At 42.9% G+C, this 108,586-nt stretch overlaps 2 protein-coding genes across 7 annotated transcripts; both read left to right on the forward strand.

Moving 5' to 3' along the window:
• Nucleotides 1-509: 509 nt before the first annotated feature.
• Nucleotides 510-35,399, forward strand: LOC144336456 (uncharacterized). The gene is made up of 8 exons (XM_077975096.1): nt 510-580; nt 3,748-3,877; nt 6,775-6,828; nt 9,329-9,504; nt 17,191-17,255; nt 18,495-19,158; nt 20,345-20,468; nt 35,128-35,399. The coding sequence occupies exons 1-7, from the start codon at nt 510-512 to the stop codon at nt 20,457-20,459; spliced, it is 1,275 nt and encodes a 424-aa protein (XP_077831222.1). The 3' UTR covers nt 20,460-20,468; nt 35,128-35,399.
• RNF152 (ring finger protein 152) lies at nt 18,846-105,147 on the forward strand. Of its 6 annotated transcripts, none has more exons than XM_077974582.1 (4): nt 38,279-41,694; nt 44,877-45,073; nt 61,674-61,775; nt 96,571-105,147. In XM_077974582.1, exon 4 carries the CDS (start codon nt 96,706-96,708, stop codon nt 97,315-97,317), a length of 612 nt encoding a protein of 203 aa, XP_077830708.1. In that variant the 5' UTR covers nt 38,279-41,694; nt 44,877-45,073; nt 61,674-61,775; nt 96,571-96,705; the 3' UTR covers nt 97,318-105,147.
• The last annotated feature ends 3,439 nt before the right edge of the window (nt 105,148-108,586 follow it).

The raw sequence follows: 108,586 nt of genomic DNA on the forward strand, positions 1-108,586 counted from the left end.
AATTCTTCTCTCAATGCTGGTACTTCTTTGAGGAAGTGCTGCCTCTCCCCTTACATGCACTGTATTTAGAAGTGTTGGCCACACTTTCACATACCAGGACTTCATTACTTGCTCCCCTGAAGCAAAAGGTTTGCATCCTTAAATTTCAAACCTTTTAGCATTCATTGAGAATCTACTCAAGGTAGGCAGTAAAGGTGTGATGAGATCTGTGATCTGAAAGAGCTTGCACTGGGTTTGAATTCCAAGGCTCACATCAAGGTCCTCTGACTTTGCTTGGTAGGAGACAGACTTATTCCGAAGCTAGTTAGGAAGAATGGAGAACAAAGGCAGAACAGTGGCTTCTCTGAGCAGTGGCTTCATTATGCTTTCCTCTTCTTACCCTTTTCTAGCCCAGAGAGGTTAAGAGTGGCGAGAGGAAAGGGCAGGCTGACAGGTTTGAGCAACTCTGGCTTTGAGGTCACAAGCATGGACAGCAGGACCAGTCTCCATGAATCTGGAAGGTGAATGCCATGACCAAGCTGCCAAGAACTTTTGTCTCTTTAGCAAGGGGTCAGTGGGACCCAGAGGAGGATATCCAGAGGTTTGGCTGATAATTTGTAGCTGTCAGGTCTTCCACTCAGAGTGGGGGCCCTATTTCCTCTCCTTCTACTTATAGGAATGCGATACCCTTTTTAATGTACTCTGGGACCCCCACCTTAACAGATGATTCTTATCTAATGTTACAGATCATGTTTTTCTGGGCACCGTCTCATCCCTTGTGTGACCCCCAAATTTTTAAGCCACTGCACTACTCTGCTATATATAACCCAAAGTGCCTTCTAATTTAAAATCAGCAAACACAATTTATATATACAATATTTATTTATCTTGCCCTCCTGAAGCAGAGATTGATTATTATAGAATATTGTGGCTAGAAAAAGTGGCATCCCCTATCGGGGAAAACCCCACCTCCAATATTCAACATGGGTTCTTTACTATTTCCCTAAGCATCAGCTGGTCTGAGAAATAAAGGGAAAGAGTACAAAAGAGAGAAATTTTAAAGCTGGGTGTCCGGGGGAGACATCACAGGTCAGCAAGTTTCTGATGCTCCTTGAGCCGTAAAACCAGCAAGTTTTTATTAGCAATTTTCAAAAGGGGAGGGAGCGTACGAATAGGGTATGGGTCACAGAGATCACATACTTCACAAGGTAATAAAATATCACAAAGCAAATAGAGGCAGGGTGAGATCACAGGACCACAGGACGGGGCAAAATTAAAATTGCTAATGAAGTTTCAGGCACGCATTGTCATTGATAACGTCTTATCAGGAGACAGGGTTTGAGAGCAGACAACTGGTCTGACCAAAATTTATTAGGTGGGAATTTCCTCGTCCTAATAAGCCTGGTAGCGCTACAGGAGACTGGGGCTTATTTCATCCCTTTGTCTTCAACTGTAAAAGAGAGCCACCCCTAAAGCGGCCATTTTAGAGGCCTCCCCTCAGGGATGTATTCTCTTTCCCAGGGATGTTCCTTGCTGAGAAAAAGAATTCAGCGATATTTCTCCTATTTGCTTTTGAAAGAAGAGAAATATGGCTCTGTTCTGCCCAGCTCATGGGTAGTCGGGGTTTAAGGTTATCTCCCTTGTTCCCTGAACATTGCTGTTATCCTGTTCTTTTTTCAAGTTGCCCAGATATCATATTGTTCAAGCACACGTGCTCTACAAACAATTTGTGCAGTTAACGCAATCATCACAGGGTCCTGAGGCGACATATATCCTCCTCAGCTTACGAAGATGATGGGATTAAGAGATTAAAGTAAAGACAGGCATAGGAAATCACAAGGGTATTGACTGGGGAAGTGATAAGTGTCCATGAAATCTTCACAATTTATGTTCAGAGATTGCAGTAAAGGAAGGCATACGAAATTATAAACATATTAATTTGGGGAACTAATAAACGTCCATGAAATCTTCACAATTGATGTTCTTCTGCCATGGCTTCAGCCAGTCCTTCTGTTCAGGGTCCCTGACTTCCCGCAACAACTCCCTCTGACCCCGACTCAGACACCCGACCTTTTCAGTGTTTGGGGTTCAAGGCTCCTTTGCCATTCAGGTTCCTCTGCTCTTCCCTCTCACTGTCCAGCCAGGCAGCCCTGTAGGAGCCATGCAGGACTTCTCGTGGGCTCTAGATCACATGACTTTATGTATTTGCATCTTCTTTTCTTTCTGACATGCCTTTGAAGCCTGTTTTTACCTATATCTGACAAACTTCTGCATGGTCTGCAAGACCCAGTTCCCTACAACCTCTAGGAGTCAAGCCTCTGTTGAATAACACTGACAGTCATTGATCTCAAAGTAGCTTTTAGCAAATAAAAATAACTAAATGCAGAGGTGCTGTGACTTCAGAGAATCCCAGAGTTGGTGAGGTCATCAGGACAGGCTTCTTCTCCATCTCAACTTCCCTCCATGTGGATGTCAGTCTCTCCAGGTCACGGTAAGGATGCTTGCTGGCAGCTCCACCAGACTTGCATGTCCCTATCTCAGAAGAAGAGAGTTCCAGCAGAAGTCTCTGAGGAATGGTTTGCATTGGCCTAGCTTGTGCCATGTACCCATCCTTGAACCAGTGTCTATGGCAGAGAGACACTGTGTCCAGGGTGTAATTGGAAGGGCTCCTTCAAATGATATAAAAAGAGGCACTGGATTACCAGAAGACAGGGGAAAGGGTGCTGAGTATGCAGAAACAACAAAGGTGAAACATTCTACACAAAACCTTTCCTGTCTCTCTTATATTTAGCTACTTCTATCTCTGTTCTCCCATTGTACTTTCTTATTTCCCTCTTAGAGCACTTACTGCATTGTACAGCAATACCTACTTACTTGTTTCACTTTGCTATTTGTAGAATTAAGTGAAGGTTCTCTCTGTTATTTTTATCTATCACAATGCAATGCACATGACAGGTGCTCCATAAAGGCTTACCAAATAAGCCTTGTTTTGAATTAAAAGACAAGAGTTTGAATGTGGGGAAGATTATGGCAAGTGAATGTGGTGGCTTTAAATACAGATGCTCCGGCCGGGCGCGGTGGCTCAAGCCTGTAATCCCAGCACTTTGGGAGGCCGAGACGGGCGGATCACGAGGTCAGGAGATCGAGACCATCCTGGCTAACACGGTGAAACCCCGTCTCTACTAAAAAAAATACAAAAAACTAGCCGGGCGAGGTGGCGGGCGCCTGTAGTCCCAGCTACTCGGGAGGCTGAGGCAGGAGAATGGCATGAACCCAGGAGGCGGAGATTGCAGTGAGCTGAGATCCGGCCACTGCACTCCAGCCTGGGCGACAGAGCGAGACTCCATCTCAAAAAAAAAAAAAATAAAAATAAATAAATAAATAAATAAATAAATAAATAAATAAATACAGATGCTCCTCAACTTAAAGGGGGTTATGCCCCAATAAATCAACTTTAAGTCAAAAATATCGTAAGTCAAAAATGCATTTAATACCCCATAAATTCATTGTGGGGTCAAAAAAATCATAAATGGAACAATAATAAATTGGAGATCATTTATATGTCCACAAATTCTTTAACACCCTTCCCTTCCAAAGCTGGAGTCAATTCCCTTTTTCTTGAATGTCGGCTGCACTTAGTGACACACTTATAACAAATAGAATAAAGAGGAAATATTGATGTGCAACTTTGGCAACTTTGGAGACTGTAAAAGACAAATGGCCTCCTGCTCTCTCTCTCTCTCTCTCTCTCTCTCTCTCTCATATCAGATGCTCAGGGGAAAGCCAGCTGCCATGCTGTGAGGATACTCAGGCAACCCTGTGGAGGGGCTCATATGGTAAAGAGCTGAAACCTTCTGCTCAGGCCAGTGAGAAGCAGTGGCATCCCGTCAGCAGCCATGTGAGTGAACCATCTTGAGAGCAGGTCACCCAGTCTCAGTCAAGACTTCAGAAGAGGGTGGCCTCAACTGACACCTAAGCAACCTCATGAAAGACCCTGAGCCAGAACCACCTAGCTAAGCCACTCCGTGCTTCCTAGCCCCCAGGAACTGTGAGAGATGATAAATGTTTGACTCTTTTAAGTTGGTAAATTTGGGGTTAATTTGTTATGCAGCAATAGACAACTGTTACAGTGCATAAGAGCTTCACAGAGAAGTGCAATGAGGGTTAAAGAAGGGAGAGGTGATATCCACACATGAGGATAGACAGCAGAAAACTCTCCAAAGGAGAGGGGGGGCGTTGGAGATGGGTCTCTCAGAGGACTGACCCCACTTGTGCATATGGAGAAGAGAAGTAACATTTCAGGAAAAAGAACAAGGAGATGGAAAAGTGAAGATCATGCTCAGGGCCTAGGGACAGTCTCAGTGATTTACCTCAATGGTGCAAGTAAGAAACCAGTGGGAGATGATCAGGAAAGGTGGTGGTACTCAAAAGTAAAGCACCCTATGTGCATCCTCTTTCTCACTCAAACCCCTAAGGACGACCGTCTCTACTGTTTGGTCCTTGAACCTCTTCTCTTTCATTACTGAGTTGCTTGTTGATCTCCCCCACATCTGAGATGTTAATCAATTTCTACTGAATTGTTTAAGATGCAACCCAGTGATTCAGTCTCACACCGCCAACGGTTTGCTTGTCTTCTGCACCTGCATATGCTACCAGCAACTCAAATACTTTGTCTCTTAAATCCATCTTTCCTTCCAGCCATCCTGCCTTCAATCTCAAGAATGGCCCTGCTGTGGTTGACATCTCCCAGGTCGTTACCCCACGGGTTATGAATCTGGGTATAGATGTGGAAATCCAAGAGGCAAACAATCTCATGGAATGTTTCCAAGGACAGAATTTAGCACCACTGGATAGAAGTCTGTGGGACATTTCAGGGGAAGCATTGTCCATATCACTACCTTTAGAGTTTGCCACCTCCAGCCCCAACTGAAGAACACACATTTGTCGTCCACATACCTACGCTGTTTACCAACTGTGGGATGGATGCCTGTTTTTGATCACATTGAAAGCAGCAACTTTCCTTTTATTCTAATCCCGAATGCAGCTGCTCTCAGGCATATGCGTATCCATCCTGGTCTGGTTAAAGATGAGGTTAAAGAGGTAGTTAGTCCCTGAGGCTAAAAACCTCATTGCCTTGGCATCTCTCTGCAGTTCAATGTCAAGTCTCATCAATTCTGCCTTCCCATGGTCTCTGGCTTTCAGGCCCTGCCTTACAGCCAGGCTGTGCCACAACCCACAGGTTCTCCACCTGGCTGCAGTTGAGAGTCCCGGAATGTTTTGAAAAACTCCCTTGCCTGGATTTCACCCAAGACCAATTAAATCAGAATATCTGGGGGTGGCGTCTAGACATCTCATTGTTTGAAAGTTCATCCAGCAACTGGAATGTGCGGTCAGGGTGGAGGAGAAAAAGACTTGCCCATGCAGACCTGACCTGGCTGCGCTCGTTAATTACTCCCACCTGGGAAATCATTCGCACTTTCCGAGAATCAATTTGCAATTCTATAAAATGCAATAATACTTTCCAAGCAGGATTACCGAAGGAGCAAATGAAACAGTGGTATGAAAAGATGTGAAAATGTAAAGAAGTAGGTATTACTATTGTGATGATCACACTGTTACTGCTACTCGGTCTAATTCTAGTCTAATCACCTCCATGGGAACTGGGGAAATGGCTTTCTAGTCGCATGCTTTTCCTCCGGTAGCTGCTCTCCGACTCACCCTTTATACCAGGGCCAGGTCAGCTTCTCTAAATCATCCTTTTGCCCAAAAACAATCCTGCTTTTTCATTTCTACCAAACTAAGTCCACCACTCTACACCTACTTAAGTTGAAACCCAAAGAATTTTTCTAACCTTATTTTCTATTTCCTAAATATGGCCCATGTATGTCCAACCGTCACCACCCAGCTAGCCAGTCAGCCAACCAGGGTTTCAGTTTCTATCATATGACAGCACTGTGCTAGAACTGTGGGAAAATGCGAAGATGAAGCAGAGGCACATGAACCAAGAAGCTGACCATCAGAAGCTCATAGAAATGATCAATTTTAGATCAATACAATCCCTGAAGCCATCTTTAATCTTCCCATCTCTCTGCCTCTGTATTCTCTAACACAAAGGTGTGCCCAATGCTCACTGGCTCTTGAATAATTCTTGAAAAAGCTTTGAAAGATGAATAGATACAATGTTCAATTACCAAATGGAAAAATAACTTGTGTCTGTTCCCCAGATCACAACAGTTGGTAGACCTGGCTTCATGGGCATGTGACCTGTACAATCACACAAGGTCCCACACTCAGAAGGGTTCAACATGTGGTTTAATGCTCTGCTGTCATCATCTTGAAATTCTTAATAACTTTTGGGCAGGCACCTTACATTTCCATTTTGCATTGGGGCCTACACAATGATAGTGAGTGATAATGTTTGATTATTCATCGATTTTCTTTTTTATTGTTTTAAAAAGGATTTAAGACAGTATTAAAAATGGCTAAAATGAAGGAAGATAAAATTTAAAAGCAGTTCTTTAATGAGGCAAAGGAAAAACAAGATTAGGAAGTTAAGATGGAGTGGGGACTGAGTTCACTCCCTTGGAAAGCATGTCAGGATGGCCAATTCACCTGCTGGAAATTGCCCATGGCAATCCCAGCAGCCATGCTGAGAAGGAAGGAATGACCAGTTATAAGATGTGCCTTAAACATGATCAGTGGCTAACGAAGAAGCACAAATATCCTTGACAGGAGACCAGTGGGAAATTTCTCTCATTGGTCTTCATAATTGGGATACGCTAAAATACTCTTTAGGGACAACGTGACTGGCAACTTCCAAACCGTGAACCCAGCAACAAGTGGCACCAGGTCAGTTCTTTTGATGTTCCTCACACTGGAGGCAACACATAATTTGGTACAATTGCTTAGCATAGCTTTGCCCATGGCAGGGGCTCAGCCCATATGTGCCCACTGAGTGAATGAATGAATAAATACGATGGGGTACACGAAGCAAAGTAGATGTCTGTCTCTGGTGGTCTGACTTAATTCTGGGATAGATTTTAGAGTATTTGAAGAATGGATGGGGTCCATATTCTTTAGAGAATCCTCCAAAGAGAAATTCTGCTTCTCTTTTGTGTTTCAAAGGATACTATGCACCCTGCAGAATGGGAGAAATGTTTGCAAATCACATATCTGATAAGGAATAGTAATCCAGAATGTATAAAGAATGTCTAAAACGCAACATCGACAAAAACAAACAATTCAAAAATGGGCAAAGGACTTGAGTAGGCGTTTCTCCAAAAAAGATACGAATGGCCAGTCAACACATGAAAAAATGCTCAACATCACGAATCATTAGAGAAATGCAAATCCAAACCACTGTGAGACACCATCCATTAGGATGGCCATTATTTAAAAAATGAAATGAACAAGTATTGTCAGGGTTGAGGAGAAATTAGGACCCTTGTGCACTGTTGGTGGGAATGTAAAATGGCATTTCTGCCATGGAAAACAATAGGAAGTTTGCTCATAAATTTCAAAGTAAAACTACCGTATGATCTGGTAATTCCACGTATGGGTATACTTGGAAGAATTGAAAGCAGGGACTCAACCAGGTATTTGTACACCGATGTTCATAGCAGCATTATGCGCAGTAGCTGAAAGGTGGAAACAAGCCAGATGTCCGTTGACAGATGAATGAATAAACAAAATGCGATATACACATACCATGGACTATAAGCCTTAAAAAGAAGGGAATTCTGATATGTGCTATGGCATGAATGAATCTTGAAAGCATTAGAGGAAAAAAATGAACCACATATAAAAGAAAAATATTGCTATGAGTCCACTTCTATGAGGCACCTAGAGAAGTCAAATTTATAGAGACAGAAGGGGAAATGGTGGTTGCCAGGGGTTGGAGGAGGCAAATAGGGAGTTACTGTTTAATGAATACAGAGTTTCAGTTTGGGATGATGAAAAAGTTCTGGAGGCTGGGTATGGTGGCTCACGCCTGTAATCCCAGTACTTTGGGAGGCCGAGGCAGGTGAATAACCTGAGGCCAGGAGTTCGGGATCAGCCTGGCCAACATGGCAAAACCCTGTCTCTACTAAAAATACAAAAATTAGCCAGGCATGGTGGTCCACGCCTGTAACCCCAGCTACTCAGGAGAATGAGACAGGGAAAATTGCTTGAACCCCGGAGGTGGAGGTTGCAGTGAGCCAAGATCGCACCATTGCACTCCAGCCTGGGCAACAAGAGTGAAACTCCGTCTCAAAAAGAAAAAGGAAAAAAAAAAAAAGTTCTGGAAACGAATAGTGGGGATGGATGCACGACAATGTAGATATACTTAATGCCACTGAACTGACACTTAAAGATGGTTAAAATGGCAAATTGTATATATTTTTTGACTAGCTTTAAAAAACACACAAAGTGTTGTTTCTCTCTGTTGGACCTTTGAAATTCTGTATAGCAGTGAATCTGAGGTTATTTATTTCGAATACTATGATACCTAAAAACTGCTCTTACTGTGGAAAATCAAAGCATATTGGTAGAAAAATCATATTGAGATGATTTCAGCAGCAAATAGCAGAAGGCAACACAAAATGGCTTGAATAATAAGGAATTTATTATCTCACAAAATGAAAAATGGCGCGGGGGTGGGGGGGAGCACCTGTAAGGTTGGTGAACTCAGGCAGAGTGGTATCATTCCGGTATCTATACAGGAAGAGGCTGTTCCCTCTTCTCCCTGTATAATGTTCTTCGAGGAAACTCCGCTCTCTGCTACGAGGTGGTTGCCGACATCCTACCATCATATGCGGATTCGGTAACATCCAGCAGCAGACGATAAGCTGCCGCTTTGCGCATCTCTTTTCGATAGTGAGGAATGCTTTCTCTAGAAGCCTTCTAGTCGACTTCCTCTCATTTTTCATTGTCCAATACTGGTCACATCCCACCCTTAAACCAATCATAGCACAGGAAATGGTACCACCAGAGGTTACTGCATAACTAGTCAGGATAGTCTGAGGCACTCGGGTTGGGGAGGACACTGGAACAGAAAAAGGAATATGCCACATGGGGGAAGGGCAAAATAGACAACCAACAGGACACAGCCAAGCCTTGAAGTTCACTGGAAGTATAATCCTGGGTGACTTGCATTAATACCTCTGAGCCTCAATTTCCACAACCGTGAACTGAGGCTAACAATACTCCCTGCCCCCAATTAGGTGGCTGGGAGGATTGAGAGAATGTTTGCAAAGCACCTAATATAGTGATTTCTACACATTACTGTACTGAATATCATCTCATTGCGGACATACACAATAATGCTTCATAATAACAGCTATCATTATGATTTTTCTTCTCCCAAAAGGGAGAACACACGATTTCTTGGTTATCTTCTTCGGTTACCCATGGAGGTAAACACTCAGAAAATAAATGGCATCTAGAGAAAGAACGGCTGCAGGTTGTGGAATCCAATTCTGTGTCAACCAGAGTCCTAGGACATATTCGCTTGCAGGGCTACCATGATAAAATGCCACAGACTGGGTAGTTTAAACAGCAGAAACTTATTGTCTCACAGTTCTGGAGGCCAGAAGCTTGGAATCAAGGTATCAAAAGGATTGGTTTCTTCTGAGGGCTGTGAGGGAAGGATCTGTTCCAGGCCTGTCTCCTTGGCTTACAGACTGCTGCCTGCTCTGTCTTCACATTGTCTCCCCTCTGTATTTGTCTATGCCCATAATTTCCTCTATTTATTTATTTACTTAGAGAGAGAGTCTCACTCTGTCACCCAGGCTGGAGTGCAGTGGCACGACCTCGGCTCACTGCAACCTCTGCCTCCCAGGTTCAAGTGAATCTCCTGCCTCAGCCTCCCAAGTAGCTGGGATTACAGGCACCTGCCACCACGCCCAGCCAATTTCCTCTACTTATATGAACATCAGTCCTACAGGATTAGAGCCCATCCTACTGACCTGATCTTAATTTGATGATCTCTGTAAAGACTCTAATCTCCAAACATGGTCACATTCTGAGGTACCGGTGGTTAGAACTTCAACATTTGAATTTTGGGGGACATAATTCAACCTGTCACATAAGGTGAAGACTGGCATTGGGAAGTCCATATTCCTTAAAACCAAGAGTGAGAACTCTCATGTCATGTCGTAACACTTTACCCTACCGACACCCATCCCCTTCTCTAATTTCTGTTTTAAATGAATTTGGAAAATAATCCTAAGTCTCACACTGACAGAGCTGGATCAACTGGGTTGTGATAGATTTGTGAAGAGATAATTTAGGGATAATTTCCCTAGAGGGGCTATAGGAAACATGACTCTGAAAGAGAGAATAGAAAGTCCCAACTGGTCATTTTAAATAATTTTTTTCTTTTCTTTTTTCTTTTTTTTTAGACAAAGTCTCACTCTGTCGCCCAGCCTAGGCTAGAGTGCCATGGGTCACTGCAACCTCCACCTCCCAGGCTCAAGTGATTCTCCCACCTTAGGTTCCCAAGTAGCTGGGATTACATGGAGCCTGGAGGAACTGAGTTGTAACAGATTTGTGAAGAGACAATTTAGGGATAATTCCCCTAGAGGGGCATAGGAAACATGACTCTGGAAGAGAACATAGGAAGTCCTGATTGGTAATTTTTAATGAACTTCTTTTTTTTTTTTGAGATGGAGTCTCACTCTGTTCCCTAGGCTAGAGTGTAATGACATGATCTCGGCTCACTGCAACCTCTACCTCCTGGGCTCAAGTGCTCTTCCACCTCAACCTCCCAAGTAGCTGGGATTACAGGTGCTCATCGCCACACCCAGCTAATTTGCATATTTTAATATGTTGGCCAGGCTGATCTTGAACTCCTGACCTTAAGTGATCCACCTACCTCTGCCTCCTAAAATGCTGGGATTACAGGCATGAGCCACTGTGCCCGGCCCATTTTAAATGAACATTTATTAAACACTGAATGCGTGCAGGGCATGAACACTTTATTCTGCATGATGCTGTGGGGCGTGGGTGTGCATGGGTGGATGAGATGGGTAAATAACAGCTTAGGATTTACTGACCATTACAAATGTGTGAACAGCTAACTATGATATAAGGCAGAATGCAAGTGCAAAATAAAGCAGCAAACAATGTGTTATAAGAGTGCAAAGAAGGTAAAAATGAATGTGGTTGGGGAAATTTGAGTGAGCCTTGAAGGGGAGAAGGTCAAGGTGAGAGGCAGAGATGTAAATGCCCTCAGAAACTTTGAAATTACCATATCTTTTGGGATTAACAAGTACAAATGTGGGTTGCACTGCTGCATAAGGAAAGGTACAGAGGAGCTGTGAGAATGAGGATAAGGAGGAGCAGATCCACTTGAAATCATGGGGGAGATATGGGGTCCTAAAGTACTGTGAGCTGCAGTGTCAGGCACCCTGACCTAAAATAGGAATGGCTTGGAAGAGACTGAGATGCATTTTAAGGCAAATCAAGTGCAATTGCCTGGATTCTTTGGTCCATGGGAGGAATCAGTGCAGCAACTAGGGGAAAGTGCTTTGGGTTCAGCAGGCCTGAGTCAAGTCCATGTTCACCATTTACTGGTTACATCATATTGGGAAAGATGCTTAAATTCTCTAGGCATTTGTTTTCTCATCTGTAAAGTGAGGATAATCAAATTACTTCTAGTGATCTTGCAAGGACATGTATGGAAATACACAATCTGGTACATAGACTTAATAAATGTTTGCCAATAAAAAAGAAGTTATAGTCATCTATTAATTTTGGACATGGTTGATATGCTGAAGTTCCCTTGTCCTGTAGCAGAATAATTTGTGTCCTTTAAAACCATCAAATCTGCTGTGAACATTTAAGGAGCTGTGAAGCGATAGAAGGAAAAGGTTTGAGAAATAAACAGGGGGTCTTTACTCCATGCCCTCTCCCAGCACACTTCACCCACTGGCAAGGCAGGGAAGGAACAGCAGAGGAGAAACACTGAAGTCAGAGTTAGAGGAGGTGGGTTTGTGTAGACGTCTTACGTGGCATTTCCCTGTGCTGACCTCCTCAAGGTCTGACCTGGGTGATGTGCAGAGGCTGCCACTTCTCCTCTTGACCACTAGAGGGTGAACTGCCTTGATCCCCTAGATACAGGTGCAATGTAAACAGATGCTTGGATTCCTTGAGTTTGAATGATGACGGCAGGCAGTGGCTGAAAGCAGAGGCAGTGGGGAGGAAGAACTGCCTGAAGCTAGGTCTGGGCTTGGGGCAGGTACAGGGGTGACAGGTCCACTTGGATGAGGTGCAGGTGGATTACAGAAGAATAGATCCTGGAGAAACTGGAGCCAAATTCTGTGGACCACCAGAGGGCAAGACATTGGATTCAGACTTGGGGGTCTCAAAAAACAGTGGTGGGACCTCCTGGTTCCTTTGTTCCTTTTCTCCTTTCTCAAAGTGGCACCATTCCATGATCTGGCAGCTGGAGCAGCAGGTTTAGTTTCCAAATGAGGGGAGGGGCCAAGTGGATGCCAGGAATCTGACAGCCAATGGAAAGGAAAGGAGGACAGTTGGAACCACATGGGTGACAGAAGGTCAGCTGGAGGGAAGGTGAATAGGACAGATGGCGGAGGTGGCAGACAGTGGGGTGAGAGGGGAGCTCCACATTCCAACCCTTCCCTGGCTGATCACATGTGGTCACTCCAATCCATTAGGGAGGGTGAACACTGTCTTGTGTTGATTGTACAAGGAATGGAGCTCAGTGTATGATGATTCTCCTCTATCGTACTTATAGCAAAAATAGCAGCAATTTGCTAGTGGATGTGAGGATCTTACTCAACCCCGAATTGCACAAACATGATAAGAACACAGCAGATACCTGCTGTTTAGGAGGGTGTCCAGAGGACTTTGTCATCATAGTCTGAGCTGATATTTAGCCAGGACACACACCATAAAGGCCATACTGATTTTGTATGGCCATTGCCCAAAATGATAGATGGAGGCCTATGCCTGCAGATTGTTAACATGTTGCATGGTGACTGAACATCACTCTTGGCAATGGTCACATCATTCTAGCCAACTGTTTTGGAATGTGTGTTGTGCATATCAAAGATGAGGTTACAAAAAAATACAGAGGCGTGGTGGGGGGACTCATGCCTGTAATCCTAGCACTTTGGGAGGCCAAGGTGGTTGGATTACTTGAGGTCAGGAGTTCGAGACCAGCCTGGTCAACTGGTGAAACCACGTCTCTGTTAAAAATACAAAAATTAGCTGGGCATCGTGGCACATGCCTGTAATCCCAGCTACTTGGGAAACTGAGGCAGGAGAATTGCTTGAACCCAGAAGGCCAAGATTGCACCACTGCACTCCAGCCTGGATGACAGAGGAGACTCTATCTCAAAAACCAAAACAAACAAACAAAAAAAAAAAAAAAAAAAAAAGAGATGGCTTTGTTTAATCCACCACTACTTTTAGAAAAGCAATCTGGGTTATTTCCTAGATTGAGGTTTTAAATCTTTTGAGGTTTCCAAAATACTTCAGTATTTTGTTCTAGATGAAGTTTCATTGTCCTAAGTAGCACTGGGTTCTAAATAGGAAAAAGATTAGATAATATGTCAAATTAATACCTTTTGCATTCAGAACACCTTACCAGAATAAGAAGTCTGTGGGATTCGTTTATATAGGGCCCCAAAATAAAAACAGTTTTGAAATGTGCACTATATTGAGCAATCATTACTAGTAAACTTTCTGAGGCTAAATAAACTTTAAGATTTGTTTTGTTTTGTTTTTTTTTTTTTTTTGAGATGGAGTCTCGCTCTGTTGCCCAGGCTGGAGTGCAGTGGTGTGATCTCGGCTCACTGCAGCCTCAGCCTCCAGGGTTCCAGCCGTTTTCCTGCCTCAGCCTCCCTGGCAGCTGGGATTACAGGCTCATGCCACCATGACTGGCTAATTTTTGTATTTTTAGTAGAGATGGGGTTTTACCATGTGGGCCAGGCTGGTCTCGAACTCCTGGCCTTAGGTGATCCACCTGCCTCAGCCTCCCAATGTGATAGAATTACAGGTGTGAGGACCATGCCCGGACTAACTTTAAGACTTCTTAGACATTTTAAGACTTCTTAGACTTTTTAAGACTATATATACTTTAAGGTGGCTAATATCACATAAGGGAAAAGTAAATTTGCAGATCAATTTGGTTTAAACATCTATTAGGAAGGATGATAATGTGTTCGGTTAAAGACGACTCTGGCTTATCACTGACACCTTGTGAAAGTTGTCTAAACATGGGATCCCACTTCAATGCTTTTAAACAATTTTTTGAGGTATAATTTACACACCATAAAATCCACTCGTGTTAAGTGTAGAATTCAATGATTTTTAGTAGATTTACTGGGTTGTGCAACTACCACCCTAATTCAGTTTCAAGGTGCAATTTTAACATGTAAAATTCAAACATGTTGAGTAGAAAAGTCACTCTCAATATTGGGCTGGATTAGGATCTGCAGGGATATCAACCACTGAACAGGGTTTGCTTGTTTCCTCATCCCAGTTCCTCTCTCTCTCTGCCTTCTTGCCCCACTGTCTGCCTTCTTCTTAGTGTGTTAGGTGCTGAGGATCCAAGTTGAAAGATGATCTCTGCCCTCCCAGATCAGGAAGACGGTAATGAAAAGTGACTGAAGAGATCATCACATTCTTTTGTGAAAGTGTCATCCCCGACAGAAGGGCTGCCCTGGGTATTATGGGATCACATTAATCTCAGCTCCATGCCAGGTTCTCAGAGATTTAAGGGCTCAGCTCAATAAACATTTATTGGGCACCTGTGCTCCATGCTGCTGGTACAAAGATGAAGAGCTCATCCCTGCCCCAATGTAAGCAACTCTCATACAACCTCAGGTGACTCAGCATCAATCAGTGTTATAGATCTGACTGACCCTGTAACCCAGTTCCAGCATCTCGACCTTTGCCCGTGGGGAAGTGCAGGCACTCCCCACTTGTTCCCTCTGATGATGGGAACAGGCTTTCCCTATTTACTGGCATGACACTTTCCTTTTCTTCCTGCAGTTCTTAGCTCAGAAAACTCCTCTTCAGAAAGGCCCTCCCTGGCCACCGATCTAAAATTTCCCCCAACACACAGACTTCATAATGCCCCACCCCTGCTTTGTTTTCTCCCTTACCTTTTTCACTCTCCAGCCTACAAATTATTTATTTATTATGGGACTAAATTCCAACTTTTTTTTTTTTTTTATCTTGCCCAAATTCCTATCTAAGGGGTCTGGGGGAGTCATGCCCTACAAATCATAAATTCTCATCAGATAGGTTTTATTTAACTCTATATATCATGATTTACTTTCCACCCTGACTCTGGCATAATATTATAAGGCAAAGAAGAAAATCAAAATATTTTACCCCAAAACACGTTTCTTTGCCATATTTTGAAATGGCCCTGCAAAGCTGTTCTTTGTGGAGGAAAATTTGCATCTGTAAAGAATCCCTGTTAACATAGTGAGGTACTTTTCTTCCAGACCCTCTCAATCCTAAAGAGATTAACTAAGATCTGAATGGGAAACATTTGTCACTTACTGTCTCTATGGGCAGCTACTATAAGACTTCAAAAGAACTGTGGTCTCCACAATCTTGATCTTAACCTGAACATTCCCTTTCTATCTATCTCAGGTCTTTAGACAAACTCAGCCAATTGTCAACCAGAAAATGTTTAAATTCACCTATAGCCTGGAAGCCCCTGCTTTGAGTTGTTCCTCCTTTCTGGACCAATATTTCTTAAATGTATTTGATTGATGTCTCACGCCTCCCTAAATGTATAAAACCAAGCTGCACCCCAACCACCTTGGACACATGTTCTCAGGACCTCCTGAGGGCTGTGTCATGGGCTATAGTCACTCATATCTGGCTCAGAATAAATCCCTTCAAATATTTTACAGAGTTCGACTCTTTTCGTCCACAGTTGTATTGTCTGATTCCTCCATTAGAATATAAGTTCTGTTAGGGCAGGAATTTGGGGGTGTTTTCTCTGTCCTAACCCTAGGACTAGGTTCCCAGTACATAGTCCATACTCAGTGAATATTTGTTGTATGAATTCACGAATATTTGGATCTTTATCTCGGTACCCAGTGCTGGGGTCCCATCTTGATGGCCCATCCTTCAAGACCTGGGATGCAGCCTTGATTCCCTCTCCCTCTCCCACACATGGGCAGTGCCCAGTCTGCAGGCCGATGCCAGATTCTCCGACCATGCTGCCTGCTTGCTCACAGCTCTAAACACTGCCTGGTCCTAATGGCCTTGATCCTGGAATTTCTCACTGAAGACTCTGCTTGGACATGTTGTTGCCTGTTCCTCCTCTGACTCAAACTGTTCTTGCCCGCCCCAGTGTTGGCCTACAACCAGCCTTAAGAACTGGCCTATCCCAGTCTGCCCCAGTTAATTAACCTTCTCTGTGTGACAGCTTTACAAGACTGGACAGAAGGCAGAACACCCATGATGCTCTGTGAATTAAAATCCCAGCCAGTGGCAGCGAAAGACTAAGGATGGGGGTAGTTTTTCCACATCATGGTGAATGCTTGACTCCCCCAAATAATTGTTTCAAAAGCAGCTGAATAAAAGAGCTGAAAAATTTTGGAACAATTACTGATCCCTGAAATTAGCTTCTGAAGAGTAGTCTTTAAAGTCACTCTTGTATAATCATAACATTTCTAGGCTGAACTTTCCTAGTAAAATCTTGGGATGTTATAACTTACCTTCCTCATTCCAACTCCTTGCCAACGTCAGAGTTTTCAAGACCCTCCTTAACTTCTCCTTAAAGTGAATTTCTGGAGCTGGGCATGGTGGCTCATGCCTGCAATTCCAGCACTTTGGGAGGATGAGGCAGGAAGATAGCTTGAGGCCAGGATCAAGACCAAACCAGAGCAACAAAGAGAGACCCCTATCTCTACAAAAATAAAAAAATACAAAAATTAGCTGGGCGTGGTGGTACTCCTGTAGTCTCCCAGTTACTTGGGAGGCTGAGGCAGGAGGAAGCTTAAGCCTAGGAGATCGAGGTTGTGGTGAACCAGGATTTTGGTCACCACACTCCAGCCTGGGCAACACAGTGAGACCCTGTCTCAAAAAAAAAAAAAAAAAAAAAAAAAAAAAAAAAAAAAAAAGAATTCTCCTTCCTGCCCTGAAGTTGAGGCTTAAAATAAAGACTCTCGAAGTCTTCTACTTCAAGATTACCTTAGGCTTCTAAAACGTGGATACAGCTTTCACTCTTTTCAGGTGTACGATAGAGGTTTTAGCTTGGTCAAACAAAGGGATAAGGATCAGTCAGAAGACCATAGAAGGCAACGTTTTAATTGGGATTCCAGGGACAACTGATACCCATGCAGCTTTATCTGTTTCTAGATGACCAGTTTTATGTATGTGCTTAAGGACAGCACTTTTGGAAACCCCATCAACAGATCGTAATTGTGGGACATGACAAGGGTGCTTTGAGTACATTGAGAGTTTTATGGTAGGTTACCTAGATTCTCCATTGGTTTATAGGGCTTCCTCTGAAAAAACAAAAAGCAAGCAAACAAAAAATCCCGGGCGCGGTGGCTCATCCCTGTAATCCCAGCACTTTGGGAGGCCGAGGCGGGCAGATCACCTGAGGTCAGGAGTTCCAGACCAGCCTGGCCAACATGGCGAAACTCCATCTCTACCAAAAATACAAAAATTAGCCGGGCGAGGTGGTGCGGGCCTGTAATCCCAGCTACTCGGGAAGCTGAAGCAGGAGAATCGCTTGAACCTGGGAGTCGGAGGTTTCAGTGAACTGAGATCCTGCCTCTGCACTCCAGCCTGAGTGACAGAACGAGAGAACGTCTCAAAAAAATAAAAATAAAAATAAAAATAAGAAAAAAAAAAAAAGAAATCTTGGCAGAAGCTTTTCAGTAAGCTACTTGGGGGAGTGAAACTGGGAGCTCTTTCCTTGCGGATACTACCGTAAGACAAAGATGGCTCCACTCCAGCAGTGGGGAAAGGCGGTAAGTACCGCCGGAATCCGTGGGGATCACACACAGCTGAGCCCTGCTTCTGGGGACCGGGAACGTCCGCAGGCTGAACTTCATCTGAGCTCTAGAAGCGAGTTTTAGGTTTTCATTCTGCAGGGAAATCCTTTAAAAAGGCACCAAAGGGCACGGAACCATCTTCTACCAAGGACCTTTCTCCTCCATTCTCCTACTTCGCAGTTAACTCAAGAGGCGGGAGATTTTCTCCGGGGAACAAGACATTCTAAGCACCTTCCTAGGTCGAAGTTAGGTTTTAAGGTGTGGAATAGGGTGGGCCCCGAGGTTCCGTGGGGTTCGCGCTTCCATATAACCCCTAGGACTTGCATCTCCTTACTCCCCTGCTTCTTGTCCCCCATTTGAGGGATTCAAATAGTGGGGTGTCCGTTCGGGCCTCTTTGGAAAGCGGGGCCCCACCCTGGCTGGACTACGTGAACTTTTAGGGGCAACCAAAAAGTATCTTCGGTGACGAGGATGCAGGGCAGCTTCTGGAAACCTGATGATCTCAGCTCCTCCCTCTCGCTGTTCGGGTCCTAGGCACAGGCTGGGCACCCCCCAACCCGCCCACCGCGGCCCTGGGCCCCCACCCCGACCCCGCCCCTCCTCCCAGCCGCCCCGGCCTGCTTTCACACCTGCCGCCAGCTCGGGTCCCGCTTTTGCACCGTAGAGAGACGGCGTCGAGATCCCGGCCTAGGGTGGGCACCAGGTGCAAAGCCGAGGGAGCGCGCAAGAGAGGGCCGGCAGCCCCTCACCCCGGGGGAGGTGGGCGATTCGGGACTGAAGGACAGACGTCCCTGGCCCGCCGGGCTGGGGGCGGGGAGGAGGGGGTGGAGCCACCGGGGAGGGCGGTGCCGCGGGGAGCGGAGCCCAGCCTCTCCCCCCACCCGCTTTGGTGCCGGAGTCTCAGTGACAAAAAGCTCCCGCTCGGTGCCCAGCGCCTGGCGGCGGTGTCCGACCGCGAACGCAGAGGGCGGCCACGCAGGTGGGGGTGTAGCCCGAAGGGCCGGGCCAGGAGCTGGGGCTGCAGGCTCCGCCGCTGCGCTGTCAGCGCCTGCCCCGTGGCTCTCGGCTGGAGGAGCGGCGGCCGCCTGCCCGGGGCGCGCGTCTGGCTGAGCGGGGCTGGCGCGTCGGGACCACCTGCCGATGCTGTCGCCGCCGCCGCCGCCTCTGTAGCGAGCGCCCAAGCCCGCCGCGGAGAAAGGTCGGTGAGTTTCGGTTTGTTTCTTTGCCCGCTCCGGGTCGGGGGCGGACAGAGGGGCGCGCGGGGATGTCTGCGCCCCTACGGCGGCCGCGCCGGAGCCGGGAAAGCGGGAAAGGGCAGCTGCCGCCTGCTGTAACTGGGGGGATCTTCTGGACGGCGGATGGGGTGGCGGGGCCGCAGGGGTCCCGGGGAGAGGAGCGCGGGGTCTGGCGGGGCGCGCGGGAGGTGGTCCCGGGAGTTGCGTGTCTCCCGAGCGCTGGCGGAGTTGAGCGGGCGGCCGCGGCGGAGAGCGGCGCTGTCGGCGGCTCGGCCGAGTCCTCGGATGCCCCCTGGAGCTCCGGTCCGAGGGAGCTCGCCTCGTGCCCGCGCCGCGCGCGCCCCTGGGTGTGCACGTGCGCGCGCGCTTGTCCCAGCTTCGCCCCCGGCCCGCACACACCCCGGCTCGTCGCCTCTCGGTCCCCTTGTCTCGCGCCTTCTCCACCCCTAGAAGTTGCCCCGGGGCCCCTCCCGGAAGGAGAAGACGCTGTGACGGGCAGATGTTGGGGGTCTTTTGTGCAGACACATTCGCCGGGGGCGCTTGCTCCTGGAAGGACAGCGGCAGGACAAAGCCAGCTGGACTCGTGGGGCGCTGCTCGGAAGCGGCGGTCTCCAATCCCGCCTGGGGTGGGGGCATGGCTTGGGGAGCGCTGCGCGGGTCTGGAGAGAGTAGAGAAATCGCCAAAACAGAGTGACGGTGACTTGATGAGGTAGCGGACAGGGGCAAACGAAAGAAAGATGCTCCGGATTGCCGCGCTGTGTGTCTGTCTGCGCGGATAACTAGGCGCCCCGCATTCCCACATGACCGGGTTACCTAGTAGATTTTGCTAGTGTGTATTTGCCCCAAGATGTTATTCTCCACCCGCTCCGATTTCTTTTTCCTAGGGCTTACTGTTGCTAGTAGACGCTCTGCCACCAGAGGGGAACTCGTGGGCGGGGGAGACTGCGGAGGAGAAGGGAGGTGGTTATTTATCCTATAGAGACAATTAGGAGCCGTGACGCCCCCTTCTCGGCCGCCAGCCCTCCACACCTCAACCGCCTTGCTCCACCTCCCCAGTGTACCCGCTCCAGCCCCGCCGGCCCGGGAGGGCGCTTGGATTTCCTTCTCTGAGGCGCGTATCTAACCCTTCCTGCATGTATTTCACTGCAGGCTGAAGAAAGCTCAGTCTCAATTGTGTTTCCTGCCTGTCAGCCTCTTGCCTCCTAAACGCGTACCATTTCCACTTGATGTCATCATGCAGAAGGGGGTGAAAGCGACTCGGTGACAGATTCAGGTAACCCCCCACGATCTGGGTAGCCGCCTGGGTGTCTCTGGGTCATTTGGGCCGACAGTGCTGGCACAGGGCTGTTTGGGTGGTTTCTGCATCAGCATCGTTCCTATCTGTGAGAAGGTGTGGGGGCTGCTAAAACTCCAGGTTCAGAGAAAGAAATTGCAAATGACTTTATACCTTCCCTTTGAAGAAGCCATTGGAGGGAGGTGCAGGGTGAATTTGAGATTGTAGAAATCCCACCTGGTTTCCTTTGATGGGAATTTTGATATAATTAATACACAGGCGGTTGTATCTGAATGTGAGGTTTCCATAGATGCCTGCTTTCTTATCTGTAGTAATATATTTAGGCTTCAGTCTAGAGGTGGGGTATCCTTTGTTGAAAAGGTGTCATTGGAAGGCTGATTGTACTTTTGCCCAGTGCTCTAATTGAGCACTGGTCAAATGAGGTGACCTTCTTATGAAATACTTTCTCCTGTTCCTTCATTGTAATAGTGTTTGTAATATTAAGAGAGACACCCTAGCAGTGAGTACTGGGAGGTGGAAGGAAGGGCCGTTGGGGGCAGCAGAAAGAGAACAGAGAAAACAGCTTGAGTGAAGTTTCCATTTAGATAGCCATGAACCTCTCATCTGTATTTTATCTTTAGGTTATTGGGGCTTTTCCAAAAACTCTGGCCTGTTCTTTTCTTTCCAAGGATAGTTCTGTTTTGATGTCAGCCTAACCGGATCTGGGGTTATCTTGGTAAGAGTGCAATGAAAAAACATAACCTTCAGACTTAGCAGGATACTCCGGCATTAGCATTTTCTCCTAGAGGGCAGAGTCCTGCGCATCCTACACTAGTAGCAGGGAATAAGGATGGTTATGGAAATGGGCTTTCGATTTTTCTTGTAGGAAGACAGATTGCTGAGGGCCAAAGGCTCCCGCTATACTCTCTTTTACACTGCAGTAGCACCTTGGTATCTGTGACAGATTCTCTCTTCACCATTTTCCTCCAGATCCCTTGAAAAATGAAGTTAAAAACTTGAAAGATTTATTATTCACCTCTAATGTAGTTTTGTTTTGGAAGGTGACTTTAAAACCATAGGTGACACTAGCATTTATCCTTCTACTACAAGCATTCAGGAGTCACTAGTAAAAGTAGTTGGGTTATCTAGTCCCAGGTGAAACAAAGGCCAGTGCTTTGCAAAGATCAGATGAGTAATATGGTGCTAAGCTAGAGGTATTTTTGACAAGTAATTTTTATGTCAGCAATAGTACAGGGTGTGTACTGTGTTGCTGCAAGAAGAAAACACATGTGATGGCATAATAAGGAATGTAATAATGCAATAGAAACAAGGGTGTGGCTTTCTTTTTTAATAGAATAGACACTTCACACACAAAATTCCATATGGCAAAACAGTAGCCTGCGCATGTAAATGCACGTCCAAGAACAAAGATAGCCACAGTGCAGTGTTAGGTTTCATTGTGGTTTTAAATTGTGTACAGTGATAAATCATAATAAAGTGTCCATTGATGCTTATTATTATTTTTTTTTATAAGAAGGAGGCTCCCCACCCTCAGATGTGTTTAGCTTTAGGCTGGAGGATCCCTAGACACTATTAGACTGATCTTTGCCTCCAATGCCTGCTTCCTTTCTACAATGCTCATTTATTCATTTAGCAGATGTTTATTGGCACCTGATAGATAATGGACTCTGTGATAGGTAATGGACTCAAGGGGTTGGGATTGGGTGTAGGGGGAGACACAAAATTCAACTCCCTATAGGAAGACCTGATTCTAATTAACTTCGATGGAACCTCAAGAATGGTAGGATTGGACTTCTGGGGAGATAAAATATGGTCATCCACCCTTGACTTTAATGCCTTTTTCACTGAGGAGCTCACTGCTTCATAAATGGCTGTTCCTGTTGTCAGAAGGTGGCCTTTTCATTGTAGTCTTTTTAGCTGAATTCCATACAGTTCAATCCTTACATTGTTGAGGGTCATTCTGGTTTCATTTCTGATTTCCTTAGAGTTGTTTGAACCCACGTATACTGTCAGCAACCTCTGCTTTTCAAGATAGTGTTCCGTTCCTGATGAAGCTGAATTTTGAAACAAATGCTGTTTTTCCGTATTATCTGATTTAGAAAACAGATTGATGGGATGCTTTTGCAGATTTTTCTCTTTTTTAAACAGTGACGTACCAGCAAGATAGGTGAGGTTATGCTGCAGTAACAAATACCTCCAAGTCTCCATGGTTAAATAGTTTCTTTCCTTCCCGTGCTGCATCCAGTGTGGTTGGCAGGTGGACCCTGCTCATCGTAGTCACTCAAGGAGTCAAACTGATGGAGTCTTGGTCTTGATGTGAGCTTGCAAGATCATTGCAGCATTGGGAAGAAAATGCTGCAGGGTCTTGCTCTAGCAATTATGTGATCTCACCCAGAGGTGAGTTCCATCACTTTGGCCAGAACTCGGCATATGACCCTATTTAATCCCAATTCAATATTTCTTGTGCTGAAAAAGGGAGAAGTGGATATGGGTGAGTAGCACTAGTGACTTCCACAGTAATCTGGTCTAGGTGAGGTTAGAAAGTGTGTCCTACGGGACCTAGCTCAGTGCTTGGTAGGTATTGGATGTCACAAGAGTATTGACTGAATCAACAACCTGTAATTTACAACCTGTATATTTACTATTCCAACCTGTAATTTACTAATATATGGTCCGACCCCAACCTGTAATGTACTACTAATATGTTGATATATTATTTACTAACATGGTTGTATACCGGTCATCAAATAAAATAATTATAATCCTCTCTTTGCCTATTTCAAGTGCATGTTTACTCTGAAGTGAAAGGCCATTAGGTATTTTCAAGGCTGATTCACAAGGAGGTTGTGAGCTTAGCATTATGTAATAGAGAGGCGTTACTTACACACTTTCTCTGCCTCACCATCTGCCTCTTGTTTAAGGCTTCCTGAGTTTGTTTGGAACAGCCCAGGGTAGAAAGAGAGTGGCAATGGGCCTAGGACCACCCAGGAGGTAGCCTCCTGCAGCAGAGACCACAGGGCAACAGATAAGATCTAAAGGGGGCAGGAATGTGTTTAGGGTAAGCTTGGGTCACCCTTTTGTTACTTTGATGTTTACAAAAAGAAATTTGGACAAGAGGCTTTTTCTGGTTACAGGACTAGCAGAACACCCAGAGAGTTAGGGGACATTTGTGCTTCCATCAGCAACTGTATTGACTAGGAGGGTGGTGAGTTTTAAAGCCTTCCTTACCTCACTCTCCCTAAAAAGAGTTGGATGCTATGGAATAGGCATTGCAAGGTGCTCTGGATTCAGCAGTTGGTGGCTTGCAGAGATTTTGCTTGGGGAAGAGCTTTTCACTTATACATCTTTGTTCACATTGTGATAACTGCATGCACAGATGAGCATTTTTAAGATTTGATAAATACCTTAAGCATAAGCATAGAATTTAACAAAATGATATTGCTTTTGGTTCAGTACTCACCTTGGCAAAGTCATTTTTATAAAGATAGCTCTCCAAATAAGGAAGTGGTATGGTAAACTATGTTAGTCTCCAAGTCACAGTGACTGAGGGACTGAGGGGATATCAGTATCAACCTAGGGAGGTTGAGACCACCCGGCTTCATTCAAGTGATAAGATGTAGCACCCAGAGGGTTTCTGAATTGGGAGATGAGCAGCTGGGAGACCAGCAGGAAAAACCAGATATAGACCATCCAAAAACCCATTCAGGGTGCCTGGGGTTGGGCTGAGGGCCAGGCACAGACTGAGGGAGAAGGAAAATGAAGCCCTGAGGGATAGTCTTGAACTATATTTGGGAAGCCCCAAAAGGCATTTCTATATTTTCTCTGGCCTCTGCATCCCTACCACTTTAATTTCATACCCAAGTCAGCTGGTCAGGTAGAGGACACTTGTGGCGTGAAAGTGGTTTCTGGCACTGCCGATTGTGACGTCATGGAAACCGGAAAGGAAGAAGGCGTTGGTTTTCCTGCTCCTTTCCCCATGGCTTCGAGAGTTACACTGTGTGATCCTGCAGTCTGACTCCATGATTGAAATCACAACTGGGATAAAGTTGGTAGAGATGCTTCTTAATTTACAGTGGGGCTACATCCTCATAAGTTAAAATAAGTTAAAAATATTGTAAATGGAAAATGCATTTAATACACCTAACCTACTGACATCACAGCTCAGCCTAGCCTACCTTAACTGTGCCCAGAACATGCACATTAGCCTACAATGGGGGCAAAATCATGTAACAAAAAGCCTATTTTGTGTTAAAGCATCAAATATCTCATGTAGTTTATTGAAAGTGAAAAACAGATTGGTTGTATAGGCACTCAAAGTATGGTTTCTACTGAAAGTGTATTGTTTTCACACCATTGTAAAGTCAAAAAATCAAAAGTCATAGGTGAAACAGTTGTAAGTAGAGAACCATCTGTGTTTGTTAAATGCTTAAGGATTTTCTATTTCTAATTGACTCACTGTCATTGTAGGATTTAAAGAGGGAGGCCTCAAATAGTGTATCTGTGACCTGCATCTCCTTTGGGTGGTTCTTGACATCCATGATTTCTTGGCCTAGATCATGTTTGGCTGCTGAGGCCTGGACTATGTTCTTCGTGGAGTTGTGAGGGGGCTGCTTGTGATCTCCTGGGAGTGGAGAGGATGCCTTACTTACCCCTTGATGTATTAATGCCTGCATAAATAAAACTCGTTGCAAACATCCTGCATGATGAAACTTACTCAAACATCACATAGACTTCCTGGGTACCTGCCTTCCATGCAAAGGAGGGGTTGAGCAGATGAAGATGTGCTGCTGGTGGGAGCAAAGTTATGAGGAAGTAGAATCTCCAAATGCTGTGTTCTGTGCTTGCATTTTCTCTTTCTACAACCTCCTCTCTCCTGCCACTGTCGCATTCCCACCTACCAAGGAAGTGTAACCTTCCCGGCTCAGTTCTGATGTAGACATCCAGATAATCACACTTAGTGCACTCCTCACTGAGGTTTGACAAGAATTGATGAGATTTTGGTGAAAACTTTGACAGGTACTATGGAAATAGGGAATACTCTTCTTCTTCTTCTTTTTTTTTTTTTTTTTTTGAGATGGAGTTTTGCTCTGTCACCCAGGCTAGAGTGCAGTGGGGCATGATCTCAGTTCACTGTAACCTCTGCCTCTGGGTTCAAACAGTTCTCCTGCCTCAGCCTCCCAAGTAGCTGGGATTACTGGGATAATTGGTTTCTATCTTTAGTAGAGACAGGGTTTCACCATGTTGGCCAGGCTGGTCTTGAACTCCTGACCTTGTGATCCACCTGCCTTGGCCTCCCAAAATGTTGGGATTACAGGCGTGAGACACTGCGCCTAGCCAGGAGCATTCTTCTTAATATTGCTGTTCTGCTCCTCAGCAGATTTACTGTTCCCCCTTAGTGACAGTTCCCACTGCCGCATCTTAGTCAAGAACCTTGTTTCTCTCTGGGCTATAACAGTGGTCTTGCTCACTTTCTGACTTTCCCACCCTCACTCCAGTTTGGAAAATGCTGCCACTCTTAGACCACTAGGCCATTAATCCTTCATCCCCTCACTTAATAACTTTTCGTTGCTCTTGTGGGAGGAAGCTCATACTGTTCAGTCTTGCTTTTCAAGTTTCCGCAGGTTGACCCCAAACTTCCTTTCCAACCTTGACTTTTGCTCTGCCTGACTTTAAAACTGATCATTAGCTGGGATGGTTAATCCACTGTTGCCCAAAATGTTTTTCATCGCCTCTTTCTTCTTCTAGCACATTCTGTGGCCTAAAATGTCCTCTTCCTTCCTCTGCCTCTATCCTATCGTTAAGGCCTCAGTTCAGCTCTGAACTCTTCTGAAAAATTTAACTTGATCACATTAGCCTTTAGTAATTCTTTATAATCCAAAGTTCCCTGGCAAAATTGCCTCCATGTCTCATTTCATTCAACATTCATTCATTCATTTTACAAAGGGCACTTGTCATAGATTGTCTTCTATTATCACCTAAGATTGAAGTGTCTTTTTCTTTCTGTTTAATTGCAAAGAATAGAAATTCACTCAAGCTAGTTTGCATAAAGGGAGGTAAATTGAAAAGATGTCCCCGGATGTCTTGTCATCAAGCCACATTTCCTAAGAGTTCCGGTGAATGGGACCCTTCCAGTTATCGCTCACCCTGGACCTGCTTAGCTGCAGGAGAGGGTTGGGGCACAGTTCCTTCCAAGAAGACCTGTGGCTGGCTGATGTAGCAATTGTGACCTGCAATTAGCCTACAATGGGGGCAAAATCATGTAACAAAAAGCCTATTTTGTATTAAAGCATCAAATATCTTTTGTAGTTTATTAACACTGTATTGAAGGTGAAAAACAGATTGGTGGTATAGGCACTCAAGGAGATCTCAGTTCTCTTGCAAGCTCCTTAAAGATGACTGGATGAGGCGTTACACTATTGTGTATCTAACAATGTTTGTACACAGGAAGGGCTCAATAAACAAATCATTGGTGACTCTTTGACAACACAGAAAATGATTTTGACTTACAGTGATTTAAAGGAATTTTAGACCCTTTAGCTTGAAGTCTCAAAGGAAGTTAAGAGAGAAACTTATTTTTAAGAGCTTCCCCTACTTACATTCATAATGATTAAATGTTGAATCAAATTAGAATGACCAGGCTGCAGTGAGTATACCAATGTTTGGGAGGTGAATGAGGGTCATCATTCTAACAAAATTAGTTGTTATTCCAAGTCTGTTTTTCAACTTCCATTTGCCTCCTACTTTGCCCACACACACACACACAAAAAACACCTCTCATTGGTGACATATAACAGCAGCTTCAGGACTTTACAGCCCACCAGGCCACCCCACAATCTAAAAGGGCAGGCATTGATGTCTGGATTTGCAATGACTGGGTGTAATTGCCCACGGCTGATCACCCCATCTCCCTTTATAATTAAGGCTTCAATGCCTTTGTGATATACATCTGTTTTTCCTCTCTTCTTTTGATTGTGGAATACTCATTGACATGATAGAAACTCTTCTTTGATACTCGAAATGCTTGATCATTATGAGAGTGTTATTATGAAAGAGGGAAATAAGTTCAGCTGCTTGAAGAAAATGACCAAAAATACATTAATATTAAAAATAATACTCTCAGCTGGGCGTGGTGGCTCATGCCTATAATCCCAGCACTTTGGGAGGCCGAGGCAGGTGGATCACTTGAGGTCAGGAGTTTGAGACCAGCCTGGCCAACATGGTGAAACCCCATCTCTACTAAAAATACAAAAATTATCCAGGCATGGTGGTGTGCACCTGTAATCCCAGCTACTTGGGAGGCTGAGCCAGGAGAATTGCTTAAACCTGGGAGGCAGAAGTTGCAGTGAGTTGAGATCATGCCACTGCACTCCAGCGTGGGGGACAGAGCGAGACTTCATCTCCAAAAAACAAAACAAAACAAAACGAACAAACAAACAAAAAACACTCTCAGTTTGAAGGGTAGTGAATGGGGTTGAGATAAATGTCTCAGGAACCAAGTATTTGTTGTGATATTCTTTTGTACTTGTGTTGCTCTGGGGTAGGTTTGCAAATTGCTTCCTCAAAGATTAATAATATGAGATTAGAAGTGGTTGGTGAGCACGTGGACAAATTTGTGTACTTTGGAGAATTTACTGCTTTGTTGCATGAGACATAGGATTACTGCTGTTTTAAGTGAGTAATAGTTAATTCAGCCATGCAGTTAAAGAGGCGTCCTTAACTGGGATAAATACTTCTCCATCCGCTCCCACTCCTTCGCACTGGTACTTCAGAAACTGAAGGTACAGATCCATCTATTCACCTGTGGTGGTGTGTAAAGTGTCATTTGAAACCCCGAGCATCAGGGATTTAAACCACTTATTGGGCAAACAATTGCATTCATTAAATGTATTTGAATGGCTGGGCGTGGTGGCTCACACCTGTAATCTCCACACTTTGGGAGGCCAAGGCGGGCGGATCACCTGAAGTCAGGAGTTCAAGACTAACCTGGCCAATATGGTGAAAACCTGTCTCTATTAAAAAATACAAATTAGCCAGGCATGGTGGCGGGCACCTGTAATCCTAACTACTCTGGAGGCTGAGGCAGGGAGAATTGCTTGAACCTGGGAGGTGGAGGTTGCAGTGAGCTGAGATCGTACCAATGCACTCTAGCCGAGGCGACAGAATGAGACTCTGTCTCAAAAAAAAGAAAAAAAAATAATGTTGAATGCCTATGTTTTTCCATGCATAATTCTAACAAAAATCCCTGCCTTCTAGCGTCCTGTATGTATTTAACTCATAATTAAGTTGGTTTTTCTGTTGTTTTTTTTTTTGTAATGGCAAAGCTAAAAGGGTAGAGAATAAAAGAAATGTATCTGATATTCTCTCAATTCTTGATACCTTAGCATATGTGCCTGCCTTACATGGCTCTAATTCAGGTAAGTAATTATGAACTGGAATTTTAAAAAGTAAGATGGGTTTGGGTTTAAATTTCACGTCTGCCGTGTGACTTGAGTGCACAAGGTCTGACTGAGCTTTGTTCTTCAGCTGCAAAATGGGGGAGAAGCAACCTCATTAAGTTCGTGTGAGAAAAGGAGAGACTTACATATAAATGCTTAATGTGTTGTCCTCCACAACGTAAGACTAAATAAATGGCAGCTGTTGCTAACGTCATTACACCCAGCATCTACCATCCACCAATCATTGGGCTCCGTTCTGGCAATATCGGGATGAATAGGCATGGTCTCACCTGAAGAAGCTCTTAAGCTAGCCAAGGAGGTAAGGACATCCAAATAACTACAGCCTCCAGCGTTTACATGGGAGTTTCTTTTGCATGTCATTATTATCAGAGTCTTTCGGTTGGAAAGTCTTTCTAAAGCTTTAAGTGGGTCTGAGTTTAAAATGATAGGCCTTCTCAGGAGGAAGCGGGAAAAAGCTGGAAGCAACTGGAGGAGAGGAGTCTGAGAAGGGGTTCTGAGCTAGCCCATAGGCAACCTGGGCCTTCCTTAAGGGAGACGAGTCGCCTTTCTCCTGTGGCTTCACTCTTCCCAAGTGAAATGAAGGACATCTTCTTTCCCAGGGTCTGCTTTCTTGGAAACAGAGTGACTCCCAGATTTGCCCATGACTAAGAGCATACCTGGGTCATGGAACTTTCCATTTTAAAACAGTCCCAGAAAAATTGGGATGAGCTGGTCACCCTCCAGTCTTGTTCTGTGATTGTCGTTTGGCATCCTGAAGCAGGCTTTGTAGAGATCTAACATGGTTAGTAGAGATACAGCCATCCTACAAGAGAGGAGCAAATGGGGCAGAAAAAGATGGGAAAAAAACATCGTGGCTTTGGCAACCCCTTTATTAGGAATCTGCTTTTTGGAATGGGATATTTATTATGATTATTAAAAAGAAGAGAACTGTTTAATAAAGGCAAGGAAACTAGGCTATACAATATAAAGTGAATGAGACCTTTTAGAAATTCCTCTTAAAAAGGGGTAGCTGCTTGGGGCCCGGTACACACTAGACACTCAGTAAAGACTTATTGAAATGGTGGCATCAATTTTTTCTTCAGAAATATTTTTGAAAGCTGCATAGAGAAGTGCAAGGGGCCTCTGAGACCTGCATTCCAGGACAGGTTGAGTGGCTGAACGCTGTGGGCTTTGAACCACTCTGTGCCTCACTCTTCTGGGCCCTTCCATCACTCATTTGAAAATGCATGCGTCTAGATATGCTCTGGGCTTCCTGTGCTGATATCTGAGTGTGTTCATGTATGAGCTGATGCTCTTCATGACTGTATTTTTTTCTTTCTGGTGGAACCGCATGATGCTAGCAGACGAGTTGCTTTGTCTTTTGTTTGAAGCTAGGGTGCCTCTGGAACGTTCCTGTGTTGTAAACATGATGGCAGTGTGGTCTGGGTGGAGTGGGGCATTGTGTACTCAGCACCCTGTGTTTTCTTTCCAACGATTCCAGAGGGTTTTTGTGATGAGTCTGTAATACTAAGTGGTGGTTGGGAAGGGAACCAGGCCTGGTTCCACCCTATGGCAGAGATCTTAGAGATCTCAGGAGCTGGACTCCAATTTGCCAGCATTTCCTCTCTCTCTCTCTCTCTGAGTCTCCATTACTAACATGTGGGATTGATGGAGACTGTTAAGGCCCTTAGCCAAGCCACCGATTCTTCTAGTATTTCGCTGATACCGCAGATGATAACCCTTTGTGCTCTCTTTCTCCTTGGAACCTTAGCAAATTGCCAGCAACAGTGATTAGTTTGTTGGTTGCCAGTTCTGTAAACCTCATGCACAGAGCACCTGAAGGCAATTGCCAGACACTTGCGTGTCTCTTTCCCATGTAATCATGATGCACACCAAGATACTGTATTCACTGTGTTCCTGGCACGCCAGATTTCTTCATAGTCTGTTACTTCACCGAATAAAAAGGCAAATGACTTGTTTTTGGAAGGGGAATCTTATAGGCAAACAGAATGCATTTAATAAATTGCCTTTATTTTTGCACACAGAGTGCTAAATATTAGTACAAAGAGTTCATTTCTCTGCAGATTAAGTACAGGCTAATCTATGTTTTGGATTTTGGATTTTTTTTGATTTTGTAATATTTGCATTACACTTAACATTCAAACATTATATTTACTGGTTGAGCATTCCATGTCTGAAAATCCAAAATCCAAAGTGCTCCAATGAGAATTTCCTTTGAATGTCATGTTTGCACTCAAAAATTTCTGATTTGGGAACATTTCGGATTTCGGATATATGAATTTGAATGCCCAACTGTAGTTTACTTTTCTTTTTTCCAACAGGGACGTCAGATCTATCAAAAATTAATTGTTCATACACCCTATGTCTTATAACAAAATAATAAATTATTTAAGAATTGCATCTCAAGGCAGTCCACACTGCCCTATAAGAAGTCTGTTAATTAACAAGGAAAATGTCTTCACCGGGAAGGAAATAAGAATATGTCAGATTTCACCCCAAATTTATTTCATCTTATTTGTAGAACTTGTGCGTGGAGATGCTAAACCCTCTCTTTGTGCTCCTTAAAATAACATTCTCTTGGGGTCAAATCTAGTTTGCAATGAAGATTGAAAAATGGATGCCATCTAGACAATTTAGAATTCCTCATAAATTAGGAGGACAGTGACAATCAATTTTGGATTCTCAACCTGATTCAGCCTTCTTATAGTTGCCTCGGCATTCATTTGATTTCATGTCTTTGACTGTTGCAAAGGACAACAGTATTAGCTTCTGTTACCGCTTTTAGGAAAGGTGAATGTGATTTTACTGAGACAAAAACCCTAGAAATAGGTTGTTTGCCTGCAATCTGCAATTCTCCTCTCCCCATCAGGGGAAGCAGTTCTGAACAGGCTCTTTGTCCTCTGGGTTCTGGAGTCTGTTTCCCTCATTTTTATTTCTCCCTCGAGATTCTGACTTGTAAAGAAACAAATTTCTTCCTTTTATGAGGCTTTATAGTACCAGGTGACTGGTGTCGTTCGATATAATCTGTAGTACTTAATAGCTAAGTACACTTTGTTTTCCCCAAGCTGATTACAGTGAAAATAAAATGAGAGGGAGAAGGCTGGGCGTGGTGGATCACGCCTAATCTCAGCACTTTGGGAGGCCGAGGTGTGTGGATCACCTGAGGTCAGATGTTTGAGACCAGCCTGACCAATCTGATGAAACCCCATCTCTACGAAAAATACAAAAATTAGTTGGGCATGGTGGCGTGTACCTGTTGTAATCCCAGCTACTTGGGAGGCTGAGACAGGAGAACCGCTTGATGCACTCCAGCCTGGGCAACGAGAGCAAAACTGTCTCAAAAAAAAGAAAAGAAAAAAGAAAACTAGAGAGAGAAAGACAACAGTTTGAGGGAGGAGGAGCGAGTAAAGAGAAGAATAAGGGTAAAGAACTGTGTAGGTGTACAGTATTTTTAAAATTCAGTTTTAGTCAAAATGAAGAACAACTGTTGTTTACATAATGGTGTTGGCTTCATAATTAAAAACATTTTTCCCGATGTTTTACAAAATGACATGGAAATTTATCAGATACTTTTCCTTCCCTAACTATTTTGGATTCCACAATGTATTTCATGACAACCAAAAGACAATTTGGGAGAGTGGGGGAGATAACTGTAGTACAAATATAGCAGTAGATAGTGTTTATTAGACGCTTGCCTGCTTTCAGTTTAAAGTGCTTTAATCACATTACCTGGGAGGCAGTGGAACCTGGAAAAGTCAGGTGACTTGTCCAAGGTTACGTGGTGAGTTTGTACTGGAGCTGGAACTGGGATGTGTGACCTTGGGCAGTCTGGCTTGAGTCCTTCCTCTTCACTGCCTGTGAGCCACACTCACAACTGGGATTAGGGTTCGAAAGCATTTTGAAAACTGGTTCAGTGTAACGTAATTTAGGAAGAGATCCGACTTCTTCGCCGATCTGTCTTTGGGAACAAAGATGGACAATTTTGGCCACCCATCTGTTGAATGTGTTTGATGTTAACTTAGAGAACGGGTTGTTTGAAAACATGGATGTCAAGTTTTGTAGGGAAATTTGCAGCGAGATTTCTGACTATTACCTGAGCTTTGTCCTGTGCTAATTCAGGTTTCTGTGAAGTCAGGTGGTGTGAATTGTTTCTAGAAGGGCCACTTAACTGAACACCAGTGTATATAGTTATGTGAGAGATTCTGTCAGATGCTAGGAGCTTAGGACTTTTGGGAATACACTACTAAAAAGTGTGAACAACAATTTTTTTTTTTTTCCTGAGACAGAGTTTCACTCTTGTTGCCCAGGCTGGAGTGCAATGGCATGATCTCGGCTTACTGCAACCTCTGCCTCCTGGGTTCAAGCGATTCTCCAGCCTCAGCCTCCTGTAGCTGAGATTACAGGCGTGAGCCACCACACCTGGCTAATTTTGTGTTTTTTTAGTAGAGACGGGTTTCTCCGTGTTGGTCAGGCTGGTCTCGAACTCCTGACCTCAGGTGATTCTCCCGCTTCAGCCTCCTAAAGTGCTGGGATTACAGGCGTGAGCTACCGTGCCTGGCCTCAAAAAACTGTTTTTACAATCCTCCCTCCCTGGTTACTGTTTCCCCCTGACCCCATACCAGAAAGTGGAATAAATCATACCCTTTTTTATTCCCATTCCTTTGTGTAGTTCCCTTTCCCTGGAACACCCTTTCTCCCTATCTTCCTCTCTGCCCTCCTGCAAAACACAGCATAGTGATGGAAAGCTGTAAGTACCACATATACAGTTGTCCCTCGATATCTATGGGGCACTGAATCCAGGAACCCCCTTACAAACCAAGATTCATGCATGCTCAAGTACCTGATATAAAATGTCATAGTTTTTGCATATAACCTATGCACTTCCTCCTGTACACTTTAAATCATCACTAGATTTCCTCTAAAGCCTAATACAATGTAAATGCTATGCAAATATAATGTAAACATGATGTAAATATAAATGTAAGTTGTTTTACCATATTGTTGAGCAAGTAATGACAAAATGAAGAAGTCTGTGCACATTCAGTACGGAGGTAACCATTTGGTATTATTTTTCCTGAATATTTTTGATCCATGGTTGGTTGAATCCACAGATGTGCGAACCAGATATGGAGGGCAGACTGTACTTTCTTCGATACTTCATTCCCATTTCACTTGTCCTATTGATCCTCCTCCAGCTCCCTCAGGCGGACTTACTTTTCTTTCCATTTGTTCTTTCTAATCCCACTTACCCTGTGCGTGATAATTCTGCATATGGTTGCCTCTGCAGCTCTATTGTAAGTTCTTTAGCTGTAGGAACTGCTATCATTTGAATGTACGTGTCCCTCCAAAATTCATGTTGGAACTTAAACCCCAAGATGATGGTATTAAGAGCTGGGCCTTTAGGAGTTGATTAGGCCATGAAGGCTCTGCCCTTTTGAATGGGATTAATGCCCAAAGAGGCTTCAGAGAATGCCATGCCCTTCCATTTCTTCTGCCACATGAGGACACAACAATAAAGTGTCGTCTTAGAAACAGAGGCCTCTCACTAGACGCTGAATCCACGGGTGCCATGATCTTGGATTTCTCAGCTTCCAGAACTGTGAGAAATAAATAATTATTATTTACAAATCATCCAATCACAAGTATTTTGTTGTAGCAGCACAAACAGACTAAGACAGAAATCTTGTCTTGTTCAGGAGTTTGGATGAATGAATGGAGGCTCGAACAAGCAAAGGAACAGACAGATGATTTACACGTGAGTTTGTTGGGATTGCTTAGGGTGTGTGTTAGTGGACGATGATGTTAGACCTGAGGATGGACCTGTGACTGTGGCAGAGGCTGGCTAGATGCTCACCAGAATCTCAGCATTTTGACCTCTGGGGCTGGATAATTCTTTATTGTGGGAAGACCGTCCTGTGCAGTGTGGGATGTTGAGTAGCATCCCTGGATTCTACTCACTAGGTGTCAGTTGTCCCAGTTCAATCAAAGATGTCTCCAGACATTGCCAGATGTCCCCTAGGGGGCAAAATTGCCCCTAGTTGACAATCACTGTACTATACCACTTTCTATACCTAGGTGGGGCCATGTGACTGGTTCTCACCAATGGGATGTGTATGGAAATGAGAGACAGTTCAGAGTGGGATACCTTTTCTACCCTCATTTCTTTCTAATCTGCTGGTCAGTTTCCAGGGTCCAGGGGAGAAGTCTGAAGTCCTAGGATATGACAGAAGGAACCTGGGTTCCTAAGAGACCTTGTGGAGCAGATCCTCCGTTGCCAAGTGTCATTGGAATACACAGTGAAGAAGAGACTAAACCATTACTGCATTTGGCCTCTCAGATTTGGGGGTGTTCATTTCGGCAGTCTACTGTCTGACCTTCCCTGACATTTGGGATGAAGGGACCTTGCTAAAGCAGCCATGCCAGTGAATAAAAATAAAGATTCCAAACTAAAAAATGGGACAGATTTTGTTTTTTTCTTGTGCAGCATCAGCCTTATTGCTATAATGATTATAATTTCTATATTTTATCAGAAAATGAGATGATGATAAAATTTGTTATTCCTACCACTCTAATAATGTTGACGTGTGATTAACAAGCAGCTTTGAGCTGTAAATACTTTTAGTAGAAAGTAATAAAACCTCAAGTGTACTGGCAGTTTTCATTTCACTGTGTATGTATATGTATCTGCAACACAAGTTCAAGTTGAGATATTTGCGGCAATTTATGTATAATGCATTTTAACATTTTTTTTGGAAACAGTGACAGATGTGGTTACCCTGCAGTCACAGCTGTTTCCCACACCATTAATAAATACATCACTGTATGATATGACAGTCTTTGGAATGGACTCTTATATGCTTAGTCCAGCTGAATGCCATGGATTAGTGTCCTGTAAAATGCTGAACCCGAGAACTTGCTCATCAGACTAAATTCAGTGCACCATTCTAAATTTATTCTGCCGCAATCAATTGTATTTGTCATTGTGTCTACGCAGAACCCCTGACCAAAATACGTAAGTCAAATGGTTTCATTTGGTGCCCATCTGGATGACAACAGCCGAGTTGTTTGTGGGAGACAATGGCTATTTGTGGATGAGTCTTTTGGTGGCTGGAAGCTCTGTGTTTGGTTCAGTGGTCTGTGTGCCTGCTCTATTTGCACAGGATTCAATCCTTTGTACAAAGAGCAGCCCCAACTGAGTTTCACCCTACCTGTCAGTCAAAATCCCTGTCTCCAGGAAATATAGCAGATCTGGCTTGAGGATACAATGGTCAAGTCCCTTTTTCTAGTAAATATCCTGCTAGGCATCTTAACTTCCAAATATCTGAGTCTAGTGTTTTGTTCCGCCATATAAAGCATTTGCACAATAATTAGCATAAGACTGACACTTATGCCATGAGTCATGTGCCAGGCTCTAAGGGGTTTGCTATAGTACGTGCATACTCCTCACAGCAATCCTAAGGGGGAGAGTAGACAGTACTATTAATATCTCTATTATATGGGTGAGGAAATTGAAGCACAGAGAGCTTAAATGACTTGCCTGAGGTCACAAAGCCAGTAAAAGCCAGAGCTGGGATTAGAACCCATGCAGGATGTCTCCAGCATTGATGCTGTAAGCCACTGCAGTGTGCTGCCTCAGCCTTGTCTTTTCTGTTAAGGAGATGTGCTTTCTCTGAGATCTCTTGAATTTGCATGACTTCAGCTAACATCTGTATATGATGCTTACAAAGAGTTGTTCATATTATTGCTTAATTTTTGTGTGGGCTGAGTGTACTTTCTCAACTTCATTGTCAGCTGATGCTCTTGTATCTTTCCTAACTCTTGGCATAATGCTTCCATGTCAGAAAGTAGTTCATTAGCATGTTGATTTGGTTATTTTTATACCAAGATGCTCCTTTAGGAGGTTACCCTGCAGGAGTAAGAACATGTGTACAAAGGTATGCAAATGTCAGGTGGTATGGGAATGAAACGGTAGTGGAATTCGGAGGATTCAGAATGCCTTCACAAAAGATGTAGTATTTGACAATGCCCGTGAAGGGTAGATAGTAATTGTCTGGACACATGGCAGTGAGGAATGGCATTGGTGACAGCATGGGGATAGGTGACTCCTGTCTTCCAGACAGTGAGTAATGCTTTATGACTGGGACTGGTAGTATGGGAGTATGAGAGTAGGAATAGTATGAAAAAGGATTGGAAAGGTTGGTGGGAGGGGGACTTAGGGATTTATTTGCCAGGAAGCCATTGATGGTTTGGGGACTGGAGGAGGATGTGGTCATAAAGCTGTGTTTTTAGAAGCTTAATCAGGCAGTCATCAATATGGATTGGAGCAGGAAGGGACAAAGGTGGGGAGACCATGGAGGTGGGTGGGGGAGGTCCAGAGATGTAGTGAAGACCTGAACCCCTGGAGAGGGTGGCAAGAATGGGAGTGTGAGTGAATGCAAGAGACGTTTCAGAGACAGAACTAATAGTTGTTTGGAGATTAACTGAATGAGTGGTGAGACATACACAGGTTTTCAAATCTGAGGTATTGGGTGAATAATGGTAACAAATATAAAATTGCAGGGAAAAAAACAGATTTGGGAAAAATTAAGAGTTTGCTTTAGAAACAGCATTGAGTGGACAGGTCAGAGCTGTACCTTTGTGGGTAATCCATGCCCAAATGGTCATTATGAATGTGAGGCTTAAACACCTTGCCATCAGGGAGAGAAGCCCTCTAAACAGCTGACCATGTAAAGGCATAGGTCTGAAGGATTGAAGGAACGAAGAAAAAAAATGTGTTTTCTGGAAGAGAGGACACTTGCATGCACTGACAATTAAATTATATGTCTTATTTAAAGTTAAGATGTAGCTTAACTTATGTTTATTATTCCCAAATTGGTTATGATTTCAACTGGATTTAAAATACTGAAAATATTTTACAGACTGTGCTTAAGGACTGTTCCATATAGGACCCTGTCTGGAATATTGGGAATCTGGTTGGCAGATCTCTTCTCATACAAATTGGTTAACTCATTAGCCTCCAGTTGTTCCCCAAGTTGTTGCCTCATTTAGAATGCCTGCCTTGCCTTTCTTCCTCTATCCTTCTATTCAAACCCTAACTCTTCCTTCAATACCCTGTTCAGATCCCATCTCTGAATCCCTGATTCCGACTGGAAATGGCCTTTGCTGCCTCCAACATCTTGCAGACCATGGCATATCACTGGGGATGGCCAGGTGCTGGCCGGTGATGCAGGTGGGTCTTTGAGGGCTGGACTTATCTTATTCATCTTTGCATCTCAAGAATCTTACTTATTTTTTTCACCAGGTCAGCATAAAGAGTGTTTAAGGTCTGTACCCAATAAAGCTAAACTTCATCTAAGTTGTAAAAAAGCCCAGCTGAAATAAAAGACACTGTGGAAGTGACTTTAATATCCTGAAAACACAAGAGCTAAGAACCAGACTGGGATTAGATACCCCACTATGCTTAGCCCTAAACCCAAGTAGTTAAATTAACAAAACTATTCACCAGAGAACTACAAGCAACAGCTTACACCTACTTGGCGGTGCTTTATATCCTTGTAGAAGAGCCTGTTCTATAATCGATAAACCCCGATATACCTCACCATCTCTTGCCACTCAGCCTATATACCACCAGCTTCAGCAAACCCTAAAAAGGCCTTGAAGTAACCATAAGAACTGTTGTGTCTCTCACTAGTTCTGTCTTCTTAGGGATTGTGGTGATCTAATGCTTTTTAAAATAGTCCCACGCTTTTTTGAATATGATTTCTTGGGTGGTCCTGGTTGGTTGGTTGAGGGCTCTTTCATCAAGAAATGTTCTTTCCACTCTGTGCACGCTAACTACACTTTGGTAGCTGAATCCTGTGTCTGTAATCAGAAATACAGTATGTTGGCTATCACCAATGTCTAGGTTTATATTTGTCTGCTCTTCGAAAGACACTGACTACCTTGATGGATTCTTCTCTTTGGTCTGTTCATGCGCTGTTAAACTGTGGCAGCGAGGAAGTAATATTAGGGGAAATTATTGTGTCATTTTGCCTTTGGTTTTACCTAAGATTCCTTTTCAGAAACTGAAGTATACTCAAGCCCAAACAAGTAAAACAGTAGTAAAGTATAAACTTAGTTTTTATATTTCTAAAATTAAATTAATTAGACAAAGTACACTTATTATGGTATGAAGAATGATCATGAATAAGCAGAATGAAACTATGCTTATTAAGATAGATTAGGAAAATACTTTAGAGGATGCAAGGGGTTTACTGTTCCTTTTATGAGATTTGTTTACTAATAAAATTTCATCTCCATTAGCCTCAACAAACTCCCAGTAATTAGTACCGATTAGCTAAGATCTGTTACCCTGGGCTTGGACCGTTCCATTTTCTGGGAAAACAAGTCCACTTTCCTTGGGTTGTGGGGAAGGAAGTTTTATTTCCTCAGAAAATATGTCAGGTAAACTGATGTTCATAACGGACTTTTCAATAATTTGAGTTTACTGTGTCAGCAGAAGAAGAAACAAATGGTGGTGGTAACCCCACTGCTGTAAGATGTGAGGCCTGCCCATGTTTAAGAATGGAGACTGAGGCTGGGCGTGGTGGCTCACACCTGTAATCCCAGCACTTTGGGCGGCCGAGTGGGTGGATCACCTGAGGTCAGAAGTTCAAGACCAGCCTGACCAATGTGGTGAAACGCTGTCTCTACTAGAAATACAAAAATTAGCCAGGCGTGGTGACATGCCTGTAATCCCAGCTACTTGGGAGGCTGAGGCAGGAGAATCGCTTGAACCCAGGAGGCGGAGGTTGCGGTGAGTCGAGACGCCATTGCACCCCAGCCTGGGCAACAAGAGCGAAACTCCATCTCAAAAAACAAGCAAGAAAAAGAAAGGAGACTGCAAAATTTTAAGTACAATTTTAAATATTAAATATTTCTGATATTTGTACTTGTGTAAGTTAAAAAATTACTAATATACTTGGCAATAACTAACTTTTAAGCATTTTGTGAAACTCTGCAGAAGTTACCCAATTTCATTCTCATAATAATTTAGGAGTAGGTTCTGTCTTTGCCCTGTATTTTTTGATGGGCAGACAGAAAGCACAGTGAACTTTAGTAGCTTGCTCAAGATTGTGTTAGCAAGTGGCAGAACCAGAACAGAACCCCAAATCTGGTAAGTAGAAGCATTGATATGTTGTAGTCCATTAAAATACGTTAATCTTTCAAAACTTTGCTGTAAGTTATTGAAAAGTACCAACAAAAGGAAGCTATTATCAGAAACAAAATAAACTAATAATAAACATCTTTAGAGTAATTATTTGCTCACTACAAAAATGAGCATGGTATTAAAAATGAAATATTACAAATTTTAAGAGTTTTAATTTCAGTCATGGTGTGCTATAGTAATAATAGAGTTGTGATATCTTATTGTGGCTATTTTGTTTCTATACCAGAAATTCATCAGGAAATTATAGCACAACAAATAGCTGTGAAAATCATGATAGTAGTAATTATATCAATGACATAGTTGTGGAAGAAGAGAATAATGAGGTTATTTTGAGGGAAGTCCACTACAGTAGAATAGCAAATGCTTTTCAAATGTAGGGCAAGCCAGAAGGGAAAGAGACCTAACTTTGGGTTTATAATGTATCATGAAAATGGGGGATTGGGAGCAGGGGGTAGTTTCAGGAATACTTTGGCGATTAAAAATTGGACTTCGAGGAATTAATTTGGAATTTTTAACCAGACATTTTCAAGGTTGTTAGTAATAGTTTTGGCTCTGATAGTAAGATTTTTAAACAAGCATTGTTAGTCTCTAGCTTGTTGCTCTATGAAGTTTGTTAGTCTCTAGCTTGTTGCTCTATGAAGTGTTGGAGATGGGGCCTGGTGAAAGGTGATTGGATCATGGGGGTGGAACCTTCATGATGGTTTAGCATTATCCTTTTGGTGCTGTTCTCCTGATAGAGTTCTCACAAGACCTGGTTGTTTAAAAGTTATAGCACCTCCCCCGTCCTTGGTCCTGCCATGTAAGATGCCTATTCCCACTTTGCCTTCCACCGTGTTTGTAAGTTTCCTGAGGCCTACCCAGAGCCGAGCAGATGCCAGCATCATGCTTCCTGGACAGCCTGCGGAACCGTGAGCCAATTAAGCCTCTTTTCTTTATAAATTACCCAGTCTGAAGTATTTCTTTATAGCAATGTGAGAACTGACCCATATGCTGCCTTTAATATAGGATCCTTTCTTGGAGGCTCCCTCACAAGAGGTTTTAGTTGTTGCCATGAAGATATGTAGCTGTCAGAGGCTTACTACCTCCCAAGTAAATTGCTCTTATTTTATACTTGGAAAACCTGAGACTAAAAGAGGTAATTCGATAGACCAAGGGCTCTGCAGCTCCGAGGTGGACCATGAATTGTCCCCGCCAGAACAAGCCAGGCTGTTCATGCTCCGAAGCCCAGTCTTACCTTCTGAAGGTTTGGCATCGGGATACCATGAACCCCTGCCATAGAATCCCACAACCTGCAGAGTAGCCTGGTTTTACCATTAGAGATTCATTTCTCAATGATGTGGTGAAAACAGCATGAATTTTGTTCATTTGGTCAGCTGAGGGCAATAACCCTTCTGTTTATTTTCAGCCCTGTGATCCTAAGTAAATTACTCAGCCTTGCTGAGCCTCTGTGTTCTGGTTTAAGGTGAGACCAGCAGTACCTATCTCAAGAGGTCATGGAGATGATGAATCCTGGTTATTGATGTGGTGGAGCACTTGCAAGGTATCTGGTGCTGTTTTCAGTATTGTATATGTGTTACCTAATTCTCAGAACAGTAGTCTAAGGTGGGAATCCAGAGGCAGGCCCAGAGGAATGAAATGATGTATCTGAGTCCAGAAGCTGATAGGTGGACAATTCAGTGTGAATCAATTCCCTTCTGTTTTTTTTTTTTTTTTTTTTTTGGATGGTGGGATGGGGGGCGGTTCACTGTCTGTGAGTCCTATCCTAAACTGACAGTGTCCTTGTGGAGGTAACACGCACACACTTCCGAGAGGTTGTAGTAGCCAATGATTTCAATCGAAGCCTAAGGTAATAGCCTCTAACAGAAAATACAAATGCTTCTAGTAAATTCTAATGGCCTCTCTGGGAAGCAGGTGCAGGGCCTTGGGATGCCATTATCAGGATGGGGTTGGGGATGTCTGATGGAGGGAATGTGGAAAAGACTAAGGTGGCCCATTATCTAGACAGCTGGGCTGAACTGATTTGGGGCTGGAATCATGGGTGTGATGTGTGCGATGGGTTAGGAGTCAGGTGGGCGTCGGAGGTCGAGAAGGAGTTAGGGGGACAGAGAGAAACAGGGATGCTCAGTTTCCCCTGGACTCTTTTGCCTGAACTGGACCTGGCTCCTTGTGTGGGTTTAGCTTCCTTTCTTGTTGGGCCCAAAGAAGGGAGGTCCATAAACCATAGTAGGAAAATAGGACCTTGATCGTTTTTCTTTCTTGGTTAACCTTGAAAGAACTCCCCTTCTCCCTGCATCCTAAAAAAGGAGAGTAAGAATGCCCTGATGGAAAACCTACAGGGGGTAGCTTTCAGAGTTCATGCTTGGCCAAGAGGCAAACGGCATAGCAGGCTTTGGAACCACAGAGTCGGCAGGGATTTGAAGTCTTCTCTCGAGGGACAGCAAGCCAGTGGGTAATGTGACAGGCGTGGTCTCCCCTTTCTTCCTGGGGTGGAAGAAAACCAGAGCAGGGGAGAGCCCAGAAGTAAGAAAATACCATGTGGGAGATGAGGACAGGAAATGCATCAGACATGAAGATTTCCAAGCCTGTGCGTATTTACAGTAATCAATCCCACCCTCATAGGCTGGGATCAGGAGAGCCTGTTTCTCTTTGGAGTGCGGAGGCCACGTCACAGCTGCAATGGGATTTGACCACCAAAAGCTCCCTGCTGTGTTTTCCACACCCCCACCCCAACACAGCTTCTTTGTAATCCTAAAAGCAGGGTATTCGTGATACCTGATGTGGGTGCAGGAACGTAATATTTCCAAGTTTTCAAATTATTTCTTTCCAAGAGAGTGTGAGGTGTAGAAGAAATGGAAATACTTTTTCATGGTATAACAAGTTATATGGTGACTTGTCTGTCTTTTTCTTCGTGGATAGAAATCAGAGTCAACAAGCCCAAGGTAAAAGCCTCTGTCAAGAAATACAAATGCTTCTAGCAAATCCTAGTGACACTGTTTCTCTCATGGTTTCCTGTTCAAGGTCCATTTGCTTCTAAACTTTCTGATTTTCCTTTACATCATTGTTATGCCAAGTTCATGGATGCATGAAAGCTGAGGAAGTTGGTGGGTAAGTGGCTTGTCTGAGTTTATGAAGATGATAAGCTTCCAGGTGTGTGGATATGTGTGCGTGTGTGTGTGTGAATGTGTGTGTGTCCACTCAATTATATGAGTTTTCCTTTTCATTCATTTACTGGACATTCATTTATTTTGAAGTTCCTTCTAAAACCTGTACTTATTCTAATGATCTTTGGTGTCTTCCCGGCACCCTGCAGGATCAGCTAAGTTCTTGATGCCAAACTTTGCTGCATCCTTTATTGAAGGTGTGAGTGTAAAGTAAACCCAAACAAATGGAAATAACACAAAAGTTTGTGTTCCTTTGTCAAGTGGGTCTCTGGGTGTTCGCCTTTAGTGCCGTCTGTGGTGAGGTGACAGGGCATTCCACATTTAGTTCTTTTTCAGTAACAGAATCTCTTTTCAGGTGCAGGAGACAATACCTCCAGGGCCCACATTTATTTGGAAGTAGGGGTGGTTTTTATGTATCCTAAAAGATGAATCTTGGAGACCAGTTTTTTTGAACACTTGAGTTGCTTGGAAATATGACTGGAAGAAGGTCTCTGACAACTTTTGACCCCACCGGTGATTTTGTGGAGTTAGCAGTTGAAATTTGAGGATAGACATTCCCTATTTCTTTGGATTTTACTAATTAGGGTTTTGTGGTCAGTGAAATGATTAAGACTGGGCTTTCCTTTAGCTCATCCTACTTAAAGAGACATGGTGAACTTAGGAAATTTTATATAACAAATGAGATTACCTCTGAGATGTTAGAATGTTCTCAGAATCTTTTCTGATAACCTCAAATGCTTATGAAAAGTGTGTGTTCTTACAAATGGTGAATGCTTTTTAGTTACTCTAACCGTGAAACTGGGAACCCTAAGCACCTCAAGTATGGGCAATTTATTGTCCATTCGATTTTAAGTCATCTATGAAGATGTGTGGATGCCGCTGGTCTTTTCGCACTGTTGCTTTGTAATGCCTGCTGCTGACTTGACTACACGCTCCACTGCTCTGTCTTTCCGCCACGTAACTACAAGGCACACTACTGATTTATGCTTTTCATTCATTTCCTGGACATTCATTTACTTTGAAGTTCCTTCTAAAACCTGTACTTTTTTTTTTTTGAGACGGAGTCTTGCTTTTGTTGCCCAGGCTGAAGTGCAATGACGCGATCTCGACTCACTGCAACCTCCGCCTCCCGGGTTCATGCGATTCTCCTGCCTCAGCCTCCTGAGTAGCTGGGATTACAGGCGCCCGCCACAATGCCCGGCTAATTTTTTTATTTTTAGTAGAGATGGGGTTTCACCACGTTGGCCAGGCTGGTCTCGAACTTTTGGGTAATCTACCCACCTCGGCCTCCCAAAGTGCTGGGATTAGGGGCATGAGCCACTGCACCCGGCCTAAAGCCTGTACTTATTCTAATGACCTCAGTGGCTTCCCAGTGCCCTGCAGGATCAGCTGAGGGGTGGCTGGGCTGGGTTTACCTCTGTCCTGTGGTCTCTGAATTGATACTGTGCAGTGTAGCAGCTCTTGAGACATGGAATAAGCTGGGAGGAAAAGAGAAATATTGGGACAAGTTTTTAACATGCTTTTAAACATCCCTGAAACATAACACAGATATATGCTGTAGGTTTACAGCAACCCCTGAAGGCCAACCTCTACAGTGGGCAGCATGTTCTGAATGCCTGTGCTGGCTGCGAGGAAAATGGGGAGAGGAGCCAGGAAAAGCGCAACTGCCCACATTACTGTGAATCTCCTCGGACAGCTTTGTAAGTGAGGAGCTGGGGTATCTGAATTGCCCCAGGAGGCTCGTTAAGTTCTAAGAAGGTGAGCAAAATTGATTTAATGTATTATTTGTGTTAGCTAGCATATTCATTTAAGGTTAAATTTACATAATAGTAAAGTTGTATTTTTATGTGTGTTTTGTGTATTTTTATACTACAGTGGGGGTTCCTTATAGAATTAGTGTGCTCTGGACGTTCGTGGCCATTTTATAGGATTTAGGAGCAGTATTTTACATTTTAAATGATTACTGTGAATCCAGTTGTTATTTTTATTTTTCCTGCTGCATTGCTGGTAATATCTAGGTTTATCTGATGCTGAGTTTATAGTCAGAAATGTATCCCAGGATGGTGAGGCCAGCGATGTGGAGAGTTCAGCCTGGTTTACATATGGTTCACCCTGGGTTGGGGGTTGCCATACAGTTTCATCAATAGTGGGTGCTCTCCCTCCTTAAAATTAAAAAAATAAAAAGCAGAACAACCAAACTCCTTTCAAATATCTCTTTAACCCTGCTCCCCCTCCTCCCAGGAAACAGCTATAAAAACCAGACCGAGCTAACAATTCAGTTTGTCATCTTTTTTTTTTTTTTTTTTTTTGAGAGGGCGTCTCGCTCTGTCGCCCAGGCTGGAGTGCAATGGCGCAATCTCCGCTCACTGCAACCTCTGCCTCCCGGGTTCAAGTGATTCTCCTGCCTCAGCCTCCTGAGTAGCTGGGACTGCAGGAGGATGCCACCATACCAACTACTTTTTTGTATTTTTAGTAGAGATTGGGTCTCGCCATGTTGGCCAGGTTGGTCTTGAACTCCTGATCTCAAGTAATCCACCCACCTCCCAAAGTGTTGGGATTACAGGTGTGAGTCACCACGCCCAGTCCCCAATCTCTTTACATTTGTCATGCATGGGTAACTCTTGAGTTCCCACCTCTTGCTCTGCCACAGGCTTTCTTCCTACTTCAGCTGGTGAGATTCTAGGTGTTCTCCCCTCTGTTGATTGCAATGTTTGACGTTTGGTGAGAAAAAATATTTCTGATGTGCAGTGTTAATAAGGCCACATAAGCCCCTTCCCATCCCTCCACCCCTGCTTATAAGGGATCTGACAGTCATTTTGGGACAAGCCCCTAAGTCTGTTTTTTTGTGTTGTTTTGCTTTTTAAAGTTTCACTGATGATTTGCCTTAATGCGTTCCTTGGTGCCAAAGGTATGGGCCGTCTTGTCACATGCTGCTCAGTGGTGGGGACAGCGGGCAACTAGGGGAAAGCCAGAGCCGCTGCTTTGAGGTCATACCCCCAGTGTCACCGCCAATGTTGGGAGGAAGTAGTGAACAGTTGATGAAGGGATGAACGTGGCACTGTAGGAGCACACAGCAGGGAGAGGAGACACGGAGAAGCACAGGGAACACCATGTGCAAGTAACTGATGGAGATAGAGGGCAGATGGAGGGCAGGGTTCAGATGAGGCTGGTAACATAGCCAAGTCACCAAAGGACGCGGAGACCCTGCTGGGGTGTGTGGCCTCCCTCTTGGTACTAAGGAGCCATGGGATGGCACGATCAGGTGGCTCAAAGCACAGAAATGCAGGCCGAGAATGTGGGTGTGAATCTTGGCCTCACAGATCCTCACTCTATAGCTTGGGGGACTGTTTGAACATCTTTGCTGCCAGCTCCTGGTCTGTAATAAGAAGACAATGAAGGTGACTTCCTCAAGTTGTCCTGAGGATAAAGGAATCCCCATGTATAAGGCACCTGGTGGAGAGTAGCCGTCCATGGGGCTGCCTGGGCCCAACTTGCTGTCTAGAAGCAGTAGGTTGGATGGTTGGCACTGGGGAGAGATGGGAGGCAGGGAGAACCTAGTTTGCAGGGCTTTGTGATGATCTGGGCAGTGGTTACCAGAGGGGGTGGGGCCCTGTGCCACTCAGCCCTCCAAATTCCCTTGGAGGTGGGAGTATGTGGCCAGGAATATTCCTGCCTGTTCCTCCACTCAGCCATAAGAGTGAACCCAGGCAGTGCGAGGAACAGACCTGAGAGAAATTTTAGGAGGCAGAATAACCAGGGCTTGGTAACATTTAGGAAGCCTTATATCATCTGTTGGACAACAGGGTAACTCTAGTGCCTGATTGTTCTAACAGGGAGATATGTAATCGACACTCAGCTGACTAGCCTTCCTTGCAGACTAAAAGAAAATAGGCATTTTAAAAAATGGTTTTAAGCAGATTTTTTTTGTAGGTTTCTTTGGGGATTGGGACAGCTTTCATGGGAATATTTGCCTTCAACTTAAAGTGAGTTTCCTTGGAAGTCCATTAGGCTCCGTGTCTAAACTCTAATGTTCAGAAAATTCTTTTCTGAGGTACAAAGTATTAGTCTATTGTGAAACTCTTTGTGGCAACAGAGACTCTAAGAACTAAATTCCATAACGGAATGGAAGCTGCTAGCAGGGGATTATCTAGTACTCCGGTTTAGGCAATTTGCAAAAACAATTCAGCAAAGTCTATAAAGGCAATGGGGGACAAATAGTATTGCTTTTTTTTTTGTGCTGCCAACCAGATTTGTCACGTGGATTAGTAATTTAGATAGGAACAGCCATGAATCACTGCTTAGAGTTTTGCATTTAATTTTATCCTGGAAGCAATTTCCTCTCAAATTCTTGAGCTGTAGTTATTAATGAATTAAACATTATGAAACCCAGAGAACTATTAATTCATTTCGAAATAAGTAGACATTTAAATCTGAAGAAGAAACCTTACATTTTTTCAGTAGTGTTTAATATTTTCAAGCTGACAAAATGTGGCATGGCATTTTGTAGATGTGGTTTCCCCAGAATGATTATTGGTAGGTATCAGAGTATATGTGCCAGACAATTTGGCTGCAGGTTCTACGGGTGTGATATTGTGATATAATAAGAAACATATATATTTGGTTTTCATCCTCCATTTCCTGGTACTGAGCTCCTAAAACCCTTGTAATTTCCTGCGTGATAGAGGTTATGGGAATATCTTTTGTTTTTCATCATAAACTCCTTTTTTTTTTTTTTAAGATGGAGTTTTGCTCTTGTTGCCCAAGCTGGAGTGCAGTGGTGCGAGCTTGGCTCACTGCAACCTCCGCCTCCTGGGTTCAAGTGATTCTCCTGTCTCAGCCTCCTGAGTAGCTGGGATTACAGGCACGCACCACCACGCTCGGCTACTTTTTTTGTATTTTTAGTAGAAACAGGGTTTCACCACATTAGCCGGGCTGGTCTCAGACCTCAGGTGATCCACTCACTTTGGCAAGCATGAGCCACCGTGCCCAACCATAAACTCCTTTCATCCGTACCTTAGCTTATGCTAATATGGTGACTCTTGGTGGGCTCTTAGCTGGCCTCAGAATGCCAGCTGGTTGCCAGAGGAACCAACCCTGTGATTAGAGGGTTGTGACTTTCAGCCTCATCCCAGACCTCCTGGTAGGGAAGAAGGGCTGAAGATGGAGTTAATCCAGAGCGGCCAATAATTTAATCGACCATGTCTACACGATGGAGCCTCCATCAAACCCCTAAGTGATAGGGTTCTGGTAGGTGAACACTTGGAGGAGCTGGGGGAGGGTGACGCCTTCTACAAGGTCATGGAAACTCTGTGCACCCAACCTGGCCCTGTGTATTTCTTCCATTTGGCTGATCTGAGTTGTATCCATTGTCATAAACTGTTCCTGAGTTCTGCCAGCCATTCTCACAGAGTTCTGCTAGCCATTCTCACAAGTTATTAAACCGGAGAGGGGGTAGTGAGAAACCCCACTGATAGCCAGTCAGTCAGAAGCACAGGAGGCCTGGGACTTATGCTTGGTGTCTGAAATGGCGGCAGACTTGTGGGGCTGAGCCCCTGACCTGTGGGGTCTGTGCTGACTCCGGGTAGTTAGGGTCACAATGGAATTGAATTACGGGACACCCGATTGGTGTTGGAGAGTTGGAGACTTGGTTGTTGAGGTGGAAGACACCCATGTGTTTGATGTCAGAAATGTTCTATGGGTAGAAACAGATTGTGGCTGTAAGGGGCAGGAAAGATGAAGTCAGGTTCTCTTGATAACCAATGACAGGGTGTTTTTCAGAAAGAGAAAGATTAAAATATATGGAAAAGGCAGCTGATTAGAGTGGGAGCTCCCCACCCAAGTTCCTTATCAGCAGTGCTGCTCAGCTCAACCCTTTCAGTCCTGTTCTTACCTTGGACACCTGCCACTCCGCCCTGGCTCTGCCTTCCTTACTCTTGTCAGGTGTTGCTTTGGGGAAAAGATTTGTCCAGTCATCAGATGTCCTTGGACATCAGTGTGTAATGCACCCACCACTCAAGCACTCTTCGAAGCCCAGCATCAGGAAAACATTCTTTGTACAGCATGCTAGTTGTGGACAGGCCATACAGTTAGACAGGATTGCTTGAAGATTTGGAAGCACAAAATGAGACAGGATGCAAAAGCTGAAGACTTGGCTTTTTCAGCCTGGAAAATGTGCTTAGTTTTTTCCCCCAAAGATATTAAATACTTCATGTAAAAAGTCAGTAGGAGAATCTACAGATTGTGTCTGCAGTGATGTTACCTGAACAACTGAAAAAAGTCAGGGGACTACTTTTTTTTTTTTTTTTTTTGAGACAGAGTTTCACTCTGTTGCTAGGCTGGAGTGCGGTGGCACCATCTCTGCTCACTGCAACCTCCGCCTCCCAGGTTCAAGTGATTCTCCTGAGTCAGCCTCCTGAGTAGCTGGGACTACAGGTGCCCACCACCACACCAGGCTAATTTTTTGTATTTTTAGTAGCGACGGGATTTCACTGTGTTAGCCAGGATGGTCTTGATCTCCTGACTTACTGATCTGCCGGCCTTGGCCTCCCAAATGCTGAGATTACAGGTGTGAGCCACCGCACCTCGCCAAGGGACTACTTTTCAAGAGCAGAAGTTTTACGGGCAACACATTTGGTTTGTTTTGGACATGGATGGCTTCCAGAACCTTTGGTTAACCTGTCTTCAAAATTTTTTAAAGATAGTATTTTGGGCTGTGTGTAGGGAAAACTCTCTGTGTTTTTTTCTTTGTTCTCACACGACAACAATCATCAGCACATGACTAGAGACACCAGCTGAGTATCCTCTAATTCAGTTCCAACACTGTCTACCCAGAGATAGTGTCAGATCCCACTGGTTAAGGGCTCAGTCCCCAAGACCGCCCCTACCCGCACACCAGTGATAAGTCTGGGCCTCTCTGGAACTTCTGGCCCACGAGCTTCAAGTTGGGGTCCCCAGAATCCCCGCTTTGGCTTTGATGAATTTGCTGGAGCAGCTCACAGAACTTGGTGAAACCCTTACTTATGTTTACTGGTTTATTGTAAAAGATATTGCAAAGGATACCAATGAAGAGAACGTGGGATGAGGGATACGGGGCAGGGTGTGGAGCTTCTATGCCCTCCCTGGGTGCCACCCCCCAGGAACCTCAGCATGTTCAGCTGTTTGGAGACTCCTTGAACCCTGTCCACTGGGTTTTAAGGAAGTTTCATGATGTCAGCATTCCTTCCCCCAGGGCACAGGGTGGGACCCCTCATTGGAGGGTCTTAAGACCCTCCATCAGAAAGACAGTAGTGTTCTGCCCTGGGACAGGTGAAAGGGAGGCAGAAGAAGGTCAGAGGCCCGCCCCGAGACCCAACATACCCAGCATTATAACAAAAGACCGTAACAAGGGCTATGGAAGTCATGAGCTGGGAACCACAGAGGAAAGCCAGTACATATCATAACACCACAGACGGTTTCTTACCCTTCCTTGCCACCTTTTGAAAAGCCTCTTGCTCTTACTTCACCTCTTGCTCTTGCTTTGTCAGCTAAAGTTCTTCTCAGGACCATCATCTCCTCTCTGGGCAGTTGCTGATCCCATCGGAGCCTTAGTTTCCTCATGTGTGAAATGGGAATGAGAATTTTTGCCTCCTTCTCTGCCACGCACATTGTCGTGAAGATTAAATGAGATGATAGACATGAAAGTACTGTGTCTAGTGCTTTTCTGGAAGCATATGAAGCAGAGAGGAAATGGGGGTCAGGATGGAGGAGGCAGGGCTTTGTATTAACATGTAAATAGGGAAAAAGAAGCCTCAACTCCTACCTTTTCCCACTCATGGTCCTTCCCCAACTTAGGACCTGAATTAGATAGAAGGTCCAGCTTCTTCTGGGAAGGAAGGTTCTTCTGAGGGCCTCAGGGAGTCGTCTTCGTTTTTCCAATTTAACCAAGCCACTGCTGTGAAAGGTGTTCCTTAGTGGTGTAGTTTGGATGTCTGACCCCTCCAAATCTCATGTTGAAAATTAATGCCCAGTGTTAGAGGTGGGGGCCTAACAGGAGGTGTTTAGGTCACAGGAGCAGATCCCTCGTGAATAGATGAATGCTCTGTGGGTTGGGGAGTGGGTTCTCACTCTGTTAGTTTCCATGAGGGCTGGTTGTTACAAAGAGCCTGCCTCCTCACCCTTGCTTCCTCTCCGGCCATACGATCTCTGCACATGCCAGCTTCCCTTCGCCCACTGCTGTAAGTGGAAGCAGCCTGAGGCCCTCTTGAACCTTCTGGCCAATGGAACTGTGAGCTACATAAACCTGTTTTCTTTATAAATTACCCAGCCTCATGTATTCCTATCTAGCAACACTAAAAGGACTAAGACACTGAGCGTAACATGTACAGTCATGCCTCACTTGATGACAGGGATATATTTTCAGAAATGCGTCTTTGGGTGATTTTGTTGTGTGAACATTATGGAGTGAGTACACTTACACAAGCCTAGGTGGTGTAGCCTAGTACACCTGTAGGCTATACAGTACAGCCATTGCTCCAAGACCGCAAACCTGTGCGGCATATTATTATACCGAATACTGCAAGCAGTTGTAACACACACAGTATTTGTTTATGCAAGCATGGAAGAGATACAATAAAAATATGGTATAAAAGATAAAAAAGGTACATCTGTGTAGGACACTTAGCATGAATGGAGCTTGCAGGACTGGAAGTTGCTCTGAGTGAGTCAGGATGTGAGTGGATGTGAAGGCCTAGGACATTACTGTGCACTCCTGTAGACTTTACAAACAGTACACTTAGACTACACTCAATTTATAAAAAATAGTTTTCTTCCATAATAATCTTAGCTTACTGTAACTTTGTAACTTTGTAAACATCTAAATTTTGTTTAGCTTTTTGACTCTTTGATCATAACACTTAGTTTAAATCACAAATATTATACAACTGTACCAAAATGTTTTTCTTTATATCCTTCTTCTATAAGCTTTTTTATTTGTAAGATTAATTTTTTTCTTTTACTTTTTAAACATTTTTTGTTAAAAACTAAAATACAAATGCACACATTAGCCTAGGGTTACACAGGGTCAGGATTGTCAATATTACTGCCTTCCACCTCCGTATCTTGTCCCACTGGAAGGTCTTCAGGGCAATACCATACATGGAGCTGTTATTTCCTAAGACAGCAGTGCCTTCTTCTGGATACCTTCTGAACCACTTGCCTGGGGCATTTTACAGTTAACTTAAAAAAAAATAGGAGTACATTCTAAAATAATGATAAAAGTATAGTACAATAAATGCAGAAACCAGTAGCATAGTTGTTAATTATCATTATCAAGTATTATGTACTGTACATGATTGTGTGTGTTAGACTTTTATGCAACCGGCAGCATGGTAAGTTTCTTTACACCAGCCTCACCCTCAACATGTGAGTAATGCATTGCAATGCAACGATGCTCTGATGGCTGTATCACCAGGCAACAGAAAATTTCCAGCTCCATTATAATCTTATGGGACCAGCATCTTCGATGTGGTCTGTTATTGACCAAAACGTTATGTGGTACATGACTGCACTTTCTTTTTGCTATTTGGTGCTGCTTCTAAATTGGGAAGGTTTTATGATTCCTCAGTTGCTTGCTTCCCCCTTATATGAGTTTTCTAGGGCTGCCTTAACAAAGTAGGTGGCTTCAAATAACAGAAACTCTGTCACAGTTTTGGAGGCTGGAAGTCCATAGGCATGGTGTCGGCAGGCCCATGTACTTCTGAGACCCATGGGGAGAACCCTTCCTCCCTTCCCCAGCTTCTCATGCTATTGGAAGTCCTTGGCATTCCTGGCTTTCGGCTCCTGTCATCACATGGCTGTCTCTCCTTGTGAGTCTTTTCTGTATTGAAGGACACTAGTCATGTTGGATTAAGGGCTAACCCTACTCCAGTTTGACCTCATCTTAACTAATGACATCTGCAGTGACCCAATTTCCAAATAAGACTACATTCTGAGATATTGGGGGTCAGGATTTCTTTTTTTTCTCTTTGAGACAGAGTCTCTGTTGTTTAGGCTGGAGTGCAGTAGTGTAATCTTGGCTCACTGCAACCTCCACCTCCTAGATTCACGCCATTCTTTTGCCTCAGCCTCCTGAGTAGCTGGGATTACAGGCGCCTGCCACCACACCTGGCTAATTTTTATATTTTTCGTAGAGATGGGATTTCACCATGTTGGCCAGTCTGGTGCTGAATTCCTGACCTCAAGTGATCTGCCCGCCTCGGCCTCCCAAACTGCTAGGATTGCAGGCATGAGACACCGTGCCCGGCTTAGGTGTCAGGATTTCAACATCTCTTTTTGGGAGACACAACTCAGCCCATTCCCCTGCCCCACACAGGTGGGCGATGCTCCTTTGCTCCGAAGCCTCCAGGCCCTTCTTTGAAGGCAGCATCTCCTGCTCTGCATGGGAATGAAGCTCCCCGACTCTCCAGAACCCTTAGCCTTGCAATTATGTCTCTGACGCATGTGTTGGGAGCCCCGGGAACACTGTGTGAAAGAGACGTGACGTTTCTGAAGCATGTCAGGTTTGAATTTGCACCGCAACAGAGCATGCCCTCTCATGCTCTGTTGCCTATTTCACTGCAGTCAACTAAGCCTGAAACTGAGGGCCTTTGATGGTACCGGTGGGAGGACAAAAGTCCTTCCAGTTTTATTTGAAACAATTGGTTTGGTTGGAAGTACCGAGGTGGGAATTTGAGCAAGTGCATACTCGTCCCAGTCTGTGGGGTGGAACAAGTGCACAGTGGCATCTGAATGGTGGTGATGACTTGTAGGCAGCCACCAGCCCTCATCTATAATAGGGGGTCATGGCTGAGGGACATCAGACGGGCCCATGTGGGTTAGAAAGGGCTTCCTTCACCCTCCTGTAATTAGATATTGACATCACCCAGTGCATGAGAAACATGGAGTTTCCCCAAATATGATTTATACAATAAGAACAAAGCCAGGGGACCCCAAATTTAGTTTTTGTTTTGTCGCAGGCTTGCTGACCGAACTTAAGCACATTTCCTATTAAAACGGGATCTCCATTTTTGTGAAAATAGTGAAATTTGCTGCATCATGATGTCTGCAAGGCAATTAATAGGTTGCTGAATGCAAACTTCTGGCAGACCTCAAGTAAACAGCCAGGGGTGATGATGAGGATGGCCGCTCTCCAGCTTCGTCTCCACGGAATACAGAAGTTTTAGGCTGGGACACAGGATTTCAGTAAGAACAAGGCCAGACTTAGGAATGGGTACTGCGGACTGGCTTGGTGGGAGCCCTGAGTGGAAGTTGAAAACTGGGGGAAGTGGAGGGGCTGCAGTAGAGTTGGGGGCCCGGGGCATTCCTCAGGCAGGGTGATGGGTTGGGATGTGAATTCTAGGGAGAAGGTATTGGGGAAATATTTCTAGAGGTGGCTGGATCTCAGGGGCAGATTCCTCATCTAGGGTTTACGGTTGCAGGGGAGATAGGTCCAGAGAGCTTGGGGGAGGGAAGGGCTGAGAGGAATCTAACAAGTGGCTGGATCTCAGGGCAGATTCCTTATCCTAGGGTATACAGTTGCAGGGGAGATAGGTCCAGAGGGCTTGGGGGAGGGAGGGGCTGGCAGGAATCTAACAAGTGTCAGGTTCAAAGAGCTAAGGAATCAAGAAAGCACTCAATGTCACAGAGCTCTGGGCAGGAGGTCACAGCCAAGCCCACAGTCAGCGGGACCTGGGTGGAGTCCCAGAGAGTTATACCAAACTACCTAAATGTCTTTACTAAGTTTAGGGCTGGTCCTGGAAATTGGGGTAGAGGGTTTGCGTGTGACTGCAGAGGAAGATTTCAGAAAGACAGACAATTGTCTTTTTCAGCCTCTGCTGGGGTGGCTCTGCTTCATTTATTTAGTAGATTATAGCAGAGGAGACCCAAACATAAAGCTAAACCCATCCCCACTACCTCAGATTGACTAGAGTTGTTTTTTGCTCCTGCTGTTATTGTTTTAGTTGTCTAATTATTTATATAATCACAAGGAAAATGTGTTAATTTGGAAAATGCTCTTGAATGTAGATGTTTATACACTTCCATGACGAATTTACTTTAAATGACTATTGATGAACAGGACTGAGGCTGAAAGGTGTTTTGTGATAGGCTATTATCTGAAACTAGAATGAACAAGCCCGTAGGTTTTTTTTTTAATTATTATTTATTTATTTTTATTTATTACTGGCGAGTCCCCAGAGGATATGGAACTTGTGGGGTCATTTGCTACTTTTGTGCCCCTGTATTGTCAGAACACGGCCATGAGATGGAAGCTGTGGTCATTTAAAGGAAGTAACGGTAGGTTTGAAGAAAAATTATAGCAATAACGACAGACTGTGGGGGAACATTCTCTTGCCTATTGCTGTTTGAAGAGAAAAAGCCATTTTTATGGCTTTTGAAAATTTGCTTCATTCTGCCAGGATTCAAACTAGACTATTCTGAGGCCCTAAAGGTTCTAAGCAATTCCCAGGCAAAATAGTTGGCAGCTTTTAGTATAAAAATTATTTCAGTTTCACCATGAAAATAAAATCATGTGGACACAGTGTGTGGTTCCCGGAGCAGGCATTGAAGATCTAGGCTTTTGACATGAATTGCCTTTGGACAAATCATTTAATCGCCTTAAGTCTCAGTTTTCTCATCTGTAAGATAGAAAAGTGTCTGCACTTTCTCCCTGTTACAGTGTTGAGGGTAATGGAGACAGAGCTTGAACCCTGACGTGTAATGCAAGTCAGGGTAGGAATTATCAGCACAAAGTAAAAAGTGAGATTCCTCTCTTTTATGCCTGTCCCCCTGCCTGTATTTTAATTATATTCACTCTAGAGTTTTGATTGAATAATGCTGGTTTCTCCTTGTTTTACTACTTAATTAATTTCAAATGTTGCCCTGGGTAATAGCTCTGTATCTAAATGAGGGCTGTTAGAAGAGGAGGGATTGTGTGTACAGATGCTTGTAAATAATGCTTAGGTGACACTATTGTGATAATTATAGCTTTTTGAAGATGAGCTTTATAGCTAGTCCTCAATTTTCCCGTCGCTTCTTTCCTGGGCTCTTACACTTCAGGGAGCACATTTGTTACGTGGAGCTAGCTGTTCGGGGAACTGAATCCCCAGAGACGTCAGCAGCTCTGTGAATCCACTTTTCATTTTCCGTGCCTAACTTTGCAAATCCTCAGAAGTACAGAAGATTGCTCAACCACCCCTCCCCAAACTCCTCACCGCTAGTAAGGATGTGGAATGAGTACGTACAGCAGAAAGAAAGGGTATCACATCTCCTAACCACTCCAGTTTTCAACCCCCAGGAATAGCCATCCCTGGATCCAAGAGACCCGGAAGTGATGCTGGGTCCTTGGTGGCTAGAAGGGTCCTAGCGATGACCCTTTATGTGGGATTTGCATCTCACAACTGTCTTCCCACCCCTTTCTGTGCCTGTGCTCAGGGGGCGCTGAGTGCTAGAGCTGGCATGAAAGAAATAGGTGCTGTGGCAGATGAGTCCCCAACAGGCATCTTCGAAATTAACTCTTGGGACCCCCAGCCTTGTAGTGTTCCCAGGGGAGGAACCCATTGTGTATTTCCTGGTGTCGTTTTCCAGCTTACATGTGTTCTCCAGCATTTAGTTTTCAAGAGTCTTCGACATTGGCTTCATTGTCATTGCATTACTCACCAACTCAATTAGAATCTCATTTCAGATAGAAATCAGCCAGTGAATTTTGTTAATGGATCTTTTGGAAGCTTTTAGAGTCAGAACTGGAAAAGACCTTGGAAGGTCATCACATCCAGCCCTCTCCCCTTGCAGATGAGAACCTTGACACCCAAAGAAATCATGTGACTAGGCTAGTGAGTTAGTGTCAGAGTGGGGACTAGAACCCAGGGTACTTTAAGTACCTCGTTGTAGGGCAACATGGCGTGGTCATATTAAAGTATGTGGAGTAGTGAATACTTAGCAGGTGTACTCTCTTTCAGTTTACTTAGTTTATTTTTGATGCTATTGTCACGGGATCCTTGGGGAGTCACTTCGCCAGCCGGAAACCTCTGTGGCCAATGGCACCTTCTGCCTAAGTATTGCTCGTGCCTGCTGGGCTCGTTCTGCCCACTTGGCCTGGCGAGCTGCGCTCAGTTCATGCTACTGGCCCAGATCCCACACCTGCCAAGGATGAGCCAGGCATGGAGTGATGAGACTGTATGGTGAGCGAGTGTGGGGTCCAGCCACTGTGCGCAGCCAGGCACACCCGGGGCTGTGGTGGGGCAGGCAGCTCCAGGCGCTGGCACAGGTGCTGGCTCCATGCGAGGCTGCAGCTGCATCATATGTACTGCACGTGGCTTCCACTGCAGGCACCCACATCTGGACGAGAACGCAGTGGCACCCAGAAGGTTGGAGATGCCAGGAACCGCAAAGCCCCAAAGAGGGTGTCACAGCCCTGGCTCGGGGAGCCCCTAAGTCTGGGCTATGAAGTACACAGTCCTGGCCGCGCCTCCCTCACTACAGCTGGCATCCCTGCAGTGGCTGCTCCAGACAGGCCACTTCTCCCATCACTATGATATCATTATAATAATGAATTACATGAACCAGAACTTCCTAATTTTATTCAACTTTTAAGGTTGACTCCTGGTAAACCAGAATTCTCTTACAATGACATCCTTATTGAAAGGCTTTATAAAATGCATTGTTTTAGTTTTCTGAATTAGTGACCACAGTTGACTCTTTCCTAGATATTGGGGAATCTTGCTGTCCTTCAAATCATTCCTCCCACTGGTTATAATTGTGTAAGATGATAGCTTCAGAACATGGCTTTGGCGTGAACACAAGCCAGCAGCTCCCTCTCCCCACCACCATTAGCTTATTTAAAATACAATATTTAGGTTGTTTGAATTCTTCCACATGACCTTTAAAAGCCCTATTGCTGGTATTTTATAGTATTTGAGACAGTCTATGAGTTATCTGTAGTTCAGGAAAGTCATGTAACTTGCTGCTATTATACCAGTTGCATTTTGATGTGACATTGATTTTTTTCCACCCGCTATTTTCACATCAGGTTGAACACAGACATAGGCGAAATATAAGCCTGGCAGCGAGCTTTGCTTGGCTTGTTTACTTCTCTCGTTGGTAAAGTGGCCATGATTCAGCACTGGGTTCTTTTCTCCCTGATGTGCTAGTGGAAGGAGAGAGAGAGGAAATTCCAGGTTACCAATAGCAGTATGACCATTATAGTAGAAAACTGCAAATTGTAGTCACTACCTTCTGATTACCCCAGCTAAAATAATACCTCATTCAAAAAACGACTAAATGAGGCTCCAGATACCACCTTCCAGCCCTCTTTAATTCCCTCAGTTGAGAAAGAAGAAGAGGGGAAGAAACTATGGAAAATCATTGAGAGGATGGTTTCCTGTGTAATTTTGAATAGACTGTGTTGAACATGGAAAACACTGGTGTTACCTATTGTGCATTTCCTTCAAGGCTGTTGCTGTGTGTATGTCTTAGCAAGTTCAGATTATTTTGCACTCTCAAAACTGAAAGTTTGCTTTTTACCCCCATATACTTTCTTGCATGACCAGTCTCTTAGATTATTGTGACATTGTAGTCTGTATAATGAATTCCTGCCTTGGTGGGCTTTCTGGTTCCTTTGAACCTTAGGGAAAGGCTTGGTTAGTTTTCATTTGGTATGCATTGGCTGAGAAGCAGAGATAACTGAGGGAAAGTAAAAACACTTCTTGTTAACTGTATAGTGGAAGCTTGGAAAAGAAAAAAATATTGCAAACATCACCTTATCACGGGGAGTCAATAAGCAGTGGCAGAAAGAAAGTGGGGCTCGGAGTTGTAAGATTAGGTATCAGCTTGGACCATTTCCCTGTGTGGACCTGGGCAAGTCATGCAACCCTCAGCCTGAGTTTTCTCAGTTGAAAAATGGGCAGGTGCGCAGGGAGGATGGGCACAATGGGGGTGGCGATATTTGCCTTACTCTGTGGTGAATAACGGACCCCAGAGAAGTCCTTGTCCTCATCCTTGGAACCTCATCCTTGGAACTTGTGAATATGTTACCCTACGTGGCAAAAGGGACTTCAAGGAAGTGATTAGGTTAAGGATCTTGAAATGGTGAGTTTATCTTGAAATATCTGGTTGAGCCCAATCTAATCACAGGGATTTTTATGAAAAAGAGGTAGAAGAGTCAGAGTTAGTAGTAGGAGATACAGCGACAGAACAAGAGTAATGCAGGGAAAGGGCTTGTGAGCTGGGGAATGCAGGCAGCCACTGGCAGCTAAAAAAGGCAAGGAACTGGCTGGGTGCGGTGGCTCAGCTTGTAATCCCAGCACTTTAGGAGGCTAAGGCGAGTGGATCTTCTGAGGTCAGGAGTTCAAGACCAGCCTGGCCAACATAGTGAAACCCTGTCTCTACTAAAAATGTAAAATATTAGCTGAGTGTGGTGGCACGTGCCTGTAGTCCCAGCTACTCGGGAGGCTGAGGAAGGAGAATTGCTTGACCCTGGGAGGCAGAGGTTGTGATGAGCTGTGATTGTGCCATTACACTCCAGCCTGGGCAACAAGAGCAAAACTCTGTCTCCAAAAAAAAAAAAAAAAAAAAAAGACAAGGAACCAGATTCTTCCTTTAGAGCCCCCCAGAAAGAACCAGCTCTGCCAACACCTTCGCTTTAGCAAGGAGACCAATTCAGACATCTGGGCTCCAGACCTGTAAGATAATCAATTCATGTTGCTTTAAGCTGCTAAGTTTGTGGTAATTTGTTACAGTGGCAATAGGAAACTAATAAACTAGCCTATGCCAGTTCTTGTAGTGGTCATATGTGACATTGTATCTTATATATTTATACATTTCAAAGTGCTACATAGATGTTACCCTTTTTAAATGGATCTTTTTACATTCATCTAGATTTCCAGGTTGTGATTAGAATGAGTCAGGAAGACCAGGAGAACAATAAAAAGGGCTTCTTAATTAGGCAGTGAACAGATTGTCTCTGAAAATGTTAAACCCATGTTATTGAATGCTTCTTCACTGTGAAATTATTCATGGCCATTAGTACCTGTGAGGCACTTTTTAGGGGAGCAGGCAGGTGTGTGCCTCACTTTATGTAGCTGTGGGTCTCAACCTTGTAAGCTCAGTGGAGTCATCGGGAGAGCTTTTAAAAGTCCTGATGTCCAGGCAGCACCCCCAAGACAATTGAATCAGAACCTCAGGAAGTCAAACCACAACAATGGAATTTTTTAAATCTCTCTAGGTGATGGAAGTGTGCAGCTAAGTTTGAGACTCACTGCAGAGGTATTGTGTTTGCTGAATAAGATTATAAATCAGTTTCTCTTTGAAGACTGACAATCTAGATGTTCTTTTGAGTTTTGGGGGAAGTGGGTGGTCTGTTGAGGACTCTGTCTTGTATGTTTCAATGATATATACAGTGAGCGATGATGTAATTGTGGCAGGAAATACAAAAGTATTTGTTACCTAACACTCTTGAGTATGTTCAGCACACAGGTTGGTATGTCCTGGTGGCAAACACATTTTCAATCAGCCAACATTTTTCTCCTCTTGTTGCCCAGAGGTTTTTTAAAAAGCAGTAGTGAGGGGAAAAAAAGGAAGATGTCTAGGCCTTTTCCTCAAATGGGTGAGTCCCTTTAGACTTGAGGAATATTGTTTTTACTTCTGTCTTATGTCCTTATGTTTCCAGTCTGGAGGAGAAATAATCATATTGGAATGTTTTCCTTTGGAACCACTGTTTCTAGAAGCCACGGTTTTTGAAAATTACCATTGCTGCTGGCCTTGTCATATTCCTGGGTGTTTTGAGAGCAGATGTGCCCCCTGGCTGGCTCTGGGCTGCCTGTCACTGAGAGCGCCCTGGCCTTTGACAGTAGGTGATGTCATTTGCCTTATATATGTCACAGGGAGGATATTATAGATAAAATTGTTTTAATAAGCCACAAGGTGCTCTGCAGATGTCGTTGTTGTATTTTCAATGAGACTTCTAGGTTGAGGTTGGAAAGATGATAGAAAGCCTGTAGAATAAGTTTATTATATTCATGTACTGCTGTATAAGAACAGATGGGGGTTGTTATTTTCTAGTATCCTATGGTATTGACCAAGTAGAGGCTCTAGTGCCACGTAACTTCTTACTGGTTATTTAAGCAATTGAGTTTAATTTTCTCAACTATAAATGGAAACATTAATGCTTGGCTTTTTTAAGGTTGCCCTGGGTGAACTTGGGTGTCCAGACAGTCTGGATTATATTGTCTCAGTTTAACCCTTGGCTCTGAAACTTACTGTCTGGGGGATTCTCAGGTAGTTATGTCACTTATGTGTACCTCCATTTCCTCATCTGTAGAAAATGGATAAATAAGATCCCCTTCCACAGGGCTGTCGTAAGGATGAGATAAGGCACGGGGAAAACTGGGCACCGTTCCTGAGCGTCTCACTGTAGCCTCACCCCTGAAGCTGGGGCAGCCCAGGCACTTGGGTAAGCGTTTTCTCCTCTTTTCCTTCCTCCCTCCTCTCTTCAATAAGCATTTATTGGACACCTACTACTGGTAGAAAGATGCAGTGTTTATGCAAAGTGGACACCCTTGTGAAGGACTTCAGTGATTTAAAGTTTGATTTAAAAAATGAAAATAAAAAAATAAAGTTTGATTTAAAATATTGACACAAAGTAGTGATGGGAGGGAGGGATGGGGTGAGTACAGCCTGTCTCTTTCTAATGGGTCAGAAAGTTAAGACCTCAGAAGGTTTATTTGCTCCGACCAGTGTCAGATCATAAGATTTTTTTGTTTTGTTTTGTTTTTAATCATTGTGTATATCAGCAGATGGTCTCGAGGACCAAGCAGAGAGAGGTTGCTGGCTGATGCACCGGGTGGTAGGTACCCTGGGGAGTGGCCGTGATTCTCTGATTTGATTGGCTACACAGTCAATCATGTATCAAAGCAAACATGGTAATTGGGCATTTCCATGTGCCCAGAGCTTCACTAGCCATTCAGGGGTGCAAGCTGTCTGCTGGATGGAGCTTCCTGAGTACCTGCACACCTCACAGCCTAAGGGTGAGGTGCTCAGGGGGAGGATGCAAGGTAGGAGGTGAGTAAGCTCTCATCAGTTCCATGAGCTCAAAGAAGTGGTTTGGATAAACCATAAAGCTGTCTATATTTTAACCTCTCTGTTTTTAGAGTAACATTCACATACAGGTTTACTTTGTTGTCCTGAATTTATATCTTTTTCATAGCAAACGGTCCAAACTGAAATCCTCCTTTTTCCAAGATTCCCTTAGTAAATATTTGTTGTGCTCTAATCAAGTATATGGAGCTTGAGTCTGCCTCTCAGTAACTTGAAATTTATTAGTGATTAGAACTGTTAACCAAGTTTGATGGTGATCATAATTGCACTGTGTTATTTTTAACTCTGCTTTTCAAGAGTGGAAAAGAATTATTTCAAGGGTATAGAATAATTCTAGCAAATGCTCAAAGAAATTTTGTCCTGTCACCAATTTCACTTAAAAACCAATATGAAAAATGAGAGGATTGTAATAATGATAATGATAGCATTCTGCATTCAAGGAGTTATTCTGTGCCAGGCGATATGTCAAGGGCTTTGCACACATTTCTCATTTTATCAGCCAGAAGCGGTATGACGTCGTGCTTTCTTAGTGTTCACATTTTACTGACAAGGGGCATTGAGGAATAACAAGGTTAGATAACGTGCCCACGTTCAAAGAGCTTCTCAGTGGAAGGCCTTCCATTTGATTCCATACTTATGTGTGCTTTCAACACTACTGTATTATTGCCTTGGGTAGAATCCACAGTTAGGTGGTTGAGAGAGAAGAAGCTCTAAAAGAGAGAGGAAGAAAATGTTGGCTAATTCACCCCAATATGTCCCTGCCAGGTTTGGATGAAGAGAAACCATATTTAGACATCTTAGAGATAGTAAGCACTGAGAGAGAGAATTGCCTCAGGTCACACAGTATTGATAGAACTTAACCCAGAAGCCAGGTGCTCCTCAAACTCATTTGATGATGTCAGGGCATGGTGGCTCAAACCTGTAGTCCCAGCCGTTTGGGAGGCTGAGGCAGAGGATTGTTTGAGGCTAAGAGTTCAAGACCAGCCTGGGCAACATAGTGAGACCCCTTCTCTTAAAAAATCCCAAGCCAAACCAAAACAACAACCACAACAACACTCATTCAATGAGGATTCAGTCCATACAATTGCGTGCTTTCAAACTAATTGATAGAGGAGAGATCCATTTTGTTTTGGATAATCTAAAACCATAGTTTTAAGAACTTTCCATTTGAGTTAAATTTTGAAATTTCTTTCTGCATATTTTGGAACACTGCACAGGGTTTGGTATCAGCTCAGTGGTACTTTGGGTAGGTTACTTCAACCCCCTTCATATGGCTATTGGGAGGAAGAGGCGCTAATGACACCTAAAGCTTTGTAGGCATTTGTTGTAATTGCTCAGGGATTGGCCACTTGTGATACTTTTGACATAATTTTAGAAAAGGGAGCCAAGTTCTCAAAAGTAATTATGGGTCCAGGGAAATTCCTCAGGGTTAACTTCAAGGTAGCAAAAATGTAGATTTTCTAAAAAGGAAAATTTCTGGCCATGCCACATAGTGATTGGGTCTTGTTTTTTATGTGTTGTGTACTGGAGACCATTTGCCCCAGACAAAGGATTTAGTACTCAGATTATGAGCTGGTAAAGCCCCGTAGGGCAGTACTCCCCCGATTCTCCACCCATCTCCCCTCAGTGGAGTGAGAGAGAGGAGGCAGGGAGTCATAGCACGGGTTGACACAGACTTGGCTCCCAAATCCCGGGGGATTCACAGTTGACAATGACAGGAAAGTAAGGAATGCTCGAAGGCCCTCTCCAGGCTCCCCTTCCCTGTCTTCCCTGGGCTGGTGCAGAGTCCAGGATCTCCATGGGCTATTGGTTTGTGCTGGAGATCATTCTGCATCCCTGTGGATCATTCTGCATCCCTGTGGATCATTCTGCAGTCTTTTGAGACCTCTGTGGGCTGTGTCCTGGCTCTCCTGTCCTCTGGCTTCAGGTTGGGTTAGGCCACTGGCAGGAGACTGAAAGACAAGATGGAGAATTCTGAGTACTTTCCTCCTCCCTGCCTGAGCCTCTTATCCCCATCTGTACATCAGCTCCTGCCGGGCACGCCTCTTCCATGGCTCCAAACTTTCACTGCTTCTGGTGACAGCTGCTGTCTTGCCCCCTCCTCTCTGAGGTCAGTAGGGGCTTTCCACAGGTGCTGGTCTCTGGGGGCCTTGTAGGACCATTAACCCTGCATAGACCTACACACAGTTCCTTCCAAAGCCTCTCCACAAATACTACTTAGGAAGGTAACTGTGTTAGGCTTAGCCCACATACAGTCTTGGGGGCTGTGTGTAGAAAGCATACGGATGTTGCTTGCTATTCTCTTACTGACTTGTGGTTTTATCTGGGGGAAGGTGATGGTAGCAGGGTGGCGTTGATTTTTTTTTTCTTTGACTATATTTGACATATAAACTTAGAGCTTCTCTTTTAGGCTATGGAATCATTAAAAAATGTGGCATAATTACTAATGGTTAGAAAAATTGTGGAAGCACTGATATCTTGCAAAAATATTGAGAAAGCTAGAAAACTAGCTGTTGTGGTGGGTCAGAGAGAGAGGGACAGGGAGAGACAGGGCAGAGTTAGTTAGAGCCTGCTCTTCATGCTACCTCATAGCCTCATAGGGTTTTAGTTAGCTGATGTGAGAAGAGCCCAGAGGCACTTTTAAAATCAGGTGTCTACTGTGCGCCAGGCACAGTTCTAGATGCTGGGAACGCAGCCCCGATTGAAACACACAGGGGGCTTATGTTCTGGGGAGATAGCGGGCGACACCAAGTAAAATCAGATGGGTAGATTACATAAGGTGTTAGAAGATGATCTGTATCTGGAGAAAAATAATCACAGAAAGGGAAGCGTGAGTGTTGTGAGAGTTTGCAATGTGTGAAAAGGCAGTCGAGGAAGACCTTCTGAAGAAAGTGGTATTTGAGCTCAGACTTGAAGGAGGTGAAAAGGAAAAATACATCAGCATCTGAGAGAAGAGATTCCAAGCAGAGGGAAGAATAGGTAGGAAGGCCAGGCCATTGACTGAAGGGGAGGACTGTGGCTAGAGCAGGTTTGGGAAGTGGATGGGAGGGAGACTGGGAATTCCATTTTGGAAATACTAGCTTTGAGACACCTGTGAGAAACCCAAGGAGTGATCTCAAACGCATGACTATTGATGTTTAGTAGTTTTAAGTTTCAAATTGTATCACTGTTGGTGGCTTGCTTTCTCTGAGGTGTGTTTTAAGAAACATAAATGTTTACACCATGGTTTCGGTAGTGATTTTGAGAGTAAGCCTAGGGGCAGAATATGCAATGCCTGTATCCTCCCTTGATAGGAAAACCACCTCTACATAGTTAACAGATTTGAGGACACTTGCGGGAATTTTTTCTGAGCTGAGAGATTTCTGCCACTGTTTGACCAGCTCTGACTGTAACAATACCAAACCCTTTTTTAGAGCAGAGCTGTGTTTTATGGCATTATGCAATGAAAGTTTCAAGTCGCCCACAAAAGCAGACCCCATGCAAATAGAAATAGCACATTTCTCAAAGCCCCAATTTGCTTGTGTGTTAAAGCTTTGCTGCCCTTTTAGATGTATTTTTGCTTTTAAATGTTACTCTGGTACTTCTTTTTTTGTATGTTTTTCTCTCCACTTCTCTCTTTTTATTTATTTCTGAAAGTTCTGTTTTCTTGGTGGCAATGTTGCAGTTGCTCCGAATAGTGAGGTGAGGCTAAGTTTGGGGGAGGAGTACCAGTGTTTGCTGAACAGCTACTATGTGCACTTCTGGGCTGGATACCTTGCTACTTACCCCCATTTAATCCTCATAACAGTATTTTGATGGAGGTGTGATTGTCCCTGAGTTACAGATGAAGAAGCAGATACTCAGTAAGGTTAACTTGCAGAAGGCTGCATTACTAATTGGTGACAAGAGTTGAGACTCAAATCCAGACTAGTGGATTTCCAAGCTCCAGAGTCTCCACAACTCAGGCAAAGCTTTCTCTGCAGGCAGTTTAGTGCTTCTAGATATCAGTGCATTGCATTGTCTGGCTTTCGTACTAATGAAGGTGAGGAGAGCAGTATTAATATTTCTATGTCTGGTGCTTCTTTCATAAATGTTTCTATGAATTTCCCAGACTGTACAGAACACCTGTCCGGTGCCAGGTGTTTGCTCAGTGTTGAGTTGGTGGCAGCAAGGACTTCTGGAGCTTCCACCCTAGCAAACATTTAGTAAGGAATCACTCAGGAGAAAAGTGTTGCGGGGAAAGGAAGGAGTAGGTGCTCAATGAGTGTGCATCTGTGAGTTGGGGACCACTTTTCCCCTTACCTCAACCTGTAAGACAATGAATTGTCCAGGTCAGGGAGGTAGAGAAGAAACTCTTGGCAGCAGAAGCAACATGAACAGAGGCTCAAGGTAGCAATGAGATGAGATTGAATGAGATGAGATTGCACAGGCACAGTGGGTAGAGGGAGGTGAGAAGGGGGCTTACTATTTGGTAGTAAGTGACTGTGTGACTGTTGTACCTTTGACTTTTTATTAGATGACACCATGGGAACTCCCCAAAGATAGTTTTTTGGGATTGTTTTTTATTAAAAAAAAGAAAGAAAACATTGAGGAAAAGGCAAGAACAAGAGAGAGTGATTGGGTTGAGAATTATGAAGTGTATATCTTTGTCCTTTGAGGCTGCTATGAGAAAATACCATAGACTGGGTGGCTTATAACAACAGAAATTTCTTGCTCACAGTTCTGGAGGCTGGGAAGTCCAAGATCAAGGCAGATTTGGTGTCTTGTGAGAGCCTATTTTCTGGTTCATAAAGGGCATCTGCTGTGTCCTCACATGGTGGAACGAGATAAGTGAGCTCCGTTGGACTTATTTTATAAGGGCACTAACCCCATTCAGGAGGGCTGAGTCCTCATGACCTAGTCACTCCCCCCATCCCCCAGCCCCCACACACAAAGTCCCACCTCTTAATACCTTCACATTGGTGATTAGGTTTCAACATATGCATTTTGGAGAGACACAAACATTGAGACTGTAGCAGTGTGCATTGACTAAATTTTTGAACAGGCCTATGGTCAGGTTCATCAAACAAAAGTGATTCCTGAGAGGAGGGTTGCAATGAGGAGTACTATTATTCGGACTGCCTCTGCTATGGGAGGTCAGTTCCTTGAAGAATGAAGATGGCGAGTGCATTATAGGGCAGTAATCTATAGCCTTGTTTTGGTGAAAAATTGACTTCACATAAACCCTTCAATGTCTTAAAGTACAAATGTATCTGCCATTTTAAAATGAAACATTATAAAAACTTTCCAAACCTGCTTTAGGGGAAGCAGCCGTTTTGACTATAAACTTCAAACTTCACCTAAATAGAAGAGAGATTGATGTTTTCCTAGCACAGAAGCTCCCAGGTGGCTGAGTAAGTTTGAGCGGCGGCGGCCTGAGTGGTCTGCTCTGCGTGCCCAGCTGGCTGGGGCTGGTGTGTGGGCTTGGCAAGAGGTCTGGCACTCTGAGCAGACTTCATTGTTTAATGAGGTTTTATTTGAGATCCCTAGCATTGCTCTTCTTACATAGCACAGCCAAAACTGTCACCTCTACAAGTGAATAAGAAAATCGTCTTGGGTGGAAGCAGTGGCTCACGCCCATTATCCCATTGCTTTGGAAGGCTGACGGGGGAGGATAGCTTGAGCCCAGGAGTTTAAGGCTGCAATGAGCTATGATCAGGCCACTGCACTCCAACCTGGGCAACAGAGTGAGATCCTGTCTGTAAAGGCAAACAAAAAACCCACCACCCATCAACAAAATAAAATCATCTTAACTCAGCCTTTGCACTTGTATAACAATCCTCCAGTGGCACCAATGTTTTTAGCCCTCATGTCCACTTATGGCCCTCAGGAGGAACGGAAGGAATAAAATGAATGAAATAGGCTCTTTGTTAGTTGCCCTTCATAAATTGTTAATCACTGGGGCTAGTAGGTGAATAAATGCCTTTTTTTTTTTTTTTTTTTTTTTTTAACAAGGCCGTTGTGAATATCTAAAGGTCATCAGAGCCTTTTAAAACTGGGTTAAAATGCATTTTGCACCTTCCCTTGATAAATCAAGTTTCATCACATCTTACTGCCCTCATTAGACATACAGGTTTTAAGCACGTATGACCTACCGACCCATGCTCTGGTTACGCTTATTCTGTCGTAAACCCCAGTCATTGGGTAGACACAAGATGAACAATTTGTTGGCCTGTTTGTGCTAGTGATTTCAAAAAGGAAGCTTAGCTTTTACATAAAAAATGCTACTGTAAATATTCTGCAGTCCTGAACATGTTTCTTACACACAAACAATAATACCAACAAGCACATGAAACTCACCAGAACCAGCGTGGCTTTTTCCACCAGATCGACATAATGGATGGTTTTCTTTTGCCAAGGTGAAGGATAGTGGTAAGGTATTGTTTTTATGATTGTCCAATAGTCTTTTACTCATAACTCCTCTCAGGTTTGTTGGTGTGAGATGTTATAAAAGATATTTGCTCATGAATTTGACTTTGACTTTCATATAAAATGATTAGTATCTTCTTTCTTTCTTTCTTTCTTTCTTTCTTTCTTTCTTTCTTTCTTTCTTTCTTTCTCTCTCTCTCTCTCCTTCCTTCCTTCCTTTTTTCTCTCTCTCTCTCCCTTTTTCTTTCTCTTTCTTTCTTTTCTCTCATTCTCCTTATCTGCTTATCTATTTATTTTTACTGTGGTAAAATACAAATAACATAAAATCGAGCATTTCAACCATTTTTAAGTATACAATTCAGTGGTGGTAAATACATTCACAATGTTGTACAACCATAACTTCCATCCATCTTCGTAACTCTTTTCATCTTGTAAAACTTAAACTCTATGTCCATTAAATAATAACTCCTCCTTCCCCATTCCCTGGCAACCATGATTCTATTAATTCTTTCTGTCTTTATAATTTTGACTACTCTAAGTACCTCATGTAAGTGGAATCACATAGTATTTGCTTTTTGTGACTGGCTTATTTCACTGAACATAATGTCCTCAAAATTCATCCATGTTGTAATGTGTCAGAATTTCCTGCTGTTTTAAGGCTGAATAATATTCAATTGTATGGACATACCATATTTTGCTTTGCCATTCATCTGTCTATGGGCATTTGGGTATTTTCCCACGTTTTAACTGTTGTAAATAATGTTGCTACAAACGTGGGTGTAGAAATACTCATCGAGACCCTGCTTTCAATTTTTTGGGGTAAATACTCAGAGGTGGAATTGCTGGATGATAGGTTGATTTTATATTTAATTTTTGAGGAACTGCCATACTGTTTTAAAACAACAGTTATTGCTATAGATTTTTAAACAATAGCCAACAATCCTGAAGAATGTTAATATCTAATTTAGTGATGCTTAAGTTGAGAAACCAGTGAAACTGACTAGAAACACACCACTGACCGTAGTCATTTCTAGTGAGAGATGGCTTTTCTGTAGGGTGTGCAGGAGCTGAAAAGAAAATAGTTTTCTCAGTCATTCAGCAACAGTTGTTCAGGTGCTCTTGGCACATACCTGGCATTCTAAAATCCTTCCCACAAAGCAGGTTATCAGATACCTGGCTAGCTCTGAACTTTAAAATGCAAGACACTTGGAAGGAAAACACATTTAAACCACTTCCATTCTGTAGAGTCAGGTTGCTGTGAATGGAGAGGTTACCAGAACGAGTCATGAAACAGGATGATATGGTTTGGCTCTGTGCCCCCACCCAAATCTTGTCATGTAGCTCCCATAATTTCTCCATGTTGTGGGAGGGACCTGATAGGAGATGATGGAATTATGGGGCTGTGTCTTTCCCGTGCCGTTCTTGTGATAGTGAATGGGTCTCCTGAGATCTGATGGTTTTAAAAATGGGAGTTTCTCTGTACCAGCATTCCCTTTGCCTGCTGCTATCCACATAAGATGTGACTTGCTCCTTCTTGCCTTCCACCATGATTGTGAGGCCTCCCCAGCCATGTGGAACTGTAAGTCCAATAAACCTCTTTCTTTTGTAAGTTGCCCAGTCTCAGGTATGTCTTTATCAGCAGCACGAAAATAGACTAATACATCGGAAGAACAGAAACTCACTCATGAAGGTGCTCAATAGTCCAGCATTTGACTTTTTGCCATGAAGGAAGAGAGAGGCCAGAGAAGAGTCTCTTGCGGGTCCTAATTTTTGTGGAAACAAGTCTCCAGGGAAACAAAGCCCTTGTGACTACCGGCTTGGGTGTGACAGCTGCCAGCCTTGTTCCAGCAATGACAGCAGCCTCCAGAAGAGAAATGGGCCACTGGGGAACGCGAAAGAATGTGTTTTGCTTTTATGTCTGGTATGTGGTCAGCTGTCAATTAATAGAACTGTGCTGTGAGTTAGAAAACTAGGCCACAAAGGAGCTTTCAGGAAATGTTTATAGTGTGGAATTATTCTGACACTCACTGTGATGGCTAGAAAATGGAACAATGGCTTGTTCATGACAAATTGTTCAGTAGGAAAAAATGTCATAAGCAGAATTTCTGGTTAAGAAAATAACAAAGTGAATATGATAAACTTGTGGTAAAAATACATGTGATCCCTTAATAAAACTCAGAGCTGGATTTAGTTTTGTGATTTGCTGTTAGATTCCTTGTGCTAGCTTTAAAGTGATACCTTTTAGTATAGCCCAGGGGTCAAATGCAACCCACCTCATGTTTTTGTAAATAAAGTTTTATTGGAACACAGTCATGTCCATTTGTTACATATTGTTAATGTCTGCTTTCTGTTAACAGTGGTAGAGTTGAGAAGTTGTAACAGATGCTGTGTGGCACACAAAGCCTAAAATATTACCATCTGTCCCTGTACAAAGAGTGTATTGACCCATGTTCTACAACTTTGCCACTGAAAGCAGGATTAGTGATTCACTGGCATGTTGAAGTTTGAGACCAGTTCTTCACTTGTGGTTTCACGGAGAGGCTTAAGTGATTGCACTCCATGAAATTATACACACAATTCTGTTTTTGTACAAATGTGTATTTTTCTGCATCTCTACCCACTCAGAGGTAGAGGGGTCTGTAAGCCTTATCACTTTCTCAGAGTGACTTCTAACCCCCAAAAGTTAAGAATCCCTAGATTAGAAAGGGTGACCTTGACTCAGTACAGGTTCATGTCTGAAATGATGGTTGGAAAGATCTTACTCTTCTACACCAAAAATAGATCCAGCTCAAGTTCATTTATTCGTTAGTCTTAAATAGTATAAATTTGCAGCACAGCACAGAGGTGGGCTATGTCATTTTGTAGCTATTATTAATGGAGAAGGGACTATTTCATGAATATTGGCTCCTTGTGCCTTAATAACCAGTGTCATGTTATGTTGCAGGTCTGCAGATATTTATTACATGCCTCTCCCACCTTGATAAAGTGAAAACTCTCTCATGTCCAGAATTTTAGGACTTTGTAGTGACTTTTAATGGGAAACTAGAAATCACAGCTAGTTAGCTTGACAGTCTTATTAAACTTCCATCATGTATGGAACCCTGCAGGAATTTCTAAAAAGCAGAAGATGAAATCTGAAATGGACCGAGCCTGACTTCTGATCAGCTTCCCTGTGAACTGCTGCTTCATGTGCCCAATGGGTCTTTCTCACCCCATGCCAGCCTCCTGCAGTAGGTAGTAGGAACCAGATAATTTATGTGTGGTTTTGTGTTACCCAGATGGACAGGTGCTTCTGGAGATGGAAGCTGGGAAGAGCAGTTAAGGGAGGAATAACAGTGGTGCTTTTAGAAAGCTGTGGTTTCACAGGTAGGGAAGGAAAAAGACTCCGAAATGCAAAACTAGCCGAAGAGAACAGACCTTGTCACTTCCATGAACCTAGAAAGGTACATGCTACACTGTCTATCCATTAGAGATTAATGTAGGGAAGGATGGACTATTGCTATTAAAAATATACATCCTTTTTGGATTTTTCAGTGGGAGAATTCTCTAGAACAAATAGGTCCCTGGGTGCTAGGCCCCCCTTCTAGGAGCTGGGTTCTGGGAGCTGGAATGGAATTGTGCAAGGTTCAGGACTAGTTCTCAGGCTCCCTGGGACCCAGGGACTCCAAAAAATCCATCTGTGAAGCCACAATCTAGAAGCATATGCACAGAGTATGGCAAGGATGATGCAGTCAGATAGAACTAGGAGTTTCCAGACTAAAATGTGAAGAGAAGAAGGACCACTTAGAGACAGAATACCTACCCCACCCCCATCCTCTGCCCTGTACCCACAGCCCCTTGGGGTTCTGGGTTATGAAGAAGAGACAGACCAGGATCCTAGGAGATTTTACAGATGTTGAGGCTTGCCTACTTTGTGGGAGCAAGACTTTGGACACTGTGGTCCATTCAGGCTGTTATAGCAAAATACCATAGACTGGGTGGCTTATAAACAACAAAACCCTATTTCTCACAATTCTGGAGGCTGGGAAATCCAAGATCAAGATACTGGCACATTCAGTGTCTGGTAAGAACCCATTTCCTGGTCACACACAGTATTTTCTTGCTGTGTTCTTACATGAGGGAAAGAGCAAATAAGCTCCCCTGGGCATTTAGGTTACATTTATTTCCTAGCCGTGCCCATGGGCATGCATGGGAGCAGTGATACCCAGTGGCAGTGAGCACACCTGTTACCCAGGCCTTGGTTTCTAAGTGACATTTTTCACTAAAAGGAGCCAGGGCTCCCTGGAGAAATGGCTGAATCTGGGCCTGGGGATGGGGAAATACAAATTGAGCCTGAAATATTTTTTCATGTCACAAAGTAAGACAGTGCTCAAAGAATGATGGGGACATATCAAAAGCGCACAGGAGCCAGCTTGGAGGTGGTTGCCCTGGCCAAGCACCTTGGCCTGAAACCTGAAACCTGGGACAGTTTCAGCATCAGAATAAAGATAGTGTAATAGATCATAAATCACTGAATAATATGAAATCTATGAGTCCATATCACTATAAATATATAGGAAATAAGTGAGAATGTTCTAACTTCACTAGAATGCCAACTAATAAATGTGGAAGAAAAGATGGGATTTAAAAAATCATTTGGCAATTATTACAGTTGTAATTAATTTAGGCGAGACATTTTTAAGAGTGATAGATTAGTGGGCAAAAGTTTGATAAAGAATAGGATATTTACATAGTCAGGGTATTGCTCCACAAAATACTTCTTAAATGTAAAAAGAGGAGGAGAATCCAAGGAGGGACAGGTGAGCAAAGTTACTACAACACCACTACCTGCTAGGATGGAGTGGGAACATTATGGCATTGCTTCTGTAATAGCTCCTCCTCTCCAAAATAAAAACAAAAACCAAGGTAAACCTGAATCCATTCATGAGAAAACATCACACAAACCCAAACTGAGGGATTTTCTATGAAATATTAATAACTTCTGGAAATCTTTACAACTGTCAACGTTATGAAAGTCAAAGAAAGACTAGGAACTGTTGCAGATTGAGTAAGACTAAAGGATTATGACAAGTAAATGCAACCTGTGATCTTAGGCTCTATCCCTTTGCATTCTTGGAGGAACACTGGGTGAAATGTGGATGAGATCTGTGGTAGTGTACCAAAGTAGATTTCCTGATTTTAATGACCGTACTGCAGTTATGTAGAAAGTACTTGGAGCATATGGGCATAACGGGACCTCAGGCCTGCAGCTTACTGTCAAATCATTCAAGGAGGGAAAGTTATTAGTACTTTTTTTTTTATTTTGCCACAAAGTGGGATCTGATGGGTGAACATTATGTTTATTGAAGTTGTAGAAGATGACGGCCAAGTTCAGCTTGGATTGGAGAAGTGTAAGGAAGGTGAGAGTGAATGGGCAGTTTCTAATATTATCAGCAGAGAAGCAGGTTCTCACAGGGACAAGGAGGATGAGAGGGCAGGTGGGATGTGCTGTAGCCAATTTAGGGTCAAGAAGCATCAGCTGACAAAAGGAGGGAGTCAAGGAGTCGAGTCATGAGAAAAGGCTGGATGAAGACTGATAGATCTGAACGTGGAGGTGAACAGCGCAGGGAGGTGCATCAATCTTTGTCGGCCCTCTAGTGCCATCCTGATAAACCGCAGCTCTTCCTTCTCTTCCCGGCCGTGAATGTTAGTGCTGTCTGGGGACTGTCTGTGGCTATCTATAGATGCTTTGGGACCAAGTTGGGGGGTTGCCAGGGACTTCAGAGGAATGATGACTGTTCGTTCTAGAAAAGGAGGTTGGTTTAAGCTCACACTGAGGTCCATTTCATTGAATCTTGGTTCTTTGAGATTCATTTCTGCTAATGTTAATGAAAATTTGGCTGGCTGGAAGTGCAGATCCAAAATGGGAGGATGTAAGTACGACTCCTCTGTCTCTGGTTACAGGGCTGATCTCTGGAGTCTTTTATGATTGCTGCTTTGGTCCCTTGAACATGCCAAAGCAAATGAAGAGCCAAAAGAGGAGTCTGAAATTGAATTAGGATTGTTTGTGTTTCATATTAATTCAATTCACCAAAGGATATGAATGCCTAGTATGTGCTTTGGATGCGGCAGTTTACAAAGATAATGAACATGTGTTTCTTGCTCTACAGGAAACAAAGTCTGATGGGGGTGAGAATGGTGAATGAACAAGTAATTATCATGCAGCACAGGAATTGTTTAATAGGGACTGATAAAGGCTGAGGGTTTGTGAGGGAAGGAACCTCTACTTTTGTATGTGGGGGCGGGAAGCCTTCAAGTCAGAGGAACCATGTGTGTGTTTCTTCAAAGACTGGCACAGAGGCAAGACATCAGAGGTTGAAGAGTGTGTGGAGCCTTGGTGAAGACAGGAGGGCAGGAGATGAGGCCTAGGTTTTGTTGGATCCAGATCCCCAGGACCTTGTGGGCCATCCTTGCAAAGTCTGAAGGGAAGAGTGCATTTGGGTGCTGTGAGCCAGGAACTCTGCTAGACACTTTGTCTGCGCAAAATAGAAATTATATCAAGAACAGCACCAAGTTAGGAAGCGTTATTTTTGTGGATCCTCACACAAGTTGTTTAAAGGGCTATTGGCAGCTTTTCTAGAAGCACAAGAGGCTTGCTATCCCTGTTTTGAGGCTTTCTCCTATCAAGAATCTTAGAAATAAAAGGAACAGGTGGAATGGAGATCTGTGCGAGGGATTTTGTTATATGGGGATGCAGATAAGTCCATAGTAATTAAAAAAATACTTTGAAAAATGTAAAATATGCAGAAATGTGGAGAGATTGATACAAAGTCAGCAGTCTTAACATTTCATCTCATTTGCAGACATCATGACCCTTTTCCCTGGAATACTTCCAGTAAATATCTCCTGATAATAAGGACATTCTCTGACATAATCGCACCATTATGACACCTAAGAAATTCACATTAATTAAATAATGTTATCTAATATGCAGTTCATATTTTAAAATGCCTTGTATCACTGTGGGCATTTTCCCCACTCAATCCTGGATCTCATTGTGGTTCATGAATAAAATTTGGTTTCCTCATCTTCTTAGTAAAATCTAGAACAATCTCTTTGCTTTTTGTTTTCCTTTCCATGACATTGACAGTTTTGAGGACCCAGGACTAGTCCTACATGTCTCATCATCCCTGTCATGACTGGATGCAAGACGAACATTTAGGCCTGATACCTCATAAGGGATGTTGCCTTCTTCCCATTGCATCACCTTGGGAAGCATGATGTCAGCTCTTCCATTATTGAGGGTGCTAAAGTTGATCTTCGGTTAAGGTGATATCTGTAAAGATAACTCTCTTTATCATTTAATAAGCAATCTGTGAGCTGATACTTTGAGACATGTAAATATCCTTTCAAAAGCTTTAATCTAATGATTTTAGCATCTATTGATGATTTATGCCTAAATTGGTGATTACATTGGAGATGGTAAAATGGTGGCTTTCAAAAAGTTTAGTCAATCGTAATTCCCCCTCTATCCCTGCCTTTCTTTCCCCTTCTTTTTCTGTATGTTTTCCTCTTTGAGTGTTACTATGGAGTCAAGGATTTTTTTTTAATTCAATGTCTTATAAAACATCACCATCTGTCTTAGCTAGCTTAGGCTGCCCTAACAAAACAACATTGACTGGGTGGGTTAAACAAGCATTTATTTCTCATAGTTCTGCAAGCTGGAAAGTCTAAGATCAAGGTGCTGACCATGGTCAGGTTCGGGTGGGAATCTTCTTTCTGGTTTGCAGACAGCCGCTTTCTTGCTGTATCCTCACTTGGCAGGAGAGAGAGAGGGTGCTGATCTTTTCTTCTTCTTTTAAGGGCACTAATCCCATCTTGGGGCCTTACCCTCATGACCTCATCTAAACCTAATTACCTCCCGAAGGCCCTACCTCCAAATGTCATCATATTGGGGGTTAGGGTTTCAACATATGAATTTTGGGGGGACACAGACATTACGTCTATAGCACCCTTTTTTTTTTTTTTAAATATTCAGATGTTTCCAAATTTGGCCACTCCACTGTGAGCTGGCTCCTGGGGCCTTTTGACATGTACCCATGTCCCCACTTGATAGCACAAAAGGACATTCCAGGCTCACTTTGTATTTTCCCTCCCGTAGACCTGGAATCAACCATTTCTCCAAGGATGTCAGCTTCTTTTTAGTGAGAAATGCTATTTAGACACCAAGATCTAGGAACTAAGTGTGCTCATTGTTACTGGACTGTCACTGTTTCTAGGCCTTTCAGTTGACAAGGCTTAGAAATTTACGTATTATTTTAAATCATGGGCATAATCTGATGGTTCCAATTTAAATTCAGTACAACTATGTTCCTTCTCACCTTCTCCCATTCTAAAATTTTTGTCTCTCCTTCCACAGTGAGAAAGTCTTGGCCTTGTTTTCTGACAATATCAATCTAGTTGCTTATTTGTTTTAGCATATGGTCTATACAAAATAGTTTCAGAATTACTACTATACTAGTATCAATACCAATACCAACAACTAACCAACTAGGTAAAGTTCAAGACTGCTTTACAGTTATTATTGTTACAGAATGTACCCCACTAAAGGCGTATGGAGTGCTTGTATTCAAAAGAGATTTGAATGTGGTTCTATTGTTGAGTTGAATCCAGTTTACTTGTTTCTGTTTGTATTTAATTTTAGGGTTTGATTTTGTTCATCCTTTTTAATTTATTATGTTTGATATGTAATATATTTACATGGATCAAAAGTCAAAAATTCAAAAACGGCGTATTGAAAGAGGTCTCCCATGCCTTTACTGTCTGTTCCCACCTGCCTCCTTATTCGTGACCCTTTCCTTTAATTGATTTGTCCTTTCTGTGTTTATTTTTGTAAAAATAAGCAAATATATATTCTTACTCTTTCACCTTGAAATAAGGTGAACTCTTTCACGTAACAATATAACCTGGCTCCTATTCCAAAGCCATTCATAAACATCTTTCTTATTCTTGTTTTACAAACACATACTACTCCATCAGGTGGAGAGATACAGTTTAGTCAGATTCCTATGGATAGGAATTTAGAATTTTTTCCTATTGCAAATAATGATGAAATGAATTACCTTGTAAATATGGTGTTTTGTACTATGGAGCTGTATTTTCAGAGTGAATACTTACAAATGCAATTGCGGGGTCAAAAGTTAAATCATATGTAGCTTTATTGGATAATGCCACATTCCCCTGCTACCATTTTGTCTTCCCATTTAGCAATGTTTGAGAGTGTCTATTTTGGGGCAAATTGTTAGAGCCCTTTTTAGTTAGAGTGAGGAATTATCAGTGACTCTCAACCCTCAATTGGCATCAGAATCACCCAGGGAACCTTGCCTTTTTGCAGATCTTTGCAGCGGGACCTTACCCCCAGACACTGATTTATCAGGTTTTCTGTGGACATTATGAAGCATGGATTCAGATTATTTTGTAGAAGTACTAGTTTAACATCTGAGTTTAGTTACCTACCTAGTAACTCTTTCTTTTAACTAACCATTCTGCGAGGAGATATAATAAAAGCATATCATCATGTATGAATCTTACTATACTCATGATTTCTGAATTGCCTACAAATACTGGTAGCCAGATATGCCTAATTTTTTTTTTAAATGCCTAATTTCAGTTAGTTTCACCCCTTCTACAAGCATTTATTGAGCACTTACTGAGTGCCAGTCATTGCCTACGTACTGCAGAAAGAATACAAGCCAGACCAGATCCCTGTCCTTGGGGTCTTCTTTGTAGCCAAGGGAGATGAAGGTAAATAAAGGTCAACAGAGTCCATCAGTTGGCTAGATGCTGGGTGTATTCCTGCCCTTTAAGGAACTCACTTTTCAGTGTGGGAGACACAAGGACACAGAATATGATCATTCTAGAAAGGGGTCCTAGGAGAACATAGAAGTGGTGTCTAAGCCAGCTGGTGGGGAATGGGAAGGCTTCTTGGAGGAGGTGATAGACATTTGAGCTGAAAGCAATGTGCCTCTCTCATCTGTAAGCCATTCTTTCTCTTGGCTTGGGATGCTGTCCTTCTCTTTTTTGGTTCCAGGCCAAAAGGACAGCATCCCAAGCTAAGAGAAAGAATGGCTTAGAGATGAGAAACGCACGTTGCTTTTTGAGATGTGCAAGTGACTCAGAGTTGCTGGAGTGTGGGATTCAAGCCAGGACATAACAAAAATAAGATTGGACAACTAACCAGGGGTCACATCTTTTGCTCCAGTGTCTGGTGCATAGTAGGTGCTTAATAAAGCACTGGATGGTTGATTGAGTGAATGATGACTTGCTGATTTGTGGAAAAGAGCAGTTTTGCATTAGAGTTTTGCTAACCACACATAATTAAAGGAGTTGGTGTTCTTAGCGTATCTGATATTTTATCGTGTGGATAAAACTTTTTTTTTTTTTTCTAAAAAGCCCAAGTGGCAACCAGATTATGAAAGTAGCTATAATTGAGAGAGGTCACCTGAGGTGATATATCACCCCATTCTAGATCTATGGACAGAAAGAAAAATCTCTTCAAATTGTTGTCACAATGCTTTTGTCTCTTTATCTGCTTATTATAATCCAGCTTCAGGGATGGATGACATTTTTAAAATGCATAGTCCCTTTGGCCCTGAGAGCTCTTGTAATGTTTCCCATCAGCTAAAGAAAAACAAACAGATGAGACTAACAGACGGCCCTCGTGTTCAGTTATGTTAGCCCTAGAATCACTTCCTCAGGAAATCGTGTTTGTGTGTGTCTGTGGTTCTGTGGTTTCATTGATATTCCATTAGGGGGAAATGCAGAGGAGTTTCGACAATTAAAACGATCATTTGAAGGACAGGAGTTCTTGGTGGAAGCTGGAATTGGATTTGCAGCTGTGGCAGTGGGGCATTGTGAATCACCTTAAACTTGGATTTCTTTGAGGCTTTGCTACCTCTGCCTTCTTTTTAATGTAGGTTAAATTTCACCTTGTTTTATTTTAAGTGACTCAATAACTTGAGAGTATTAGTTAGAGAATTATTTTCTGAAATAGACTGGCTGTCTCAATAAGCCAATTTAATCTGATTCTTGAGAGCTACATCAGCTAATGGTTGGTGAGAAATCTATCTTCATTTAAATCTGTATTTGTTGTTTTACTCCTAGTATTGCTGCATCCCCAGGAAAGGCGTCAGAATATGCATAAAGCAAGGAAATAATAGTTTTCTCTGTTGGTAGAAGTCAGTGCATTTTAGTAGAGACACAGGCTGAGGAGTGGAAGAAAGCACACTGCCATCCCTTAACTGGCACAGTGACTGAATTAATATATGCCTTACAATTTCTTCTGCTTTGATAAATATCTTGAATTAAGCAGATATAGATTTTCCATGTTATAGGTACTCATAAAATGGGAACAGACTGATAAAAGCCATAGCAATATCCCTGTGTGGAGTGAAGGTCATGATATGCTGAGTGGCAAGATGTATTATCATCTAATTACTATTTGGTGATTGAAACCATGTTCTTTGTATCTGGCGAGACCTAGTAATACAGGTGGGCTCTAAACACAGGGTGGCTTTTAAAACCCTGTCAGTTTTATTTGCTGGCCCAGAAGATTCTTGTAAGGATTTTCTGCCTATAAAATGCATGCCTGTTAAATCAGGCTGTTTTTTAAATTCATAGGTAGAATTAAATATTCTACCTGTGGGTAATTAAAATATTTTGGGTAATTAAAAAATATTAACTTATTGATTTTAGATACTTTTCATGACTATTCTGAGAAAGATAAGTTATTGAGAATATTTTCACAAAGGAAATGAAAGCTGAAACTCAAGATGTTATTTGTGGATTAAACAGGCTTAATTCTACAGGGTATGCATAGCTATTTGGGAAATATTTTTGTCTTACTGAATTAGAATAGCAGTTTTTACCAAATGAAACTTAATTACTTTAACTAAAATGACTAGCTTAGGACAAATAAATATTTTATATTGTAAAAATAGACATTTTTATTTTTAAAGTAGTTTTAGTTAAGTAGTACATATATACATGTGCACTTAAAAACGAAAATCCATATACTGTGAATAACACTAGTACAGACTTTCCTACTTGTGCACATCTGAAATGCTTTAGAATGCATTCACCCCAATCAAAAATATATCCTTTTGCATTGGTAGAAATTACTATTAAGTGTTGATCATTATCGATTAATTCAGATGTTTAATGGCTCTCACAAGTTTACAAATATGACTTGAATATTTTACTTCCCCTAAAATTGAATACATTTGATGTTATGAAGGACAATTGCAACGACTGTAACAAAACCAGTTCAAGGCTTAGGAACTGTGTCTCGTAGTTTCAAGAAAATGAATTGGATTTTATTTGGCCTGTATGTGTGAGTATGATTATAGATCATGACATACTCCCCTACACACACCCACACCCCCCCCAACATACTACTATATTTATGATAATATTTACATTTTAAATAGGTTACATAATTTTAAAAAATGTTCCGGAAGTAAATCGTTTCTTTTTTTCTTTTTTCTTTTTTTTTATTTTTTGAGATGGAGCCTCGCTCTCACCCAGCGGGAGTGCAGTGGCCCGGTCTTGGCTCACTGCAAGCTCTGCCTCCCAGGTTCAGGCCTCCCAATTAGCTGGGACTACTGGTGCCCGCTACCATGCCCAGCTAATTTATTTGTATTTTTAGTAGAGACGGGGTTTCACGATGTTATCCAGGATGGTCTGGATCTCCTGACCTGATGATCCGCCCGCCTCGGCCTCAGAAAGTTCTGGGATTACAGGCGTGAGCCACCGCGCCCAGCCAAATTGTTTCTTATTGATGACAGGACTCAAAGTTTTTACCATTTAACAGGACACTTTTTAAAACAGAAGTCATTAACATGTAACATTTTTAATTAAATGAATTATTGTTTTCTATCTGACATAGAAAATGTATTTACAGTGGTTTTTGTTTGTTTTGCTTTGCGGGTAGTTAGTGACAGTAGGAGGTGAGCATTGTGTTCTCAATTGCTTATTTTTTTTCTTACATCTTAAATACTTTGTGTATAGTCTTGGATATAAAAGTGTGAATAATCCATAACCTCACATTTCAGTTCCTGGATCCTTAGAAAGTTGAATATTCTTATTACGGAGATAATGAGGGAGACAATAAGAGCAGGGTGCATTTTCATCCTGGTGTTATTGAATAAATTAGTGCCCAGTGTGTGCCATCTACTGTGCTGGGCAAGCTTTCGTTAGTCTGTAAAATGTGTCCACTCAGAGAGGAGGAAGGAGCTCAAGCTGAATAAGCAGCAAAGGGAAAGATGATGAATCTGAGCTTTTCCCCTGGCTGATTCTGTAATCACAGCCCAGGGTTTAGAGCGGGAGGGATTTACAAGACGAGAAGTGGCTGTGGTCTAGAGACAGTGGTGATCTGAGGACCTAAAGACCAGCTCCAGCCTGGCGCACAGAACCCCTTCTAAGTACTTAGCTGCAGCTTTTCAGAGATGAGGAGAATTTGAGTGCTGTTAAGGTTTAATCTCTATAAACATAAATATTTGTGATTCATAGTCTCTTCCATATCCTTTGTTTCTTTCTATAAGGCCTATTAATGGAAATACCTATTTCTTTATTGTCTGATAATAGACCTGGTGAAATATAACTTCATATAAATAAAATTATAGGGTAAAGCTAGTTTCCCAATAGTTGTCTAAATTACACATACAAGTCAGGACTTTGCTAGTTACAAAATCTCAAGGGGCAGGAGAGTATTGGCCATTTCTGTAACCTTCAGATACCGCTCTCTTTGCTGAACTTTGTCACAGCTGTGCCCCTCAGAAATGCTTCCTCCATCCAGTTGCCTCACTGGGAAATCACGGATCTTTTCTATACTCCTCCCTTACTCTCAGCTCTCTGTACTTCAAGCCAATCTCCAAGCCTTCTTCCTCCTCCTTCATCCCTACCTTCATTCCAGCCTTGCCTCTCTCTCCTTTAGTTCAGGCTCTGCCAATTCATGTCTCACTCTACTGCCAGAGTGGCTTAAAAAGAAAAAATAATACACAATCAAATATTACTCAGCCATAAAAAGGAAATTCCGATACATGTTACAACGTGGGTGGACCTTGAAAACATGCTTAATGAAATAAACCAGACAAATATTAGGACACTGGTCGAAGGATGAATAGTGTACAGTCCCACTCTTAAGAGGTACCTGGAACAGGCAAATTCATAGAGCCAGAACAGTGACAGGTTAGTAGGGGCTGGGGGCAGGAGAAATGGGGAGCGGTTGTTGAATGAGTATGGAGTTCTGTCTGGGATGATAAAAAAAGCTCTGGAAAGGGCCGGGCACTGTGACTCGCGCCTGTAATCCCAGCACTTTGGGAGGACAAGGTGGGTGGATCACTTGAGGTCAGGAGTTCGAGACCAGCCTGGCCAAATAGCGAGACCTCCCCCATCTCAATATACAAAAAATAGCCAGGCACGGTGGTGCATGCCTGTAGTCCCAGCTACCCGGGAGTCTGAGGCAGGAGAATCACTGGAACCCGGGAAGCAGCGGTTGTAGTGAGCCAAGATCACATCACTGCATTCCGGCCTGGGCGACAGAGTGAGACTCTGTCTCAAAAAAAAAAAAGAAAAAGAAAAAAAAGGCACTCTGGAAATAGATGGGGATGGCTACACATGATGGTGACTTAAAGCCATCAAATTATACACTTTGAAATGGCTAAAAGAGTAAGAATATTAATAGTAATAATAACGCAGTTATAACAGTTACACTTGCCCTTCCGAAGTCTTCACAAGCCCCACAGCCTACAGGACAAAACCCAGATTACAGAATAGGAGGGGACCGAACTTTCTCTTCCATTCCTCAGATTCTCGCTGCTTCTCACAACATAAGAACTTCCGCTTCCAGCTCCTCCTGGAGGCCTGGCGTTTCTCAGCACCCCTTGCTTTGGATTGGAAGAGGAGGGGAAAGGTTTGGATGGCATCCTGCCCCTTCTCCCCTCTTCACTCACCTTCACCTGCCCTACGATGTCTCTCTCTTTCTCTCTCCCTACCATCTCTCTCTCTCCCTCCCCCAATCTCTCTCTCTCTCCCTCCCCTAATCTCTCTCTCTCCCTTCCCCAATCTCTCTCTCCCTGGGCCTTGTTTTGCTCTCTGCTTCTGCTGCCCCCTAGTGACCTGGCCCATCCCTGCTGCAGGGACAGCCGCTCTGGTCCTCCGGACCACCCCTGCTTTAGAGCGCTGGGGCCAGCAGAGTGGACCTTAACCCCCGTCTGTTTCTGGGTCTGTGCCTCCTCTGGCCGAGCTGATTAGTCATCCTGAGAACTGCCACACCGCACACCGCTGGGCAGGCCAGTCCTCCAGGCTGTGCCCTGCGTCTCCTTCCCGCCTCCCCTTATGGTGATATTTGCTGTGAGAAGAGCTAAACCACCTGCCGTGTGCCGCCCTACATGCTCAACATGTATGAATGCATGTTAATCTTAACAACTCTATTGCAGGGGGATTTGACTTACTGGAGGTCCCAGGCTCTGGTCCCTGCCCGTAACCACCCCAGGCACTGCCTCCCCTCGTCTTGGTCTCTGTGCCTTTGTGTCTGCTGAGTCCTCACCCTTGAAATTGAAATGGTATTTTTTCTTGAAAAATCCTTCCTGGCTGCCCCAGACAGACATAAGTTCTCCTTCTTCCAGTTCAACCTGATACTTCCACGTGAAGCCCAGATCAATCACATGACTGCAGTTTCTTCATGTTGAGCATGGCTGTCTGTATTCCCCACCGGCCTTAGCAGGAGAGGACCCTGTCTTTTTTCTTTAGATTCCACAAACCTAGAGTAGTGCCTCATACTCAATATGTATTTGAATATGCCTGTGTTAATAGTTGTATTTGTTACTCTATGGCTTTCTCTGGGAAATACGAATATGAAGTTGGACGAAAACTTTGTTTCTAAAAGCACACTAAAGTACCCTGAGAATATCACCACTTTTTTTTTTTTTTCCCCTAAACCAATACCTATGGATTGGGTTTTAAATACACAAATTTGCCAGTGAAATGGTGTACACCTGTAGTCCCAGCTACTCCGGAGGCTGGGGTGGAAGGATCACTTGAGGCCAGGAATTGGTGGCTGCAGTGAGCTATGATTGTGTCCCTGCACTGCACCCTGGGCAGGATGGCAAGATCTCATCTCTACAAAAAAATGTTTTTTGGAAAAGTAGCTGGGCATGGTGGTGTGCATCTGTAGTCTCAGCTACTCGGGAGGGTAAAGCAGGAAGATTGCTGGAGGCCAGGAGTTCAAGGATGCAATGAGCTATGATTATGCTTGTGAATAGTCACTGTACTGGCTTGGGCAACATGGCAAGACCCCGTCTCTTAAAAAAGAAAGGAAGGAAGAAAAAAACACAAATTCAAATTCTCTGGAAAGCAGAGCAATGGCCATTCGTGGCAGAGATAGGGGTAGATGGATGAACTGCACGAGGCGCAAGGGAACCTTTTGGGGTGGAGGAAATATCTTGATTGGCATAGTGGTTACACAGGTGAGTACATTTGTCAAAACTGGTTGAACTGTACACTGAAAATATGTGCATTTTATTGCTGATACACTTTGCCTCAAAATAAATTTAAGAAAGCAAGAGGAGAAATCTGGTTTTTTTTTTGTTAGGTTAGAAAAGGTGGATTAATGATGGATGGTGTTGGGTTGCACTGTGTTCCATATCTAGTTTCAAGGTTTGTACTTTTTTCTTTCCTTGTTACCTTGCCTAAATGGAAAATCAACCCTCATTGAGTTACTGCAGCTGGAAGTAAGAAAAAGCAGAAGTAATGAGCAGACTGACAGCTGACTCCCTGTAGTGCTTAATTTTAGTACCAATGCCTTTAGGAATTCTTTGCAACTTCAGTGTAAGGCTTAACTCGTGCGATGAATCATCAATATTGAGGGTAGGTAGAGAAATTGCAGCAATAAACACTCTGTGCTCAAAGAAAATGAGGTTATGAATGGCTTTTGAATAGACTTATTTAAAGAGATATCTATAAAACCCACTGGGCTTTTACTTTACCATTCTTTCCAAATGTTACTATAGAATGTTCTCTGGGTAATTTGAGGAAATTTAAAGAAATACATATTTTTTAATGTGTGAAAGTAAATGAGTCTTAACAATTAGGTAGGTTTTTGTTGTTATTGTTGTTTGTTTTTTCATTGAGCCAAGATTTTCCCTCTATGCATCTCCTTCCAGTCTTAGAGTACCTCAAATTAATGAAGCTCTACTCATCATAAATCGTACGTGTTCTTTAGTATTTTGAAGGAATACTGAATGTGTTTGGGCAATTTATTCAGTGTCCCTTCTTGATTGTCAGGGTGAACCACCATACGATACTGCTGTGTAGAGTGAGATTAACCTGGCCAAATCAAAATTTATTCAGCTACTTTGTAGCCTGCTATAGCTATGCAAGGGAACACAGGAATTATGGCCAAAGTTCAGACTGTAAGGAGGAATTTATTATCATGTCTTTGTGAGTTTCATCAGATAAGGAATTAGCTTTAATCTGGAGCTATCATTATGACTTTTGGTATCATTGCGCATATTGTTGAAATAATAGATCCCTATTTCAAAGGATGAAGAAAGCTTGGACCCCTTCCTATATGTTCTCAATAATGACAAATAATGGCCGTTGTTTATGTTCTTTGCTCAGCTCTTTCTGGTTGTCTGGAAACAGTTACTTAAAAACAAAATTGCATCTGTAAGCCTTATTGTCTCCAAAATAGAATGCACAATAATTTTGAAAATATTTTGCATTCTGGATCTTGACAGAAAACTCAGGTAAGGTAACCACTGTTAGAGCAACAAGCTGATTTCCAGGTAGGTGTCTCCAGAGTAATATACTAAATTTAAGAGAATCAGGAAAGGGCTAATGGAAAATGGTATAGATCTGAGGTCAACAAATAATAGCCTGTTTTAATAAATGCAGTTTCATTAGAACTGTTGGGGAGGAAAAGTTCTTGTCCTAGGTTCAGTGTCACGGACATGCAAATGAAAGTAACCAAAAACATGTAAAGAGGAGAAAAAGTTTATAGATGCATACAACGTGTGCCCAGATGAATGTAAGGATTACATACCTAACTTAGTAGGGGAAAGGGAGGGGGGTGAGAAAGGCCTCTATGGGAAGAACAAATAGGTATCTTTAGGAAAGACAAATGGGTTTTTAGGAGTTCAAACGGGAGATAAGAATGTTTGTGATTTGTGGTAAGATGTGTGTTTGCATGTGTGAGTGGTTTTTCTCTCTTCTTTGTGGCCATGAAACTACCCTGGAGAGGGGATTTATGGTGGATTTCTCTTGGTTTCTCTCCTGGAAATAGACCTGCCCTAAAGAGGGAATTTATGGCAGTTCTCATTTCTCAGAAGTTTCTGCTTTTGGTTAGATAAGGGATGTTCCACAAGTCTTCTTTCTGCATCTATTGAGTCTCAAATGCCTCCAGCTTAAAATAGTCTTTATACCAACTCTGGGGTTTCCATTTGGTCCCCACAGAACACAGCCTTGCTCATTCCTTGAGATACTGTCTATGACTGCTTTCACACTTTGATGGCAGAGTTCAGTGTCTGTGAAAGACGCTGTAGGGTGTTCAAAGCCTAGAAGCTGCATATACTACCTGCCCATTTCCAGGAAAAGGTTGTGGGTCCCTGACATAGATAAAATATAATGGGAAAATATTTTTGAAAGCCAACAAATTGACTTAAGGTTTCAATTTGTTCTGGAATTTGTGGTTGGTAAAAAAATTAAGAATAGGGAACATGTGTAGTTCATTTTATTAAAATGTAAATTTGTACATGGTAACTTTGGGCCTTTGGGGGCCCTGTATATCTTGGACATGAAGAGCAGGGGCACTGGAGGGCTGTAGCAGAGAGAGGCCTTTGCTTTCCAAGGGAGCCTAGCTACTTGGAGGCCCTTGCAGCCCCTAAGGCACAACTGTCAGCCCTCAAACTCTTCACTTCCAGTGATGACTTTGTGTGCTTCCCTGGTCTGTGGCTGCCTCCAGACCTTAAGTTACCATCTTAATATCTTGCATCTCTTGACGTTTGTGGTTGGAGTCTACCTGTATGATGCTGACAGGGTCAGTTGTGATGTTTAATCAAATAGAGGAAATGCCACTGTCCTTCCTTCCCCTGAGTTTTCTTCTCTCTCCAGTATCTCTGGAGTGGAAAGAACAATGGGCCAGCTTGTAGGCTCCTTAAATTCCAAATGTGCTTTCTGGCTCTGACAGGCGATGATAGTTCTGTTTAATGTTTCTGCTTAATCCCTATGTATGATCAATTGGACGTACAGGCTCAGTTGAAGAAGAGTCTTCTTCCAGTGTTCTGTCTACCCTTCTCTCTTTCCCGTGGTTCTCTTTGTATGGTTCTTTCCTTCTGGTTGTACATCCAGGCTCCTTGAGGGTAGGACTCTTGTTTGCCATGGCAACCCCAGTGCCTTGAAGAGTACACAAGGTGAGTTCACAATAAACATCTGCTTACTCACCACTATGTGCTTTGCAGCCGTTCAGCTGCTGGTAAGACTTAGTAGGATTTTTGTTTTTCCATCTCTTTGGCTTTCCCTGTGTGCTTGATTTGTCAGTTATTTCAACTCTATTCAGAATTCTAGCAGTCAGGGTAATTGATCATCTTTATTTGCTCTACCTGTCTGTCTGTCTGTCTGTTGGCATCTTTTATCACTCCCTCTTTCCAGGGAGCCTGGGGATCTCCTGACAGTCTTTTGTAGCTCTTTCCTTCTTTAATGACCTGAGCAACTTTTTCTTGACTGTCATTGAGTGATCAGAGCAAATGAAGATAAAGCCATGTGTTTGATAAATGCCAGTGCTAACCTTGGCTTCCTGCACAAGCCAGAAAACTGTGCAGCTTCTTTTCAAGGTAGAGTTGGGAACCCCTTCATCCGGTAACAAGTTTGGGTACTAGGAATACCTTTCTTCATCTGGGAAGGATACTGATTAGACTTGAAGGAGTTTTTCTTTTGACAGTTGCTAAAAAATTGAAGTTGTAGCATTTTCTGTTAGGGTATGGGCTCTAGCTAGATGCGTTCATTAAGTTGAAGGCATAAAGGGAGAACTTTCTAAGTAGTTTACATGCCCACTCCCCCATCTCACATAAATGTGCATTCTTGCCAGATCACTAACAGATAATATTTGTAGATCATCTGTCAGGGATGAGAAGCATAGAATAAGTGGCCTGGTAGTACTGCCATGCAGTTGGAAACCCAGCAGTGTTTTAAGCAATTATTTAGGTCAGAATATTTTTACTAGAAGGTGCTTTAGGGGACCATCTAGTCCAGAGTCCTTATTTGTCGGGGAGGAAATAGGAGGTTCATCTAGAGTTTATTTGCTTAAGGTAACCTATCTACGTGAGGACAGAATAAGAGCTAGAATCCTTATCTCCTGATTCCTAATAGTAATGATTGGCAGATGTCCAAACAAAAACCAGTAGTTATCATCACTCATTGCAATAATGACATGTGGCTTTAATTCCTAAAAATGTCTAGATTCCAATATACTTTCATTTTTAAATATGCATCACCAAACCGTGGAGGGGTCAAATTCATTCATTGTTTGTTAATTTGACGTAAATGAAATGCACCCGGGGCTGGGTAAATACCTCTCTGGTGACCGTGGAGCTTGATGAGTTGAGTTTTGTAGTGACAGAATTGGCACATGCCCTAGCAGAGTCCCCTGGCACAGGATGCCCTTGGCTCCATGGCACATGCAGATGGGGACAGCACCTAGGCTGCAGCCAGGCCAGTTGGGCCCACACTTTTCCTAGCGGGCTGTGCTGGCAGGGCCAGGCCTTCAGTTGTGTGGTGAGTTCCTGGGCTGACCTTGGCCTTCTAGATGGTGTGCTGCTTTTGTCTGGGTCAGCCACTGTTATTCTCTCTGTCCCATCCTGCCTGCCTCCGCCACCTCGGTCAGGTGGCCTCCAGTACTGTCAGCATCCCCTGCCCTATTCCCTGTTTAAATATTTAAACATCTTAAATAACCAAAAGGCCGGGCATGGTGACTCATGCCTGTAATCACAGCACTTTGGGAGGCTAAGGCAGGCAGATCACTTGAAGTCAGGAGTTCGAGACCAACCTGGCCAATATGGCGAAACCCCATTTCTACTAAAAATACAAAAAAAATTAGCTGGGCATGGTGGTGCACACCTGTAATCCCAGCTACTCAGGAGGCTGATGCAGGAGAATAGCTTGAACCCAGGAAGCGGAGGTTGCGGTGAGCTGAGATTTCACCACTGCATTCCAGCCTGGGTGAGTGAGAGTCCATCTCAAAAAAACAAAAAACATGTATAAATGACAGTTTTCACTTTCTGGATTCTTTGCTTCATCAAATACAGCAAAACCAGGATGCTCATAGGAGGAAACTGTGCAAATATTAGAGCTCGAGCCAATGGAATTCTCAGTTGAGATTTGTCAGAGTCCTGCTCCATTAAAACAATGACTGTAGTTACATCAGTTGGACGATGCGTGTATGCAGCAGTTGTGTCCTGGAAGGATTGCTTTTTGCTACCAGAGGACAAAAAGTCAATGACACATCTGTCACCGGGCATTCCCATTCTTGCCACTAATTGGAGTGTTTGCTAAGATCCAATATAACTAAGTGGCTGGCAAGCCAGCTGAAATATCAGATGAAATGGAATTGTGATTATTTTGTTTAATCCCATTTCAAATATTTATATTTTATTGAAGATTTGAGTAGATGGCCTGTATCAGAAAGATGTGCTATTTCAATAGGAAAAGAAAAGCAACGTAGTGCCTAGTTTAATCTCTGCATCTGAGTTTTTTCCCAACACAACCATTGAATTTAAGGTCCTCATAGAGACTATCAACTGGAACGCTTCAAGGTCAGCCAGATGTAATCAATATCAGATAAGGCCACAATTCTACAGAGAGGCTTCATAATTAACCCCACAGTCGCAGAATGTATGAAGGTTCTTAAGAGTGTAAGCAGAGTAAAACGATCTGGATTATCTACTTCACTGGCTTTTTTGGTCCTTGGGCTCATATCCCTGGACTTCTAAAAGCAACTGGGATTATAAAAATTCAATGTTGGAGAGCTTTGCTATTTTACCACCTACCAAATGAATGGGCGCACTTTGTCACACCCGTACCTTTTCAAAAGATGAATAAAATTATGTATAGTTTTTAAAAAGAAATTTTATTTTGTGAAAGTAAATTGTTATTGTAAAGGACTTTCAAAAGTACCCAATATCTATGGCCTCAAAATAACAACAGCAACAACAACACAAAGACCCCCTTTGTTTATCTGTGTGTTGTTCAATTAATATTATTTATGTAACTAGGTGCTGTTTTATGAGGTTATGTTTGAAATAAGTTCTATCTTGGGAGCCATCCATTTTTTGAGAATGCCCTCCCTGAGCTACTGTTCTTCTCTTTGTGGTCTGTTTTTCTCTTTGACCTTGACTTTAAGTTATTTTCAAATAAATTGTGGTGACATTTAAAAATTGTTCTCACATATTTTCTTATATACTTGTTCTTATGCATTCTACTGAAGTACTCTTGCCCTTTAAATCTTAATGAGTATTTTATTGGAGTATCACATCTTGCTCTTCCTGTAAGGTAAACAAGGCCAAACACAGGTCTCTGAAGCCCCCAGCCTTTTTGGCACCAGGGATGGGTTTTGTGGAAGACAATTTTTCCACAGGACGGATGGGCAGGGAGCAATGATTTCAGGATGAAACTGTTCCACCTCAGATCATCAGACATTAGTTAGATCCTCATAAGGAGTGTGCAACCTAGATATCTCACGTATGAAGTTCACAATACGGTTCATGCTCCTATGAGAATCTAATGCCATCGCTGATCTGACGGGAGGTGGAGCTCAGGCAGGGATTATCTCTCACCAGCTGCCCACCTTCTGCTGCGTAGCCTGGTTCCTTATAGGTTGTAGACTGGTACCGCTTGGTGGCCTGGGGGTTGCAGACCCCTGCCCTAAAGTAATCACTGATATGTGTTTATTATAACACACTTGATAGGGAACTCTGAATTTCTTCTCTGGTCTGTGTGGACTTTGTTTCCATTCTTTCTTCTATAGTTGACGCACATCTTTAGACTTTATGATGAAAGGGTTTGGAAAGAATGATTTATCATTAGCTTCACTCCATAGCCTCATAAATTTCCTTCTCTTGACCTAACGAATCATCATCATTACTAATTATGCTCCAGAAAATAAACTGGAATGCAGTACAGGCTGGCTTCATGTAGAACACATCAGTGCATAAATCAGAGAGGGGCTGCTGTCAAAATGGCTTAAGTGGCTGAGCGTGGAAAATAGGAACTTTTTCCCATTCTGTTTTTACGTTCAGCTTGAATTGTAAGGCCTAGAACTTACTTGGATAGAGTTGGAAATTGAATAGGATAATCTAATTTTAAGGAAGCTTAAATCAAGAGAACATTACTTGGAACATAAATTTATGAGTAAAATTGCCTAGTGGTTTTGTTGACAAATGATGGTGCGTAGGTCTCGGGGCAGGGCCAGGAAGAACACTTGCGTGCCTCCTCCTAGGCTGTTCCAAGTGGCAGCTCTTTGATAGCCAGGAAGGGCCTCTGGGCAGCTCTGTGCCTCAGCGCAGAGCACTAGACTGAGTGGAGAGGAAGTGGAGAACAAGCCCTGTCCTCTCTGAACCTTTCACTGTGTGGAAGAATGTGGATCCCCTGAGCTCGCTTGACCTTCAACCACAGCTCCATCATCCTTGCTTGGCCAGGGAGAAAGCAGCCTCAGAAAAGGTAAATGACTTTGGTCTGGTGTCACAGCTGGTTAGTGACAGAGCTAGGCTTAGAGCCCAAGGTTCTTTGAGTCCGAAATGTCGGTTCTTCCCACCCTGCTGAGCTGCTTCCCACATTGTTATGTAGAAGTTAAGGCAAATAGTATGGAAGGAAAGAAGGTTAATAAGTAAATCGGTGGTCACTGTTTTGATAGAATGTCATGAAACATTTTTGTCCTCAACCTCATTTACAATTGAGGGTGGTTGTCCTGGGTGCAGTTGTTAAGGAAAAGTCTCTCCAAATTCGTAAAACTGCAGGAGTCTGTACAATTTTATACCCTGCCTCATTTTATTGTTTCTACCCACCCGTAGCTCAGCGTGATCAATCCTTCCCCACAGGCACAGCCACATCTCCGTAGGGTCAATCATAGTCTCACCTGATCTCTGTCTGTGCACTTTAACCTGGAGAGAGATAGAAAAGGATTCACCAACGAACCCTGTATTTTGTTTTAAGAAAAAAAAAATGTATTACCTTGGGTATAAAATTATAGAAGAATTTTATCCTACTCTCTTTGACTCTTCTTTTTTTTTTTTTTTTTTTTTTGTGAGATGGCATCTCACTCTGTCATTCAGGCTGGAGGGCAGTGGTGCGATGTTGCCTCACTGTGGTCTCCACCTCCCAGGTTTAAGTGATTCTCCTGCCTCAGCCTCCTGAGTAGCTGGGATTACAGATGTACACCACCACACCCAGCTAATTTTTTTTATTTTTAGTAAAGACAGCATCTCACTATGTTGGCCAGGCTGGTCTTGAACTCCTGGCCTCAAGTGATCTGCCTGCCTTGGCCCCCCAAAGTGCTGGGATTACAGGTGTGAGCTACTGTGCCTGACCTTCTCTTTGACTCTTTAATATCTTCCTGATTAACTTAAATACCTTCCCCAGCACCTCCAATGGAATATGGCCCGAACAGAACTCACTGTATTTCTCTTCGTGATCCCTATTTCTCATAATGACACTACCTTCCTCTAAAGGCTTCATTTTTGGCTTCTTTCCCTGTACAACCTCATTGTAATACCCTGCAAGATCCTGCTGGAATTCTGTGAACCTCTTCACACATCTCATCATTCCGTGCTAATCATCACCATTCACTTCAGCTACACATTAACTCTGGCCTAATGTTGTGATAGCCTCCCAATAGGTCTTTCCAGTCTTCCCTTGAATGAATTGTTCTGCTACCCTTAACCTTTCTGGTGTCTTCCCATTGCTCACTCCTGAATCCTTGGCCTGAACTGGGGGCTGCCCATGGTCCGCAGTCTGTGGCCTCTGCCTGACTAAGCTCATTTCTCCCCTCCCTGTGTGATCTGCTATCCCTGGTTGGTTCTGGGGAGAGTGCTTGCAGGTTCTCTGAGAGTTTTATTTCTTTAAAAGGCATCTGTATCAGAGATTGTTAAGAGCTAAACCGATCAAACTCTTAGAGAAGACTTCTGTAAGTTACTCTAGTATTAGAAACAATCCTCTAGCCAGTGTCCCACGTAGAGTAGGAAATAATTCTGTAATCACTCAACCTTCTTTCCTTTGCTCATGCTGATTCCATAACACCAAATCCCCTGATTTTATGTGTCTAATTCCATAATCCAGAGTTTTCACTAAACTCTCCCTGATTCCTTCGGCTCCCTTAGGGTACCTTGTATTTACGTTACAGTTGTCTAAGTACTTAGCACTCCCATCTCTAGGCCAGGACTTTCTTATGGGCAATGACAAGATCTTAGTTACAAGGGACAAAAAGAAACATCATGCTTGACACATAGCAGATATTCAATGAAAATTTGAATGAATAAATGAATGAAAGAAGAAAATACATTCATGTGTTCCTTCTTACCGAAGTTTAAGTTGTTTTCAGGTAGAATCTGGGTCTGATTTATATCCTACAGTATTTAGCATTGTGGTTTGTGCATAATAGATATTCCATAAATATTTTTTGAATTAGTGGATAGCTATGTAGTTGATCCTGATATGAACTTTCTGAATGCTACATTACTGTATTTCACTTTCGGTAACTTAAGTGCTTTTAGTGTAGCTAATATATTTTATTTTAAAGTATGTTGATCTTTTGATTGTTACTAGTTTTTAACAGTGGTTGTTTTTGTCTTTGAACTGGTTTTTTTTTTTTTCATTGTTGTTTTGTTTTGTTTGAGACAGGGTCTCACTCTGTCATCCAGGCTGGAGTGCAGTGGTGCAAACATGGCTCATTGCAGCCTCAACCTTCCAGGCTCTGGTGGTCCTCCCACCTCAGCCTACTGGGTAGCTGGGACTAGAGGTGCGTGCCACCATGGCTGCCTAGTTTTTGTTTTTTTGTAGAGATAGGGTTTCACCATGTTGCCCAGGCTGGTCTGGAACTCCTGAGCTCAAATGATTCCCCTTCCTCAGCCTTCCAAAATGCTGGGATTGCAGGTGTGAGCCCCCACATCAGCCAGGTTGGCTTTTGCTGCATTCTTAATTTCGATTGTTAACACTTATGTGTCATGGGTGGAGGTGCTTTCTTAATTTCACAAAGGAAATTAGAAAGAAAAAAGAAGAGTTAATTTTAAGAAAAATGTGAAGGAGCTTATCTATTTGTTATAGTTCCCATCTCTAGGTGTTGGTGGGGTTCTAGGACTAGCAATTTTTTCTGCAATAGTGATTGAGTAGTTCTTTCTAGAGTCATCATGACTCCATCCTGGGACACATAATTTGGATGCTTTCAATGGGAAACTGAGTCAGGCAGCCTTTATTGAAATGCCAGTGGAACATTAGAGGGCATTCCCAAACTTCAGTGAAGCTGAACTGAGTTTCTCTGCCTCCCCTCCATACCAGGATGCTAACAGTTTTGTTTGTTTTTGTTTTTGTTTGTTGTTGTTTTTTTTACAATGAGAAATGCTTGCCAGTCTTCCCTGACAACCTTTAACTATAGAATATTTTATTTCAATTAGTGAATTAATGGTTCAGTCATCTCTCTATCTGAGGGCTTTGGTTCCAGGACCCCCATGTATACCAAAGCCTGCAAATACTCAAGGCCCACAGTTGGTACTATAAAACCCAAGAATATGAAAAGACGGCCCTTGGTATACAGGGACTTTGCATCCTGAGAATGCTGTATTTTAGATGTCATTTGGTCGCAGATGCAGAACCCACTCATAGAAAGGGCTGACTGTATCTATTCAAAAAATTCGTACTTAAGTGGATCCATGTGGTTCAAACCTGTGTTGTTCAAGGGTCAATTATACTTGCTTTTAGTCATGCTACTTGGTACATGCCTAAGTAGTAATGAAACAAAAAGAACTGACTGGAAAATGTCAGTGATGCGTTTGTGATGATTGTGCCTTTGTGATCCACACTGCCTTAAGGTTCACTGCTGCTTTTGGTTTTGTTGCTGTTTGGGGTTTTTTGTTTTGTTCTCTTCAAATGGTTTGGTGGGAAAGATGAAAGATGCCTTCACGTGCTTCTTCTGTAGTGTCACTTTAATTCTCTGTGAAGAGGAATAGTCCTAACCCATATATGTAAACTGAGCAAGCTAGTTATACCTAGGTTTGTGAAGTTGCCTAAATCTTGCAATTAAGACTTACGAGTGAGTAAATAGAGTCAGGAAAAAAGGTCAGAGGATCTAAGGAGAGGAATTTACTTCTAGGAAATGCTATTAACTTATTGGAAGCAGGAGAGTTTCTCCAGTATATTTTAGAAGGATGACCCAGAGTTTGCTGAAATGTACAAAACAGAAACAAAATACTCTCTCTTTATGAAATGCAGAGGCATCATCTACACCTGTTGGAGGTGTTCATTTTTTTAGAAATGAACGAAGTATTTGCCATGACATGCTCTCGGAGACAACTTTCATTTACCTTTCACTGGGCGTTATGGGAATCCTGTAGTCTCAAGAGTGGTACATTTTTAGACTTTTGACCCAGTGTCAAGTCTTTTGAGCAATGGTATAAATCCATTAGATATGTTGACATCTCAACTTCTTTGAAATGATTAAGATTGTTTGCATTGTTTGTCTCTCTCAGAAATGAACACACCTGTGAGTACTGGATGCCTGTGAGCTCGCCATCACCCGCACTGCAAAGACACAGGGCGGCAGCCTCTGAGAAGCAGCTCCTTCCCCTTCACCTTGGCCTTGCCCTTCCTGCTCACAGACCACCATGGAGACGCTGTCCCAGGACTCTCTGCTGGAATGTCAGATCTGTTTCAATTACTACAGCCCCCGGCGCAGGCCCAAGTTGCTGGACTGCAAGCACACCTGCTGTTCAGTGTGCCTCCAGCAGATGAGGACCAGCCAGAAGGACGTGCGGTGCCCCTGGTGCCGCGGTGTCACCAAGCTGCCCCCCGGCTTCTCCGTGTCACAGCTCCCCGATGACCCAGAGGTCCTGGCTGTCATCGCCATTCCACACACTTCCGAACACACCCCGGTCTTCATCAAACTTCCCAGCAATGGGTGCTACATGCTGCCCCTGCCCATCTCCAAGGAGCGTGCGCTGCTGCCCGGAGACATGGGCTGCCGCCTGCTGCCCGGGAGCCAGCAGAAGTCCGTCACCGTGGTGACCATCCCTGCTGAACAGCAGCCTCTGCAAGGTGGGGCTCCCCAGGAGGCAGCGGAGGAGGAGCAGGACAGGCGGGGCGTGGTGAAAAGCTCCACCTGGTCGGGGGTGTGCACTGTCATCTTGGTGGCTTGCGTCCTGGTCTTCCTCCTCGGCATCGTGCTCCACAACATGTCTTGCATTTCTAAGCGCTTCACTGTGATATCCTGTGGCTGAACAGGGCTACAGGGAAGTCTCTTGTGGGTGCCAACTTAGGGGTTGAGCAGGTTGATGATGAGATCCCGGTGAGAAGATGGGGGGCGACACTGACCATTTGGTGCTGAGCCCGGCCTCTGCATTGCCTCTTGATTACCCCAAAACAGACACAAAGGGCAGAAGGTGAGGTCTCAACAAGATACCAAGCGAATTGTTCTGAGTGTTGATGGCAACAGCTTGGAAGATGATTGCATGCATCCTCATAATCATGTATTCAATGGACTGTAATTTATGATTTTTCAAAATCATGTTACAAGATAGACATATTCTACTTAGACGTGAAACTGTACAAGTGTGTACAATGTGACCTTCTCTAAATGTGGTAGATTCAGACAAAGATGCTATATAGACAAGTAGAATTAAACCTGCGAATCCGTGTAAAAATTCAGTGAAGACATGCACTGCTGGCTTCTTTACTTTTTTTTTTTTCTTTTTATTGAAACCCAGTCTTCATTTAGTTGCTAAGGCTTTAATACGTTTTGAATGGCACCAAAACAAAATAAGTCAAAATGGACAGTCCTTTTTTTTTTGGAGAAAATATTTGAACAAGTGTCTCCAATGTGTTGTGTTTTGTCATGAACCTTCATTTTCTTCACTTGTAATTAGAACTTGCTACGTGTTTATGAAACTGAAAGCTCAACAGGGGAGCAATAAACCGAGAAATCATGAGAAATGTGTAATCCCACAGGAAACCTGTATGCCGATTTTTCTCAAGCCATCTCACAAACAAGAATTTCAAATGTAAATACTGTGTATTTGTGTGTGTATGTATGTGTGTCTAATTTGATTTACCTCAGGTGTTTGAGTCTTTGCTGAAGAATCCTGGATTAAGACTTAATTGGGCATGAGTGAGTCCAGCCTCTGAAGCGGTGGCCACTTCATGGACATCTTGACCCAGCAGGGAGTCTTCTGCCCGTCACCTGCAACACTCACCCCTCATCTGTGTATTGAAGTCCTGCCTTTTGTAAGAGGCAAATGGAGAGTAACAGAAGAGTGTCTTTTCTTCTGGTTTTGGAGTCTCGTGCTGGCCATGAGTGTTGTGATTGACGGCCAACCCGGGAGGGCATTTTAATAGATGGTCTGTGATTCTTTTTTGAAAGATGCTCTTCCACAAGAGTTAAGCCAGTTAGAATTCCAGTTTCCTCTTGTTGATATAAGAGAGAAGATCTTCTGCATTTTAACAGTTTTTACTGACAAAAGTGGCAAGGTAAACTAACAGCTGAAATTCCCAATATAAGTGGACCAGTTCCTCATAAACTGTCAAATATTCTTAAATGTGTAATGATTATAGATGCTCATGAAGAAAGATCTGCCAGAAGTGAGTGATAAATTCCTATCCCTGGGTGCATGTGCATTCAGAAATAGCTGTGAGCTTTACAGTTCTCATCTAACTTCTTTTAAGGAATTCATGAAGCAAGTGGTATGTGACACGGACTCCACTTATAAATATAACTGTTTTTATGTTCCACTGAATCCCTGAAAATGGTGAGGAGGGTGGGGGGAAGTGAAGGAAAGACAAGCAGGGCTAATTCCAAAAAGCAAGGCTAGAAAATAGCCCTGTGAGGTCAAGACAATTTAATTTATTTACATGCTACCTGTTATTTTCAAGCAGCACAAAATATGCATATAAAAGTGATGGAATTAATGTGAAATAAAACAAAAATATAGTGACTACAATACAAAGCTAATACCGCTAATTGGCATGAGAATTTCAACATAAAATTATGAGCTATGATTTTTCAAATTTGTCATAAAACCTTTAGGAAATGTATTTGAAAGCTCAAAATAGAAATTAGGTTAAAATGCCATTTTATTGTGTAAGCTCTTGGGCATTATACAACAAATAATCTAGGATTTATTTGGTATTAATAATTTAGGTATCATATTAGCTGAATACTATCCTCTATTACATAACATAATATACTGTTGGGTTAGTGTCAGTTTCTCAAACTCTCCCAGGCTGCTGTGATGCATGTCTGACCTAATTTCTATTTCTCTTGGAGGAAAATACACACACACACACACACAAACACACGCACAAACACACACACACACAAACACACACCACAGAAATGTTGCATTGAGAATGCTACATTTCAAATAGACTTTACCCTTGCAATTTTAAGCTATGCCATATTCAGATTAATTTTGTGAGTGATATCTGCATATGTTTCTGTACAGTATGAAATGACTGATTCTGTAGTGTAGTACGTGATAGAGCTCTACTTGTTAAAGTAGGTTAGATATAGACACTAATATGTGTAATGATAGTGTCCTGTGTTTCTTAGTGCAAATCTGTAAAAATGTCCATAGAACTTTTACTTAAAAACAATCCTGTGCTAGAGCTGCCATTAAGCGTGCAAAATTAATCGGCTGTATGGTAGATTCTTGACCTTAAATTTAATAATAACAACCCAAATCAGATTATTAATTTTTTTTTTGCGAGTCTTATTGACCTAAGAAACATTGTTTAAATTGTTTAAATGGATTCTACCTGCAGTTATTTGTGTACCTGTTTGTTGGGGTGTGCATTCTTGTGTGTGTGTGTGCGTGTGTGTGTGTGTGAGAGAGAGAGAGAGAATCTCAGTCTGCCAGATAGAATTTTATAGGCTTAGTGATGTTTTAATGTTGCTTGGCATCCCATTGCTCTGGCCTCTTCTGGAATTTACCAATGACCCTTACCAAACACATCTACCCATGTAACCAAAGTCCACTGACACAAGAGGCCAGAATTCATACTTGCACATTAATGAAAAGTCACAACTGGAAAGCACAGAAAGTTAGAGCTGAAAGCAGCCTCCGGTGGCTTCATTTTGTAGATTAGTCCATTTTGTAATTCTGCAGACAAGGGGGGATATGAACTTTGCACTGCAGTGTCTTCTTGTTCCATCCTAGGTCTGTCTACATCTCTATCTGGCTATGATCCTTTCTAGGGTTGATGAATACCCTTTATTGAGTCAACTACTACTTCAAAGGATTTTTTTTGTAGGTTTATGTACTCATTTTAGTTAGCATCTACCTCTCTGGGAAAATGAAAGGAGGGTTGACTTAGGGATGAGTATAGATGTTGAAAGACAACTATCAAACCATGTGGTTTGAGTTTTTAAAATTGTAAAACATTGGTGTCCAAACCTCCCACCCCACTTGTATGTAAAGGACAGTGAGTGTTGTGTAAATAGTAAACTATAAGAAGCATGAGTTTTCATCTTTATTAATGATCTTGAAATAAGTAAGAGAATGCTTAATATGTTAAGTAGAGCCAAGAATGCTACTAAGAAGCATTGTCTTTGGAAAAATTTTGTATAATGACTTGGGGCATAAGTTGTGATGAAAAGGCAACTCGGTTTTCGGTTCCAGTCATACTTAGTGATCAGAAAGCTCTAAGATATTTTCTTTAAAAATAGAATTAAGTTTAATTTTTTGCATGGCTTACAGATTGGGTCCCTTGAAGGTTAAACCATGTGATGGTATAACCCGTGAGATCTTCTAGATGGGCTCTGTTCAATAGGGCTTTCTGTGATGATGGAAATGCTCGAAAACCTGTGCCATCTGGTATAGTAGCCACCAGACTTTTAGGCAGTTAAAATGGGGTTACTACAAGGTAAGAACTGGATTTCAAATTTTATTTAATTTTAATTAGCTGAAATATAAATAGCCGTATGTGTCTAGTGGTTGCCATATTGAACAATGCAGTTCTAGGTGATTGTGCTTGGAGATCTAGCATCAAGGTATTAATGGCGTAGCGGTGAGGCTAAGAAAAGAGTTTGTGGGCTAGGAACATGCAGGTAGAAAAAGGCAAAAAATTCCTTTCTGGGCTTAAAAAGTGTATGATCTCAAGTATGACAGTAAAAATTCATTGTTGCCCTTTGGAACTGTTGCTTATAGACTTTAGACCAAGGAATGATCAGTGAAGCTTAAAGAGTGCTTTATTAAGCTGCTTTTCTGGGATCATTAGTTGCATGTGAACCTGTTGTCCAAAAATAGTAGTTAGACAGTAGCTGTAAAACGTTTGACTTGCAAGCTATGCATGACCCGTACTGTGAAATTGGGTCTTGTGGCCAAAAAATAAATGTTACAGGGAAAAAAAAAAAAAAAGCCTAATGAAATCCCTGTTCACTTCCAATATCTTATCCAAACTTCATTGCTGTATTAGTAAGGTGCAAATGTAAGAGCAAGCATGCTTTGCAGTGTTCAGACTGGTTTTGTTTGCCCTTGAAGGCCAGCTTGTCATTGTATTTGGTGTGGGCATATGTGGGCATCATTTTTCAGATGCCAGACTAAAATGTAGGTACTATTTTTAGAATGAGATTTGACATTGTTTTAGTCACTGTCTTTTTTAAGCAAAAATTTCAGTTATCACTGAGAGTTGAAGATTTGAAGCTTTGCACAAAAGCACTTCTTTTAACAGTAAAAAGTATTGTCCGTGAAATTTAAAGACTTGAAGGTTACTAAAGCTACAAGAATTACTTTTTAGCTAAATAAAAGGAAGCAGAAAATTCAGTTTCAGATATATTTTCCCATAAAGACCCGATTCTTACTGATAATCTGGTATTTATTCCAGTCTAGATTTTGATTTGAAGAGTTCCCATCCCTTTATTTGAAAACTTACGTTGTTTCAAAATTGGTTAGTCTACTTTTCATTGTTTTCCAAATGGAATATATACAAAATGCATTTACTTCATTTTAGCAGAAATGGGTTGTTTTGTTTTTTGGGGCTTTTTTCTAGAACTCATCAATGGGCAAGACTTTCCTTCTTAGCTTGCCTTTAAAAGTCATTTATTTTATTTTATTTTTTGCCAAGATAGTAATCTTTCTTTAGCCTTAAGAGGAAGATAGAAGTTCAAAAGTTATCAGTGCAAGAGGAGTGATACACAAAAGACTTCAATTTCTATCTTTTCTCAGAAAAATGATGCTGCCCACCAGTCAGCATTTTGTTTCCACATAAGAAGTGTCAGGTAGTCAGTCTGTCATCCCTGACCTAGATAGAGAAGCTGTTGCTTGACATTTCCATCATTCTCAGTAAATTGTCACCCACAAGGTAATTCTTACCAAAACAGAAACTACTGAGAAGAATAAGGTAGTCAAGATAATTCAGTAGCTGTTTTGAAAGTAGTAGTCTATTTCAAAAGCAATGATGTTCAGTTGCCGAATTTTGTTCAACATGAGACAATTATTTATATATTTATTTATTTATTTATGAGATGGAGTTTCACTCTTGTTGCCCAGGCCAGAGTGCAATGGCGTGATCTCAGCTCACTGTAACCTCCACCTCCCAGGTTAAAGCTATTCTCCTGCCTCAGCCTCCCGAGTAGCTGGGATTACAGGCATGCGCCACCATGCCCGGCTAATTTTGTATTATTTTAAGTAGAGACAGGGTTTCTCCATGTTGGTCAGGCTGGTCTCCAACTTCTGACCTCTGGTAATCTGCCCGCCTCGGCCTCCCAAAGTTCTGGGGTTACAGGAGTGAGCCACCGCACCCAGCGGACATGAAACACTTCTAAAAGATAAGTGGAAATTCAAGCCATTGATTTTTCTGACACAACTGACTTACTACACACACATACACACACACCATGATTTAGCTGTAATTGGAGTTAAAAATCAAGTAAAATCTTATTAGTCATGTTTTCCAATTTGTGAGTTATACAATATTGGATTAGATGTTAATTTCTTAACCATTGCTATGGGCTGCATACATTACGTCAAACTAACTACCTTTGGGAGTGTCCATATAAACACTTGAAACTTTTCAAATATATGAAGAGGTAGGTTCTACTGTATACATTTTATTGGAAAGCCGTTGATCATTAAAGAACATTAGCAGGTGGGGCATTTAATTTCTTCCAAATACCTTATTTTTGGATCTGCTCAAGTGGTTAGGGCAAGTGCACCATTATTCCTGAACCCCTGCAATTTGGGTTCCCATTTTTCTGCACAAATTTTCTTGCTCAGTCGAGCCAATGACTTTTTTTTTTTTCAGAATTCACTGCCTGGGGTATCCCACTATATATATATCTCACCTATGATGCAGTGGTGCTTGAAACACTCATCTCATAAGCTAGATTTTATTATTCTAATCTAAGGTTTTTTATATTATTCATACTATTATATTTTTAGGGACAATCAGTAATATTTGGGGCAGAGTACTGAGGGACCTCTTGAAGTCTGCAACAGCATGCATTTTCTTTGTTTTTCTGGGAGTGCTTCCCTGTAGTTGTCTTTGTTCTAGAACACTGCTCTAAATTTATTGCCATGGGATGTAGGGCTAGTAGCCCATGTGAAAGTCTTCTGTAATCTCCTTGGGGTGTGAGTTATTGGGTTATTCTAACAGGAGTTTTCCAAAGGGATGGTCCATTTTTAATTCAACATTTGCTTTTTGAAGATCCAGAAGTAGACAGTTGGATATAATAGTGGTGGAAGAGCATGGGCTGTAAACAGAAGGAAACGGAGATGACCAATGCCTCTTAAAGGGGATCTAGTTGATACCTCTGTTAAATAGTGGCAGAACACAGTAGCTGGTACCTTACACTGTGCTTTAGGAAAATTCTATGAAGATTTCATTTACAAATCCTCATAGGATTTTCTGGATTGAGGGACAACCCAACTATTAAATAGAGGGAGAGGGAGAAAGAGAGGGAGAGGGAGAGGGAAAAGGAGAGGGAGAGGGAGTGGGAGAGAGAGAGGAGAGGTGAAGCATTGGATCTATGTCAAGGGACAGGCAGATATACCCAGAGAGGGAAAAAATACTTAATAAAGGAAGAGTACAGCTGCAAAACAAGACATACAGGAGCTGAAGCAGACATGGCAGAAACCAGCTGGAGAAAGCACAGGACAACTAGGACAATTTAGTTAAGCACAATCTGTCATTCCAGTATGGACTACCAAGTTCAATTCAGGATGCTTCAGTTGAAGACACGTGGGGTAATGTGCTCAGCTGACGAGGGTCCAAGGAGGCCCCATTTTCCCTGTCACCCTATCCTATGCTCGTGCTTTGGATCGTTAGCACACTAGGCAATTTCAGAGCCCGCTCTAGAGTTGGTTGCCACATCAGTACAGACTCTAGAATCCTCTTAACCATTGAATGCAAGGCCTATTCCTGTGGATCTATCCTGACTTGATTATGTCAGTACTGTTGGGAAAATGAGTTCAAGAATATTTCAGTTTATATATCCTGGTCGCTGTCATATATTTTTTCATTTCACCACTTGTTTGTGTTTGCCTCACTCAACAGTCATAGGTGTGGAAGCTGGTTTCAGCTTGGGACTGTTACAAACTCCCAACACAAGCCATGTAGCTGCAGCCCAGGGTTTCTCCCACCCTACAGCTTCAGCGGTGGGTTCCCTGGCCCTCTTGATAACAAATATTCCAGTCTAATGGCTAGATTAATGCTGCTCAGAGGCTATTAACTCAAATCCTTGATGTGTTTCATTTACAATTATGTGGATTATTTATTTTAGGAGCTTTTTTTTTAAGGGCCAAATAGCCCGACAGATAAATGAGCTGCTGGGCTGTGTAGAAAATACTGTCCAAATGTTGCCAAATATTGACTTCATAAAGGGGATATCAAGCTGCTGTTTATAAATCTGAATGTCTTAAAAGCATTCTTGCTTGCTCTCTCTGTTATAGATGGTGTCTTAGCCAGTCCTGAGTTTTCCAATGAACCCAATTTTAATATATGGTATTTTTGTATGCCAAACTGGTGTCTTGTCCTTTGTATATGTGGTAATGTTGATTTTATGACTACTGTAAAAACACATTTGCTATGATTAAAATTCATAAAATGATTTCAAATAGACTCACGTATTGTTTTTTTCCCCCCTCCTAACCCCAGGAAAAGAAAAAAAATTGGTGAGATTTTCATCATCAGTTATTCTAAGGATTTTAGTAGACTTGGGTAATAAAGCAGTAAGAAGATCCTGAGCCAAGGATTTCAAATGGAGGTGACTTTCAAGTAGATCCTCTGAGAGGCCAAAGAACACATCTTTAATGAGTAAGCCCAAGCTTGTCTTTGCAACTTGGGTTTTCATGGCTTCTGGTGGCCCTTCCTTTATCCTCCACTGTTTAGAAATTGTGCTGCATGCCCCAGGCCCCAGAACCCTCTTGTTGCACCGTATACAGAACAACTTCATACAGCCCCTGTGTAGTCAGGTAGAGTGACTTGGCCTTTTGGCCCTGAGTCTGGAAAGGTGTTCTTCAATTAATGTTCTCATCAATAGGGTATTTTGGAGAGCCTTTTTTGACAAAAAGCATCCTGTCTTTCAATAACTGGATCATATCAATGAATTTCAATTTAGTTTAACAGGTAGCCTACTTGTAATTAAGGGCTATCAATGACCTGGTATGCTTGGGTGCAGGTGTAAGCATGCTCTGGCTTTCTGGGAAATTATAAAGTAATCCCCATAGTTTTAAAAGTGAGATGTGGCCAGGCACAGTGTCTCATGCCTGTAATCCCAGCTTTTTGGGAGGCCAAGGCTGGAGGATAACTTGAGGCCAAGAGTTTGAGACCAGCCTGGGCAGCATAGTGGGACCTCTGTCTCTACAAAAATTAATGAGGAAATTAGCCAGGCATGGTGGTGCATACCTGTAGTCCTAGTTTACTCATGAGGCTGAGCCTAGAAGTCACTTGAGCCTAGGAGTTTGAGGCTACAGTGAGCCTGATTGTGCCACTGTACTCCAGCCTGGGTGACAGAGTGAGACCTTCTCTCCTAAATAAATAAATACATAAATAAGAGACATTACTGTGATTCAATACCCACTTCTTATACCAAAAATGCAAGGAGTATTGTATTGTCTGTATTCTTAAATGTGCCAAGTTTATTTCTGATCTGTGGATTTCCCTGGTTTCAAGTAGCATGGGGCAGAGGTGGGTGGGTGGGCAGGAATTTCTTTGCTAGAGTTGGTTACTCATTCTCGAAGCTCTCTATCAGCTACAGAAGAACTTGATTAGAGGAAGGCAGAGAGGCATTTAAGGAAGGCATTTAGATGCCCTGGCTTCTCCAGGTCTTAGCTCCTTCATGCCGGGAGCCAATGGTATCTACACTCTTATGTTATCAAGACTCACCTGTAGACTTGATGGGGACAGAGCAAAGGAGAGGGGTTCTTGGGAAAGCTCTATAGGTGCATCTTGCCTGGGAATAGACACATTGGCAACCTCTTCAGATGACACTATTGGTGGTGGCACAGGTTTTCTGCCTCTGGATGTGGGCCTGGAAGGAGAGGATGAGGCCATGCTAGCTCCAGGATCCCTGCAGAGGAAGAATGCGTGTGAGTAGCTGAAGATTAGGCAGAGGGATATGAAGGTGCAGAGAGAGAGGGTAACCAGGTCTGGCATTCACTGCATGCCATCGTCACCCTCAGGCCTCCCACACACACAACCCTCCAACACTCCACCTAATTTCCTGAAATGAAAGCCCATCTACCTGCCAATACACTATTTTTCTTAATGCTTTTGTTTTCAGAGATAATTCTTGGAAGAGAAACCCATTTTCAGTGTACACAATATAGCACTAGGCTATGTAAATGGCAGGGGAGGAGTGGAAGGGTTTCTAGAATCAAGACTGAATCTCTGCTTTGCTTTTTATAGATTTGAAAACTTTTGCACAATTTTACTTGACCCATATAATGACACAGCTATAATTCGATTCAGTCTCTCTCACTCCCCAAAACTGCTCCTTGAATCCCCTCTTTATTGTGTTGGCACATGCGTATTTGTTTTTATTATTTGCAAGAGTAAGTGAATGTATAGACATGTATGTGTGCATGTGTGTGTATACGCATGCATATGTGAACATTTCATGGACTCTTGGCATAGATTTTTTTCAAGGTTAAGAGGGTGAAGATCTTTAAAGAGGGATCAGAAAAACACTCTGATTTGGGATTACTTCTTTTATTTTTTGAGATGGAGTTTCACTCTTGTTGTCCAGGCTGGAGTGCAATGGTGCGATCTCAGCTGACTGCAAGCTCCGCCTCCTGGGTTCAAGTGATTCTCCTGACTCAGCCTCCCAGTAGCTGGGATTACAGGCATGTGCCGCCACACCTGGCTAATTTTGTATTTTTTAGTAGTGACAGGGTTTCTCCTTGTTGGTCAGGCTGATCTCAAACTCCCGACGTCAGATGATTCACCTGCCTGGGCCTCTGAAAGTGCTGGGATTGCAGGCATGAGCCACTGCACCAGGCCAGGAAAGGATTATTTCTATGGAATAATGAGGAAAATTAGGGAGAAGGAAAGCCCCTTCAACCTTTTGTTACTTCACGCAGAGTTTCCATGATGGGCGGGGACGATGGCTGCTGAGATGAGCAAGGTGGGAACAGCCCCTGACCACGTAGGGAGAAAGAGAAACTTCTTTTCTCACCCATCACAAGGTTTACAGCTGACACCCATCAATAAGATAAGTGCATAACACATTTATTTAATATAAACTTTATGTGACATGGGAGCCTTCAGAAAAAGGACCCAAAGACTCAGAAGAAATTATTTTTATGGACGCTCATGCAGAAGTATAATTGGAGGACAAAAGGGTCTAATCTAATGGTGATAAACTGGGGGTTGGGGGAACTTAGTAGGACCCGTTTGTTCAGATTCCTCCTGGAATCCCTGCATGCCATTTCTTTTCTCTGGTTATAGGGTGACGTATCTGTCATATGGGGATCTTCAGGGGAGAAAGGAGGAAGAAGATCAGAGAGTGAGCTTCCTAGATTTTAAGGTCTGCTTCAGAGAAGAAGGGGCAGGTGGCATTCTAGTTTCTATGGCCCAGTTCAAGAGAAAGAGGGTGGAGAAGGTCAGAGAGACCTTCCTGCTTTCGAAGTTTTCTCAATTTCCTTCGGCTTAAAATACTCAGTATGCCAAGGTGCCATACATTGGGGTATCATGTTCTGAACCCTGACTTCATGTGAACCTTAGAGTCTTGTAGGAAAGACAGGCAATGATAATAAACAATGTCCAGGTCCAGTGCAGAGGTGTAGGGGATTTGAATGCATGTAAGAAGGAAGACAGATGGAAGCCTTGCCTGATGGGCTTGCCTGATGGGTTTGGGGTAGGAGCAGAGTCAGAAAAGGCGTTCTGGAAAAAGTGGCTTCTAGGATAAGAGCTAAGGGATGAACTGGGATCAGTGAGGAACATTTCTGGAAACACACTCAAGAAGGCATCACAAGAGAAAAAGGAGGCATAGGGCATGGAGACTTCTCTCTGAGGTAAGTTGGCTTCTCTTGTCAGCCTCCCTGCAATTTGTAC

The sequence above is a fragment of the Macaca mulatta genome, chromosome 18, assembly GCF_049350105.2.
Source record: "Macaca mulatta isolate MMU2019108-1 chromosome 18, T2T-MMU8v2.0, whole genome shotgun sequence".
NCBI lineage: Eukaryota > Metazoa > Chordata > Mammalia > Primates > Cercopithecidae > Macaca > Macaca mulatta.

Bases quoted from the DNA above. Each gene is read 5' to 3' on its own strand.
- LOC144336456 (XM_077975096.1), top strand. From the start codon at position 510: ATGACCAAGCTGCCAAGAACTTTTGTCTCTTTAGCAAGGGGTCAGTGG. The intron at 6,829-9,328 runs GTCAGTTCTTTT...TTCTCCCAAAAG, and splicing joins CCAGCAACAAGTGGCACCAG to GGAGAACACACGATTTCTTG. The intron at 17,256-18,494 runs GCAACGTTTTAA...TTCGGGTCCTAG, and splicing joins CAGTCAGAAGACCATAGAAG to GCACAGGCTGGGCACCCCCC.
- RNF152 (XM_077974585.1), top strand. From the start codon at position 96,706: ATGGAGACGCTGTCCCAGGACTCTCTGCTGGAATGTCAGATCTGTTTC.